At 44.8% G+C, this 144,179-nt stretch overlaps 2 protein-coding genes across 3 annotated transcripts in view; one reads left to right on the top strand and one right to left on the bottom strand.

Moving 5' to 3' along the window:
* Positions 1-4,274: 4,274 nt before the first annotated feature.
* ABCA12 (ATP binding cassette subfamily A member 12) lies at positions 4,275-98,649 on the bottom strand. The gene is made up of 54 exons (XM_074146031.1): positions 98,581-98,649; positions 94,218-94,311; positions 76,513-76,660; positions 73,881-73,969; positions 72,345-72,454; positions 71,402-71,587; positions 69,916-70,094; positions 66,884-66,996; positions 65,688-65,784; positions 61,413-65,561; positions 60,669-60,784; positions 59,872-59,978; positions 58,156-58,409; positions 57,935-58,047; positions 57,340-57,464; positions 56,341-56,514; positions 55,271-55,435; positions 54,080-54,281; positions 53,353-53,492; positions 52,655-52,774; positions 51,385-51,475; positions 49,844-50,023; positions 48,020-48,335; positions 43,847-43,961; positions 42,178-42,507; positions 41,199-41,268; positions 40,963-41,097; positions 40,116-40,271; positions 39,065-39,242; positions 37,334-37,552; positions 36,480-36,676; positions 35,936-36,096; positions 34,200-34,424; positions 31,752-31,890; positions 29,858-30,110; positions 28,552-28,638; positions 27,243-27,336; positions 25,565-25,692; positions 24,633-24,720; positions 23,107-23,212; positions 19,538-19,592; positions 18,868-19,045; positions 16,359-16,474; positions 15,588-15,747; positions 14,134-14,402; positions 13,275-13,485; positions 10,375-10,484; positions 9,622-9,766; positions 9,345-9,479; positions 7,858-7,961; positions 7,210-7,302; positions 6,650-6,755; positions 5,905-6,042; positions 4,275-4,394 (listed from the first exon to the last, which is right to left on the bottom strand). Exons 1-54 carry the CDS (start codon positions 98,647-98,649, stop codon positions 4,275-4,277), a joined length of 11,958 nt encoding a protein of 3,985 aa, XP_074002132.1.
* A 35,020-nt stretch (positions 98,650-133,669) lies between these two features.
* ATIC (5-aminoimidazole-4-carboxamide ribonucleotide formyltransferase/IMP cyclohydrolase) overlaps positions 133,670-144,179 on the top strand; it is a 24,282-nt gene continuing 13,772 nt past the window's right edge. Inside the window, exons 1-9 of one of the 2 annotated variants that reach the window (XM_074144879.1) lie at positions 133,670-133,715; positions 134,422-134,548; positions 136,324-136,400; positions 137,509-137,575; positions 139,883-139,971; positions 141,316-141,467; positions 141,600-141,756; positions 143,502-143,627; positions 143,779-143,886. In XM_074144879.1, coding sequence (XP_074000980.1) covers positions 133,694-133,715; positions 134,422-134,548; positions 136,324-136,400; positions 137,509-137,575; positions 139,883-139,971; positions 141,316-141,467; positions 141,600-141,756; positions 143,502-143,627; positions 143,779-143,886 — 925 coding nt within the window. In that variant the 5' untranslated portion in view covers positions 133,670-133,693. The remainder of the gene's footprint in view (positions 133,716-134,421; positions 134,549-136,323; positions 136,401-137,508; positions 137,576-139,882; positions 139,972-141,315; positions 141,468-141,599; positions 141,757-143,501; positions 143,628-143,778; positions 143,887-144,179) is intronic. The other variant, XM_074144880.1, reaches the window with a different exon arrangement.

The raw sequence follows: 144,179 nt of genomic DNA on the forward strand, positions 1-144,179 counted from the left end.
ATTTTTTTTTTTTTTAATTTAAATACTGTCATGGAATAATAATTCTGGTGAATTCTTTTTTTTTTTTTTGTCATTCCCCACTGCTGCTTTTCTCTGTTGTGCTCTCTTTTAATACACTGTTGATGTTTTGTTATAGCTATGCAAGATCACAGCTGTTGTCTGCAAAAAAATAATAAAAAAAAAAAGAGAGTAAAATCATGCTATGTGCTGTTGCCATCCAACAACTATTTTTCTTCCTCCACCAGCTCACAAAAAAAGCTTCCCCTATTAAGGGCAGGAGCATACATTTTTCTTGGCTTGTAAAAAAGCCAAAAAACCTCACAGCAGCTTCAGTGAAGCTGCAGCAATGTAAGGATGCCGAAAAGCCCCTACGACAGGCTGGGGCCCCGTCCTGAGCCTCTTATGAGGTCGGATCCTGCAAATCCTGGGTCTCAGGAGTGAGCCCACACAGGCAGCAGGTCTGTGGGCATCACCCGCTCCTGCGCTTCACTGGTCACCGAGTTTTGTTTTCCTGGATGTGTTCATTTGACCTATAAACATTTTTTTCTGATTCAATCCGGTAACATAACCACTCCTGCAGTTCTTACAAAAGGACAAAAAAATCCTATTAGACCCCGGATTTATATTTAGGGCAGCGATCAGGGCTGAGAGGACCATTGCTTAACGTTGGCCTTTCTGGAGAGCTTTCCTTGGCTGCTGCCGGACCTTTTCTGACCCTGCGAGTTTGGCCCTCGGTGGTCATTTGCATCGAGCCTGAAGCTAAGCAAGGATCAGGCTGGAGAAGCCCCGGGCTCTCATCAGCAGCGCAAAGTGATAAATGAAGGAGAGCCAGGATGGAGATATGAATTGTTGTCTCCAAGTCCACAGCTCCATTTACAAAACTGATTTGAATCAGTCTCACAATCCACATAACCAATTATGAAATTCCTCCTTGACTCCCTGGCCCCGGACTTGTTTAGCAATTGCACTGTGTACACCCCGTGTCTGTAATATTTGAGAGCATTTTTAAATTGAGCTCAGTTGAGGCCCACACAGTTCCAATTAACACATAGGGGCTGCGTGATCACTCCGGCAGGGCCTGCCCGGTACCGTTGCTCCCTGTTGCCTCGAACAAGGGTTATTAGGGCGGCTGAAGTGAGATTGCATTGAAGTGAGATGAAAAGCTTGTTCCCCCCCCCCCGCCCCTGGACTGCAGCATTCGTCTCTCGCTCCTGGAGAGGTGATGTGCGGTGGTACACAGAGCGCTCCTCTGTCCCTTCCAGGGACACCAGGGGTCAACATTGTCAATGATCTGACCTCCCTGCTCAGACCAAAGAAAGAACCGAGCTTGTTGGCCGCCTGGATTTTTTTTGAAAGCAGAGTCACGTAAAGCAAAAATTTCTGAGGGGATTCAGAGGGGGGTGACAACGGAGGGCACCTGCTATTACAGCCGCGCATCAGCAGGGCGAAGATTAGCGCAAGCACCAAAGAGGGAAGTGTCCCCATCCTTCCCCTGACACGTACAGCCTGCTCGTAATCTTTAAGACAGATTTTATCAGTTTCCTTAGGCAGGGCTCTGTATTTCTGGTCACCCCCGGAACCAGAATCAGCGCTCCTCGGGGAGACGAAAGGGCAGTGAGAAACTTGGAGCTGGTGTTCGGGGGCAGGATAGCATCAGCCTCCACGTTCGTCGTCCCGGAATTGAGCCTGGGGTGCGTCCTACCTCCGGAAGGGGCACGTTCAGTCTGTGGGGCTCTGCAGGGAGTAGGGACATTTGTAACGTGGCACAAGAGGTAATCGAGCCCCTGGTGATGTTATATACAATCTTCTTGCCAGATGCTTCAACCCCCTAACAGTTGTAACTGCTTCTCCACGGGTTTCAATTAAATTCCCTTAAGTATGTAAACTTTGGCTTGTTTGGACCAATACCTACAGACTTGATGGCAACAGCAGATGTTTTATTTTTACCTGCAAGTGAAAATGGGGAGCGTATATCACGGCTGTGACACATTTTGCATGAGGCAGATGTTCCTATTAATGCCAGAATTGGGTGGAAATTCAAAGGATGCTTTTCACTTTTTTTTTTTTGAAAAGTCTATTTTACCCAATTAAACTGCAACTTACTGAAGTATTGCGATGAATCACTTCCTATTTTTTTGGATTAGTAGGCTCTAAAGGGACAAAAGAATAGCTTTGTATCAGTCTCCCTCAATTAAATGTAAAGTACATCTGGACAGAGTCTGAAGATCCATCTTTCACTGGCAGTTGCAAAGCCATCGACATAATAAAATAATACTCTGATTGGTATTACAAGGCTGCATTTAAATCATTGGCATTCATGCTCCGAGTCCTTTGCAAGGGAGCGCAAGCCCTCCATTAGAGAAAAGCTTAATTTTATACTGTGATCTGTATAAGATATGCAATGAAAATGAGAAAAAAAAAAAAAAAAAAGAGCTTTTGCAGAGCTGGAGACATAATAATAGAAGCTACAATGAATGTCTGGGCAGCTTTTTCAGTTACTTATAAACTGCAGGTGTCAAATGCATTCTGGAAAGAAGCTGAATTTCCAGTTTTAATTACAGTCAGCAGGTTGAGGCATAATTCAGGGCTTGATAATACCTTCCCATCCATAACGAAGCTCCTCCTGCTATCAAGTAAGAAGTTTACACCAAGATCAAGGGGAAAACATGACCTCCTTGCAGTAGCTAAACTCTGAAGTTCAGTATCCCGCTGTAAAATCCCCAACACCCTTGATATTTAAAGTACTTATTCCCTGTGTGGTTTATACCTCAGCAAGCCTTAGCATCAAACGGGGACTGAACTAGTAAAACTCCCCTGATGGTCAGGGTGAGAAAGACGTGTCGTTGAAGCTCTCATCTAAATTTTCCTTTGGCTCAAATTAGCTTGGGGGCGGGAGGGGGGAGAAGAGGGGAAGAAAAAAATCTCTTTTACCAGCAACCGTAAGTTTATTGAGCTCAAAGAGTTTTTAAGTTCATTGTGTGCTTGAATAGCACCATGTACATCAGTGCCCTGACCCAAAACTGGTGGGTTTTGAGGCCTTATGCTGATACGTATAATGAAGAGTGATATTAAACTATTCTACCTATTAATGATTCGGGGGGTGGGGGGAAGCAGGATGTGCGTGCTGGTGTGCTGAACTCGGCTACCGGGGGCCTGCTGCTCAAAGGTAGGCAGAGGTTTCACTTAAAGCCAGTCGGCAGAGGCTTTGAAGGAGAAGCTAATTATGCCTTATTACGAGGGAAAACACAGCTCTAGAGCTACAGGGGCAGCCACCACTCGGGTGTCGAGAAGGAAGGTCGCTGAAAAGGAAGCAGAGGCAGAGCCCCCCCGGGGGAGGGAGGTTGGCAGGGGCAGATGTAAAGGTTTCTGAGCAAGGGAGAAGCTCGTTGCTTTTACCCCGCTCAGGGAAACACAACCTTATGAAGCAAACTTCGTGTCAAGAGGATTCAACCAATATACCTGCCTCGTGCCATTCTGCTGCTGTAACGGAGAAGCCCTGAAGAAGAAAGGGGCTGGTTGGTGGAATGATCTTCCATTGGGTACCAAGAACCCGGGACTGGAGGACTTACTCAAGGAGTTCCAGAGAGCTGGGATAAACTACAGCAACAAACCAAAACCACCGGAAGTGCTGACTTTTAAAATAATTATATTTGTACTGAAATAACCCACACGTACAGAGAAGCTTTATGTCACTACCAAAGACGGCCCCCACCAACGGCATGTGTGACTCTCGGTACATAACACCTCACAACACCCCCGTGAGGCCGGGAAAGGCCGTGAATCCTATTGCGCAGTGGGGAACCTGTCAAAACTGAACAACTTTCTCTTGGTCCCCCAAAAGTCTCGTCGCTGAGCAAGGAGTGGAGCGTGGGCTTTCAGAGAGGGCAGCTTTTTTGTCAAACACCCTGCACTGCCGACAGCTCCTCTGCTCCATCACGGCCTTTTCTGCTGTAAGCAAATTGCCCCGAGCAGCTAATGATGTCAACTAAGTCCTGACAGGCATTAAAATGATCATAAAACAAGAACTGGGGAAAAAAAAAAAAAGAACCTGTGGCAAGACCAACCTGATTTGTAACCAAATGCCAGTCTTAGATGCTTACCGTGTTCCTAGAAACAAAGTAAGTGCATATCAAAAAAAAAAAAAGTAGTACTCTAAGAAAATGTGACTTTTTATCCCCACCATCCCAGAATCATAGAGAACAGGGCTGGAGGAACCCCAAGGGAGTCATCGGATCTTTTGCCCAGCTTCTACGATCCCCTGTGGTCGGGTCCCTTCAATAGATGGAGCTTATGGTGCTGTCTTGGCTGCTGGTCTCAGAGCTGTCCAGTGTCACATCAGGATCCGCATCCGTGCCATCAGGATCTGCTTGGTCTTTAGCAAAGTTGATGAAAACCTAGAAGTTTAAAGGAAAACATTCAGTACGTGACAGCATAAAGAATTTATAAGATGAATTAATATATAAAAGGAATTGCTGTTCGTTTGACTGTCGGTCGGGGCAGAGCGCTCGGGAATGGAGAGCTGCAAATGTTGGGCTCCTATGGGCTAATGTAAATAAATGGATCCGCACTCCTGCGCTGCTGAATCGACACTGGGGATGCGAAGGCAGCCATTCCTGCACAAAACCTAATTGTCCTGCAGCTCGTGTTTCAAAAGTACTAGCGAGGTAATACCCGGGTGGTAGCTCATTTTGATCACAGTGCAATACAGCTATATTATTACTTTATAAACCCATCTGTCTATATATAATTGACATCCATGCACGCACAACGGTGTATTTTATAGACAGGTATATATAATCGCACCTAACGGTCTTTGTTTGAACGGTATCTAATGAATACATAAAATACTCTTACTAGAACACTACCTGCAATCACATTTGCATATACCCAAATCCAAGCTGTCCTCCCACAAAACACGACTTGGGGCTTCCTGCGGTTTCTCTGCCCGTTTCTCTCACCGCTGCCCCTTATTAAACACCACTGAGGACCTCCTCCCCCAGATCTCCCTTTGACAATTCGTAGGATTACAGGGCTGCAGCTTTTGCTCCTGTCTCTGGGACAGACCTAATATATCAGATGCTGATGCTCAAACAGGATGATTTCTTCTGGGTAGTCCTTGCGGCATCCCTTCAGCTGATGTGTTTCCTACAAGATTTTAACGCCAGCGGGAATGTTATTCCAAGGGAAAATGGAAAGTCGGTCTCTTTTCCCAAGTCACAGGTGACGGGACAAGAGGAAACGGCCTCAAGTTGCGCCAGGGGAGGTTCACATTGGATATTAGGAAGAATTTTTACACGGAAAGGGTTATCAAGCCTTGGAATGGGCTGCCCAGGGAAGTGGTTGAGGCACCATCATCCCTGGAGGTGTTCAAAAGACGGGTTGACATGGTGCTGGGGGACATAGTTTAGTGATGGGGTTTTTTTTTGTCAGAGTTAGGTTGATGGTTGGACTAGATGATCTTGAAGGTCCCTTCCAAGCTAGATGATTCTATGATGCTAAGTTGGGAGTAACGCGAAATGAACTTACAACCCAAACACCGTACAAGAAAGAGCGAAATCAAGCAAATTTCCAGGATTGGTGGGAAAAGTCCACCCCTAGGAAGCCTAGCACTGGACTCAGGGGTGATTCACATAATCCTGGCCCTTCATCTACACGCACGAGGCCGCAGTCACAGAGGGAAGAACAGATCCTTTATGCTACAGGCAGCTTTCTATGTGCGTTTTCCTAGCGCCAGCACAGGTATCTGGAGGCAGTAGTACTGATAAAGTAACCCCAGGAGGAACACAGATGGAAATCCCTTTCAAAATGTAGTCTATTGTGTGCGGCAGTCCATTATGTGTAACCATCAGTCTGCTCCCCTGTTAACAGTTTGAAATGGATGGCCACACATCTTTCACTCCTTACCTCCTCTAACGTTGTCTGACTCACTGAGAAGTGCCTGATATTGAAGGCTGCTTTGCTGGCTTCCAGGAGATCAAATATATTTGCTACCCCTCCTGCAGAGACGGGAACGTGATACTCCACCATGTTGAAATGCCGATCCTGTGGGAACAGGAATGATGGGGTAAAGTTAAGAGGTTGCTGCCTACAAAGAGCCAACCGATCTGATGATTGTTTGGCTGAGAACGAAAGCAGAGAGGAACTGAGCCAAGAACTTTCCTCCCAGCTCGCAAAGATGAGGAATATTACTGTCTGGTATCGATTGGTGTTTCCCCATTGGAAGTTTTTGTTGGTTTTGTGACTGGGAGATGATACTAAGCCCCAGAGCTGGAAGCTTAAGGGTAGAACATAGCTTTTTCCAGCTCCAAGCGGGCTGATTTGATTAATGCAGAGATGGGGTTACGGACAATGGATGGGATTTGTGACTCAGTTACTCTGGTTTTACAGTTACTCAGTTACTAGAAGCACCCAACCATCTCATTACCCTCTGAAGTGCATCTCCATGCAGTCTAGGCTTCCGTTGGGACCATTCACGGAGGCAGAGGGTCACCTAACAGCTGCCTTACAGGATCACTGCAGCTGTTTGGCTGAAGTTATTTAAGCCACCAAGGAACTTGGGTGCTCCAACGCTTCCTTGGACAACAAGATCCTTTTGGTTAATTTGAAGGGATTGGAGAGGGCCTCTCCTGAAAGCATTTGTCCTGCTTACCTTCAGGCATGTGTTTGGAAAATGCGACTTCATGAACTCTGTCAGCATCTCGGTGTTAACTGTGTTGCTATTTAAGTGCATCTTCACAGTGAATCCTCTTCCAAACCTAGGGGAAAAAGAAAAATCACAATTAACACAGTAGGAAAGAGAAGCGGATAAAGAAAATCCTTTGAGAGCGCTGCACAGCCTCTTTGGGGAAATCTAACCCAAGCAGAGTGCAGCTTGAATGGGGTCAGGGATGTTAACCTGGAGTGAATCTTAATAAGCAGCCGAGCTATTGTGATTACTAATAAAATCGAAGCTCAACCCTAACATGCATTTCGCATTTTCAGCGGTGAACAGATTACTTCGGGGAACACATCTCTGGGAAAAAAGGCTGTGAGAGAGCGGCAAGTGCATTAGTTAACGCAGAATTTCAATGGCGTAGTGAGAAATAAACCAGAAAATGACGTTATTTTGATGCCCTGTTAACAAAGGTCTCATGTTCTGAGCCCTCAGAGCTGTCGGTTCGTAACTCCACGTGCCGTTCAGTAACAGTGAATAAGGTACGTTTTACTGACCTGCTCTTGATGTGCTGCAAAGAGCCAATGCACTGAAAACTCCCGTTCACCATAATAGCCAGCCTGGTACAGAGGGCTTCGCATTCTTCCATGCTGAAAAACCAACCAAGAAAGTCTAGTCAGTCATTGAGAATGTATAATGTATAATGTATATATATATTAAAAAAATATGTTATTTTAGTGATCGGAGACTATTACCTTCCCTAGAGTACTAAAGTGTTGTGGGACTCTTTGTCAGGAAGTGTAGTGACAGGACAAGGGGTAATGGTTTTAAATTGGAAGAGGGGGGATTTAGATTAGATATTAGGAGGAAATTCTTTCCTGTGAGGCTGGTGAGGCACTGGAACAGGTTGCCCAGGGAAGTTGTGGATGCCCCATCCCTGGAAGTGTTCAAGGCCAGGCTGGATGGGGCTTTGAGCAACCTGCTCTAGTGGAGGTGTCCCTGCCCATGGCAGGGGGGTTGGAACTCGATGATCTTTAAGTCCCTTCCAACTCTAACCATTCTATGATTCATTCACAACAAACCCCCAAAGCTGTCATAGCTCCGTGCCCTGAAATTCTGCAAGGACCAAAGGGGAGTGTGAAGGAAAGGCCTCTCCATACCTCCTGCAGACCCTGAATCTGGATACAGAGCCAAACCAGCCCTACCTGTGGGACGTGAGTATCACCGAGCATTTGTTCTGCACTTCCTCACTGATGATTTTCCAAAGGTGGCGTTTAGCATTTGGATCCATGCCGGAGCTGGGTTCATCCTATTGGGAAAGACAGGGCTGAATGTAAATTTGCACTCAAAATCTGATCTTCCTAACACTTGGGCTCTTTTTAGGTTCATCGTTAGTGTTATGTTTGCTAATAAGGACCCAACGGGAGAGCTTACACTGGTACAGATGAGGGAGAAGGATTACCTTCAATTGCGTTATGGATTTGACTGAGACACCCTACACTCCCTTCAAGCAGAAGCAAATCAGTTTGACTAAGAGCTCCATCCTCGCTGCCCTTTGGAACTGGACAGACCTTCTGGCACCTACTGGAAACTCTCAACCTTCACTGGACTCTAGAGGAACTGACTGGCTGTGATAGCACTGTCTAAGATCAACCCTACTGTGCGTTTTAATACCATGGTGTTTTAACTACCCATAAACACCGCAGGCATCATCTCAGACAAGAAACTACCAACCGGCGCTTGGTTCCCACATGCACCTGCGTTTTGCCTCCTTCTCATACGCTGACAAAGCGAGTGCTGCCTTTCTCCATTTAGAGAAAGACAGGAAGCCAGAGATGAGAGATGGTATAATCCCATCTTATGCATTGCTAATCAAATTGTTAGCCAATTTCCAATGGACAAATCGTTATGCTTGAGGACAACGCCTTACATAAGGCAGAAATAAACCAGCTTGGGTTCAGGCAGCAGCCAGTACAGAGGAAATTTCCCCACCTTCTATTTTTATTGAGTTTTTTTTTTTTCCTCTCACAAAAGCAGCTGGAGCGCTGGTGTGTGTATGTGGTCAGAAGTAAAGGCAGCAGCGCTGGGCTTAATATTAGCTGGGGCAAGGGAGATTTATGTCCACTAGGTATGAAATTTAATATCAGGAAACCTGCTCACAGAGCACTGCACACATTCCAAAACTGCACAAAAAAGGTGTATTTTAGCAATGGCATCTCTCACGGACGGACCGGAAAGTTCAAAGTGAAAGACAAAAGGGGAAACCAAACCTAGAAAAATAGTTTTATGTTCTAATCCTGAGGGAAGTTGCTCATTTGCTGTCCTACAGATTTGGAGCCTTGAATGCCGCTTTTCTTGCAAGACTGTGCAGGTTTGTCAACACACACAAAAAACCCGAGAAAGAGCAGGGAACGAGGACGGTTCAACTGGCAAATATAGGATCGATTTTTGACCCCTGAAAGATGTTAACGGAGAGACTGGCAGACTCGCCACTCTCTTATGCCCTCAAAGAAAATTTGGGTGCTTGCTGGAATCTAAACTTTCCTCTGATGCGTATGCTGTCAGGCTAAGCACGGGCATTTGGAGAATGTCCCGTAAGCTGTGCCTGAGGCCATTTTGCTAGACTGTCAAAGTACCCCTGCCAGCCCAGAGATCTGCTCATCTTTCCCCCAACAAGGCCCCCGTTCCTCACCAGCAGCAGAATGGATGGGTTCCCAATGAGCGCCAGAGCAGTCGACAATTTTCTGTTGGTGCCGTAACTGCACATAGAGGTGACTCTGTCTTTGTAGGCCATCAGATTCAGCCGGTAGAGAAGCTGTAGTACAACCTATGGGAGCAAGAGTACTGCTTTCACAACAACGTCCAGGCACATATTGCCATGCACGTATTTATCGAAAGACTAATTAAATCAATGTAGAGGCTCTCAGTAACTGGAAAAATGCTTTAAGTCAAGCCCGAGTGTTACTCACTCCTTTGATTTCTCTCTCCGGGATGCCATGGAGCCTGGCATAGTAATACATGTGCTCTTCCACTGTCAGCAAGTCATCCAAGGCATCTTCTTGAGGACAGTAGCCAAAGAGTGACCAGTGTGCCTCACTAATGTCATTCAAGGACCTGCGTAAGGAAGTTGGCAAGTCATTTAAAACAGACTGAATTGCCAATGCACTCTGGAATTACACAGGAGAGAGTAAAACCCTTTCTCCTGCTTCCTACCCCCTTCCCCAACCCTTGAAGGAAAACGCTATGAATTTGCAGAAGTTCAGCTTTTAGGCCCTCAGTTCTGCAAAGGAGGAATTGTATTTGCGGTGCCTGTTAGCCCCGATGTCTAGTACGTAGTTCTCCAATTACTGTCAGCACTTCAGATGGCACAGCTGCCACCGAGCCCACTCCTATTAAAGAGCACTTTGGGATGAGTCCTGCAGGTCTCCAGATGCTAGCTCGGGAGTGGGATCACACTCAGCTGAGGACGAGAGTCTGATCCCATTTGTAATGGAATGGAAGTGGAAGAAACACCACTGAGAACAGCAGAGGTGCAACAGCAAAACACAGACCCCTAGGGAAGCAACCATATGATCTTCAAAGGATAAAATTCCCTGCCTTATTTATTTTTGTTCTGTTTTGTTTCAGACTTTTACATTTTTTTTCCTCTGCCACCCAGCTTTAAAAACTACTCCCAGGCTGATTTGCTCACGCGCCTTCCCCAGAAATCACATCCTCCATACCCAGAATGATCCTGGACCCGCAACCTTCCGCTGGATGCTCCAATATCACCTGTCAACATCTTAAAGATGGTCGTCTTTCCAGCTCCATTCACACCAAGCAAGCCAAAGCACTGCGTTGCGGGGAAGAAAAGTAGAAATGTAACCGTGCTGTATTTATAATGCAGAAGAAATACTGCTCTGAGATGAGCGCTCAGCACATAGAATCACAGAATCACATGAGGTTGGAAGGGACCTCTGGAGATCATCTAGTCCAACCCCCTGCCAAAGCAAGTCCACACAGAGCAGGTTGCACAGGAACGTGTCCAGGCAGGGTTTGAACGTCTACAGAGAAGGAGACTCCACCACCTCTCTGGGCAGCCTCTTCCAGGGCTCTGCCACCCTCACAGGAAAGAAGTTCCTCCTCATGTTTAGGTGGAACTTCTTACATTCAAATTTGTGCCCATTTCCCCTTGTCCTGTCCCTGGGCACCACTGAAAAAAAGACCGGCCCCATCCTCTTGACACCCACCCTTTAAGTATTTATAAGCATTGATCAGATTCCCCCTCAGTCTTCTCTTCTCCAGACTAAAAAGACCCAAGTCCCTCAGCCTTTCCTCATAAGAGAGATGCTCCAGGGCCCTAATCATCTTTGTAGCCCTCTGCTGTACCCTCTCCAGCAGTTCCCTGTCCTTCTTGAACTGGGGAGCCCAGAACTGGACACAGTGCTACAGATGGGGCCTCACCAGGGCAGAGCAGAGGGGGAGGATGACCTCCCTTGACCTGCTGGTCACACTCTTCCTGATGCACCCCAGGATGCCATTGGCCTGCTTGGCCACAAGGGCACATTGCTGGCTCATGGTCACCCTATTGTCCACCAGGACTCCAAGGTCTTTCTCCTCAGAGCTGCTCTCCAGCAGGTCAGCCCCCAGCCTGTACTGGTGCAGGGGGTTATTCCTCCCCAGGTGCAGCACCCTGCACCTGTCCTTGTTGAAGTACCTCAGGTTCCTCTCTGCCCAACTCTCCAGCCTGTCCAGGTCTCGCTGTACGGTGGCACAGCCTTCTGGTGTGTCAACCACTCCTCCCAGTTTTGTATCATCAGCAAACTTGCTGAGGGTACATTCCATCCCTTCATCCAGGTCATTGATGAATATATTGAAGAGGACTGGACACAGAACTGACCCCTGGGGGACTCCACTTGTTACAGACCTCCGACTAGATTCTGTGCCCCTAATAACAACCCTCTGAGCTCTGTCTTTCAGCCACTTTTCAATCCACCTCACTATCCATTCCTCTAATCCACGCTTCCTAAACTTACCTGTGAGGATGCTGTGGGAGACTGTGTCAAAAGCCTTGCTTTTGTCTCTTCTTTTCTTTGGACCCTTGAGCAAGATGAATTGCAAGAGAGGCAGAGGTACTGGGAGTATACGAACGTTATAATGGGGGTTGTTTATAGTGCAATATACCGCAGCTTATATCAGGACTGTTCGTTTAATACGGTGAAGAATCAAGGATGTGTCTCTAATAGAGTCATTCCTTTTACTGCAAGGTGCATTTTTGCAGCAAGCTCATCTGACGGGCCAAATCCTGATCAGCTCTTTTGTGCAAAGCCTCCCATTGACAGGAGAAGAGCTATTCCCAGGAATGAGGTGAGCGAGGTTCGTGCTGTCGTTGGTAAAACCTTAATGCGACACAAGATTTTTGTCAAATAATCTCACTAATGCACTACATTAATAAGATTAAGAACTGGCTCCCTGTAGTGCAGTTCAGTAGCTCAGGCTAAAAATCTATGTTTTATTGCTAGGGTTGGCGATGCGCAGTTGTGTGTTGCATAAGCAATCACCACCGGGCTGATAATGACTATTATTTCGACAGGGTTAGTACAAACCAGCGGATGTGAAAAATCCCCAACGTGTTGGGCCCACTGCAGCTGCACAGCATCGATCCAAGGCTCTTCCCGGCCCATCCCACTGCAGGGACAGTGTCTGCGCACAGTCTGCTCTGCAGGGCCATGGCCTCTGCTAACACCAGCCTCGGGCTGGCTTTTGCCAGAAGTTAGAACCCCTTGGATGGCAGTTGTGGCTTGGAAAAAAAAAAAAAACCTCTGCCAGAAAGATCAGCGCCACAGCCTCAATCCGAGGCTGCTGACCTCCGGCCCAGCACCCTACATCCTTCCATACACCCAGTATCTCAGCGGGACCCAGGCAATGAAAAAAAAGCAGTTACCAAGGATTACTTCCAAGCTTCCCCACAAGTCAGGGGCTCAGCCTGAGGTAGGATGTGGTCTCCAGAGGCCACGTGAACTTTCCTCTGGGTCTCAGAGGTGCTCTGTGTGCTCCTGTCTCTTCTCGTAAGTCAGTGTTTTTAAAGGTAACTGCACCGACAAGACCAAAGAATGATTTTTTTCTTTAGAGTTAGATTAAAGTCCCGATTCGTGAAAACTCGCGTTCAGCTGAAGTGATTTGTCTTTCCCGGATGGGAAAATACAAGCAGATAAGCCGGACTCACTGTCTCCCGTGCAGCTTAGGTGAATAATTGCAACTGGACAAATTCTGCTGCCTTCATTTACCATATGGTAAATGCGAGTGACCCCCCCGAGACTGCACTGTGCTAGGTGCTGTACAAACACAGCATGCAGACATTTTGCTCTGAATACAGGTCCGTCACTTTCCCATCACTCTTTCTAGGGCCTTCAAACTGTCACTTGGTGTCCCAAATCCACCAAGAGCCTTTAGTCACTACCGCAACCTCAAGAATCAATATGGAAGGCAAAGGAAGGAAGAAGGAGGCCAGAGCAGAACAAACCATTACTGTCATGCTGGAACAGCGGCAGGACTGGGAGAGAAGATGACAGTGGGATTGTGGATCTGTTCCAGTTTCCCTCCCCAGGGTGGAAGGTGCCCGCAGACTTTTCCTCTCCCTTACCTCTCCAGCAGGAATCCCAAGACTGATATTTTTCACAGCCACGATGCGTTTGTGAGGAAGGTGGTAGATCTTTGTGAGATTCTGGAGCTGCACCACATCGAAGTCAGCTTTGCCAGACTCCACTCTGTTCCTCTCTGCCTGGACGTCCCCATCCTCTTCAGCCGCAGGTGGCAGAAGCGATGCTTTGCCATGTACTCTGTCAAACAGGAACCTATGGGGAGGGCAGAGAGGAGACCTTACCCTCTGGCAAGCAGACAGAAGTGGGTCTACGTGCTTGGGATACTAAGGAGCATTCCCGTGAGATCCCAGGGTGTGCAAACATACACAGATATACAGATAGTTTCTATTCTCTCCTGATATTTGAACCATTTAGGGAATTAAAAAACCCAATGTTCTCTTTCTGCCTATTTTTTTTTCCTCTTTTTCAGCAAATATTCCCAGCTGAAGGAGGTCCTGCCTTGTGGACACACTTGTAATGCAGGTGACAGGACTGTTCTTGCTCCTCCCTGTGTGCACCCAAGCCGGAGGATACAGGGAGATTCAAACACAGGAGGCTGTCAATGGACTGACTCCTTACCAACCAGCTGAACATCAGCCCACCAAACCCAGAGCCCTGAAATGAGGGCCATAATCTCACCCAGCAAGGACTACCAAGGGACTCGGGTAAACTATTTCACTATTAGTTAATGCTCTAATTACTGGCAGGCACCGGGACTGCTGCCAGAGAAAACTTACTCCATGTTTGCAAAGTGTCTTGGAAATTTACGGGCTTCATAATTGACAACGATGGTGCCAGAGCCCAGAACTAAACCAGTGAGCGCTGGTCCGTTTTCATTTCGAGACTCCAGATGCTACTTACTCCAGTATGTTGTTCCAGACTCTCTGAATCACCCTGTCGTGAACTGTAAGACGAATGGCAAAAAACACAGTGCCCTGGATAAACATGGCAAGCAGCTTGGAGGCGGTCTTGTCCAGCTCAAAGGTTTTGTCAGGGTAGTCCACCCCATAGGCTTTTAAGAAGCCCAGCAGCGCCTGATCCTGCGACAGTTCGATCAAGCCATAGCCAAAGCAAAATTGTGGAAACAGAAGGAACGCGTGCCTCAAGTTTTCAGCGAGATCACGCAAGCCCTGAAAAAAACCCAAAAAGCCGCGCAGTCAGTCACTGTTTTTATTCATAGAATAAATTCATAGGTTTTACTGTGGGATTGAAGTGTAACAATTACATTGGGATTTGCTTGTGTCTCAGAGCAGAGATAAATTGAGAGCAAAGAGCTCTGGAGACGGCTCGTTTCGAAGGCACAAGGTCAGAAAAGTCAACAGGCAGCTCAGAGGTTGTGATCACCCATAGTAAACAGCAGCCGGTTCCCAGTGCAGTCCCTCGCTGCTGCTGCTCCATCCGCCTCACCCTGGGCGTGCAGCAGCCAGAAACCCACCTGCAAGCCCGAGCTGAATCCTGCACGGTCTCACACTTATGAATTCTTGCACATAAAGATGGGGTACATTTCTAGCAGAAGAAAGGATTAGCGCGCACAGCGAAGTGGAGAGGCAGTAAATTAGCATGGAAAGATACTGACTCCCCGCCACTGGGGCACTGAGGGATAGATGATGGTCATAGTTCCACGTCCCTAAAATCCAGAGGGGTTGCTAAACAAGCACTGACAGGAAAATCCAACCCAGCTATTGTTTTACAAAGCAATTGCCCTTTATAAAAAAAAAAAAAAAAAAGAAAAAAGAAAACTAAATGTAAGGTGTACATTTTATCCCAGTGATTCCCAAGTATATCTCAGTTTAAGAGAAGGCTTTACTTTAGGGAATCGTCACTCTCCGAGTCATTTTTCATCCTCACAGGGAGAAGATGATTGCATTACAGATCTAGATGACAGGCAGCAGTGCTGGGCTTAATGCAGCACATGTCAGACTCGGGGCAATGACATCTAGTTGTCACTCCACACTTCGTGCTACAAGAACTTCAGAATGGTTCAAAGTTTCCGTCAACTTTTTGTCAAACATCTACACCCACCTCCTGGCCTTCTCTGCTCGGGCAGTTTTCTACCTCTCTTTTCATATCCTCCCCTCTGTCACCACCTTTTCCTTCTTTGCTTGGGGTGCAGATTTACAGACAAGCAAGATTCGCATTGGACTCATGTCCTGTCTATAGGGAACCCCGTTAAGTCCTGCGACTAGCGTCCACTGCTTGGTCTACCTCAAATACCTTGAAGCCAGCCAGCTGCTAAGGACCTGATCGAACCCACCAAACTCAACAAGAAGCCTCCTGTTGTTTCAGCAAGGATTTAGTGTTAGTAGGGTTCCTACCTGATCCGTGGCCTTTTCCTGGGAGAGCAGAAATACAACCGAGTGAGTAATGATGGTATTGATGCCAAAGAACAAGTTGACGCAGACATAAACGATGAAGGCCATTCCTGTTTCTTTGAAAACCCCAGCCAGCAGGTACATCCATGAAAATGTTGCATATCTATAAATTGTCAACAGTGCAAAGAATACTGTAGTAACTCAAAGAGCAATTGAAAACAAACAACTTAAACTCCAACAACGTAACAATTCTGTATTGGCGTGTCACTAGACTTCCATATTACAGGAGCTTAAAGGAGGAAAAATGGCTTTGTATCTGTTAGAATTTGAAGAAAAAGTTTATGATACATACTGAGAACATGGAGCCCCAACTGAAAACGGATGGACTGGGCCTGGAGGATTCAAAGCCGGGGAGGCAGTTCTGCTAAGTTTTCCTGAATTGTGCTACTGGGGTTTTTTCCCCTCTCTGGTTTTGAAATGCTTCTATATCTTGAATTTCACAACAGTTCAGTAAGTGTCTGCTTACAGCTTGGGCTGTCACTGTGACCTTGGATATTTCATACCCTCACAAAGAGTTTGCTTTGAATAAAGCAGACATGACAACAGTAGTTCAGCTCATTGCTCCTGGAAGGAGCAACCAGTCACCATTTGTAAAGTGCACGTTGAAGAAAGAAGCCTGCATATTCCTCCCTTGGATCTCAAATTGCAGCAGCCTGCAACATCCAGCTCCTCACTCTGTGCAATGACATTTAAATAACTAAGCTTCACACTTACCCAAACAGTAACAGCAGAAGAAATACTGCCAGTAAGTTATTGTTGTTGCAGAAAGCTGGTATCTGGAAGGATGAAATAACTCCTATTGAGAGTCCAATAGGGACCATAAAAAGTACCTGCAAAATGATATTAAAAAGATGTTATTAGGACGATAATTCTTAAACGCTTTTCTAGAACTATGCAGAAGCAACAACGTCAGCTCTGAATCTGGTCCCACAAGCGCAGCCTGGGTTTTCTAAAGGAAACCAAATACAGGTGGGGTCTCCATCCTCCAGAGACTTTTGGGAGTCTTGCAAATGAATTCCCACAAAGCCACTTTGAACAGGCTACGCCTCAACATTCAGGACTGGGGGCAGGAAGTGCCTTGAAAAAAGGTGAGTGAAAAATACGCCTTTGGGTTTTCTGTTCGACTTGCAGTCAGACCACTTCATTGTGCCCTGTAAATCTGGTCTTTATAATGTTGAGTCGAGCCAGGGACCTACCAAATGTCTGCCTCGAGAGGTTCCTCTCTTCCCCAGCTCTGGGATTTAACAGAATTTACTGGCAGGGATTCACTGAGAAATATCAAGTTGCCGAGAGCGCTGGATTAGTTTCAGCCCACTGAATACTGATTGTGGCAAGGACTCCGGGGATTCTTCCACAGGCTGCTTTACAAATATGCAGTGCTGGAGCGAGGGCCCGGATCAGGGAAGCAGACGCATCCTCAACCCTGCGCTGCGACTCAGCCGAGCCAGACAGCAGCCATGCTGCCTTCAGACCCCTTTCAAGCCCCTCGGGTGCAAGGCAGGAGATCCTTGCCCTGTTGCCAAATCACACCAGCCCCTTTAAAGGAGGCTGTTTAGGCTGTTCTGTGGTGAGCACCGTATTGTTAGGACTGCTTTGTAAGTGTGCATCAGTGTTAGCAAAACACCTAGAAGCTTAGGCTGTGCTCTGCAGAATGAGTCGAGGCTCACGTTCCCCAAGGGCTTTCAGCCCTTATCTCCCACTGCATCAAAGGGGGCTGGCCACCCAAATGCCCCTGAAGATTTCATATTTTCGGGAAGTGATGATATCACTGGGATTTCAGGCACTAGCAGAACTGCATCAATAGAAATTTGTCGGCTACGTAGAGCTCATCACCATTACAGCATAGCTGGCAACGCCAAAGCTCACAAGCAGAGAAGGTCTGCACTTGCAGATCTCTAACTGTTATGGGAGGGTTTGACATCCTGCACTGAAGGTAATTCATAAGACACAAAGCACTTTACTCTACAGACACTGTGCATATTTAGCCTCTTAGCCCAGAGATGCTTTCCAGCAGTGCTATTAACCCTCTTTACCATGAGGAAACTTAACTTCAGGGAGAAGAAGGGCATGCCTACGCCACGTAATGCAGCACGGTGCTGGGGAGCTCAACTATCTATAGGAACAAGGTGGTAAATCTATACAGCGCAGTGCAGCACTGTAGAAGGGAACTTGCTCAGGTCCTGGAAGGCATATAGCTGCATTAGTAGCTTTCCTTCGCTTAAAATCCTTTATAATATGTAATCTTAGAGAGAGCATTCAACCCAGCAACGGATTTTTGCCCAACAGGGGCCTGTCAGCTGTGAGATGTCTGCTAATGTCACACCCTGTACTCCCGGGGTTTCCAAAATGCCTGTAGCCTCAAGCCCCAAATCCTTACCCCAGATGGATAAAGCCTGCATGACAACTAACCTAGCCCTGCAAGCTAACAGAAAAGCAGCTTGCTGCTTGCATGTTAAAATTGAAATCAAGCTCTGGCCTGGTCTGTGTTGCTCTCATATAGATGTGCTGAGTGTTTCGCATACACTCGAGAGAGAAGGAATGCCTTCGCTTAGCAAAATCCAGTGTTGCGGTTCACATTTAACAGCCTTCAATGTCTTGGAGAACGATTACTACGTAACACTCTTGGTAGTAATAATACTAAGAGGACTAGGCAACCAACTTTGACTAAAGAACTTTTTTTTTTCCCCCTCTGGAGTATTGTGTCCAGTTTTGGGCACCTCAATACAAGAGAGATATCGAGGCGCTGGAGCGGGTACAGAGGAGGGCAACGAAGCTGGTGAAGGGCCTGGAGAATAAATTGTACGAAGAACGATTGAGGGAGCTGGGACTGTTTAGTTTGAGGAAGAGGAGACTGAGGGGAGACCTCATCACTCTCTAGAACTACTTAAAAGGACATTGTAGAGAGGTTGGTGCTGGTCTCTTCTCACAAGCAAATGGCGATAGAACAAGAGGGAATGGCTTCAAGCTGCACAGGGTAGGTTTAGACTGGACATTAGGAAGAAATTCTTCACAGAAAGAGTGGTCAGACACTGGAACAGGCTGCCCAGGGAGGTGGTTGAGTCACCATCCTTGGATGAGTTTAAGAGCCGTTTAGATGTGGTGTTGGGGGATATGGTGTAGGGAAGAACTTTTTAGAGTAGGGTAGATGGTTGGACTCGATGATCCCAAAGGTCTTTTCCAACCTGAATGATTCTATGATTCTATAAGAATGTGAATTATTTACCAGATCATAAACGAAGTTAGTCACCCAATAGCTTGTCATCCCGATGCCTGAAATATGCTGCAGTTGTTTGGCTTTGGTTTGATGTTCTTTTACCACATAGAGCACAAAGCTTGCCGTTGTGATAGAGTAGCCAACCAAAACAGACATCGAAACTATGATGTCGAGTAAACTGTTGAGCCTGGGGAGAAAGTGGAGAAAGACGTACGTGGTGAGTCAAAGAGGCAGATTTCCCTCATTGCAGAGGCATTGTTTAGGGCTCTGAAGCAAAGAGGTCCTGATTGTGCGCCAGCATCTTTTGCTGATGGTAATTACGCCTAGCAAAAAGTTCTCAGAGCACTGAGTCATAACACTGTACCATAGCACTGATTGGAAAGGCCAAAGAGAAAATTATGTAATTATTATTATTGTGCCAAAGCAAAAAACGTGTGATGCTCTAACTGGGACCTCCAGATCTACATGGGATTCTGCAAAGAAACCCTAACAGGAATCTGCAGCTCTGTGGCAAGCAGGATGCTATTCACGCATAGAGGGAATGAAGACAAGGATGAGAGCAGTTTCATCATTTAGAGAAAGATATTCAGTCATTTAGGCTGCTTTATGGTTTCCAAGAACCCGGTTTGCTCCTTTTGAAGCTAAACAATTCAGGCATCAGCCAAATGAATCTTCTTACATTACTTGTTCTTGACTCTGTCCTCCAGGGTACGGGTGAGCTGATAAGAAAATACCTACAAAAACAAAAAGAAAAGAAATTGAAAGCGTGCCTAACTTAAAGCTTCCTTCACCAGTTCCCGAGATTGACAGTAATACAGAAAACTGTGAGTAAAGAAGAGAAGCAGATCAAAAGCTGGGTTTTGTTCTGTCATCTTGGTGTGATCTTGGGCAGAATTTTGAGCATCCCCATTTTTTCTATGGCTTCACTTCGATGTACAGCAGATCTGAAATACAAACCCTAGGCCTTGTTTCTCCATCTATCTTGCTGATAGTATCATTCACTTCAGCAAGAGCGCACCCACGCCTAAAAATAGGCACACGCTCGTGGGTCCATGTATTTTAAGTTGGATTCCTGAACGTGGACCCGTTCAAAACCGGTGAATAGGTTTCATTTTAAAGTTGCTGCTTGATGATCTCACTGCATTTCGTTTGTTCTTTTATCACCAGAAACAAATCATTCCCTATTGGCTTTCTCTGCAACTATTATCTAGGACCTATGTTATATGTCTTTCTCAACACGGGCATCTGTTGAGATGCTAGCATAAACCCAAGTAAGGTACAAACACTTTTGTTCCCAGTTTGGCAACGGGTTAATTCTGAACTATTCTGTCTTATGCAGCTAGAAGAAAAAAATATCATTCTGTCCAAAGGAACTAGCAAAAATCTAGTTACTGTGTTTGTAAGCCCCGTGTGATGTTTTGCAAAAAGATCCCTTAAAAATGGGTTTGTATCAGGCACAAGCTGCAAGAGAGAAATTTTCTGCCCACATGCGTTCTGTTCAGAAGATTTGGTTTAAGTATTTCTTTTCCAAGGAGAACATCTAGCCCAAAGTATACTACTATTATTCATTACAGTGCATTTGCTGTCTGGAGGCAATTTGTGCCTACAAAACCAGAGTTTTCTAATAAAAGGAGGAACCTGAGGGGCTCTGGTGGGCCAGTTCCAACCTCCAGTGAAGGACACCTCAGTTCCACCAAGACAACAGCTCAGTCTCCTGGGCACCTGAGAAAGGGTTTAGGCTAAGGTGTTAATGTGCCTAAAAATGAGGTTCTCAATCAGTATTTAGGCAATTAAGTAAATGCCTCGGTTCTCAGGGAGTGCTGGAGGACCTCTAGCTGCTACTAAATCCAGAGAGGTTTGCTAGAACACGCCACCTCTGAAATTTAAGCTCCTTACAGCCAAGTGCCTGACTTTCAGCAGTTATGCAAGGAAGAACTATTCTGGGCTATTTTCCCTAAGAATGAGCATTCTGACATGGGAGCCATAAAGGAGGAGACTTGTGGGTTTAGCTGACCAAATGCCATACTGAGCAAATAAATTTGAAAGGGAAGATTTCATAGGAAATTCATTTCAGAGGGGGAAGAAAAACTCATTCTTGTCATCAGGGAGAGGAATGGAATTAAAATCTTGGGCTGCTGATAAAGCCACACAAACAGCCAGGAAATGTTCCCCTTCTCTAAAATAGAGAGAGAGAAAGAGAGATACCGTCTGTCTAATCTGTTAATACTTCACTATAAAGCCATTTCCCTTTACTGAAGCTTAGGCTAGAAGTCAAAATTTCCATTTCAATGCTTTCTCTTTTTTGTTGGTTGGGATTGAGAGAAGAGAAAGCACAATATACATAAGTCAAAAGCTATTATGACTTGCTTAGTGACAGGGTAAAAAGCTTTTTATGTATTTTTTTTTAAAATATACACAGTCTAAGTCAAACCTTTAAAGCAGGACTGGCACCTCTTTCAAACTGCTGAAATGACAACACACTTTTATCTGGCCATTTCAATGGTTCTTAAACTGTCATTTATTTGTCACAACAACAAATAGATTTAGCTGCCAGGAACATACCACGCAGAACGTCTGTTCAATTGTATATCAAACAGGATTTACACTACCCCGGGGGAGCTATCCTCGTCCATTCATTTTATTTCCCCCATTCTATGGCTTGGATTATTAGTGGAAAGCGGAGAATTATCTGTCTGGTCATTTACTACTAAGCATTTCTTTCCAAAAATGCTTAAGCAGCAGGACAGATGGAATAAAAACTGCTGCTATTCTTTCCCACTGAAAATTGTTATTTTCCTGGTATAAAACTTTCCTTGTGAAAACTTTCTGACTGTTCACGTGAACTTCGCTCTCGCTACAGCATGTGTTGGGAATACAGAGACAGAGCAAGAAGCTTCGCTGCTTAATAATTCAGCTGCTCTGGGATGTTCCTGCCGCTGGAAGTGCCTGGCTCAGGTCTCCTCTCTCCGCACCCAGACAGGGGCTGCAGCTTTGTGATATGCTCGTGCAGTGCACACCAAAAATCTCGAACTTTCTGACCTGGAGGGCACGCTGAAAATCTCAAAGGCACAAGCCAGCGGGTATTTTAGGATGGCGGTGGGGACGAGGCACTGATTTCATTTGTTGTGAGCTGAGCTTCTTGTAAGGGGAGTTTCGGTGCATCAGTATGTGGAGGTGGGAAGAAAGACATGCTGTTTTGACTTGTAATCAGCATTCTGCTGTTTCTTTAATTCATGGCATGACACTCAAAGCTTCAGACCAGATGCCTTTTCCATTATAGTTAAATTCAGACACATCAGTGAGGAACAGTCTTATGAGCAAAGAGACGCTGTCACCTATTTCACTGTCACCTGGAACAGCAAGCCTCCGAGGCGAGGGGGGCTAGGCATGACCAGGACACGGCTGGAAGGACACTATTTTTCAAAGAAAAATCAATTGGTAGGGCATTTCTGCACACAATTGCTACTCTTGTCAGATCCCATAAATCTCTGTATAAGATTTCTCAAAGCGGTATCAACATAAATCTTTCTCTTCTCCCTGCGCCCCCTCCACCTCTAGAGACAGGAGTAGTTATACGTAGGCATGTTTGTGCCCGTGCTGCACCCTAAATGTAGCCTGAACCATAAACGGTAAAGATAGGGTGCCCTGATCAGGAATTTGGGTTGCTGCATTATGTTATGAGGAGAAGCTATGAGAACTGGTACCCCCAGATGGGCTACTAACACTCCTTGGAATCTGTGTAAATCGTGTGTCAGAGGAAAAATATAGCTGAAAATTATGTTTCTCACTTAATTCTCTCTCAAACACAAACATATACGTACCTACGCATCCTGAGTTGCTCTCAGCAGAAGGGTGACATATTAAAATTTACTAATCTAAACCAGCCCCCGAGATGATCTAAAGTAGCCTTCCTACGCATAACTAATGGGCACCTATCAAGAGACAGCTATTTCAGTATCACGATGACAGGCAATAAATCAAATAGCAAACACTGGCATTTTTTGGATGAAGGAAGTGTTTTATATAGGAGCCGGGGTCTTCCCTGTCCAGCTCCCGAGTCTTTGACAAAGAAAAATGAAATACGTGATTTATTCATGTTTTTCAATTCTGTTTTAAAAGGAATTGCATCATTGGGAATAAAGAAATGGCCTGATCGAAGTCACGGTAAGTGTTGTCATCGATTTCAACAGAACCAGGATATTCCCCTCAAAAGGGAGAAATTATCTGGTCATGTAAAAGGACACTTACCATATTTGGAAGTCTCATTTTTTGGCAAGTTAGCTCGAAGAATGAAGTTGTTCAAGCTGTTGAGATAGGCTGGAAGGCTGTGATAACCTTCAGGATTATACCACACCTGCAGAGAATTGAGAAATTGAAACAATTTGAGACAGAAATTGTTACTGATAACATTTCGGTTTGTTCTGCTTGCACAAATTAATCATCCCATGGTTGGTATCTAAAGTCATAAGCTCTACAAGTTAATGTCCCACGATTAAAGCCCATCAAGTACTGAAGGAGTATAAAAGCACATTTCACTTTCAGCACAAGCAGTCCCATCAGCTTCTTTTGCCTTCTGGGAGAGAAGAAAGCAGCACTAGCTGGATATGTAACATAAAGCATACAGACGTTTGTTTTCTTCCTTGTAATAAGCTGGTCAGATCTGATGAACACCAGTAGTGGAGTCTTCCCAAAGAAGGCTAAGCAGTCAAATGTCTAACATCCCTTGAAAGACGGGGGGAAAAAGGTTGCTTTCGGGCAGAAAATAGCCAGTCGTCACTTCCTCATTCAGCAACAGCCTTTCCCTCCCCCATGATAACTTTTCTCACCTATACTATGATAAACCCTGAGGACTGAGGGGAAAAAAATCAGATCACAGGAGATGTACTTTGGGGGGATTTACTATCCCCTACTTTAGGCACAACCCACAGCACCCAGGCTGGAGGCGTAAGTTACCTACCAAAGGACAGAGAGGTTAGGCTATTAAGGTTAGAGGCTTAAACACAGCCCACAACATCCACCTTTGCATATCCCCAAGTCCTATGCGTGATTCAAGAGAATTTCATTCTCCTTGCCCTAGCAGAGCAAGGACTAGAGTCTGCCCCGCTTCGAAAACTATCAAGGTTTCCAGGTATTAAATCTGCCATGTGATAAGCAAACAGCAATGTTTTCAGATCTAAAATGAAGCTGTAAGATTGGAGCGGTGAAAAGATCTGCAAATTCATTACATGGGGCTCCGAGTGCTAGTGAAACAATAAACCCTGTGATTCCCTCTTGTTGGAGCCACCTCTGAAAACAACGCTGCTCTTGCAGGAACACTCTCCTGGTAGCTAGGTTTTGCAATGAGCTCACAGGATCTTGTCAACTCTCTCGCGTTTCCCTGCTACCTCGGGTTTCAGCCTGGGTGCTTTTAATGCTGATGCGTTACAACATTTTCACTGAGCAGAAACAGAGAAACGGGTATATCAGAATCCACCAGCCAGCCCTAGTTAAGGTGTTCATACATTCTTTCATGAGATAAAGGTGCCACTAATTGATCTTTTCACCCCCGTATAATAAAATTATGACAGCAGAAAAATTGTCGCCTGCTAGCAAGAGAAGTCAGACCAATAAAGAAGAATGGGGAGAAGAAAGGAAATGAATTGCAAGTCTCTCCCACGTCAAGCTGCAGATTTCAGAGGGTTTTGCTTTATTTTCTGAAATAGCCCTGAACCCAACATCACTTCTCCCGGGTCCCACACTTCCCGTGCTAGGATGAGCAGGTGGAGGTTAGTTACCTTAGTCAGTGTTCTGTTGGGGGGCACTGGTTTGATATCAAACTGGAGATCTCTTGTCAAAGGCAGCCCGAAGCTCCAGCCACCATACCTGAGTGAAAACCAGAGGGAAATGCATTGTTACCCTCATTCAAAAGCTTTATTACCTTTGGTTGGTGCGTGCCACTGTCACCTCAGTTAATTCTAGCTTTACTTAAAAGAACTTAACCTAGTACGTAATGTGTGGCCAAGCCAACTTGACAGCACTATCAAAAGACTGTGCTGAAAGCCTCCACTTGAGAAACATTTTGGAGCCATGTGGACTCCAAACTTGCTGGCCTACCACACTGGAATACAACAATGGCTTCTTACCCAGAAGAAGAGCGGCTCAGTTTAAATCTATGGCAGATGAACGTGTTCCTTGACAACCTTAATGGCAGGCTATTTTTGCCCCAAGACACGCTGCACGGCTGTGTTGCAGAGTCCAGACACTCTAATAGCTCTAAGAACTCCATGGCGCAAGAAAATGTCCAGCCTCTAATTTCACTGGAACAGATGCACTTGTTTAAGTGAAGGACACACTGAGACTCTGTAGAGAACCAAACTTGGAGGCAAGTCTCTCCTCAGGGTTTACTTCATGACAGACTGTGTAAGATTTTCCTCTTTTCAAGCATGTCTGAGTCAGACAAAGACTTATCTGTGGATACAACCATCAGCCTATGAGGTGATTGACGTGTTATCCCTAGGCTAACTCTGCTAAAATCAAGCAGAGCACTTGCATAGACCTTTATCACTAACTCCGTAATTGCAGGACGTTTTATCTCCTTTCACCAGATGCAGAGACACCTTTCTAAACCCCTACTTGCTCTGTCACCTCTTCAAGCCCAACGGATGTGACACGTATAAAAGTCTGCTCCCAGTACAATTCAGAGAAGGACTGGAGATTTATGCCGTACCGTTTCTGCAGGAAGTCTTTGGTAGTTGCCAAAATGTAGGTCTCCACGTTGTGCCCTGTAAGGTTGTAAAGTGTCCGTGTGGAGAAGGTCCTTCTGTGAGGGGGAGTGTAGTTTGTCTGTGGACACGTCTGAGTGGAGACAAACGAACAAAAAAGTTAGTGTCCGTGTTTTAACTAAAAACTAGCATATCCGAACAAGATTGAGAGCAGGAAATGGCAATATTCTGGTCCTGGGACTGATTCCTACAGAAATTGATTATTTGCAAATCAGGGTGCGAAGACACACGGCCTACATCCCTGAATGCTGTCCTGAACATAGTTAGCGAGGTGCTCAAAACCAACCTTTGCTTAAATCTACATTTCAGTTCTACCGACAGCAGTGAGACCTTGAAATGCGCTTCATGCTACGTAGGAAGATTTTTGCTGAATTAAGGCTGATCCTACTTAGCAGAGCGTCAGAGCGACTGCACAGACAACAGCAGAGGGCAAAACAACTCAAGGAGCAGAAAACATCATGGTAACCTCAAACTCTCATCTTGCATTTCACAGCAGCTACACTCTACATCTTTTGCTTTACTGCCAGTCATTGGGAATATCTTCCAGAGCTTCAGATAAACCTTGGATTAGTCCTGAATATATAATTTAACATGCTGAGGGTCAAAGTCACAGCGACTGTTTCATAATGTTGAAGTGTCCTACCAGACAGTTTGCTGGCTACTTCTTTCAGCTCATCCATCACAAAAACCCTGGCCTCCCCCATTGTGTATCTGTTCATACCTTTGCATCAGAATACACAAAATAGCTCCCTACACACTGAGGAACACCTGCCCGTGCCTGCTAGAGGTGAGGATCAGCTTTGAACATTATCCTGACCTACTGGAGAAACGATGCCAACACTTTTAATGATGTGAAATTAAGTGTCTGTCCAGAAACCCGCATAAAACAGCTGCAATTTAAGGAATGAATAGGAAACATTCAATCAAGTACATGCTTTATCTTACAAGTGTCACCACGTTGCACCTTGAATCTGATTTCCCACTGGAAAAAAAGCTGAAGGTAGGTGAAGAGCACTGGAAGGAGGTGAGCTCAACTTCAAACTGGACTGTAAAATTGTAACATCATTGGGGCGGAATTTGCCTTTTCCCCATGTGCATATAAAGACATGAAGCCCAGCAGTGCCCATATCTAGTTCTGTATGTACCACCATAATGCAAATAACTAATGTTATTAATCATTACTATTTATAAGAAGGAGCAGAGTAAAAGCAGATGGATCTAGACTTTGCGTAAAGTTAAATTCTGAAGAGCAAACAGCAATAATAGCTGTGCTTTCATATGATGACAGTGCTTGTATAAAATGCAATTTTCCTCTTGAACACATTTCACCTCTGCTAAATGGACAATCAAAAATACTGTTAAACCTTTTCCCGCTATGGGGAAGAAGGCAGATATATTAGCATGTGAATCTTCTGAGGATGGTGTTTCCTTTCCCGTCCCCAAACTGGTGCAGACAGTGGTTAACCAGTGTACAAAATCAACGAGGCCAAAAAGAGACAGGAGGAATCTGAACACCGAGTCCCCCTTAGTATCATGCCTGCCCACAAAACCACTCCCAACATACAAGCCCCCCCCCCAGATACCCCCGCCAAACTCCCTCTCTTTTGGATTTATTTAAATTACCTGGATGCCATCTGTGCAGTTGCAGGCAGAATACTTAGTTGTCTGGTTTCCACTGATAATCCATGGGCCAAGCATGTCCTCCTTCAAACACTGCCTGAAAATGAACACATTTTCCTCTGAGGTTCTCTGTGCTCAGGTGTGCAAACGATGCTAATTGCTGTCATGTTTAATGACAGCAAGGACGGCAGCGAGCAGCTTCAGCAGAAAAGCAGACCTTCTTGTCAGCTCTGGGTGCTTCAGGGAATACCCACCCTCCCGCTGCCTTTAGTGCCTGTCGGCAGAGCACCCTCACTACTGCTCTCTGTGCCTGGATTTGTTCAGCTGACTAGAAGGAACCCAGACACCACTTCATTCCCATGGTAGACAGTGTAAGGGGGTAGCACACAAAGGCCAAAATCATTTCGCAACGTAGAAATAAGGGCTATTGCCATCGCAATAACTGGGGAGTCCTGCGATGGGCTGCATTGAGTAGGCAGTCACTGTAACTACTCAGCATAAATATTTGCCTGCAGATATGTGGCATGCGTGAGGGTGCAAGTCCACCCAGGGTTTTACTGCCAATTCCTGGAAAATTTATCTGCAGACCCCAAAACAAACCAGCCATCATGGCGCAGCATTTAGATACAGATAACAAAAGCTATGCCAAGGACTTTCTGGGTGGGCTCAGTGTTACAGCTGGGGTGATTGGGGAGACAAGGACTACTTCCTAGAGTCGAGAATCATTTGCTCTTGTCCTGGCATCCTGCCACCACCAAAGCAGCTCCCTTACTCCTCAAAGTAATAAAGGAGTCCACTTGAGGTGGTGAATACTTCCTGAGGGCAAGCAAAGAACACCAGCGTCAAGGTCCCCGGGGCTGTGTGGAAGTCCCAGTCTCAGCCTTTAAAGCTCAGTATAGTTTCCTGTCTTCAGGAATATCTACAGTTCTGTGCTGGCAGATGCAAGCCTTCGCTCCAAGCCGCACGGGAGCCACCTAGGCTGTCGGCAGGGCTGAGCTCTGCTTCACACCAATCACGACTGCACGGCTGCCTGCTCAGAACTGACTTGCATCCCGCCAGTTCAAGCCTGCGAGCAGCACGAGCTTGCACCTGCCTGCAAAGGCCAGTTAGACATCTCTTAATGAGCTGAAAGAGCCTGCAAGTCAATCTGAAGAGAGGCAGGAGAGGTTTTTGTTTTCTCTGCATGTGGCACCAATGTATGAAAATTCTGCAGATGATCAAAGATGGTTATTAAGATCTAATGGCTAATAGTGCTATGTCAATTCTTTTGCAGATTCAGAATTTAAATGGAAGAAAACCAGGAACTACTTACGAATTGCTTTCATTCATGCATGTGTTATCCGTTCCAGGGAAAGCAAGCATCGAAGCAACTAAAGCATCTGTGGTTTCATTAAAATTCCTAAGATTTAACAAAGAAATAAAAAAATAAAAAAAAAAAATGTTCAAGGTACTTCCATTACCACTGAGCAAACAAAAGCTGTGTCTGGATGAAACAGGATTTATTTAAGATGCTAAATAAATGGTTATTCGTGGTGCTAGCCCTGCAAACCACTTAAGTACATGCAGTACATAAGGGCAGTCACACAGGTTTAAAAGGACTGCTCATCGCTTAGAGCTGCACAGCTACTCCAGTGATTTGCTGCCTCTAGATCTAAGCAAGACACTGATGAACTTTCGGACAATCAAGATTCCTTTTTCCAGGGAAAAGGCATCTACTGCAATTTTCAGGCACTACTTCAGTCTTGTCTCAGTCAGCTCTCTCATTTGTGAAGTCCATTTGGTTTTTTTGGTTTTGGTCTTTCAATAAGATGCTTCTTGCTTCTGACCCAGCTCTCTAGCAAAGATCCAGCAGGAGAAGCAGAGGACATTAGGAACAGAGGACTCAGACGCGCAGTTCTGGCTCATTTCCTCATCTAGCAGGACTGAAGTGGAAAAGCATGAAGACCTAAGAGCAGATGTGTGCTTGCTTGCTTTAGACCTAAATTTTATATTTCTTACTTAAAGCTGAGAACCACTGGAGAAAGACAGCAGTTCACATCATGAAATCGGAATGATACTACTTGTTATCATTTTTATAATAAGATTTTTAAGCACAATGAAATACTTCCGTGGTGACATCTTAATCACACTGAAAAAGTGCGTCCCCTTCAAATGACTACATGCCTTGGACTGGTGGGCAGGAGAGGACAATGCAGACAGTTCGCCAGATGGATAGAATTTGATCCCAGAGTTGTAATGTTGGAGACAACTGATGTCCATTTCACTTTGGGGGAAGAGTGTATATATATATTAAGAAAATCCCTTTGGGGCAGTATGGCTCCTCACAGGAGGACTCCAATGGCAAACAGAAAGAGTATTCCTCACATTTCACAGTTAATTCCAACTGAGAGGTTGTTTTTCTAAAGCTTTCTGATTGCTGGTCTGAGCCAAGCCGTCCCCCTGAGAGACCCCTTAGGAACAGGATTTCTGTATGTTATCTGCATAACAGCTACATAGATGAAACAGCTACATATTATATGCATAATACTTTTCCACTGGGTCTGCTTAGAAATAATCCTGACGGTAAACTGGCTCTTTATAAACAAAGAGGTTTAAGGATCACAAAGAACACCACTCACCCGAAGAAGTCTGCCTGGTCGGATGTGCCGTACAGAGAGGGGGAAAGACTCAGTTCGGGATATTCGGTCTCCTTAGTTCTCAGTGTCCCAAGTCCCATCGCAGCCATGACAAAGAGGACCGGGAGGATGACCTGAGCAATGAAGCCTCTGACATCCCGCCGGGTATGGTGGAACCTCTTAATGAACAAAGCTGATGTCTTCTTAAGCAGCAACGGCAAACCCTGCAGGCTTTTTGATCTAATCAGGAGTTGATCTGGTTACAAAAGAAGAACACATTTTGTCATGGATCAGTATTTGTGAAATGCAGGGAACTGATGGTTATAGTACCCTGGGAGTATATTTAGTTTCCTGCACTCCCTTACAAATGACAAATCAAAACTACCAAGTTGGAACAGACACAAGGGTCAAGCTTGGGACAGGACTCAAATTTTGGCTTTTGAGTCATAACCTCATATAACACCACTTTTTGTTTAATTTCAAATGTGTACATCTAGTGAATTCATTTTGAGATCTTGCAAGAAGAATACAGGCTTCTAGATGCAACAAGTTATCTACATCCTACCTACCCAGCTGCAAATTACAGGCAAAAGGTATTATTCTTTTATACTTGTAAACTAAAAATTTTCATAATTTAGAAAGCAGGTCCTCAGGCAAATCAATAAGAGAATTCATTATGAAACAAGAAAAGAAGTCATGCAAACGAATTGATCATTGCAGGGACAGGGTTGTGGTATATTAAAAGCAGAGCCAAACCCTGCGCAACCTATTCCTCTTTTTGAAATATTGACCTATATAACGCAAGATGAAGCAAATCCTTTTTAGTGTTGTCATTAGGGGTGACACAAACCCCTACACTCTACACGTATGAGTTACTGTTTACAGTAACATGTACAATACAGCCCAGCTTTGAGAAATGAGTATGAAAATAGAATCATAGAATTGTCTAGGTTGGAAGGGACCTTTAAGATCATCTAGTCCAACCATCAACCTAACTCTGATAAAGAAAAAAAAAAAAAACCACAAAAAACCACATTATTAAACCATGTCTCTAAGCACTATGTCAACCCATCTTTTGAGTACCGCAGGGATGGTGCCTCAACCGCTTCCCTGGGCAGCCCATTCCAATGCTTAATAACCCTTTCAGTGTAAAAATTTTTCCTAATATCCAGTCTGAACCTCCCCTGGTGCAACTTGAGGCCGTTTCCTCTTGTCCTAAATACCTCTGTGTTGTCCCTTATCTGCTTCCCTAACTATAAATGGTATATTCATAAATAAAACCATGTTTCCACTCTCTGAGAAAGGTTGTTCAGCCAGGTATTTACTCATTTTTGGGCCACACCACCTTTTGCAGCTCTCAGGGATACTGATGTAGCTTCATTGTTTTCTGAACATGAATTTATCTCACTGGCTGGCCCTTTGAGCTGTTTGATTGTACTGCAACAGCTGGGGGACAGCAACAAGCAGAGGAGGACCCACCTCAGAGCTGTGCTGCTTTTGCAGCAGGCTAAGGGGATTCCAGAAAGTTTCTCTCCAATTCTACTAGTTATGTAGAAATAATCCTCTACATCGATTACAGCAATTACTTTCAGAGGTATACATTTGCTCTTTCACTCACATGTTGTATTTGATCAGATTAAAATCTGGATCAATTTAAAGGAAGGCAGATGCAAACAGAACCTCTCTTTAGTTTATTCTGTGATTCAGACTTTTCCAAACCAATGGATCTAAACAACTGTTGAGCGTTGTACTTCTAGTGATTTATCGGCTTTGTGAATTCTGGTTGGGTGAAACGTGGTTTTCAACAAAGAAAGAGGACAGGGAGCTCAAATCAGTCCATCTGTCACCATCAGCATCTGCAACAAATCTGGAAAAAAACCTGGAGGTAATGCAGTACCATCTCTTTCCGTGAAGGTATCCGTGCTCATAGATATCTCATCACCGCCAATTTGACCACTGGCTCCAGGCAGCTGTTGGGGCAGTTCAGCATCTTCTTGCTGGTCCCTTCCTAGCTCTTTTGTGAGATTGAGAAACACCTATAGAGCAAGGAAATATGAAGGAAAATTGGTCCAAATGACTCAATTTACCAAAACAATAATCAGAATCCACTCTCCCACTTTGTAGCTGTAGCTGGTGTACCAATTGTGAATTACAGTCCTCTTTCTGTTCCCTTTGTGCTCGGCAAGACAAATTAACTTTTTTTTTCTTTTTCCCAGTATAAAATTATTGTTGCCCAGCTCCCTGTCATGTCCTGTCTCTCTCCTGCTGCAGCAGTGGATTCTTAAACCTTTGCAACTTCCCCCTGGACCTACCTTGTCCTCGTACCACCTGCTACATAACTGAGTAGGTGTAAACGGAGCTGCATTTCAGGTCAGGCCCTGCATGACTCCACTCCCTCCACACCCAACACAGAGAGCAGCGCACAAACAGCTCTCCCTGCGTGGCGCCTTAAAAGCCAGCAAGAATTTCCGAGCAGAAAGGTAAAAAAATCTCCCTCCCTCCCTTCTGCAAGACGAAGACCATCACTGCTCATCATGTAGTTACTTTTTGTTTCTGACGCAACTAAATGTTTGTGTTTATTTTTGACCAGAGATTCCCCATGGGCAGGAAGGTGCCTGTGTTACTCTGAGACGCACAGGTGACTCATTTTTACAGTACAGCATCCACACTGAAGTTTATCACTTCAACAGTTTGCTAACTCCCTCCCTGCTGACTGCATCTGTTGTCTACCTGGACTTTGGTAAGGCCTTTGACACCGGCCCCCACAGCGTTCTCCTGGAGAAGCTGGCGAATTATGGCATAGACAAGTGTACTCTTCACTGGATAAAAAAACTGGCTGGATGGCTGTGCCCAGAGAGTTGTGATTAATGGGGTGAAATCCAGTTGGTGGCCGGTCACCAGCGGTGTCCCTCAGGGCTCAGTTTTGGGGCCAGTCTTGTTTAATATCTTTACTGATGATCTGGATAAGGGGATTGAGTGCACCCTCAGTAAGTTTGCAGATGACACCAAGCTAGGTGAGAGTGTTGATCTGCTTGAGGGTCGGAAGGCTCTACAGAGGGATCTGGACAGGTTGGATCAATGGGCCAAGGCCAATGGGATGAGGTTTAATAAGGCCAAGTGCAGGGTCCTGCATTTCGGTCACAACAACCCCAGGCAACGCTACAGGCTCGGGGAAGAGTGGCTGGAAAGCTGCCCAGCAGAAAAGGACCTGGGGGTGTTGGTGGACAGACGGCTTAACGTGAGCCAGCAGTGTGCCCAGGCGGCCAACAAGGCCAACGGCATCCTGGTCTGTATCAGGAATAGCGTGGCCAGCAGGAGTAGGGAAGTGATGGTGCCTCTGTACTGGGCACTGGTGAGGCCTCACCTCGAGTGCTGTGTTGAGTTCTGGGCCCCTCACTACAGGAAGGACATTGAGCTGCTGGAGCGTGTCCAGAGGAGAGCCACCAAGCTGGTGAGGGGTCTGGAGAACAAGTCATAGGAGGAGAGGCTGAGGGAACTGGGCATGTTTAGTTTGGAGAAGAGGAGGCTGAGGGGAGACCTCGCTGCCCTCTACAACTCCCTGAAAGGAGGGTGATAGAGAGGTGGGTGTTGGCCTCTTCTCCCAAGGGAATAATGACAGGACCAGAGGAAATGGTCTGAAGTTGGGGCAGGGGAGGTTTAGATTAGATATCAGGAAGAATGACTTTACTGGGAGAGTGGTCAGGCACTGGAACAGCCTGCCCAGGGAGGTGGTGGAGTCGCCATCCCTGGAGGTATTTCAGAAACGTGTAGACATGGCACTTCAGGGCATGCGCTAGTGCCCGAGACTGTTGGTTTGTGTCTGTTTGTGGGTGGGTGTGGGCTGTGGTTGTGGGCATTTGTTTTCGTTTGGTTTTGGTGTTTGGTGTTGTTTGGTTTTTTGTTTGTTTTCTTTGTGTTTTTTTTTTTCTGTTGGTTGGACTCGATGATCTCAAAGGTCCCTTCCAACCAAGAAGATTCTGTGATTCTGTGATCGGTAGACAAACCCAGATTTGTGGAGGGCAGGAGAAGAGTTCAAAGAGAAACACATCGTTGCCCTCTCTCCTTAGTCTAACTCCAGTATCTCTTTTTCTGGGTAAAATGCCAAAAAGCTGTTAGCAAGGTGAGACAGCTTTGTGTATCAGTATATGTATAGATTTATGAATACATCTACACACTCACACGTTCCTAAGTGTAACACAGTGAACAATCAAACCCACTTTTCCCCCTGCCTGCAACTCTCACGTCGAAAACATGCCGCCATCTAGCACAGGAAGCAGAGCTACGCAGGGCTGTGAAGTTAATCTCCACAACATTTCATTAAATTGAGCGGATCCTGAGCTCATACCTCTTCCACAGTTGTGTTTGAAATCCCGTAGCAACCAAGGTTGAGATCACTCAAGCTGGTATCGAGGGCTCTGAGAAGCGCCTGGTAGGCCCCTGAGACCGTGGACTTGAAAGGGGGAAGCACGTACACCAGCTCTCCACCAATATCCTCCTTGAGATAAGCTTCCGGCAGGTGGGACTGGATCAAGGAGGTCACTGCTGTGGTATCACACTCCTCTATCATGTTCTGAAAAAGGAGGAAAACGCTGTGGTCACCAAAGGCTGTGAGGTCAAACTTCCTACCACGGGATTTAGCCCAAATCCTGTCCCATAGAACAATAAGTAGGTGATGTCACTCCAGAGATACAACATTTCAGTTTAAATATCAAAAGTAGATGAAAGTGGGTTTCTGGCCCTTCAAGAGGCGGGGGTGTGCCCATCTTGGTCCATCCAAGACCTCGCTGGGCTCCCCCTGTCTACAGAGATACTGGGGCTGGGCTGAATTGACCACATTGCATTAGATGGAGGGTTTGTAGTGCAACAGCAAAAAAGCCTAACCATAAGAGACCTGACACATGAACTCAGCTGCCAGCACAAATACACTCTTTTCCCATGAAAAATAGGGCTTGCACTGTAATAAATGCTATCAAGAGCAGAATTTCCCTCTCCTTGCAAGGAGAATATTTTTCCTCAGGCCAGATACTATCGATGGACTCTTCCCATCTGCTTTATTTCTCTGACCTCCAGAATCCACACTCTACACATGGCCTTGCCTTTAACCCTCGTTTGTTCTTTCAACAAAGCAGAGCACTGACATTCCTCTTTTCCAAGGGCAACAGAGGCTGGTCTGGTGGCCCTGCTGGAGAGCCTCCCTCTGCTTCAGGGAAGTGGGGGACACACATTCTGTTAGCAGTGTCCTCACATCTGGATCCTCAATAGTTCTTTGGTACCACCCCCGTTCTAGCATCTGCCCCACAGCACCTGCCAATATAGCCATAAGTGCCCGCATCCCTGAACAAGCCTTGATGGCCCCCTCAGAGATGAAGCTGCTGAGAGCTCTAGCTCAGCTTCATGCTGGCTCCCAAACAGGCAAATCTCTGCCTCTGCCCCCAGCAGTGCCTGCTGCAGTGATCGTGCTCATGGAACACAAAAGGAAGCTAAGGTCCAGCAGGGAAGGGAGGATAAAAAGGACTGCATCATGCGCCTAGGATACAGAAGGCACAAGTTCAGACCTCTGCCTTGTCTATTAATGCTGCAAGGCTTTGTGTCAAGCGGCTGAAGCTAAGACTCCTGTGTTTTGGAAAACTCTCCGTGTAGGCTGTCTTTCTGAAGAAAGCTTATTTATAAAAAAACCCATGTGAATACCAACATGGGACAGGCAGAGCGAGCTGGAGAGCAGAGTGCACTGTAACCCAGGTATCTCAATGGTTGGGGCATACGAAAAAATGATCTTACTGGCAGGCCAAGGAAACAGTCTAGCATATTCTTGAACCTGTGTGGCCAAAACCAAGGGATTCAACCCAAAACACATCCCAGTTTCACTCGGGCATAAAGTGGTCACATAAAGAAGTTATTCCATGCAAGTGAAATTATACTGAAACAACCATTCCACTGCAGGTGCCCAAGACTGAGAAGAACGTTCTGCAGCATGCTTAATTCTTGTGGGACGCTATGGCTTGCCTTCTTCCTTCTTGTCATAGGACTGACTCAGTTTCCCACCTAGGATGCTGAAAATTTAGGACCAACTCAGACACAAACCTTCTTTTTTGTGAGTGTCAGGTGGTATCCATCACCAAACGTTTCCTTGAGATAGAATGGTGAACCACAACATTTGAGCCCTCCATGCTCTAGGAAGGCAATTCGGTCGCTCAGAACTTCTGCTTCATCCAAGTGATGTGTTGAGAGAATGATGGTTCTGCCTGGAAAACACAAAGCTGATGTCAGCCACCACAGAATAAACACCTATGATTACATGGAGACACAGGAAAGCTATGCTGAATGAGGAGACAGAGTATCAGGTGAAAATCAACTGAGCTTTTTTGTAATTATTAGTGAAATTGAATGAAAGGCAACATTAGTGAGAAGCTGAAAGTTACTGTATTGTAAATTGTGTAATACAGTAAAGTTACTTTTAAAATGACACTGAATTTACAGAAACCAACCAGGATGCACCCAGATGACCTGCAAAATTCCAGTCTCTCTGTGGTCTCCAAAACCCACAGTTCAAAGCCACTGATACCTTATTTGCCAAAGTGACAGGATCACCTTTGCCACTGGGCAGTATTTCGTCTCATCACGGTACCTTTTTTATTCTTGGAGATAATTTCCCAAATACTTCTCCGAGAGCATGGATCCACCCCTGTGGTTGGTTCATCTAGTATCACCACCCTTGATCCACCCAGGAGAGCAATAGCTATAGATAACTTCCTCTTCATCCCCCCAGACAGGGAGCCAGCTAGCTTGTGACGATGGCTGTATAGTCCAGTCTCCTTCAAAGTCCTTGAAAACAAAGAAAAAACAAGCCCAAAGGTTGTCCTTCAACCACCTTTCAGAAGCAGGGAATCTGAAAATGCCCCAAAAAACATAACTGCAAATGAAAAATTGCTCAAGTATGGACTGCTCTACTGAATGGTCACAGTGCAGGGAGATGATTCACCCTGTAGCTCAGTCACTGGGATTTTAATTTAAAACATTTTTTTTAGGATGTTTTCAAAGTTTCCATCTGACAAGTCAAGGTTAAAGGCTCAACCTCAACAACTGAGAACACCAAGATCCAAACTTCCTGGAATGTTTTGACTGCTTCACTTCTCTGCAGAAACAATAAAGCCAACATCATCTTTCTGACTGGTTGATTAAATCTCTTTCTGTGGAAAATGGTAAAGAAGCAAGGACTAGACCCTTAGGCCTATAAATTCATCTCCAAAGAATTGCCACAGAAGCTCGTAAACCCCCTGGAGAAGAGACGTTGTTTTCTTACAGACACTGATATCAACACTCAATATATCCCTCTAGTCCGACTAAGGCGTTAATTGAACTCTACACTGGGTCTGCAACAGTCCTCAAAACCATTCATTTGAGCTTTGCAGAGGCGGTGGCACCAGAACGCAATGATTTTTACAGCCCCCTCTCCCTTCTCCAATCCTGCTATTTTCATACCTCTTCACTTCTTGGTAGAGCTCCTGTTTAGTCCAGTGAGGAACTTTGATGTACCCATAGAGCAGTAGGTGTTCCTTTGTGGTGAGGTAGTTAAAAAGCACGTTGTGCTGCATACACACACCCATGTTCTTCCTGATAACCTCCTGGTCAGTCCTGATATCTTTGCCATACACAATGATAGTACCTGATGATGTGGGGAACAGCCCGGTCAAAATAGATCTGAAAGGGAAACATAAATAGAAAGGCAAGTTAGAAAAAGGAGAAAGCCGTAAGTAATTTTTTCACATGGGCCTGTACATATCATCACTTTCAAAGTTTCCCTACATCACTACCACACCTCTTCCAGCCAAAGACCACTGCGCACTGCCGCCTCTGCTGTCTGTCCATGCTTTGGCAGAGCAGCGGCCAATTAACATCAAAGGACATCCCCCTACCCCTCTGTGGGGACACGAGGGCAAGTACCAAGCTAACACACTGAACTCTGGCTGCTTTTCTCATGTACTTTTATCCTCTTCAGCCTTCCCCCCCTCCTTAAGTCAGACCATTGCATATCCCATACATCAATACTCATGAATGCCCTTGACTTCCAATTTAATCACTGGGAATTCACATAATACAGTTACTTTTCATCCTTTGAGGTTTATCTGCAGTATCCAGACAGCCTCATATTGCTAACCACAACAGAGACTGAAAACCACATCTTCATCTTACTAACCACATCAGAGCATGGAAACCTGATTTCACTGCCGTTATTAAAAAAGAGATGGGAGAGGACTTCCAGACAAAACATCTCACAGTGGGCAGCAATTTCATCTAGTTCAAGCAAATAACTATCTACCTAGCAATACCCAACAGACCTAAGGTCATTTTTGGTGCTGTGCTGCAGGGACTAAAGGGAGACGATGTGTCTCAGACTGTCCTGCACCTTCCCAGAGCTTCTCTCTCTTCTGGGACTTTTAACTATCATTAAAAAGGAAAGAAGTAACCTGTGACCTTACTCAGGATTTGAAGCCTGCACTAAGTTTCAAGAAGCTATTATATTTTTCTGCATATCACCGTTGCCTACACTTTGCAAACAGGATATGAGATGAATTGATAATAAGCTGAGATGAAGCACACATCTGTCTTAGTGTTTTTTGGCTCTTCTGAGGCTTCTATTTATCAGCTTAATGTTGCTTTCAGTGATGCACATATATATCAGTGGAGAAATCAAGTTCTACAAGTCTGTTTTAGTGCTGTTATCTAACAACTCAAATAATAATTTATAAATGGTGAGGCTGGAAGGGCTGACAGGCCAATGTATTAACCCACTGCCGTCCCAGCCCAGCCAACACATGAGTTTGTACAGCTGCAGTACACCTTTATTAAGCTTTCCTGCTAATATCGCTTCAGCTTTGGTGTGTGCACAAGCTACCCACAGCTTTTGGAACAGCCTAAGCCCAGGCACCAAAGTGTCATGGAACAAAATGCTAGAACAGCTGCTGTGCTGTGTATTTCAGGTATCCTATCAGATTAAAAAGCGTGTTCCTAAGCAGACAAAAAACTTTCATTCTAATAGATGAAGGGACTGCTGAGGTCATCCATGAGCAGGACAAAACTACAAGAGAGATTTAGCCTAATAAATCATCTTATATTCAGTCTCCCGACACTGCACAGCCCCACTTGGTCTCTTGTTCACCCAATCAGGCCCCACAGTATTAAAAAAAACCAACAGCTTTCAAGGGTACGCACATGGTCGTAGTTTTCCCAGCTCCATTGTGTCCCAGCAGGGAAGTGATGTTCCCTTCATAGAAGTTGAGGTTGAGGTTGTCCACTGCGGCTTTGGATCCATAAACCTTCGTTATGCCATGGAGGGAGACTCCCAAGGTGAGATCTGTGGGCTCTGGTTCCAGGTGAGGAGGGGGGGCACCTTTGAAGGGTCAGAGGACAGTTACTGCACTGCAGCAGGTCTGTGCTACTTTTTTCACCTCAGAGATAAGCAGGGCTTTTAGAGAACAAAATACAGCAAAAGTAGGTGCCTTTCAACTAGGAATGTAGAGAACATTTCACAGGATCTGTATCACTTTGAGCTGTCTGGGTTTTCTCCTTTTTATTATTATATATCTCCTTTTATATATATATCCTCTATATATATAGACAGAGGACATATATAGAGAGGATATATATATCTCTCCTATATATATATATCTCCTTTTTTTTATTAGAAGCTTCTGCAGCTTCTAATAACTCCTGACAATAAGCATCAATCACTTTGGAAAAGATATCTTATTTACATGTTTCGGAGCACTTAATTTATACAAAGCAAGTACAGAAAATTAGAGGACACACAGCAAAACTACTGAGTTCTTTTCAGTTAGGTAGAATCATCAAGCTTTTATGTGTGATCTCACAATATTTCACCGGCTAAATATTTAAAGAGATGAACAAAGAAGCACACATCCCTTTTGCCAAGTGGAAACCTGTATTTGCTTGCACAAACAGAAGTGTACTTCTACAGAGAGCATTGTAGACTGAGGTATATGTGTCCAAGGTAACTGCCCAACTACAACATACACAAATATGCATGTGAAAATCAGTACTGGATTTCCACATCAAATAGGAACAACAAGTACAATTTAAAAGCCAAACCTCCACACAAGGAATAGCTTCCATTTTTTCCTGTGCTACAAAATAAGGATTCAATAGAGACATGTGCTTTCTGAGCATGGTGCCCCTTTGCAAATTTGGCTTCGTTTACCTAAAATGTAAGTTAGTATTGCTACCCCATCTAGCATTCACATACATATCTTATTGTTGAGGGTTGCTTCTTTCCTTAACATCAGCTTGGTGAAGAGAAGGCCGCCTCGTTTCTCATTCCAGAAGGGGAGGTAACTGTTGTATTCGATCCAGTAAGATGGAAGCAACGGGAAATACCAGGGAGCAGCCATGCCGTATCTACCTGCAAGGAGAAGAGGAATCTCATTCAGGTATCTGTTTCTGAGGAACTATCACTATTGTGGTGCACTCAAAATAGCAAAACAAACACCAAAATCTTTCCCCTCTTGATGTGCTCATGTACTACTGACACTTGGTAGAGAAATTGCCTGATTGACACAATAGGAAGCATTCGCTAATTTGTTATTCTGAGTAACTTCATAGCTGGAGGGCAGGAGTACTTTACATTTTCCACTGGGTAGATTTCTGTATGCCAGTGGACTGCTTCATTAGGTGGGGAAGAAAAGCAAAAGACAAATATACTGGCTCTTGCCCAAGGCAGGAATTACTTTTTGAAATCAAATGATAAAAGTAACACAACACAAAATCACTCAACTGACAAATGCAGGCTAACACGCTCTGTTCTCATTTTCACCCACCAGACCGCAAACACATCTTCCCATGTCCTTGGCTTCACCTTCCTCAGGAGACCCACCTACCCACTTGGTAAGCAGAGGAACCCTAATTCTCCCTTGCTCTGTTCTGTCCCAGTTTCATTAATACTCTCAGACATCCACAAAGTCATGCTCCCTTTGATCTAGAAACAGAGGTATCCTGTGTGTGCAGACTGTCTTACTGCCTGAACCACGGAATCAGCCAGTGTTGTTTTCCAAAAGAGATGGTACACCACCAGCCTCGATGCTTCGTATCCTTACCTGGGAAAACATTCCTTATATACCATCCCAGGATGAAGTAAATCAAAGAGTCTATCAGAATGAGCCAGCACATCCAGCCAAAGGAAGTGTTGTCTCCAATCATTGGGGACTTATACATGTTGTCCCACTGTAGACCTGCAGAAAGGAATTTAGAAACACAAACAGAATCCATATTAGTTAGTGAAACGTCGCAGCCACGGGAGCTCAAAGCCTAGTTTTGTCTACAATGAACATACCTATGCCCTGTGCCTCATATCGAGCAATGTATTGACTTGCATAACTGAACGCAGTTGGAGACAACAGACTCTGTGGAATAAACAAAATTGAAAACAAAGAACTTATGAATTAGTCTCAAAGAGAAATCAAGTCAGTCAACCAATCAGATATCTCGTTGGCTTGGTTCAATAGCCAGAAAAATGAGTGGGTTTTGGATGGGTTTTTTCCAACAGTCACAAAGAGCACTGGACCAGGCTTACGATGGGCAGTGCTTCTGGTGATGGGCTGTAGTGACTCCTTAGAGGCTGCCTTCCTTCTGCTTCCACACCCAGGTCGCAACTTCCTCCCTCATACAGGGCTTTATTTCAGGCTTTTCAAATATAGCAGTACTTGAGAATTACCTGCCATGTGGTTAATAATTTTACCACTTCCATTAATAGATGTCCTTTCCTGAATTTGGTGACTCAAAGAAAACAAGTCTGGCTTCTGGAACCTAATACCTACTTATTTCTACCCTTGGTAAGAAACAAGGCTTTACATCTATTTCCAGGGCTAGGAATTTGAGATACATGAAACTAAAGGATGAGCAGAGCCAGCAATGAGCAGAGCCAGCCCTCCTTCACAGCCCTGCTACCTAAACTCCTCACTGAGACAGCCTTGTTTTTCATGGTGGTTGAGAGTAACCCATTTTTCTTTGCATTTTGAAAGGGCAAAGTACGCAGCTTGGACTACTCTGATTCAGCTGGCAGGTGGGAACTCACACACTAAAATTCCACAAATATTGCTTTCCGTCATGGGACACAACTAATTCCAAAACAGGCCACAGCCAACTCTCCTGTTGTGCTGTCGTACAACACCCACCGATGGAATCTAGAAAGGCACCCAACTCACATATATTTGTGTCACAAGATATAATAAGAGCTGAAGTTTATTGAGTGTTTAAGCAGTGAGTGTCTGCTCCCACACATGCGGTTCTTGTTATTGAAAAGCAGAACTTACCAGGAGGCTCTTCACAGAGAAGCTCAAATGATTCTCGATGACCAGCAACACGATGAAGGGGAAGAAGGTGAGGATGTACACAAGACTGCCCACCAAGGCTGCTATGTTGGTGTTATTGAAGAAAACACTAATGAAGTAGCTCATGGCTATAATGGACAGGCTGTAGTCCATAAGGTACAGGAACAAGAGTGCTGTGTTTGTTTTGGGAAGGATGTCACCCACTTTTAGAACAACGATGAGGAAGGTGACAGTAATTAGAAGGAAGATGGCACACTCTATGAACCAGGCGATGAAATGGCTGCTGGCATTAACACCCATCATTTTCATGTACTACAGAGAGAAAGGTGAAAAAAAGAATCACAGAGGGTCAAGTGTTTATTAAGAGATCTACCTGCTGAAATTGAACTATTTCTTTTTACAGTTTCTGGACAAGGCATACATCCAAAACACGCTCTTTCATACTTTGGCATACCGCATGTTATAACCAGGGAAAAACCATGCCCTCACATTTCTGGAATGCCCAAGGTTTGCAAAGCAGTCTCTTGCAAAAGAACAGCACAGACAAGATCTGCAAGCACGAAGCATCACAACTCACAAGCTCCAAAGCAACTTCTGGCCTTAGATGTGTAGCTATTCTACAGCATTTTGGTTATTTTTAAAAATAATGCTAATTACCAAGTGGTTTGAGTGTAAAAACTCTTAAATATCTTTGAAACCAAACCACTTCTCATACATTCCCAAGACAACAAATAATAGATAAATTACCATGGTTATAAGGAGGCGATATTAAATTATATTAGCTGATGATCAAGTCCATAAGACTTCTATAAAACTGTAAGCTTTTGTTGCTAAATCCCAAAGAAACTACAGGTGCTAGTGTCTTGTTGTAGATTACTATACACCTAAAAAGATTACTAACACCCTGCTCTTAGGGACATGAAACTTGGTTTCCTAACCTAGAGCAAGGGGTTGTCCGCTGGCCACTGGGGCTCACTCATTTTCAGTCTCATCACAGTTCATAGAGCGCCCTTTCTTGGAAATGTTTTTAATGAATCGGTATTTGTTTCCATGGTACCGGATAAAAAACAAATCTACTCGAGCTTTTCTTGCTTACTAAAGCTTAGTTTTACAGAAGTTCTGTGCTGCTCATCTCTGTTGATTCCGTTCGCACTGAAAATCTGAGTTAATTTCATAAATTCCCTATGTCTCAATGTCATTTCTTTTCCAATAGGCAACCTGAATGAAGAACTTCATTTCAGCGGAGCTGATGTAATATGCAGCACCTTCTGAAATATTAAGCATAACTTCAAGGACAGAAAATAAGTCACTTTTCATGTCTTTGTCCCCAATAGGTATAACTCAAAGTCAATTTTTAGAGAGCTTTAAATCTCCACAAAACTTGTAATTTTGTGAGGTCCCCATGTTTCCAGTGTTCAGAACTTCAAAGCAAGATTCTTGCCACTTGAAGGGCAAATGCCCCGCATTTCTATGGTTTTGAGCTTGGTTACAATGTCAGAACTCAAACACTGCAGGTCAAAGAATAGGCATTTGGAGTATTATTTTCCTAAATGCTTGTTTTGCTCCATTTAATATTGCACATGAGACATACTACCCGCTAATAAGGAAAATCTGTTTATAATTTTGCACGCCCCAAAAAGTTTCACCATACCTCATAAAGCCTCAGATCTTTCTCTTGAACAAGTGTTTTAACAAAATCAGCTATAAACAGGACCCAGGCAGCCATCAGAGCAAATGGAAGAGAGTAGGTCACACTGGTTAAGAACCTGTAAAAGGCAAACGCAGGCTTTAGCTGAATATGAAATGTTCTGGGGATTAAGGCTTTATGTAGAATATATTTTTCAGAATAATACTTTGGCACAGGAAAAGACATGCTAACATTTCAAAACTTAGAGTATAATTAATAATTACAAAAAAGGCTATTTTGCCATTGCATCGGATTTTTTATTCATGAAACTCCTGATCCTTCAAAATCTTTTTTTCTTTTTTTAAATCACAGAGGAATTTCCAGATGCATTCTGGAAGTTTTGCTCAGCAACACCATTGGCAGGAGCAGGAACCGGCACAGGCACTGGCATCTCCTGGCTCTCTGGCGGTCTCCATCCCATTTTGAAACATCACAGCAGCCAGCCATAATTCCCATTTCCGTTAATAGATACAATGGCCAAATTTTGTTATCGGGTAATATTTCCCGGTGCCAGAGTCTGAATATAGGTGCAGAGTGTCTGTCCTGTTACCCCACAGGACAGGTATTGCAGATCCAGGTCTACAATGTGGACTTCACAATTCTTGGCTCCTCACTTTAGTTAAAACCTTCTTCCTGTGCCAAATGTGTGCGGAGAAAAGACAACAATGGCCAACAGCAAAATTCTCCTTCTGTGATGGAAAGCAAGTTTTTAGAGCAGAAGATTCACTTCATTGTATCTACAGGGCTAATGCTTTCCTCCCTCATTTCTAAACCTGGCTTAAAAAGAAACAATAATCAGTGTTATTCCTGGGAAAAGTTTAATGTACAATAACAGTAAGAAATTAATACGATCGCATTTGTTTTTAATTTTTTTTCCTGTAAAGCTGAAAATCTCCCATCCACCAGTGCTTTCAGGAAATGCTTCCATGCAAATGAAGTCACATTTATAAAGAACAATGAAAAGGCATTTCAGTAGCTCTACTAGCTCTTTGTTGTTTGGGGTTTTTTTGGCTACCACCTTGTGTATGATCCATAGGCCATTAAAAATGCAGCATTTCCTAACACCTTCTGTGTGTATATATTCCCTCCCTGGTGTATATATTCCCTCCATTTCCCTACAAGATGGTAACTATGCACTAACAATCAATAAACAGTCGTTTTATGATGACTTCTACTGCATCCAAATCCAAAGCCTTTAGGTTTTTTAATAATTGAGCAAATTCGTGTCCCTCTGAACCTGGGGTGGGGAGGGAAACCTGAAGGCAAGCGGTTTTCTCAGCAGTCCAAGAACAAGAGAAGCAGCTAACACTGTAGTGAATGCCTCCAGCAGTCAGCTAATCATTGTACAAAACTATCTCACAGCAATAATCCATGTATTTGCTGCAAGAAGTTGACACTTGGTTTGAATGCTTACTTACTGCCCGCGTACTTGCAGGCTCTTTGCATGCTGTTACCTTGAGAAGAGATTATAGGTCGCCAGCTCTCTTAAGTGACAGGCTGACACAGGAGATTAATGAGTCTGCTATAGTTCCTGTAGCTATATAGCTCCCAGATAATCTTTTAGCTCATGCAGCAGACATGCGGGCTTTTCAATAGAAAGAGCTCCTAGGTCTAGTCTATCCTTTTGGTCCAAGGGAGACCCTCATGTCAGGGGGCAGTGACCATCCGACCTACCAATACTATTTGCTGAACATCCTTCAGTGCTTTCCGATGGACAATGAAATCCATTCCCTGTGTTTTCCACTCAGTTTGGCCACCAGCTGCGATCAGGGTAATAACTCTGAGGAAGTACCATGTTGCCAGCTTTCCAAACGCAGACCAAAATTGCCTTGCCAGAGGGGCAGGTCCTCAGCTGTGAGAGATTCGCTTCTCTCTACTGCACTTGGCAGAGATGCAGTTTATACTAGCTGCAGATCTGGCTCAAGATGAGCGGAAAGGAAGAGGACCCAAAACTTTTTGATCTGCTTCACCATTCAAAACTTATTCTGGTCCACACACAGCTCTCGCTGCACTGCTCTGTATAACAGGCTGTTAACCCTGGCAACTCAGAGCATCAAAAGCTTGTTTTCCATCATTACTGTAGAGATGAATGGTACCATTTCATCTTCCCTCTTATCCTTCTTAAAGCACCTGAGAGGCACCTGTATTGGGAACTATTCACTATACACTGAACGTTAGCTAGAATCACTGAGGCCAGTCTTGTTTAATATCTTTATTGATGATCTGGATAAGGGGATTGAGTGCACCCTCAGTAAGTTTGCAGATGACACCAAGCTAGGTGAGAGTGTTGATCTGCTTGAGGGTCGGAAGGCTTTACAGAGGGATCTGGACAGGTTGGATCAATGGGCCAAGGCCAATGGGATGAGGTTTAATAAGGCCAAGTGCAGGGTCCTGCATTTTGGTCACAACAACCCCAGGCAACGCTACAGGCTTGGGGAAGAGTGGCTGGAAAGCTGCCCAGCAGAAAAGGACCTGGGGGTGTTGGTGGACAGACGGCTTAACGTGAGCCAGCAGTGTGCCCAGGCGGCCAACAAGGCCAACGGCATCCTGGTCTGTATCAGGAATAGCGTGGCCAGCAGGAGTAGGGAAGTGATGGTGCCTCTGTACTGGGCACTGGTGAGGCCTCACCTCGAGTGCTGTGTTGAGTTCTGGGCCCCTCACTACAGGAAGGACATTGAGCTGCTGGAGCATGTCCAGAGGAGAGCCACCAAGCTGGTGAGGGGTCTGGAGAACAAGTCATACGGGGAGAGGCTGAGGGAACTGGGCATGTTTAGTTTGGAGAAGAGGAGGCTGAGGGGAGACCTCGCTGCCCTCTACAACTCCCTGAAAGGAGGTTGCAGAGAGCTGGGTGTTGGCCTCTTCTCCCAAGGGAATAATGACAGGACCAGAGGAAATGGTCTGAAGTTGGGGCAGGGGAGGTTTAGATTAGATATCAGGAAGAATTACTTTACTGGGAGAGTGGTCAGGCACTGGAACAGCCTGCCCAGAGAGGTGGTGGAGTCGCCATCCCTGGAGGTATTTAAGAAACGTGTAGACATGGCACTTCAGGGCATGCTCTAGTGCCCGAGATTGTTGGTTTGTGTCTGTTTGTGGGTGGGTGTGGGCTGTGGTTGTGGGTGGTGGGTTTTTTTTTTGTTTTTTTTTTTGTGGTTGGACTCGATGATCTCAAAGGTCCCTTCCAACCATGAAGATTCTGTGAATGAATAACAAATAGTGTTATTCACTATTGTAGTGAATTGTAGTGTCCACAGCTGACAGCAATCTCAAGGAACAAAGCTCATAAACGTAGGGATTCTTTTTTTTCCCCAATAAATAAATTGTCTGCTGCATTGTCTGCATGTAAACACCTGCAGAACAAGCCAACACTCATATCTATGAGGACAGACTGAGAGAGCTGGGGTTGTTCAGCCTGGAGAGGAGACAGGGAGACCTCATAGCAGCCTTCCAATATCTGAAGGGAGCCTACAGGAGAGCTGGAGAGGGACTCTCTTTCAGGAAGTGTAGTGACAGGACAAGGGGTAATGGTTTTAAATTGGAAGAGGGGAGATTTAGATTAGATATTAGGAGGAAATTCTTTCCTGTGAGGGTGGTGAAGCACTGGAACAGGTTGCCCAGAGAAGCTGTGGATGCCCCATCCCTAGAGGTGTTCAAGGCGAGGCTGGATGGGGCTTTGAGCAACCTGGTCTGGTGGGAGGTGTCCCTGCCCATGGCAGGGGGGTTGGAACTCGATGATCTTTAAGGTCCCTTCCAACTCTAACCATTCTGTGATTCTCTGATTCTATGATTTAACCCAAGTTCTGCCAACCCCGGTCTCAGTTCCACCACTAGTAGTAAAACAGGGACAGCAAATTTTACCTTCTGTAAAACCTATAGTTACCATGACAATTCAGGTACAGACAGAGCATTGAAAAAAAATAAAAAAATAAAAAGATTAGGCAAACTAAACAGAGACCATTTATACCAGAGTCCAAAATGCCTTCTTTTGATCAGACCCTTAAAAAAAAAACAAACACAAAACGAAATTATTTCTATGCCATGTTCACATGGCATTGAGGAGACCAGAGCAGCTGGTGAACTCCACCCGTCAGACAAGATGAGCTTACACAAAGCATGAAGACAAAAGCCCCACAAACTTACATATCCTTATTGTAGCAGGGGTAAGGCATGGCCTGGACTTGAACAGCTATTTCCTCTGGATTCTTGCCAGTCTGCAGCTCAATAATGGCTCTTTCAATGCTGTCCTGGATATAAATAAACGCCCGGCTGTAAATCTGGCTCTGCGAAGTGGAATTGTGTGGGCCCACCGTCCAGATGCGCTCCCTTATTCTGTTGGTGGTTTGCGTGATCCTGCTGCTCATTCGGATGGTGTAATTGAGCACAGGAGGGAGGACCGAGTCCCCATGAACAGAGCGTCCAGGGCTGCTATGGCTTGAAGGCAGCTTGAAAATGATACCTTGGAAAAGAAAGGGGAAAGGCTTTCCTTCAGAGTCAGTAGCACGCAAGCAGTACACAAAGATATGTAGGAACTCCTCATTTTTTATAAGCCTTTTCTACATTACAATCCATCATTTCATTTCTTTGCTGCAGAAATAATGCTCAGATGGGCAGGCTGCTTATCGAGGGTCTGGAAGTGGAAACTATATATCACTGCAGCCACTTCTAATTTCAAACGTGACCAATGATTCTGGGTGTGAAATACACCCCCAGACCCCTTAAATCTTTTCCACTGAGCATTCAAAAACCAAAGGCTCTTAAAATAACCAGCTGTATTTCGAAAAATCTTGCTGTTAACATGGACTGTCACGTATCTGTTAGGTATGTCACTCAGCACACACACCTCTCATGAACGTGCCCAAAGGTACTCTATCAATGCAGCTCACATAGTGATGCTGTAACATAAAAACCTCAGGGAGGCAGTGTTGAAAATTGTTCATGACCTATACATACATTTTTGTGCCCACACAAATTCCTGCAAAGCTGAGATGTCTAAGAATACAAAAGCTTTGCAAGTTCCTGGTAGGAAATGGCATGCTGTGGACACAGTTTGCCAGACAGGACTTTTCTTTTCCTTTAAAATGTCTGTTTGAGGAGAGGAAATACCCCAGAAGTTTTTCTCTCCAGAATATTTTTCCTGATTATTCCATACATAAGGCATACAATGGAATGGAGGACAAACATAGAAAAAAACTGCTTTATGGGAATAGACAAATATGATCAGGGTCTGAAGTTTCAAGTTTCAAGAAAATAAAAAGTTTCTATCCATCCCTCAATTATGAGGTAAAAACAGGTCACAGGACTTAAGTAAAGCCTAATTGAGGAGATCTTGGTCATTCTTAAAAATTAAGACACATTTGTATCATTGAAATTAATGTAAGTTCCTATTCTCTACTCCCCCCTGCAGTCTGATCCAAAGCTGCATTCTGATCCCACAAATGTGAGAAGTGTGACCAAGACGACCCAATATAATATTGCAGTGTTTGGCTGGAACACCTCAAGAGCTTTATGACCTTCTAATAAATTGAACTGTCTCATATTTGGACTCAATAACCTTAAAGGTCTTTTCCAACCTAAATGATTCAATGATTCTGTGATATCTTTCTCGATTAAAGCATCTTTTTCCCAGGGGAGCCTGAAAGAAGGCAGTTGTCACAAAGATCTAAGGGCAGCGAAATTTTGCTCAAACTGAGAATTAACCAAGAGAAAACACTAGTTGACCAAAGGCTTTCTATACAGGCAGCAGACGTGTAGAGAGAAGAGGAGATATAAAAAGGAGAGTGTAAAACACTGCCATAAGGAGGTCTGTGTATGCAGGTCCCCCACACACCAGGTGAAAATCGATTGCTGTGCGGTAGGAGCTGTGATCACAACAGCTGCTGGTGGAAAGCCAAACTTCTTATGCTGGACTCCCACCCTGTGCCAGGCTAACTTTAATTTACAGGGGGATTCAAGACTGTCACATACTTGCGAAAAGCTCATTCTTCAGAAAGAGCTCTTTAGCCACCATTTCCATTTCCTCTAAGTTTCTGACTGCTTGAACGCGGTTAAATGAGACACAGGAGGACACATTTACAGCAAGGGTAGCTAATGTATTCAGCTGATCAACAATGTCGGCGTTGTTCTGTAATTCCAGCCGAATATCATCTGGAAAAAAGGAAAAAAAAAAAACACGAACAAAATGAGTAACATCACTACACACAGCAAAAAAATCACCAAATCATTCTGCGCTTCACACTAACGATGACACCAGAAAGGAAGAAAAAACCACGTCATACTCAACATTAAGTGTAAAATAGATTTCTGCACTTAGCGGTAGAATGAAGGCATGTTGTTGACCCAATTTTTATGTTAATCATTTGTAATACGCTCGTGAGTTTGCCTTTGGGAGGATGCCAGCAATGGGATGTGACGGCCATCCCAAATCAGAAGTCGCTACTAACCTGCTGAGGTTTTAGACTCGCATATGATGCTGGCCATTCAGTCCACATCTTATGGTTTTTGATGTAATCAACTTATCTGTTGAGCTGCTCTGTTTCGGGGGAGAATGTGCTTTAACCAAGAGCATCAAGAAAAAGTTATGTCTGTTGTGCTGATGTGTGTACAAAACCTGATAATGCAGTTTAATCAAGACACTGCTGTTTCCTGGTTGTTTTAAAAGGTGACTGAATAATGTAGTGTAACTAATATGGAACAGCTGCTGCAGGTACGATGATTTTATGGAGAGTTAAGACAGGAGATGCTACTTATGAAATAACACGGGGGTCATCACGAACAGTATATAAATATCCTTCTGGCTGAAACGCACCACAACCACTCTTGGATTACACTGGGTTTTGCTGGCATAACCCAGATTTATGTTAACATGCATGGCCACTGATTGAAAAAGTGGGTAGGGACAGTAAGACCAGCTACGAAGGGACTGTGATCACCATGCTGTGCACTAACAGGAGATGTATCCACCACTGCTGTTAGCTGATGATTCCCACAGTGCAGATCAGCAACTCTCATCTTGAAGAACCATGCAAGACCACCAGAGAACAGCCACTTCCAGCAGAGCATCTCCTGTAACAATGCCTCTGGCTTCATCAGCCTGGGTACCTTTATCTGATACATTGCTTTTCTGCTCTGGAAAACTTTTAAGTTGAACCCTGATGTGATGCCAGTGAGGTCTCCACAACATTTCCCAGCAGAGGTCCAGGTAGCTCATTTGAAGTGATAATTATGGCTAAACAGTGTCCTCCAGTGGCCACACTCAGCTGCAGAGACTCCCGTCCTATTATCCCTTCAACACTCACAAGCATCATCTCTTCATACAAGCCCTTTGCTTTCTAAGAGTCTTTTCCCCTAGACCACAAGATTTCTGAATCACAGCTGAGATAGCCTTGCACAAAAGCATCTGATACTGGCCAGAAAAGAGCAGTACCAGAGGATGGCTACAGTTTGGTGACTCTGGAGCTCCCAGACCTGAAGACAAATAAGAGGGCAGCACGTGTAGACCAACTTACCCAGTTTTGTTATTTGATTCAGCAGTTCAGCTGCATCCAAATCCACCATCAGCTTGATAAAAACCTGCACAAAGGGATTCTGCAGCGTGTTCTATCAACAAGCAAAAAGAAGAAGCATCAGTTTGACCAGAAGTCCCTTGAGCTTACTCAGTGTATTTCTGAAATACAACAGACCAGCTGCCTTCACTGCGCATTTGTACAACCCCATCCTACTCCTTTCCCGACCTTCAATATTTCACTCTGTATTAGGAGGGGGAAATCTTAGCAATGAAAACGTCATACAGAGCCCTGTGAATCCAAGCCAGCGTTTCTTGGAGTCAACAGAAAATACCTATTGAGTCTCCACCAGGCAATAGAGTCCCATGGAAAAATCATGGTTAATCTTTGTTATTCTAAAAGCGCAGTAAATTTCATTTGTGTCTAAGTCCTGTGAACACAGCCAGAGCACAATGGGTAGGCGACCAAAATTTAACTTGGAGACCAGCAGACAGATTTGGTTTGGCTGAATAGTTCATTATTCCACTAATGAGTGCAGTCAGCAGAGAATACCCCATTTCACTTTTGCGTATTCCACTCCGGATTTTCTCTCAGTGCCATGGAAATGACAACGAATTCCAGCCACTGAAATAAACTTCTAATGCTTTAGGGTTCCAGAGACCTCATTTTCATAGCCTTGTAAGGAAAGGACACAATTTTTACTGCAGAGAACAGCAAGCAAATATAGGAAATGTTACAGCCTACTGCTTTCTGTATCCAAGCAAGGCTAGGCTCCTTAGGAGGGGAAAAAGAAATTTTATTTACAGTCACTGAGGTACAAAGACATCTTCTAGCTCTTATGCATGTACCCAGAGCTACATGCTTATTATAGATACTGTTTCATTTTCTGAAAAAGTCATTTCTTGCCTGGTCTTGGCTGGCTGGATCACTCCACCAAGCAGAAAGTTAATTTACAAACTGAAGAGCGTTCCCTGCTCAGCTCAGGCCTCCAGCAGGCCTCAGCATGACCAGTGTCAGGGAGCATATTACAAACAGATCATTTCAGAGAGAGGATTTGCATGGAAAGGTGTGTCAGAAGCATTTCTGTTACAGAAACAGGCAGGCACAGAAACTGTGAAGTCCAGGACAAAAACCTGAGAAGCTCACAAAAGTTTGTTTTCCCAGCTGACCTAAGATGTCCCTGAGGTTCCTGGAAGCCCAGTTTATTTGAGTGAAGAAATCCACTTCCCCAGTCCTCTCGCATGAGAGACACAGGGGAGGAAAGATCTCATACCTTGATCATTGGAACTGTCTGGTTTAACTTCGTTAGTGAATTCATGATGACAGGAGACTTGTCCAGCCACTCCTGGGACTTCAGGGCTAGATCAGCCATCTGCTTCAGGGTCGCATTAGACTATAAAAAAGGCCCACAACATGTAAGGATTCATTTATTCATTACCTTAAAGCTTTTTAAAAATAAACAAATCAATAAAACAGCTAAGACCAAATTTGGGTTCCTTTGGATCTTTCTTAGCACCCTATCACTGTTTGGCAAAATATCCCTTAAAACACTGAATTTGGATACAAGTACTTAAAAATATGGCCTCATATGTGACATTTGGAGCGTGTCTTGGATATCAGTTTTCCTTCCACCACCGGTCTGCTTGCAAACAAGTACTGGTTATAGCGTTTGTCCTGGGAAACATCTATCTATTACTGGCTGAAAATATGGGGGTGAAACTTCATAAACTGAAGGCCTTAAAAAAATTATATTATAAATATTAGACCAACAGCAATTTTATGGAGGTAAGATTCATTCAAAGACAACAGATGACTCATATGACCAGCAACGCAACTAGGAAAAGATAATTTGACTAGTACTCCAAACAGTCAGAAAACAAACTTTTGCTTCTCAAACAAACAAGACCGTGCTAGATAAATTAAAATCCTTTTGAGTGGGCATATTCTGATGTACTGTAAACAGAGCCATACCTTTTGCATGATTGCACGAGTTCCTATGGTATCTGGTGTATAAAGGATCTTCCCAAGCACCATTGGTTTTAAGAAAGACCAAATTAAAGCTCCAGTTGGGGTCTTGACCAGGTCCAGGTAAAAGGATAAACAAAACGGTGCTGCAAGGGAAGAAAAGCAAACAAATTGCCCAGAGCACAAATAGATCAGACACAAGAAAGCTACCAGTGTATTTTTTTCCCCATGGGTCCAGTTTGTTGCGGTGTCCAGTGAATGACTTCAGGGCCTTCTTCGCTGACTGATATAATATGTCTTGACAAAAGCAATCCACCCCCAAGATCTCCTGTTGCTGAACTCAAGACAACAAGAGTCTCAGTGTTTGAGCCAAGATTCTCTGCTTGAAGGTTAAACGGAGTTTCGTGAACTCAGAGGAGCTAATAATGTCAGTACAGTCAGAAAAACTACACATCAAGAAAAAGCAGTGACCTGTCAAACCCTAAGACCAGATCATCAACAAATGGGAAAAAGTGCAGTGTCAAGCACTGCTCTGCTACGTAGGCTGTTCTCCTTTTAACGTTTATGGAAATAAGCCACCAATAATTAGGGCAGTGCAGATCTTCAGCTAGCATAAATCATGAGCTCTTACAGCCCTCCGGAGACATGTGGGGGAAAAGCTCAGAACTGGATCTCTCTGGAAACAGCAGTTTGGTTCTGAAATGTTTTTGCGTTAAGGAAACGCTAGACTTACTGGAGTCATGAGGAATCCCGTATTTCCTCATCATCTTTTGGACATAGACATCCTCCACGGAAGAACTGTTGCTTACAGGGTCTCCAAAATCTGGAAGCAATGACTCAAAAAACAGAGGTGTGATCTCCTGGTTGCAGAGAACTTTTGACATGGACTTGAATGTGCCACGTGTTATCTTAAAGTTGGTTGGTTTAAATAATGCCTGCAGACAAGACAAAATGCAAATAAGTCCTGCGCACTAAAAGCGTCCCATTCTGAGAGAAAAAAAGAAACAACAAAATTAGAAGGCAAGAATTGAGCATTTTTACACTGCTTTCTTACAAGTTTGTCTCTACAAAAAAAGAAAAAAAAAAAAAAAAGACTTTCCATGGAAATTGTGCTTTTTTGGCTAACCTTTGCTATGACAGAGGTGGTAAATTTCCAGGTATGAGATCCACTGTAGGAATTGCCTATAAATTGCGTACAGGAATTGCCTATAATGTGTGCCTGGTGACACATATACACCCTGGGTTACAAGACAGAGTTTGTCACACAGATGTGCACATCCCCTATCCCCATCCAGTCCATGGCTGCATGTGGTTCTGCAACGTGCAGGCAAAGTGATCATTAGAAATGATCCCTGTGATCTATGCTGTCATTGACTATGGATTGGAGAGGGATTGGATCCAGTGCTGGAGGAAGTCAGCGCAAGCTGATGTTACTGCAGCTGTCAGAGCAGGACTGGGTTTGTACTGAATGTTTTGGGCAGTCTTCAGGCTTTGGGTGTGATCTTACGCACACTAAAGCTAGGGCAGATTTTTGCTGTTGACTTACATGGTTTTGGGTAGCCTTTAGTGGGCAGTTCTCCAGTTGTTTTCACAAGGTGACCCCTTCTAGTATTTTGTTGGAAGTCTACCCTCTTTCAAGACAGTTGCCCATCCCCTGCATTTTTGTTCCTAGTGTCCCTCCCACAGCACATGTTCCTAGCGTCCTCCCTGTCATGGAGCACATGATGGTCCCGCTGCTCCAAATCTAGGCTCTCCCAGGAAGGCAACATGTAAGTTTGATAGAGATTCTTCTTAGAACACTGCTGCTTTAAAAGAGAATCAGCTATCTATGATTTAATTCACCTTTGGCTTCTAAGGCAAGATATTCCTGTGGAAACTCTTCCACTGGTGTTTCACTTCCAAAGTACAGGCAGACTACACGTACCTTAGTCAGTGGCATATTTCTAGACTGCCGGAGCTTTTTCAGTGAATGAATGGCTTGCAGCAATGGATCAACGCCAGACTCAACCTGGTGTCTGAAATATTTCATTTTTGTCAGAAGGCCTAACATCTTGTCCACAGATTTCTGAAGTTCCTTAGGGAAAAACATCTGCAGGAGGCAGGAAGGGAATCAGTTACGATTAGCAGGAATCTGTGCGCACATGCATGTACAAGACCATATTGTGTTAATTCCAAGACAAAGATTGTGGGATTTTCAAAACTGTTAGGAGGCTTAGGGAGCAGATGTCCCATGGGAAATGAATGGGGTTTGTATTCCTAAATCCCCAAGCGCTTTTGCAAACCACTCCCCTGGATATTACATATTCTGAACAGTGTATGTTTCCAAACACCTACAGTTGGGAAATGTGCATCAGATATTGGCTGGGATACGACCCAAATCTCTAAGAGGCAGCATTTCATACAACATGTGTCACAAACACTATGAGTGACTTTTGACCTGAGCCAAATCCGTTGGCATTCTCATTTAATAACTTTTTTCCCCCGGGATTACTTCTGTAGCATTTTAAAATATGTATTCCATACACACTTTTCTGTGAATGGTATTTTTACATGCTGTTTATATAGTTGTGTGTGGGAGATACTTGAATCATTTAACGCAGTGTCAATTTTACAGGACTCTTTCCAGGGCTCCCCTTTTCAAGGAATAAAAAAAAAATAATTTAGCTCAGTGTTTTATTTTTGGGAAGCCTGAACTCAGCTGGGAATGTTCAAGAGGTTGTGACAGCATATAAACAATACTAGCAGATAGGGAGGCATTTAGAGTAGGTCCGGTGCCTTTAAATGAGGTTTGCTGGTTTACACCAGCTGGGATCCTCATTTATATCCACACTGTCACAGCATGGATATGCAATAAAAATTACTGCATGAGCAAAGCCTGATCTTTGACTTGTGTAAATCAGCATAGCTTCTGGCCACTGCAATGATATTTTATGACCTTTCAGCCACTACATGCAGCAAAGACTATAGAAAGCACTCTACAAATCCAGCACTAACCTTGTATAAGAAATTGTAAATGTCTAAGTGTCGTAACAGAGTGACCCCCAGGATGTACGTCTCACGAGTCCTCTCCGAAAGAGAGAGATTGCAGAACTCCTCTGCTACTGTTTGCAGCTGTGGGTCAGCAGGACGGATGCTACAAGACTCCAGCTGGAGGATCTGAGAAATGAGCTGTGTTTGCACAAAGGAAGAAAAGATTTGTTAGGGGGTAGACTGCTCACTCCAGTATGCATGGATTAATCTTGCCTTGCTGTTGTTCTTTCCACAGTGTAGTATTTCAACCCTGAGAAACAGAAAATGCCTAGCCATTACTCCCGCTCCAAGGGACAAATCCTAAGGATTGTATTTTACTGCCCAGCTTGCACAGTAATAAAAGTTTTGTGGCTTCAATTTCCCATTGACTGATGCATATGAAGGTTGGAAAAGAGTGCGTTCTTTGGGGCTCAGTCCAGACAAGACGGCTGGGAAGGGGAAAAGCATCTGGAGCTCTGCTTGCACAGGAGGCTGAGGAAAGCAGGCTCATCTCTCATTATGGGAGGCTATTTTTGGACCCTGAGTGCTCTCACAAATTGTGGTTAGAAGTGTGCTCTTCCATCTGGACTGCAGCAACTCCTCAGCACTGAGGACCCTACTGAGGACCCCACTCAGTCCTCATTAGTCTCTTACAGTGAACTGTGCCTTTGCTATGGACAAGAGCAATCACTCACCAGGCAGTGCGTGGCTGCTTACCAGCTACTGGTGACAGCCAAAGAGACCATATGGCTCCCGGTCTCCAGCGGCTGAACTGATGTCAATGACTGCTCTTGCTGCATTTCTGATGGCTATTTTGATCTATAACATGCTATGCTGTCTATCCCTGTAGAATCACATACCTCTCTGTGTGCTGTCACACATGCAGTATGACCTGCTTAGCTGCATTCACTAACACATTCTAGTTTTAATGGTCTGAGAGCTAGAAAGCAACAAGATCTCCCACCAGGATGACAGCCAACTTACCTGACTGCTGTTTTCTGCGAGAGATGCTTCCAGAAGAGCATCAATACTGGCTGTGGACATTCTTGTTGTGGTTTTGAGATCCTCTTTGAGCTGGTCCACATTTTTAAACACATCTCTTAACTTTTCTGTAGAGAACAATCAAAGAACAATTGATCTAACAGCTTTCTCCAGACACACAGCAATCTCAAGCACACAGATGGGACTTTAGGTAAAGTACGGAAGTGAGGTACACCACTGCTGGTTAAAAAAACCCCAACAACCAAACTTGCAAAATACTGTCATATTTCCTAGGTTTTACAGTCTGATTTGTGGGCTGAAGTTGACAGGTCTAGTGATAGCAAAAATTGCTCAGATACAAAGACTCGAGACTTTCAGCACATAGGACTATTTGGGCTGTACAGAAAACAAAGGGTGGTCTAGAATAGCCTCTAGAATTACCCTAGATAAAGGATCCCAAGGACATGAGACATGGTGTATGGTTATTTCATTAATATCACATCTTCCTGGCAGCTAAGAAAGTCTTGGGATTTCCAGCAGAAAGTATGGTAGCAGTGATGATGTTTACCAACGTTGTAAAGTAAATATAGAAAACTACCTTGCTTGCTAGAATCTGTTAAATTCTCAGTGATGTTCAACATGGAATTCAAAGTAGTCATATACTGAGGAATCTCTTGAAAGAAAGCAATTTCTGGTACATTTTCTTGAAACCTAAATCAGAAAAACAAACCAACCAACAAAATTGGGAATATGAGAAGAAGCTAAGACGCCATTTCATCATTTCATAAATAGAATAGTAAATCAGAGGGAGAGCCTCACCACTTCATTTGTGTCTGGATGTTTGTGGCATCCCCAATCAGGATCTTTTTAAGCTCTTGGGAGATTCTTCTGTGATTCAGTAGATTGGTCACAACTTGATTACTCAGTTCAATAGCACGGAGGAGCTGCTCGTGAGAGTGACTTTGTTCACACATTTCTCCGAAGCTAACATTAGGGAGATGGCAAATATGCTGTATTGACTTAAAGCTCTCATAGTCACAAAGAAGTGTTGTCAGACCTCGGAGATGAGATATCTTCAAAGGAAATTTTGAAAAGGAAGATAAATGCACAAACACAGTTAGATGACAGAATTATAAGAGGTAAATTTTAAAGAGTTCCTTTCCATTTTCCTTTGGGATTTACATTTAAATATATACTTCTAGTTCCTTCAAAAGGTCTCCAATAGAACAGTTCATAACAGTCATTCCTACCTGAGTTTGTAGCAGACCTGGCTACACGACATTGCACATGACCTAATAAACCTTGCAAGCCTTAACGTATCATTTCCCCTGCCCGACATGCATACACAGCAATACTCCACTTGGACTTACCTGTTGAGGAATTAATCTTCCCAGAGACCAAATCAATCTAACTTGTGCAACAGGCTTAGCCTTTCAGATACCACCTGGTCATCTCTACTACAGCATACGAAACCGAGTCGGCTAAAAGTCAGGACTTGTGCATCTGCCAAACAGTGTAAAATTATAGTCCTTTGCCCGCTCTGCTATTATGGGCTTCCCTCTTGCCTGACATCACTATTTACATTATCAGTCTCATGGCAAGAACTGTTTTCTGTTTTGTTCCTACAAGCACACCTGTCACACTGAGGCTCATTGTATTACTGTTATAGATAGAGTAAGCAGCAACAGCATTTCACACTGTTATCTTTTTTTAAAAGAGTTTTTAATTCTATTTCTCATACAGAGAAGTAGAATAAAGTGCACACAAGCTCTTAGTGCAATCACGTATGTATGGTGTAAGAAGCATTTTATCCAAATGAGGCATTGCCAAATCCAAAGCTGGTGAGGGAAATCCATGAATTAATATTGCTTAAGTGCTTGATCTCAGAAACCATTACAGTGTTGTGAGACATTTAGGGCTAAGGGAGCATGTGGGAACTTGGACTCCAGTCACACTGGTGTTGGTATAGTTACCACTATGCCTAAGGAATCAAGTTAGTTGTGCTTATAACTACCAACTGGGTATGCACAATTCCACTGATTTTCAGCAGGGCAGAAGTACCTAACTGCTATTTGTGCCCTACGCTTTTCTCAAATGAAGCTGAAGCATCCCAGAATGATCTCAGCTCTTTAAGGTGCTTTGCCAAGTCTCAACGTACTGAGCTTTAAAACTACTGGTGCACTGATTTATGAGGAATATGCTGCCACTTATGCATTGCTTATCCTTTTGGGATGGCTGGTGGAAAAGACAGGGGATTCTATCCAACAGACTGGGAGGATAGGAACATCTCCACCTTCTAGGAAAAATGGGTGTACACTAGGTAGAGACTCTTATAAGTAACAAGTTCTTCAGCTCAGTTTAATGACAACTTTCAAATATAAGGAACTGGCAGAAAACAGAGTTGCAGTCCTAGTTTTTAATCAGCTGTTCTTTTAAGAAGCTCTTTTTTTCCATATGCTGTTTTTCAAAACCTCTATTGCACATTCATGTATCACTGCGGGATGTCCTTCAAGTCAGCATTTTAAGCAGACTTACTTTTAGCTTCAGGAGCTCTGGTATGGATGAATGTTTCTCAGAGGTATTATTTTGCATAAAAGAGTTCTTTTTCAGATGAGTTTGCTTCAAAAGCAGTGTGATGTTTTCTGTGCGAGGAAGAAAACAAAAGTTACTCAAGACAAAAATGCCAGACTTGCAGAAAGTTCACATATGGGAATATCAGCACTTTTATTTTGAGGCCTACTGAGTATTGCTATTTTCCACCAACATCACCTGGCTCAGGACCTCTGAAATCACAGATCAAGACCTAGGTTGTAATCTGGATTATATTGGATCCAGTTTGAGTAGGTGCTCTGGTCCTAAAGAAATCCACCCCACACCGGTAACAGGTCTTCTGACAGTGCCCTTCAGAGCACGAGCAATATTCTGTGAACAGATAAACCTCTCGGGTTTTACAGTAGGCTCGTATGATGAATGTAAAATACCATGTTAACTCTCAAAAATAACTACTGTTGTCTTACAGGTATATAAAGCTGTGAAGAGAATATAGGTTTCTATTTGTAAGATAGCTTTATCTGAGTGTCAGCAACCTGTCATCACATAGCAAAGAGTAGATGTGCATTTTGGATAGAGTTGGATGGAAAACTTGTATCTGCAATGTGACATAACTCAAACAAAAAGGAGTCTGGCTTCCCAAGGTCTCACAGCTCCAGTTAATTGCTAGCGGATGAAAACATGCAGCACCACTCCTTCCCGCCATTAGAGAAAACACTTTGAAAAGACAGGCACAACATATTCCAGCTGAGGTCCCACAACATTAATGAAATCATGATTACCTGTCAATTTGCTGTCTTCGACTTCAGTGGCATTTATTAAACACATCAGGTAAGGGTTATAGCTGTTATTCACTGTCACCTGTAAGATGGTGTTTTCAAATTCTAAAAACAGAAATCTGAAAAATAAGATAGGATTTTAAATCAGCTTCTTTTTCAGAAACAAAGTATATCAGTGAGCAACCTGTCAGCTGTGTAGATACTATTCCTTGGCAGCATAAATAAGAATTCCAGATGAAGTCATTTGTCTCCTGTGACATCTCCAAAGTGGGTACCCTCCCAATTTTATTTTATCAATTCTTTTGCTGTTATCTCCCAAAGCTGTCACTCACTCTCAAAACATATGTATAAGAAAACACGCTTGAAAGGTTCACTGGGGATGCAAGATATAGATGGAAAGACACAACCTAGAGGAGACCGAGAATCAAAAATTAGTCATACCACAAAGAAGAGGTTTCCAAAGAGTTTACCACTGGTGGCAAGCCTCGTTCAGGATTCTGCTTCCACTGTGAACTGATACATGCCAACACAGAAAACTTTTGAAAGTCTAACTTTTAGCTATATGTTCAGTTAAAGGAGAAACTTCCTCATCTTCAATCTAACCCACATTATACCTAGTGTCCTAAATTATGGTGATTTCAGGCTTAAGTTGCTCCACTGGAAGAAAATTACATACTTCTTATGCTGGAATGAGAATGGTGGTCACTACCCATAAGTGCAATTACAATACCCAAAAAGCAAACTCACCGTGTGATCAAACTGGTTGGTGAGAGAGCTTGGTCACTCTGAGTCCAAGGTAGGGTCTTGCTGTACAGGGTTTCTGCCTTGACAACAAAGTGATGAGCAACAATATCAATGACGCTGTCAAGACTAGTTTTATTGGAGAGAAAAGCCGACATGGAACTTATGTTGAATTCATTTAGCAGATCAGAGTTCAGCCTCTTGAGAATGTAGCGACTGCCTTCTATGAATTCTAGAGCTGACACATCATTGGCAGAGTTGTTTGCCAGTGCTTCCAACAACTTTGCAAAGGCAGCCACATCAGTTAGATTCCTTTTGGTGTTTAGCAAACTGTCTACCACATTCCAGAGGCTTGAGTAATAACTCCATTTGGTGAGGTTGAAGGCGCCTTGGAGTCTCTGCAGCAGTTCATTCACATGGAGCTCATCCTGTACCACACTGAAGAGCACTGACATGTTATTCCAGCCTGCTAAGCTGCCAGATAAATTTAGGGACTTCAGTACTGTTTCATTCACCATGAAAGGAATGAGCACGTTCAAAAGCTGAGACGGGAGCACACCACTCACATCTGGGACTGGGACGGGGCAGGAGGCATTACTCTGCAGCAGCCCCTCCGTGACAGCAGCCAGAGCTCTCGCCTTCTCCTGTACCCAAGAGTTTTCCAGCTCGGAGACAAGGTTCAATTTGGAAAGGAGACTCAGAGAAAACTGCAGAGACCGGATGACGCAAGACAGCTCCTTGGAAAAGCGTTCGCTGCCGTTCTCGTAGACAACAGCAAACTCTGGAGACAGTTTCAGGTTTGTTATGGCAAGCTGGAACGTTTTTGCAAAGGTCTCATTGTGCGTTGTTCCACTCTCCATGCCCATGGAATCAAAGAGGGGTTTGCAGGGGCTCCCGGCTAAGGACTCGCTTAGAGTGGTGTTTTCAAACAGCATCTCAAGTGTTATGTGGAGCACATCCTGAGCGGAGCAGTTCTGGGGAGTCCCATAATCGTTGTCGCTGTTCTCAAGGAAAGGACTCAAGACTGAACGCAAGAACTTCCAAATTTTTGCCTCCAGTGAAGTATTGTGCTGTAAGGAAGTCTCACTGAACTCCTTCTGCAGCAGCAAATGTGAGAAATTATAGACAACATCCATTTTTTCTTCAAATGTTTTGTTTAATTTGGTGTCACCAAGGACTTTCATTCCTGCTCTCCATATTCCAGTCAGTCTCTGGGTATAGTTACTGTAAGAATCAAATAATAGGTTGATAGTTTCAAGCTCACTGATATTGTAACTTTTCTGCAAGCTTTTTAAAATGAAGATACTCCTCTGCATGGCTTGTGAGTATATGGAGATGTTGGTTCCTCTGGAGTCTTCTTCACCATACAGCTCAACTATGGAGGATGCAAAGTGTATCAGCTGTTTGAGTTCCTTACTGAAATAAGGACTGGAGTAATTTTTCATGGTACTGAACTGATTTTGCAGTATGTTTAGAAGTGACTGGGAAGTGGGACTCTCCGTACTATTCCAGTTCACGGACTGGAGTACTTCAGCAATCTGCCAGAAAGCACGAAGTTCATTTCCCTGCCTTCCATGAAGAGAACTTTGGAGTTTCTGCATTAGCTTAGACAAAGAAGAGATCAGCAGATAATGATCACTGGTATTCACCTTTGCCATGGCAGCAAGAAGCTGCTCGAGGGACAAGAGATGTTCTGCAAAATTTTCAGAAGTTACAGGGGTCAACAAGAAGTCAGAAAATAATGATGACACTTTTTCATTTGTGCTGAGATAATTTTCAATGTCTTCAAGTGAGATTGCATGAAGTGCAATCATTTTTATAACCTCCCATGCTTTCTCTGTATTAAAATGCGTCCTGTTTAAAATTATCTGATTCCAAATCACTGCAGCCATAGTTAGAATATCTTGGTTTTCTTTTCCATAGGGGTTAGGGTAGAACAATCCTTCACTGCCAACTTCATACAGTGGAAGTATTCCTTGAAATATTCTTTCCAAAACTAGAGTGCTGTTTGTGGCAGACGTTGAATCGAAAAAGAGTTTTAATGAACTATTCAAATCATTCCAATCTGAGAATTTAATTCCTCCACTAGAATTGTGAAAGATCTGATGTACGAACATTTTTCCGGGAGCTACTCCAAAGTCCACAAGAATTAGAGCTTTCTTCATGATTTCCAGGAGTTTCACATATTCATCCACTTCCGTTAGGTTCCATTTGGTGGTCAACATGTTGCCAGTGGCGTGCCACAGCTGCGAGAAATGTCCCCACTCAGACCGGTTGGGAGCATTTCTGCCCACCTGTAGCAGTTCGTACATACTGCTCGTGGAAACAGTTGGTAACAAACGGGAAAACACAGGTAGCCGATGCCAGCCTGCTAAGCTGTCAGATAAATTTAGGGACTTCAGTACTGTTTCATTCACCATGAAAGGAATGAGCACGTTCAAAAGCTGAGACGGGAGCACACCACTCACATCTGGGACTGGGACGGGGCAGGAGGCATTACTCTGCAGCAGCCCCTCCGTGACAGCAGCCAGAGCTCTCGCCTTCTCCTGTACCCAAGAGTTTTCCAGCTCGGAGACAAGGTTCAATTTGGAAAGGAGACTCAGAGAAAACTGCAGAGACCGGATGACGCAAGACAGCTCCCTGGAAAAGCGTTCGCTGCCGTTCTCGTAGACAACAGCAAACTCTGGAGACAGTTTCAGGTTTGTTATGGCAAGCTGGAACGTTTTTGCAAAGGTCTCATTGTGCATTGTTCCACTCTCCATGCCCATGGAATCAAAGAGGGGTTTGCAGGGGCTCCCAGCTAAGGACTCGCTTAGAGTGGTGTTTTCAAACAGCATCTCAAGTGTTATGTGGAGCACATCCTGAGCGGAGCAGTTCTGGGGAGTCCCATAATCGTTGTCGCTGTTCTCAAGGAAAGGACTCAAGACTGAACGCAAGAACTTCCAAATTTTTGCCTCCAGTGAAGTATTGTGCTGTAAGGAAGTCTCACTGAACTCCTGCAGTAGAAGATGTGTTAAGTTATAGACAGGGTCAATTATTTCTTTACTGGAAGCTTCACTGGCACTTGTATAATGAAGGATTTTCATTCCTGTCCTCAGAAGTTCAGACAGGCTCTCTAAGGTTTTATTGTCAAAATTAAAGAAAAGTTCTATAGATTTTAATTTACTGACATTATAATTCAGCTGTAAGTCTTTTAATACGTACAAGGTCTTTTGTATGGCTTGAGTGACTAGTGAGATATTGGCTACTTCAGAGTTTTTCCCAAACTCTTTAAACACGGCTGTTATAAATTCTGACAGCTGATCCAACTGCTCACTGAAGACACTATTTGAACTATTATTCAGCTTTTGTAAATGGCTGTTTAATACCTCTAAAAACTGCCCATAGGCTATGATGCCTGTATTATTCCACTTCATTGATCTGAGTTTTTCCCCAATGCGCCAATAGGCATTCAAGTCATCCCACCAGGCTTCACCCATGGAGCTTTCTACTTTCCGCATCAGTTCAAACACAGGCATCAGTAGGTACTGATAACCTATGTTTGTGTCTGTCAGTATAAAAAACATCTTCTGGAGAGCGAGAAGCTGGTCTGGAAAGTTTCTGTAGGACACAGGCTTAAGCAGATAATCGGAAAACAAAGATGGTATTTCTTGCATTCCATTTAAGCGGTCTCTGAAGTCTTCCAGCGATGATGGCATGCTAGCGGAGAGCAACATTTTGAGAGCATCCTCAGTTTGCACTGTACTAAAATTAGAATTATTTAGCAGAACTGGATTCCAAATCGTTGTAGCTAATTTTAAAGCACTCTGAATTTCTTTCCACTGGGTCATTATATTGAAAATGGAAGTCCCATTAAAGTCACTCTGTAATTGCAGTGATGTGAAGTTATAGATTTCATCAATTATTTCCTTATTATATGGTTCCTCTAATTTATAATCATGGTATGGATACATTCCCAGTTCAAGAATTGCATACAATTTCTGTAATGTTTCATTCTTCAAATTTCTGAATAGATTTAAGCTTTTTAATTCACTTCTATTCATTTTTTTCTCAAAGCCTTTTAAACGATGTAGAGACTTTTGTATGGCTTCTAAATCATTCGAATTAATGGACCTCTTGGAATCTTTTCCACCAATCCCTGGTGACTTTATTTTTCTGGAGGGGAAAAAAAGCATTTTAGTGAATATGAAATCAATGCAAGTGGAAATGTAAAGTGATTTAGAGCAAAGATCATAGATTTGAATTATACTGTTAGTAATATCCCTTTAGCTAATGTCTTACCTCAGAACTTCTTCCAGTTCAGATACTAAACTCCGATTATCTTTCCAGTTAACAAAGTGATTACAAATATATCTGGTCACCAAACTTTTTTCTTTATCTACAACAAACACATAAAGAGTACATTAGTAAAGACCATATTAGTTTGAAAACTGAGAAGAGCCGCATGGCAAATCTGTTAAGGACAACACGCATATATGAAGTTAGGCTCCTAGAAGACACAAGATCCTGTTTAGAAATTTGACTGCTCTGTTGGGGTGTAACTCTTCCTGGTCTTCCAAAGGAAGTCAGGATGCTACTTGTCATCATAGAAATGATTTTTCATCTCAAGAACAGCTCAATGCCCCTGTGATCTGGGTGCTAATAGAGCTCTCCTCCTGCTTTAGGAGTATTTTGCCATCAGTGATGCAGCACAAGCTAGGCTAATATTTATCATCCTTTCTTTCCCTTCATTTGGGAATGCTTTTTTACTACCCGCACGTAGGCTTTGTCTGCAGCATCATTTATGTCTCCTATAGCCATTTACACTCATCTTGATATCCCCGTGTGTCCAGTCCTCTCAGCAGCCACCTCCCCATGTTTTCCCTACTTGCACTGCATTAATCTGCTTTCTTCTTATCCACCCCAACTTCCACAATCTCCATCAAACAAGAAATAGAGAATGGATGGCATTTACAAATCTGTCCCTTGTATCATTTAGACGCTGTAGCTTTCCCTTGCCGGTTCACATAACCTGAGTTAAGAGGTGGATGTCGAGGACCCTGCCTCTGCTTCAAGCCAACAGGGGTTTAGGGGAATGGCTAATCTTGGTATCTTGATGTATACAGCTTGTTGTGCAGCCCAGGCCCTACCCTGATATGCTGAGGTGAGTTTGACAGTGCCCACAACTACAGGCAGACTTTGACCAAAAAAAAAAAAAAAACACCACAAAAAAATCAAGGTAAAATATTACCACTCCCCATTTTTCCACCGAGACTGCAAACGCATGTTAATTCATTGTCTACTGACAAAACCACACTTTTTACTTTTCAATTTGAAATGAGGTATTTCATTCACATTTGTAAAAAGTTGAAAGAAGAATTCATTATGCTGAGCCCTGAACAGTATGCAATCTGTACGGTCGCTTATCAGCCTGCAATTTGCTTCTCTTCAGCACCACAGGTTTTCAGCAGAGATACAACTATATGGAGGAGTCTTACCTTGCTCCAAGCAGTTCAGGGAATATGGAGGATCTGTAACCCCATTCTGAACAGTTTTGAATCTATCATCGGTCACAAGCGATGCAGAGACATTCTGAGCTGCCAGCACAACACTAAAGGGAGGAGGAAAAAAAAAAAAAAAAGAAAGGAAAATGAATTGTGGTTACAGGTTTATGAGAAGAAATAAAACAAGTGCTCAAATAGGAAACAGCTGGTGTACAGCCCATCATTCTTCAAATGTCTGACAGACAAGAAATTGCCCTTACTTTTAATTATTTGTTTGATCATGCACAAAATACAAATACAAAGGGCTTTGATGGGAAAGCCATGGCAGTATATTAGCACAAACATATGTGTTTCACTCATTAGATGTACTTATTCGAAGGGTTATGCAAAATCTATAGATCACTTAAATCCTCACAATAGGGCTTAGAAAACACTCAGGTGATATGCCAGCCCAGTGATTCATTGCTACGGGTGAATCTCCTCCTAAAAGAAACCAAGAAGTGAGCAGACAAGGCTCCAGGGAGAGCAGGGATCCCTAAGGGACAACATCTGTGGATGGAAGAAGCAATCACAAATAACGGTTACCATTTCCAATTCTCCTTCTTTCCTCTTTTATACAGTAATAACCAGGCTGACAGGGAAGCAAGGAACGTTTTTCAGTCTTCAGAAAGAACAAGCTGATAATCAGGCACATTGTATCACAGAGGAAGTAATTTAAAAGACACTTTGTTCAATGTGCGCAGGTTACTGAAAACTTCACGGTGATTATTAGTCCCTTTTGCTTCTCCTGTATAAAGAGTAGCTCTTCACTGTAGGCATAGGGTCACCGTGAAATGCATAATCTCTCGCCTGAAGTTCTGCAGGTGATACACAAAGAACCTAGCTGAGCTGATTTCAGTGGCATGAATAAATGCATACTGATTTGTGGGAACAGACTGCTAGCGAGAAAAGAGCACCAGGGATCTCTTTTCTCCTCATTTAACGTAATGCCTCCATGCAGGTTTCGTGGCCTTGGTGCTCACCATTTCCATTCTGCAGAGGTGCTTGTTAGCAAGAGTCTTATAGGGGGAAGAATCTGCAGTTATAAGTCACATATTGAGTTGAGCAATGGCAGAGCCAAGGAGGAGGGAGGCATAGGCTTGCTAAAAGTGGATTCATATCATATGGATCAGAAGGTAGCAAACGTGAAAACAAGTGGTGTTGCCCTTTTATTTCAGTCTTGGGCTTTTGCAGACATTGGCTTTAGAGAAAAAGTTCAGCTTACACGCTTATCTGAAAAGCTGTTTTAAAACAATGACAGGAGCATTTGTGAATTCAGTCTGTAAACCAGGTTTGTGTGGGTAATAAAATTTGTTCCTAAAGTTTCTGCAGAATTCATGTCTTTGAAGTTACTGTTGTTTATCACATGGTTAATACAGATGCCACAAAGAGCAAAAGTTCTTTTCTTTTGTATCTTCATATTTATACTACAAAAAAATTCCCAGTACAACATTTCTTTAGGAGGTCAGTACTGCCTGAGTAAGAGACACAGACAGGCTAGCTAAGATGTGCTTCTGTAAACATCATTAAAAATACTATTTTTTTAATCTCTTTGCAATAACTCTTTACTCATGCATTTACACTGCCAGATGCTAGGTATAAAAGCACTGCACCGTTCTAGTGATGAAATTCTCTGCGCCTCTTTGTCGTGGCTATGATAACTTTGCCCAGCTCTGCAGCTGTAGAGCAAAGCAGAGCAGCGCAGTAAATATTAATTCTTCCTGGGCACTCAAACAGTGCTGCTTCCCAGGCTCGATTCTGCAAGCCAGTAAATACAAACGAATGTGACTGACTGAAACAGCAGCATGGACAAAAAGCCTCTGAATAAAATTAAAATTCTTGCCACACTGCTGCTGACTCCTTTAAGGATAAGGACATTATGACTTATAAATAGTTCTCACAATTCAGGATGGCAAATTACCCAGATATTAAATGTACGGTTTTTTAAGTGCCTTGGCAACATGCCAGTGATGAAAAGCGAGTCCCTCTGAGTCTGGGTGTAGTCAAAGTGGCAAAGTTTCTACAACCTCTTTTGGCATCCTTACCCAACTACTGATGTATCCAAGACAAAAAAAAAAAAATTTAAAAAAAAAAATCTGAAGATACACAGTTGCTTGCTGTCCTCCATGTGCAAGCAGCCCATACAGAGGAATTTACAGCAGTGTCAGTCACATATCCAGTAGATGATTTGGAAGAGAGTCCCTTAATCTCTTGAGTAACTCAAGCCTTCTAGAGATCAGTGAGAGTTTAGCCCAACTACAGACCAGGAAGGGGATTTCAAGGCTAAGCCCATTTTAGAAGAGTTTTATTGTCCCAGCTGCATACAGCATCAAATATTTCAGCACAGTTAATTAATACAGTTAAGCCAGCTCTGTTTTTCATATAACCATTGAGCAAGAACATAACCAGTACTTCCTTCTTAAAGTCACACATATTCAAAGCCCCGTATGCTAAGAACCAGACTCCCTCTCTCCTCTACTTTCTTGGGACCAATCTTGAAAGATAAAATAGTGGTAAATTGTGTAACAAATTTTTTTATTTTTTTTTAAATGAATGTATGGCTCCTCTACAAATGCTTGAGGTGTTCCAAAACAACTTGAATTTGCTCTACGCTTTTCTGGACAGAAGCAGCTAGCTGCTGTCTTTGGCAAAACAACTATCCAGCCAGAAGAGCTTTTCTTCAACCAAAGGCAGCGTCTGCTATTCACCATTCTTTCTATCTGCACACAGAATTGACAGTGCTGGAAGAAAACTAAGAGTTCATATCAAGCTCCCATCTAAAAAAGTGACACAAGAGTCACTGAAAATCAAAACACTGCTCACTGGCCATAGAGACCTTTAGAGACGCATCAGTATGAAGCCATATCATACCCCAAATAAATCATGCTCTTAAGCTAACACCCTTTCTTCAAGATGAGAGGTGACAGAGTTCAATACACGAACCCACCAACTTTCAGTGCCACTCCTGGCGTTTTCTGTATTTTTACCTGCTTGGATTCTGAAGGAAATCAATTATGTCTTGCAGTTTCATGCTGCCCTGAAACACATCTGGGGCCAGCAAAAGGAGATGCCACAGGGAGGTGTCATTCTGCACTTGGGAGATGAGCATTAGAAATGAGACCATTTCATTGACGAATGCTGCCTGGTACTGCGGGTTATGTTGCACCTTAACAAATAACAAAGCAAGAAATTATTTCAGAACAAGAACCCTTGTTGCTGGTGGGTCTTCTTATGCTTTTCAGCTTGCACTGCACTTGTACACAAGTCTACAAACAATACATTCAAAGGACTCTAGTGACAGGCAGTAACTGAGAGAGTGACTGTGCTTTACCTTCACACCCCAGATTGCACAATAAATTTTCTGTTTAGACAAGCCCTACGATTCACAATGTCCCAAACAGTCCAAAGACTAGGAATACAAGAAAAATTAGTATCAATCCTCACTCTGGTAAAAAAAAAAAGAAGGTATTACCTTTAAAGGATTTATTTGCTTAAATTATATAGCTTTCCCAAAGACAAGTACTCCTTCAATCATAAATACTTGGATCAGATGCAGTAGTTATTGGATGAAGTTGTAGGGCTGAGGTAATACAGGATTAAATTTATTGCCTCCCTGAGCTTTAAATATTCTTATTTACACCACATTGTCACACTGCTCTATCTACCTGTCACTGCAGCAGGGCAAATAAAGAGGAGAAACAAGACCTAGCCATGGTGAGAATCTTTACTGGCCACTAGCTCATGGCTGGATGTCCTTGCCTTTCCAAGCTGGATCCTCAACTCTAAGGTCTTTGAGCTAATCTTATTATCCCAGTTTCAGCTGGGAAAGAGTTAATTTTTCTTTCTAGTGATGGCTGTGAAAGGAATGTCAATAATACCTATTGGTTTTAGTTGTTGCTAAGTGAAGTTTACACTATTCAAGGACTTTTTTTCAGCTTCCCATAGAAGCATAGACAGAATGGATGGCATGGCCAATGAAATATTCCATACCACACCAGATGTCATGCTCAGTATATAAATGGGAGGGTTAGCCGGGGGGACAGGAATCTGCAAGCACTGCTCAAGATGGTACCAATTCACTGGGCAGTGACAGTGACCCATGTCATTATTATTGTTATTTTTCCTTTTCTGTTATTGTTTCTATTAAACTGTCTTTATCTCAACTCACAAGTTTTTTTCCTTCCTTAATCCCCCCTTGGTTTTTTTCCCCCTCCTTCCCCTACCTTTCTGGAGAGGGGAAAAGGGGGAGGGAGTGAGCAAGCAGCTGCATGGTTTTACATGCTGTTTGGGGTTAAACCACAACATCTGTTCACAAAAATTAGCTCAGCCTCGTCATGCAGTATATGCACTTTGGGAGAGAGATGAGCAACTTCTAGCCAGGTAGGTTTATGTTCTATCTCCAAAACACTGCAAGAACGTGTGAACTAACACAGCTACTGGTTGCAGATATCAAGAAAAGTCCCAGGCACTCACCTGAGAGAGCTGACTTCTGAACTCTTGGGTAAATGCCTCTAAAAGCGATGAGTCGGTAAAGCAGAATGTCCGGTGGATATTGGCTGCCATCTTCTCTTCAGTGAGATCGGGACGTGCTATGTATCGCGACAAGACCTCACACAGAATGACTTTGAGATTTGCTGCGGTTGAATATCGGGTCCGGCTCTAAAAGCAAGATGTAATGGTAAAGGTTTAAAGATGTAATGTTGAAGCTTTAAAGCAATATTCTATTTGGTATGGTTTTAAGCACAGTGATGAGACTTTTTTTAGGGGGTGGTAGTGACATCTGAAAAGCACTGTCATTAAAAGTACTTATACACATACAGAACTCTAACAGGTGAACAGTGTCACTGAAATCCCTCAAACTCCTCATATAGACAAAGAGAAACATGTGCCTAAGTGTTTGGAGGCCTTAATACAAAAACATACACATACTGGTGTCCATTGTACCGTATTTCTGTTACAAAGGAGTTGTTCTTATACATAGTCAATACCTACATAATAAACACCCAGCGTCTCTGATGCAGGAGTATAGTGGGCAAATAACAAACTCAATGGCAAGGCCTGTAACATCATATCTTTAATTTCATGTGAAAGAAAACACACTCTACACACCTTAACTCACACAAATTTTGAGCAAAATATCTCAGGGTATTGTGTGTGACCATATTTCTTAATTCAAGGTATTATGTCCCAAGGTGTCTGGTTTATCTGGTTTCTGCTTAGAGGATAATAAATTTACCACAGAGCTTAAAAATCCACCCACAATAACTGTCTTTCTCTTCCCAAAATAAAGCACATCCACGTAACAGGGGAGATCCAAAAGCAATAGAAACTGTATGTTGGTTCTTTGAGCTTCTAACTCTTTAAATATGACTATACATAAATGCTCACACTCAGCTATTATGCAAATACAACTTACCTTCCCAAAACTGAGGATTTTGTTGAACATGTTGATGCTGGAAGTCAAATTGGATGATGACGAAATATTCCCAAGGGTTTTTTCTCCATGAGATACCAAATCCCTGAATGCTGCAGTAACAGTTTGAAACACTGGATTTAACTTAATATCCTTTAACCTCTTTGCTACATCAAACCATGAGACAGGATAGCTGACTACAGCTTTGGGCATGCCATCATTATTAATCTCTTTCCAAAGGTACAGCCAATGGCATCCTGTAATTACTTAAGTTTTTTTCTGATGTAATTAAATTCTGGATTACATTATTTCCTTCTGTAACTTTTTTTTTTTTTTAATTAAATGCATTTAACTATCTGTTTGCAGCTAAGCTTCTAATTTCCACCAGTCCTTTTCTCCAGTCCTGCAGGTCCCCCATGCAAAGAGAGAGATGGGTAGCCTTACAAGGAAGCCCACGTCAGCTCAAGCCAACAGCCCTGTAAGAACGAACTCTCCAGGTGTCTTTGGCACCAGTGGGTGGTACTCGTTATTCAGAAATGGCGCCAACACAGGCTTGGGGCACTGCTGCCCACAATACATGGTGGCCTACTGCCAGGTGCCCAGCTGACGCACACCAAAGCCAACACTTGCACTGAGCTACACTCTCAAACACCACAGCTCACTGAAACCAAAGGAGCTACGTCAGTTTACACCAGCAGAAGCTATGACCTATGCCTTTTATTTTATTCTTTAAAATAAGATGTGGAACTGAGTTCCTACCTGACCATCCGTGGCCATCAACACGAGTTGATAGATCCCATAACTGTTCATTGGTTTTACTTTTTTTCCCCATGCCCCTGCATTCAGTCCCTTTTGCGTTCTGCCTTTTTCTGCCCGTACACCAAAGAGTGAGTGCATTGGCAGGAATGCTAATTGGAACAGAGAATGGCTGGAGCAGAACAGTCACAGAATGCAAATCTGTAATCATTCATTTGATCGTGAGCTCCCTGGAGAAAGGACTATCCATCATGATGGCTTGTGGATAGTACTGGCCCTCAATAAATAATAATTGTAATGATTTTATGGAAAATTTAAGCCTGAAAGTTCCTTCAGGAAAGGGAATCACATCAGAGGAGAACATCACCAACAATAAATATCCACCATGGCACAGAAGACTTATTTGCTGGATAACTGTGAATAAGAAATACATTTGAAAAAACTAATAAGCTGTTTATGGACAATTTGTGGGCAGTAAAAGGGCAATATTCCATAAAAGGCCACGTCTTTAATTAATGTCCAAACAGTCTGTGATCTCGCGTTGCTCCTGTGAAGCACAACAATTTAATCCTGTTTTCTTGGTCAAATTCCAAAAGCATTGCCTACAGACAGTTACTTGTAATTATTCCCAAGAATTTACACTAATGTCATGGCCATAGTCACGTTCCTGTATAGAATACATAAATAATTTTAGCAGTGCTCTAAGAATTGCATCTCTGTCCAGAGAGCTTCAAAAGATCATCCTTTAAAGACCAGAACTTTGCAGGACAGTGAATAACCTACCCAGTGAAGCGTTCCTGCTTTTAGGAACCTCTGCCCTCCATGGTGATGGATGGTTGTCCTTGGCCACACTGGAAGAGCTCCTCCGTTTACTGGGGGAAGAAAAGGAAAAAAAAAAAGATGACACTTGTAACAATTCACAGATTTTCTTATGATTAAGGGTACACCTAACTACGGTGTGACTCAGAATGGGTCTATAGCTGGATTTCATGGCAGGTGTGTTGAAATCTGGGCTGTGCAAAAGTCTGGCTCCTTCTAGAGGCTTGGCATCTATTTTGGGGAAGCACACTGCAGCGCTCTCAGCCACAAAACAGATGGAAGGGACTGCATTCATGCCTGCTCTACAGGAACACCAATGACAGGCAAGGTTTGATGTATGTATTTGATCTAATCTTAAACAAATTCCCACTTCTAGAAAGAAGGTCTCATTGTTTCAAGTCCTACTCTGTCCTCCAGCAACATCTGCTCAGCAGAAGAAACCGTGCGGAACTTCATGGCAGTGTTAATGCCACTCTGACTGAGCAGAAGCCTTGATGAAAGCTGGAACAGCTCTAAACTGTAACATCAGGTTGCACACCCCTACCAAGAAATCCTTGAAGACATCAGGGCCTTACTTCATCCTTCCCAAACATTTCACTACAGGGGAAAAGAAAGGGTGGAAGATGTTGTACCTAATTCCCTTTTATTAAGTGAATCAAAGATGAGAACCTTGCCCATTTTTGCAGCTGGCCACTGGTAAGACATGGTTTTAGGGCAAGTTTAATAAGAGCTTCAGTGAATTGCACAATGGGAGGGGAAAAAACCAGTCTGGATTACCTGAATATTACAAGCTCTAGAATATTACACAACAATATACCCAGACAGCGAAGGGTCACAGCTTCAATACTATGACTTTGTGACAAACTCACACATAGTGATTCTGCTCCTGAGGCAGAGCTGCATCTCTTCATGTTGGCTTCTGGAGCTTTCTTCTACCCAGTCAACCTTCTGTTGAGGTTTTATACTCTGCTGTATCCAGCTAATTTTGCTGTGGCTATTTAACAGTTGGTGTGTTTTCTGGTAGAATACAATACATTTCTAAAGCTGACATTGACCACACAAGGGTAGGTATACCCACTTAGCTGTATGATACCTCACACAGCCAACTTCTAGCATCAACAGTGGTCAAGATGCTTATTAATGACTCATGTGACTTGAGCTATAGTTTGGCCAAATCCTTGGATTTTCAGTTGGCAGGAAAAAATCAGTTATTTCCTAAACAGCTGTACAGAAATCAAAAACAGAAAACAAGGAGGATTTGTAGCTGTTGAAACTCATGGAAGACCTCCAGCTTTGGCGCTAGAAGTTCCTGTTTCTTCATTTCAATGCCCCAAATTAACCATTGTTTAACATGCCCAGGGAAAAACAATGACACCGAGGAAATGAGTGAAGAGCTGTGAATCCAGACATCCAGTTGCTGTGTGGCTCTGCCCTCTTCTGCTGTGTGACCTTGAATTTGATTAGGATTCACCTTGTGTAACTTGTCATCCACATATTTAGTCAGCCAGACCTCTTCTAACCATTGGAGAGATCCTGACCATTGACTTGGCCCAGGAAATCACAGTCCCTCTGCATTGACTAAGTAGGACCATTGAGGAGTCCCGAGCCCCCAGGATCCCCCATCCTGCCTGATGGGCTCTCTGGTGGAAGACACGGGGCCCACCTTAGCTCTTTAGAACCTCAAGGTCTGACCAAGGGGGATTTTGAGGGTCTGACATAGCCACTGTGGAGCAGCCTCTCAGCTGAAAGTAAAGATGAGAAACCAGGGACCTTGTATGCAAGATGCCCAGGTTTTCAGCTCTCGATCAACCAGTCAGGCCTTAGAGTAGCACGTTCCCCAGGAGTGTGCCAGAACCGGGCAGCCAAGATGTAGAAACAACCCCGGCTGGCATATCTCAAAGCAAATGCTACTTGGCTTCAACTGGAACATCAATGAAATTGAAATGCCTCCACTGAACATTTCAATTTCAACAAACCGACATTCCAACAAAACATGCCCAGCCAGCTCCACGCTGCAAACCTACACGTTTTTGTGAGCAAAAATTGTTTCCTCATTTTCATTTGTTTCCCAATATGTTTGATGGCTTGCGGAGAGAACACCCATTCTGGTTGTCACATGGAGGATTTACATCCTCCTGGAGCAGTCGCTCCAGAACAAGTGTACCTCAAACGACAAAGGGGAACATTTGCCACTTCCACCTGAACCAATCACCACAGTGGCAGACCCGCACGCCGGGCTGCTCTTGGTACAAGTCTTATCCACTGAGACACCCTGCAGGACCTGAGCCACAATCATGCAAAAAAAAAGTGTCTTCGCTTTGATCTGGGTAAGCAGAAGCATTTTTCTCAGGGAATAAAATTTTCTTCTACTATCAAGCCTGGATCAAATGACACATTACTGATAGCTGTCCCTAATATGGACATTTTTAAAGTGTCCCATGTTGCAGCCCATATTCTCATTTCTAAGTGTTAATATCTGAGATATATCTGTTGTGGGCACGCTTGCACATATACACACGCATACCTGCTCCCCTCACCTCAAAGCAAGTTTTGCTTTACAGCTTGTAACACCCAGATAGTATTTAGATTCCCTTACAGTCTGAGAGATGAGATATCATTAAGTCTTGGCAGCAGATCTTCTGGTGTGTACGGTGTGCCTTTACATCTAGCATCTGAATCACACAGCACTGTTTGCAGGAACGGGAAGAAGCCAGCACTAGGAAGGTTTCGGGGTGCAAGATAACCTGAAAGAAGGAAGAGAAAGAAAATGCCATTATTATGATGCGGACAGGCCATGTGTCCTATGTATGTGCTATTTTCTCTTTCTAAACCATGGACTTGATTCTGAATTTTGCTGAGGCTCTTTTACTCCACCCTGGCAGCACTATCTGCCAAAGCCCACTAGAAGCCCCTCCTCAACACTGACAAAGCCATGAAAGGCTATTTATTAGGAAAAAGAGTCAAGCTATTTGTTGGTCTCAAAGCAACTGCAGATTTTCTCCCTCCACCCCAAAATGCAACAAACAGGCAAGAAATTACAAAAGCACCCTAGGTTTATGATATTCTAATTCCGCCTCTAAAAAATAAGATCAAAGCAGGCACACGGCCAGAATGACCTGAAGCACCCTTAAGAGCATGTTCTCCAAGACTTGGTTGGATCAGTTTCTATGCAACACCACAAGCTTCAGTTTCAAGCCAGGTTGTAAAGTCTCAGCTTTTACCACAGGAAGGGGCAACAGGTCCAGGACCAGACAGCCTCCTTTGCTTTTTGTGCAGACCTGCCCAGGGAAGGGAGATGAACAATCTATCACCACCACCCCCTCTCTGTGTCTTCTGCCATCCCAGAGCAGCTCCTGTACCATCTGCTTGGTGACCTGTGATGCTGGCAGCCAGCGCTGAGGGGTGAGATGTATGTCCCTGTCTCCCACTTCTGCAAACACAGAGTGGACCTGAGCAATTAGAGACTTTAGTATTTCATGTGCCACTTGCCCCATACTGCTTACTGCCAGCCCGCAGAGTTCACCGCCTGCTTTTCCTCTCAGTGACAAATGCTCTAATAAATCTCGGAACACTTTTGCTGGATCACAGCAACATATTATTTAAAATAATAATTTGGAAAATTACCTGGCAAAGGACATTGCTATTCTTTCTACTATGGAAAGGTGCCAGATTTACAAAAGGCCTGCAGGCAGGCTTGCGGTAATTGATTACCTTGCTCTTTAGTCTCCAAAGACGACCTGTGACTCTCGCCCAGGCACAGCTTCATTTCTAACCCTTCCAACAAGGACACCGTACTACATTTGTACTACTTTTATTAATTATAGCAGTGGTCAAAACCAGAAGTTCCCAAAGGGGATGGCAGTGCTGGGTGCAGTACATGGCTGGCTGTCTCCTTGAAGGAGACTTGACTTTCCTGAGCTTGCCTCAGCACAGTTGGTCACAGCCCATGAGCGTGCACTGCATTTTGGCATCAAAATGCAAAGAGCTCATCGTTTAGCACGGGAGTTCCCACTGTTTCAAGCCAGATTGCAACTGGCACAGAGGACTGCAGGGTCAAAGGCACCCATTTTGAGTGGTGGTGTGATTCTCTTGTGTAGCTCAGCAGAGAACTGCCCTAGAAAATTAAAGGGGATACCCTGCCAGAGGAGAAGGCTACCTGCTGTGGGAAGCTCCCCCAACACTCCCTGCATCCCCCCAGGCGTTACACAGCAGGCTGAGCCAGCTCCCAGTAATCACAGAGCACCAGGGAGAGTAAAAGATCTCTCTTATCCCTAAAGGCAGCCCTTCTGGTGTTGGGGCCAAAGGACCAAACATATGCCACTCTAAAGGTTTTGAAGAGTAATTAAGTCTGCTGCCCATGAGGGAAACTTTAGAGTAGAGCACTTTAATCTGGAAGCATCCTTATGTGAATATACCTGCCGTGTTTGGAACGTTTGCCCTTTGAGATCACCAATTATAACCCTGCAACATGGCATTTTGCACACACTGGCATTTTTGTCTCATCTTCCTTCTGATCTCCTGCACCCTCATTCCCATGAAGGAAATTGACTCACACCCCAATCCAAAAATGCACATCACAGACCTCACTTTATCAGTGTCTCTACCAAAATGCAGCTTCAAAGACCTGGGAAGCCATGAATTCAGGATGGAGAGCCTAACCACAATGAAGTGAGAGAAGTAGGAGCTAGGAGGGAAACAGCTACAGCCTCCACTGCCATTCACATCTACCAACAACAACCAGGGCCAGGAACTAAGCTCATGTCTCTTAGGAAACCTGGAACAGCTAAAGCTGTGCAACTGCAAGCTGGACAGCCGAGTTGGAAACACAAGGATGCGGCTGGGAGCTCAGGGAGCACTGGTCTCCTCTGGAGAGATGCGAGAGGTTTACAGAGTCAATTATGCAAGAGATCCTGCTGAATCCAGAGCAGGGGAAGAGACTTCCTTGAGATGCACGTAGCAATAACAAATTTTAAAATTGGGCTCAAAGGTGGTACACTTTGAACTAAGTGGACAATTAAACAGTCAGTTGCTGTATCACAAGTGAGGTTTACAGCGTAAGACCATGGTGATGACATCAGCTCTTTCTTTTCTTTTCTTTTGAAGCAGCAGGCTGAAAAATGAAGAGACGGGAATTCATGACCTGAAGTTTGGAAGTCCTGCTCGTCATGGTGGTGGCACAAAGCCTGTGAAAACATCACTGGCCCAACACGATTGAGGTATTCAGTGAGGCTCTGCCAACTCGCATCAGATGTTGAGCAGTTTGCTGGCACCTGCTTACAACCACAGGGCCTGATCCATCACTGAGTCACTGCAGACGTGAACTGGTGCAACCCCATGATGCTCTCGGCACAAAAGCAGTGGCGATGCCAAAGAGGACTCTTCTGGAAGAGGCCTGGACTCTGACAGCAGTTAGAGAATTAAAGAAGTTTTTCAAGAGAGACCGTGACACAGAAAAATCTGAAATGGCTGGGCCAAATTCCCCTGCGGTGTCAGTTAGACCCATGCTGGTTCTTAACTCTGAGTATCTAGCACAACCACGCCCTGTGTCAAGTAGACAAATATATTCCACCTGTCAGGGTAAAATGAATTGTTATGCTGACCCTGCTGCCTGTACTGATGAGATCTCCATCTACTCCAAAGAAAGTTTAAAGACCTGGTTCGGATGCAGGGACCCTTTCCGCAGACACCTACTGCTGGGAGATGAATCCCACCCTCGCTTTCTCGTGTGGCAAGCTGATGGTGCTGAAGGAGCCACACTGTGCACACTGCCTTCTTTATGCATCGGCCCCACCAAGCCAACACCACGGTGGCCAGGCTGGTGTGACAGGTCTGTCTCTCCCAGATAACAAGCAGTCAACCTCACCACCATCAGAACCACCAAGCAACTTGTACCCCTGTTCATACTGCCTTGAAAATCATGTCCTTCGGGGGCCACAGAGGCCAACAACTTAATTTAATAGAAGCTGAGCAGCGCAGCCACAGGAAGCTCAGCTTCTGACTCTGCTGCCTCCTTGGCCAGTGTGCCTGAGATCAGAGCAGAGCCACAGCATAAGGCACTGTGCAGGAAGCATGGCTGATTTGAGAGTCCAAGCATATGAGCCTCAGAGCTATTTCCTGTAACTCCCCCTCACCCTGAAAAGGGAGGAATTTACCGATGAGAAGGTGAGTCAAGAGATTAATGCGCTCCCTGCTCCATCCTCCTGCCCTCCCATCCACTTGCTCGTGGTCAGGAGATGTGACTCCATGGAGCCACAGGGGCTGCTCTGCCCACACACACAAATTCATGACGTGTGTCAGCCCCGTACGCCACTGCAAGGACGGCCAGAGAGGAAGATGGCTCCTGACTCCCTTCAGTGCTTCAGGGGACATTCATAACTTCTTGTCCCTCCTTGGCTGAGATTTAGCCAGCACGTCAACTACATTAGTACTCAACATAAGCACTAGCTACGAAACGTTATTGACGGAAAATTGTAAACGTTCTGCAAATGTTAAAGGACAGTGTTTCAATGGGGACTGTTTCGCAATCTGAAACGTAACACTTACCACCATTAGTGGCTTTTACAGTATTTCTGTTGTTGGGAATCCCTTCAGTCTTCCACACACTGCACAAGGCAGCTTCGTCTTCTGCCTAAGTCTATGGCAATGCCATATCCAAGGAATATGGATTTCCCTAGCCCCGTAGTCCCCAACTTTATGATACCATGTCACACAATACAGCAGATACACAAGACAACATAATTTTTCATTCTCCTCCCTGCCTTTATCTTTTAATCTCTTAATTTCTTAAAACTGCAATTACCTTTGGAGGGCCCCACCATACCGCCAATGAGCCGAGTGGGAGACATCACTGCACCCACTGCTGCCCCACGTCTGAGCTGAGAGGTCACTAGCACATTTCTTGTCAAATGGAAAATGGACTTGTCTGCAACGAAAGTCTGAGCCTGGATCTGTATCGTGTTAGTCAAGACTGATTTCTGAGTTTGCCAGCTGTAGAATCCCAAGCACAGAGGCTTTTGCTGTCCCCTCTCACCAAGGGGACATCTCGACAAGGACATAGGGTGTATCATCAGCAAGTTCGCAGATGACACCAAGTTAAGCGGGAGTGTTGATTCCCAGGAGGACAGGGAAGCTCTACAGAGAGACTTAGATAGATTGGATCATTGGGCCAACATCAATGGTATGAGTTTCAACAAGGGCAAGTGCCAGGTTCTGCACTTGGGCCATGATAAGCCCAAGCAGCGCTACAGGCTTGGGGAAGTGTGGCTGGAAAGCTGCCTGGAAGAAAGAGACCTGAGGGTTCTAATTGACAAGCGGCTGAATATGAGCCGGCAGTGTGCCCAGGTGGCCAAGAAAGCCAATGGCATCCTGGCTTGTATTAGAAGTAGTGTGGCCAGCAGAAGTAGGGAGGTGATTGTCCCCCTGTACTCAGCACTGGTGAGGCCACACCTGGAGTATTGTGTCCAGTTTTGGGCACCTCAATACAAGAGAGATATCGAGGTGCTGGAGCGGGTACAGAGGAGGGCAATGAAGCTGGTGAAGGGCCTGGAAAACAAATCATATGAAGAGCGGCTGAAGGAGCTGAGACTGTTTAGTTTGAGGAAGAGGAGGCTGAGGGGTGACCTCATCACTCCCTACAACTACTTGAAAGGACACTGTAGAGAGGTTGGTGCTGGTCTCTTCGCACAGGTAATTAATGACAGAACGAGAGGGAATGGCTTCAAGCTCCAACAGGGGAGGTTTAGACTGAACATTAGGAAAGAATTTTTCACAGAAGGAGTGGTCGGGCATTGGAATAGGCTGCCCAGGGAGGTGGTTGAGTCACCATCCTTGGATGTGTTTAAGAGCCGTTTAGATGTGGTGTTGGGGGATATGGTATAGGGGAGAACTTTGTAGAGTAGGGTAGATGGTTGGACTCGATGATCCCAAGGGTCTCTTCCAACCTAGACGATTCTATGATTCTATGAGAGCTTTGACTTTCTGTCACCATTGAAAGAAGGGCACTGAATCTGAAGAAAATAAGACAGGCATCCCAAAGGGCAGAAAGAGGCCAAGGGCTCAGCGCTGGGTTCTCCCTGCTCAGTAGCATCTAGCTAGGCCAGCCACATCTCCAAGAGATGAAAAGAAGGCATGCACAGCAGTAATAACAAATACAAGACGCATTTAATTATTACATGCATGCCACTGGAAATTCTGGCATTTCCACATTTGCTTTCATTCAGAATAAAATTAAGAAAATTAATTTCTTTTATGTTCCTGAATGTTGTAAATTCCAACATACTTCCCTTCAACACAAGTAAGACATTTTGTTTTCTTCAGGTAAAGGTGCTCGGTATAATAATGATGAAAAATGTCAGAGCAATAATAAATGTCATACAAGAAAGATGAAAATTACTATTTCACTACAATCTATAAGATTAATTGAAATTGACTGAAACGTTTAAATCTAAATGGACCATGTTTTACGTTGCCACATTGATTTTGCTTCTTTCATTGCACTGAGGTTTCAGGCATTTGCATTGGCTGAGTCCAACCATTCATTTCAAGGAACTGGGTATTTCAGCCGACTGCAGGCACAGTGCCATAAACACAGCCCCCAGTGTTCCCCCTCCCCGCTTCAGCCTGAGGCAGTGAGGCTGCCTGCCCCCAAAGCAGGCGAGTGCTGGGAGGATAACAGCCGTTATTATCCACACCAGAGCAAAGGAAAGTAAATAGGCAGTATTTTCAAGTTATCAATTCAGTTCAGGTTACACTCTGGTTTATATCAGCCAGTGGTCTCTCGTGTAAACCAGCAACCAGTTCCTTTCCCTCAATTCCCCAATCTCAGCTCTGCTACTCTGCAAGATGCTAACTATACCGCAGCCCCCTCACCTGAACATGCAAAACCCCTTAAATAGGATGGAGCTACACAGACCATAATTTTTGCTTTCAAAATATCACCCATGCATTCCTTCTCCCTTTCCTGCCCACGCTATATTTCTGGTTTCAGGGCTTCCTACCTTGCTCTGCCATCCATCCTGTAAAAATAGACAAAATCTATATTCCATTTTATTCGTATTAAAGATGCAGGATTTCCATTACGAATGGCTACTTCTTAAATACATTTAGGTACATTAACTGTGTTTTCTTCCTCCTTTACCATGAATTTAAAAAGGCACACTGACTTTTTCTTTTTTCTATCCATCCATAGTTTAATGTTGTATCATTACCCCTCCTTGGGCACGAAAAAAATCCTCTTGGCTTCAGATTTCACACTCTGATACGGCATATACCTTATGCATTAAGTCCTTCCATATTCCTTCCATAGTTCATAAAAAATCCATACAAATCTTAACTCCCCCACTGGTGAATTAGAGGCATTAATGAGCAAATGACTTCATTAGGAAGTATTGTGTTTAATTGAAAATGCATTCAATCACTGCTAAATCATACAAAGAGACTTAATAACTACGACTCTTAAGCAAAGAAAAAGATGGCCAAAAAGTGGCTTGATAGAGTAATACATAAGATGATGATCAGTGATGAAAAGGGTGAGTAAATGATCATTCCTCACAACACAGGGACAAAGAAACAATGAGATCATGAGGTAGCAGCCAAAAGAGACAGAAAGTACCTTTTTTAACAAATATCAAAATGTTGTGGAACTCACTGCCACAGGGTGGTGTATGCTGAAAAGCAGACATTAATTTAAAAAAGAATTAGACAAATTGACAAAAATAGATTTGTCAGTAGCTATTAAACACGATCACTTGTATTCAACCTCTTCAGCTTCTGGCTGAAGAAACCTTAAACCTCTGAAGATTTTTTTCTAGCTGAGGGAGCACACTGTGCTTCTGTTCCTACCCCTCTCTCAATCAAACCTGAGCAGCAGCAGTGGGTCTAACCCAGAGAGACAATTCCGACTGCTTATCAGCTGTGATTTATATTTATCTAAGAAGTCACAAAACATATCATCAAAACATTTACTGCTGTGGTGATCTCCTCCCAGTTTTCTAAGCAAAATGTTTAACTATATTGTGTACACACAACTTTTTCGCTTCCTTTCTAGTCTCCTCTGTAGTCACACAGCATTGCTTTAAACTTTATTCCATTAAACAGTCAAAAAGACAAACATGCCTGTTTCATGACATGATGCCGACATCGTTTCTCTTCAACTACATGTAACTGCCCATTTCCATCTTTGTTCAAATCTGTTTACGAGTAACAACTTACACTGCCTATTTTTTGTAGAAAGCTTTATAATAACGCCAGGACCTTTGATCTCGCTCCAAAATCTAAACTCAATCACCAAATCTATGGAATAAGACTAATTTTGAAGCAGGACCTTTTTTTTTTTTTTTTTTTTTCTTATTTTACAGACATGGAGAACGGTCCAAATAGCAGGCTAGCCCATCCCTCGATGCCTATAAAAAAAAAGGAATATTTAATTTAATTGCCACGGCACGTATATTGCTGTGACATTGTGACATCTATGCACTCTGAAACTCACATCTTGAAGGTGGAGAAAGGGGTCTGCATGTTCCTTATTACCCAGGTTAGTGGGAGCAGGACCAGGAGAGAAATGCCAGCTGAGCCTTTCCTTTTCCTTTTTCACACCTGCAAGATCAATGCCCACACAAGTCCTACACTTGTTGAAAAAAAAAAAAAAAAGGAGGCGAGGACACATGAGCAGGCAATGTGCACTTGCAGCCCAAAAGGCCCCATCGCATCCTGGGCTGCATCAAAAGAAGTGTTGCCAGCAGATGCAGAGAGGTGATTCTGCCACTTTACACTGCTCTGGTGAGACCTCACCTGGAGTACTGTGTGCAGGTCTGGAGCCCTCAATAGAGAAAGGACATGGACCTGATGGAGAGGGTCCAGAGGGCCACTAAAATGATCAGGGGGTTGGAGCACCTCTGCTACGAGGACAGGCTGAGGGAGCTGGGGTTGTTCAGCCTGGAGAAGAGGAGGCTCCGGGGAGACCTCATAGCGGCCTTCCAGTACCTGAGGGGGGCCTACAGGAAGGCTGGGGAGGGTCTGTTTACAAGGGCCTGCAGTGACAGGACGAGGGGCAATGGTTTTAAGCTGGAGAAGGGGAGATTTAGATTGGATATTAGGAAAAAGTTCTTTACCGTGAGGGTGGTGGAACACTGGAACAGGTTGCCCAGGGAGGTGGTTGAGGCCCCTTCCCTTGAGATATTCAAGGTGAAGCTCAACGAGGCCCTGGGCAACCTGGTCTAGTTGGGGGTGTCCCTGCTGACTGCGGGGAGGTCGGACTAGATGACCTGGGGAGGTTGGACTAGATGACCTTTGGAGGTCCCTTCCAGCCTGGACCAATCTATGAATTTATGACAGTAAGTGTTACAGTTCCTGGCGGTACAGCCCAAATCTTCAGTGTGTCTAAAGTCCATAGCACAGTACTGATTTTAATGGGATTACTCAGACTTCAGGTTTAAACACATACTTAAGAGCCGTCCTGGATCAGAGCTAATAGTTTGGTATTGTGCTGTCCCTACACTGTTGCCTTTCATATCACCAAGCCCATTTTTAAAAGCAGCCCAGAGCTGGTAGGCAATTTCTTTCACCCTATTTTGGCCAGCCAGCAGAACTGCCATTTACCCCCACCATTGCACTTGGTGAGCAGAGAGCACTGGAAGAAGGTTCCCTGAGCTCACCCCAAAGTCGCAAGACACTGAACAGCCTCAGCACCTACCGTACCAGAGTCATTTTTCGTGGCTCTGCAAGCCTCCATCACTGCTGTATGCTAGGACAGGTTCGTGCTGCAGGGGGGGACACAGTAAGCTCCAATACCCACGGCGCCTGCGCATAGCAGCACAGGTCCAGATGGACCAGCACCACATAGCCCACCCTGATGAGTTTCAGAGGGAAAAAACAGCTGAGGTTCAACAAGGGCAAGTGTAGGGTCCTGCACCAATATAGGTTAGGGGTGGATCTTCTGGAAAGCACTACTGAGGAGAAGGATCTGGGAGTCCTGGTGGATAGTAAACTATCCAAGAGCCAGCAATGTGCCCTTGTGGCCAAGAGGGCAAATGGGATCCTGGGCTGCGTAGGGAAGAGTGTGGCCAGTAGGTGGAGGGAGGTCATTCTCCCCCTCTACTCTGCACTGGTGAGGCCACAACTGGAATACTGTGTCCAGTTCTGGGCTCCCCAGTTCAAGAGAGACAGGGAACTACTGGAGAGAGTCCAGCGTAGGGCAACTAAGATGATTAAGGGATTGGAGCACCTCCCTTAAGAGGAAAGGCTGAGAGAGCTGGGACTCTTTAGCCTGGAGAAGAGAAGGCTGAGGGGAGACCTTATCTATGTTTACAAGTACCTAGAGGGTGGGTTGAGGGAGGATGGAGCTGGACTCTTTTCAGGGGTTCCCAGTGACAGGATGAAGGGCAACAGGCACAAGCTGGAACATAGGAAGTTCCATTCAAATATGAGGAAAAACTTCTTTCTGGTGAGGGTGCCAGAGCCCTGGAACAGGCTGCCCAGGGAGGCCGTGGAGTCCCCTTCTCTGGAGATCTTCAAGACCCTCCTGGATGCAGTCCTGAGTGATGTGCTCTGGGCAACCCTGCTTTAGCAGGGGAGTTGGACTAGATGATCTCTAGAGCTCCCTTCCAACTCTGACAATTCTGTGATTCCGTGAACTCCCCAGAAGCCTAGTGTGGCTGGATGAGATACAAGAGCTCGCATTTTTCATCTTTGCAGCAATAGCAACCTTGTTTTCTGGAGTGTCCCAATAACACGACATCCTCAGTTGCCTGCCTGTGACAGCAAGATCCAAGCAGCAGACAACTCACTACAAGCCTCCTCCCTGTGTTGGTGGCCTTTCATTGCCTAATTCTTCCCTCTAACATTTCAGGCTCTGCAAACAAGACGACCAGCCCAGAGCAGACAGCGCCTACTTCCATGCTTATTAAGACTAGGCAAGCTAGTTTTGCTCGCCCACAGACCTTCACCTTCCACCCCCTTATTTAATAAATTAAAAATCAGTACTTGAATATGAATGTATTGGGTTCACAGACTGACCGGGGAGATAGATCATAACGACCAGAGAGTATAAAAATTGCAAAGGAGCAGGAGAAGAAGCAGTTTTAAAGGGAGGAGAAAGAACATCCAAACCAAACACAAAGAACAAAGGAAGGGAGATAGAAACCCTTTAAGAGGTATTACAAATTCAGGTCAAGATGGGGAGATTACAGAGCTGATGTCTGCACCACAGGGCAGAGCTGATAGGGAGGCATCGCACTGGAGGTTGACTGCATTGTGGAGGGATACCCCACCGCCTGAAGCACAAACACACCAAGAGAGAGTGAGAGCTGTACAATAGCCCTTTTCCTACAGGGCTTTTTTAAGCAATATTTAATGCCGACAAGGCTAACTCGGTCTTGTTGTAATACAGCTAACTTGCTCTTGTATGAATGAGCAGCAGGGCACCGCACAAACAGGAGCTAAGAAGAGAGTGGGAACATTTCCCAGCTAGAAGTTGGAACCTAAAAGCCTAATTCCATATCTAGACTCTGGAAAAAAAATGTGTACAAAAGCTGTGTTTACTAAACCAATGCTGTACAATGCTGAGTGCCACCTGAGACCAGGTCTAGATTCTTTAAACAAAAGTGACCTGCCTTCCAGAAACACAGACATCAACAACTGCTAACCTCAGCGCAAGCCAAACTGCTCAGTACTTTCGGAAAAGTACTTCTGCGCTTCTAGGTCCCAGCATCTGGATTCAGACGGTTCAGGAAGTCAATTAGAATTAAATGACTGCCCCAAGGCCCTGTTGTAATTCAGAGAGGATGAAAAAACACTGGTAACACAGGAGTTCCCATCTTCAACTCTAAACATCCTTCAGTCACAGCTCACAAGGCGGAAGAGCCCATAGAAAGAAAATGGAGGTGCGGAGATTTATGAAAAGGGAGGCTTTATAAACATCACGGCACTCTGTTCAGGCTACGGGTCTCTGAGCTAAGTGGAAGCTTGGGCCAGTCGCAGGGAACTGTGTGGCTGGGCACTGCTTATGTACGTAAGGAAATCAATGTATATGTCTATTCCAGCAAGCACGGGGATAATGAATATAATTCATAGCCCCCTTCAGCATTGTTTCAATGAAACAGAGCATTATATAGCAGTCTGCTCCCTGGCACAACAGCAACACAACAAAATGGAACAAAACAAAGTTCATACCAAAGCAAGGAGGGACCTGATGAGGCTTTTTTGCTAATCACACTGCAGACAAAAATCTGGTGTTGGGTTGTCTAGAAAAGAGGAGAAAACTGCCAGAAAAGAGGAAAAGGAGGAAAATGAAGCAATGTAAGGGAAAATGAGGAGTGGTGCTGCTCCACCACAGGCAAACAGTGAAGGAGAGCTGAAGTCTGATGTGTGCTTGTCTGTATACAGAGTAGGTTGAACCCTTGGGGTGAATTACACCTTGCACAAATACCCATGACCTATCCAAAAGAATGAAGTGGCCTCTGTAGCTAAGCCACCATCTCAACTCCCTGTAATTAGCATGGGAACCTATTAATTTTTCCACACTACTGGGAAGAGAGGAGTTCAGGTCCCTCCAACTATGAAGCAAATTCCTTTGAAGTGCAAGCATATTTTCAGAGCTTTCTCATCTCCAGGATGGTATCTCAGAGGAAGGACAGCGCTGTGGCCCACCTTGCTCCATGCCACCTGCCCTCACACATGTTCTAGCAGCCACAGTCATCACTCATATTGAGAATTAGCCCAGATCAAGGTCTTCTCTGTTAACTGTGGGACAAAGTTTAAGGGGTTTTGCACCAGAGCAACATGCTGGGATTGAGCCAGGGAACTGGCAGAGCTAAAAGTGATTTGAGGTCCTTCATTGCGCAGACCCACAGAGGGGGGAAACTCATGTAGCAGCACACTGCCACAACAGCCAGAGGGGCACACACACATGGGTGACAAGGACCGAGGGCAACAGGCACTGCCTGCCATCCGCTTGGCAGAAGAGACACAGTCACAGAATCGTCATGGTTGGACACCTTGCACCCATCACCATCAGATGCTTTATCCCCTTTTCCAGTGGTACGGGAAAGGGGATACTATCTGCATTAATCCTTTTCTTCCAAGCTATATCGAGCATCCTGCCTCTTTTTCTCACACTGCCCTGACCAGGGTAACTCGTGCCTCAGCTGCCTCTAACACGGTAATAGCGCTCAGCACAGCAGTTACAGGAACACTCCATCTGCAGGTACAACAAGCCACAGCCTCTCTCCTAAGGCATCTCAGATATGCGCTCTGTGACTCACACTGATTTTTCCAATTAATTCTGGAGCTGTTCAAGTCCTAGCTACCCATCACAGTAAGACTGAATGGAGTATAAGTCACAGACTCTCCTATGCTGGGACCTCTCCCAGGACCACTGTGGAGCCAAAAATGAGAGCAGACTATGAGTATTTGTTCCTATGCAGTGTTGTACCACACAGCTCTGGCTCTAAACTAGACCTGAACAGCTATGCTGGTACTGGCAAACAGTCTAGAGCTCAACTGTTATGATATTATCATAGAATGGTTAGAGTTGGAAGGGACCTTAAAGATCATCCAGTTCCAACCCCCCTGCCATGGGCAAGGACACCTCCACTAGAGCAGGTTGCTCAAAGCCCCATCCAGCCTGGCCTTGAACACCTCCAGGGATGGGGCATCCACAGCTTCTCTGGGCAACCTGTTCCAGTGCTTCACCACCCTCACAGGAAAGAATTTCTTCCTCATATCTAATCTAGATCTCCCCTCTTCCAATTTAAAACCATTACCCCTTGTCCTGTCACTACACTTCCTGACAAAGAGTCCCTCTCCGGCTCTCCTGTGGGCTCCCTTCAGATATTGGAAGGCTGCTATGAGGTCTCCCCGGAGCCTTCTCTTCTCCAGGCTGAACAACCCCAGCTCTCTCAGCCTGTCTTCATAGGGGAGGTGCTCCAGCCCTCTCATCATCTTCGTGGCCCTCCGCTGGACCCGTTCCAACAGGTCCCTGTCCTTCCTGTGTTGAGGACTCCAAAGCTGGACACAGTACACCAGATGGGGTCTCACGAGCGCAGAGTTTCCTATTCCCCTAGAATATTGGCTGCAAAGAGCAGCCTTGCAGAGCACTCTGCTGCAGAGTCTATCACGGGTATCTCTGAGTGAATGCAATACACCCTGCAGTCACCTCCACAGGGGTGGTGAAATCTGGGTGAAAATTCTGAGGTGAAGGGTAAGATGTGCTTCACTGAGAAGTGTGCAGGCAGCAAATTCCCAGGCAGAAAGAATTCGGTGGATTTTAAGACCAGACCCAAGAGCACAGTTTCCTTCCATGAAGAAGGATAAATATCTGTAAATGAGGCATGGCTTTTGCAGCCCACTGGTTGTCCCTTAGAAAGCCAGGAGGAGCAGAGCCCTAGGTCTAACAGGAGAGCAAGTTTTCTACCACATCTCCTCCACAGCACTAAAGAGCAGGGTTTCTGAATGAGTGGACAACTAACCACACCCAAGAGAGCTTCTACAGAGAATAATGATGAGGTCAAACCGACAGAAGGGGAGAGAAGGAGAATAGAAAAGGAAGAAATTGGGTGGGGAGGGCGTGACAGGGTGTGACAGTGCTAGTTAAAGCAAGGAGTGTAATTGGGCTTCTCTGTAGACTGAGTGGGTTGAGCCCTGAGGGACAGATTGTATCTCACACACAATTCCCATAACTTGCAAAAACCTGCAGTGATGGAAATGGACTTTTGTCCCTACTCAGTTTAGAAAACAGGTGATACAGGCACAAAAAACCTGGAAGATTCCATCAAACCCAGTTCACCGGATTTCACGATGGAGGCTTCCAATCCAGAGCTTCCTATTCCACAGGTATGCCACAAAACATATCCCAGTACCTTCTAGCAAATGCAAAGGCTGTAATAAAAAGGTCAAAAGCCATGACTGTGATGTGCATAGTAATTTGGATGAGGATTTTGCGTGGTTAGATTCTCAGATCATCACAGGAACTGTATATGCAGAGAAAGAGAAACCTTGTTTTCATTTCTCCTGATAATAATCTCTGCTGACCTGGAAATACATCATCAAACAGATGCCTGGAAGAAAGAGAGGTGGTTTTTTGACTCTTAGATACTAGGTGCTTTAGTTGTGAAGAAAACTATATATCAGATGAATTTCAGCTCCTTGTTTTCCTCAGTTCTTAATTTTCCTATAAGCATCCTCTTGACTGGTGACATTTATTTGGCATGTCGTTTCCCTTTGGAGTTCAGTCTGGCACAAGCTCCCATTGCATTAGGTACTACGCAACATAATTCAAAGCAAGCAACTCACTCTTGCAGGAAGCTCTTGCCATTTGTTCATTCTTGACTGATACTTGCTAGGTAACTTCTCTACATAATCCTCAATTTATTGAATGTGTATTAGACATCCTTCAGAAGAACTTACTGTCTCGAATTTGAGCTGTTTTAATTGAGCAAATAATCGATTTCATGATATTTCTCTGGCCCTGAATACATGAGATAAGCGTACAGACTGAGATCTTCCATGGGGTTATCTCTAAGGTTTCAAAACTCAGTGTCTCAGTAGCTTATTCTATCTCTGTGCCATTGATTCTGTGCTTCCTGACTTTTGTCCACCTGCAATAATCTCTTGACAGCAGAAGTAGAAACAGCTTCTTGTTGCTACTTAACAATTGTGTCTTTTAAGGCAGGCACTAGAACCCAGCATAAAGTGAATTTATGATTCCTGTTCAAAACAAACAAAAAATCCCTCCTGCAATAGTTTTCCTAGATGTGTCCACCCGTGCTTTTTTTTTTTCCTATCAGAAAAGAAAGTTCCCAAATGATCTCTCTTTTGCTTTTCTATCAAAATACTGATACATTTTTTCCAGTTGTCAAAAAGAGAGGGTAATTGTCAAGTGGCTATTCTTGTTTAACTAGAAAAGCAGCAGAAAGAATTAACCAGAGCTGTTTGATGCTCTGGTTAACGTTCTTCATCTCCTTGGGTTTCTTAGGTGGTCTCTGAACGTCTGGAGCAAAAGAATGCACCAATTAATAACCATTACTTTCCAGCATAAAAACCTCTCTTGCAATAGCAAGTTCCTATCATCCACTTCTAAGAGAGACAGACACCTACCTGCATACTTAATGAGACTTGTCCCAAAATAGAATTCATCTATGGAAGAAGAGGGAACTAGTCCAAAGATACTGCCCAATCTTCTCCTCTCTTGCAAAGCACAACCGATGGAGCTACTTGCTGTTCCTAAGAACGTTCCTTCCAATCCATTAATTCAGAGATGCAACCATCCAGAGCAAACACGCTCCAAATAAATATACATTCAAACTAATAGCCATGTAAAGTAAAAGAATAAACATTTTACCATCTAGCTGGCTCTCTTGACATTTATCTTACCTGGCTTATCAGGGAGAGGAAATACAACCGATGGAGCAGCGTGGGAGGACTGCCATTTCCACACTTGGCAAAATCTTGGGGTTTTCACAAAGTACAACATGTCCTGTCTTGCCTGCTCCAACTGGTTCAAGGGAATTTGGGCAGAACGTAAAACATGTAACATGCCTAACAGTGGCTTTTGCTGGCAGGAGATGGGCTTGGGGTTAAAAGACCACCCTAAAATACCAAAAATGTCCTTATCCATTAAAAACTTCCTATGATACTTTCCAAAAGTCACTTACTCTGGCTTTCCATCCCTGCTACAAAATGAGGTACACAAACCATTAGTCAGATTAGCCTGCAAGCTCTCTGGGACAATGGCTTTTCTAATTGTATATCTAGTATTTGTCACAATATAGCCCTTCTTCATACAGAAACAGACTTTTTAATCAGCGAATCACTCACTTCACTAACAGGGTTGAGCATTTCCAGCGCACACACACGTCATCAAGTACAGATCCCTCACAGCCACGTTTTACACATCTGATAGATAGCTACAAACACTGGAAACCAGCTGCTTGTCCTGACTGCTGTCAGAGTATGTCTCCTCTCCCCCTGCATCAGTCTCCCTTCCCCAAATACAAAAATCCAACATTGCTCCTGCCAGGGCTTTGTTCTTGGCAAGTTGATGACAGCCTGATGCAGATCATCCAAGGTGGTGTCTCTCCTATGAATCAGGTGTTGCAAGTCTGTTAGCAAAGTAATTTTTGAGGCCCTATTCCTACCCTGTGCTGTGAAACTATGGGTCTCAATAACAGCCCTCAGCACAGCTTTGTGCTGTAGCACATGGACGTAATTCAGCAGAGTAAGTGTGCAACATGAAGCAAGGATCTTGCGAACTCTTTCAGGGTCTCCGCAATAATGCCGAGGAACCCCTCTAAATGAGTAGATAATAAAGACAGTGTAGCTCCACCATTGATTTCTTCCAACTCAAAGGTAGGCTATCACTGAAAAGAGGGGCCCAGCCCTTTCATCTACTCCCCTCCCCTGGGACTGCTCTTGTGAGGCCACAGAGAGCAGAATCAGGGATTTTATCCAACTCAAGATGAACAACTGCGGAAGAGAAAAAGTCTTCCAACTGGATAAACTCCTTGCTCTTTTTTACCACATAACTTAATGAACAACTGTGACCAGTGTTGGGGACGTGCTTCCTCTGATGGTGATAAGGACTCCCTAAGTCAGTGTAAGTTTTTTAATAGCGAGCTCAAGCGCACCCATGCTCCGAGATGCAGGCATGTTCTCCTAACCCAAGAAATAAGGCTTGCAAGTAAAAGCCAGCTTATGCAAACTCTTCACCCATTTAACCACCACCAAATATTCACCCACCCAAAGAGCTGCTCTTTGACTTGCTAGAAAGGGCTCACATACACCATCAGGTCACACGAGCCAAACAAGTTACCACTCTTCAGCTGGGCCTTAGTAGTAACTGCCTGAATAGGTGCTTTTTTCCTGTAGCACACACAAGGCAAAATCTTTCATGTTGACCAATCTCGTGTTTGCTACCTCACCTTCACAGTCCCCCTTGAAGCCTATGCCTTTACTCACTTTACTGAATAAGATCCCCCCCCCAGCTGCTCTCTTCTCCCTCAGTTTATCATGTAGATTTATATTGCTGCCTACAACAGCAGTATCTGAGTGCATCTCGATGAGACAGTTCTTTAAAGTTGTTTGCTAATTATAAAACTAATTTGAAAAAAAAAAAAAACCAACCATAAACAGAAACAACCTCAGAGGAACACAGACATTTTATTTACAGCATGCTGCATCCCAGGAAATCTCCACTGGAAACTACAAAGAACCAAATTTGTAAAAGTAACAAAACGCATCAGATTAACACATCAGTCACTGAAATGAGAACTACACCCCAAAGACGTAAAAAAAAACCCAGTTACTTACAGTTTGGCTGTGGTTCTGGAGGGAATTTGAGACGGATAATGGCCAAGATTATGAAAACAACCACAGGCCAGGAAATTAAAATGAACGACCATACCTATAAAACAGCAATGAAAATATATTGGTTATGTTTGTCATATTGATGTGTCCCAGAGTTTGTCTGGAACGTACAAGTACGACCCAAAATAAGTTATAAGATGCATTGTAAATCACGTCTGTCTTGGTATGCATACTATTAAAACCTAAGTATTATCTACGCAGGAAGAAAAACTACGTAAGATTTTAAGAGCAAATAACAAGCCTGAAAATAACACGAGCCTTCCTGTACTTCAGTTCGGCTGATAATTATGGGGGCCAGTGTTCACACAGCTTTGAGCCACCGCTATGTAATAGTAAAAGCACGCTCAGAAGGACAAGACTTTTGGACATACCGATCGCAAGATAAGAGCTCAAGTGTGAAAAAGTTGGTTTCACTTTCAGTGAACGGCACTGCTGAAACAATGGGTAAAGACGACTTTGATTTAATTATACCCCAAAATTAAAGTGTTTGACAAGTGAATTGCCAAGCCTACAGCATTTTATTTTTCCCCAAAAAAAGTTTCACTGTTCTTCACAAGCAGTAGTTCAGCCTCACGGTAGAGCTGAAAGAAAGGATTTTCATTGTAGTAATTTGCATGGTAGGCAGCTCAAGCATGGTGAAGGAAGGGGTTTATGGAGTTATGAAACCAGTCAGCTGGAGAAGTCACATTTGAACACCAGTCACCAGGATCTGTCATATGGGCTTCTGACCCCAGCAACCTAACCCTCTGGCACCCTTCCATTTCCAGACTTTAGCAGTCCATGTAGATGAGCTGAGATGAAAGAGAGATGATGTAAAATTGGTCTTGCACAGTGGAAAAAACATGAATATAGAGCTCAATATTATAGACCTCGTCTCTGACATGAGGTTTGACCGTTCCAATGGACGAGAATGAAGAAAATATCTGCTAATCATCTAGTGTAGTAAACCAATCAAGGTAGGAGGCCCAAAGTCAGTCTTAAAACTACAAGCCTTGGAGTTTTGTAAGCTAGAAAAATGCAATTATTCTATTAATCAACTGCTTTTGCACTAGCTGGCTAGCTTGCTACTGTGCTTACTAGATTAGAGTTTTCCATCCATCAGTAGTTAAGCTCAAACTACTCTGGGCTGCAAAATTGCTGTGCTATCTTCATGCCAATTTTTGAAACCGCAAAGATGTCTTTCTTCAAAATCGTCCCATTTTTCATCGTTGTGTTGCTATTTTTTTCAGATCAGCACATATTACCCAAACCTGTTTTTCCAAAGTAATTCCAAGCCCGTAACAGTGTTTTCATTTCCTGTAACACTTACTGGAACATAAAAACAAACAAACAGACAGACAGACAAACAAATCCCTGAGAGCAATTCAGCTTAAAGATGGTTGTTTTACAGCAACTCCATCCCCATCATCCCTGATGAGATGACACAGCCGTGAAAGCAGGAGCAAGATTCATGCCCCAAAATGGGCAACTGACAGACATCAAACCACAAGGCACCTCCCCACGCATCCCTTCAGAGAGGGTACTCGTATAATCTCAGCATTCAGCAACATTTTCGTTTTTACAGAGAGTACTCTTCCTGCCTTTTATATATACACGGCCATCTTATAAGAAGATTCATCACTGAAACTAACACCTTTTTGCAATTTTTTTTATATCACATGCTTTCCCTATAATCAGTCCCCAAACACACTATTTAACTCTGATTAATTCCCATGCAAACGGTATTATTAACATATCCTCCTTGTTTAGTACCACGTAGGCTAAAGTAAAATTATGGGGTAACAGCACAGAAATCGATATTAGTCAGAGGCTGCCTAAAGGAAGGGCAAGAGATCTGTCATACTCTTTGGGAAGAAATGAATGCTGATTGTCTCTACTTAGGGAAAATTTTGTAGCCCTCCATTTGGATCTAAAATGGTGCTTCTACTCCACACTTTCCAGACAGCTCTTCCCTTAGTATCTCTGTCCTTTGACTTAATTGGATTTAATAGTAGCTGGGTACATCAGTTGCAACATAACAGCATTCCCGCTCTCCCAGGCATTTCTAGTTAACAAAAACAAGACAACCACCCTGGCCAACCTGATTGCAGGTGGAACATGGTGACTTGAACGGAGCAAAAACCAACCTCAGTTTGGCTCCTTGGGACATGAAGTACTTCGTGATGTAGGTTGCATAATCCCTTCGTTGTTGGATTATTTCACTGCTAAAAGTACATTTAATTGCTCAGACCTTACTTAGTATCTCTGGATGCAGCCACATTTTCTCTCCCTCCTGCCTCTGTTTAAATAACCAAGCTGCCTAGAAGTGACAGATGGAAAGCAACAGAAGTGCAAGAGGCACCGATTTCTCCAGTTCCCCTTGGTACACAGGCCAAGCCTTGCTCCTGAGAAGGCTGCCACCGAAACTCATGACCATTCCTTTCTCATAACCTGTACTGAGGCACACAGTATGCCTCGATGCAGAGCTTCAGCTGATTTCAACAAATTGACAGCCAAGCAAGCTGTAGCTCTCCCCACGCTGCACAGGTAGAGGCAGTCTCTCCAGGGGCTCTGCAGAAAGCTCGCAGAGGAAATAAAGCGTAAAGCAAAAAGGCAGAAGCAAATCTGTTTACCAGCCCTGGAGAGGTTGATAAACAGCAGGAAAGCACTCGAGTTTGCGGGGGGGGGAGGACGGGGGCTGCCTGGTGTCAGGCTGTTTGGTGACATACCAATCAGCCCCAGCAAGGACAGCCAACACCATTGCGGTGGCAGGTACCACCTTCATAGGTTATCCAAAACTGAGAAGCACAACAGAATGCTTCCCTCACAAAACAAGCACACTAAAAAAAAAAAAAAAAAAAAAAAGCTTTCTAAATGCCTGGTCCATAAGCGAAATCAGATTACACAGGTGAAAAACCACAAGCAGGGGGACAGAAAAATCAGGAGGTGTTTGTGAGCAGAGATCTGGGTTTTCCTCCTCACACCCTTCTCCAGACCGAGCAAGCTCCCCAATTTGCAGCAAGAGAGGGAAATGAAGGAGGGTAGCAGGGGATATCTGTGGTGATCAGTAGTGGCCAGATTTTTAATTTAATGGACATTTAAATTCGACAGAATTGATATTTCAACTCCACAGGAAACCAGAATTAAAGCGAGTGAGACTGTGTGGTCAGGAGTACAGGCAGGGGTTACGTCACCATTTGCTCTGGGTACAGAAGAGCTGGAAGAGACCCAAGCTTTCTGCTTTTAACAAGGCTGCTGGAATTTCTCTTGAGAAATCAGAGGTAATTTATTTGGATTCCTCTGCATCTCAGAAAAAGTCTCCTGTATCTTCAGCACCAGTGAAGGATACACTACTTTAAACCACACAGCAAATCCACAGCTCCTACGGAGGATCACAAGGAGTCAGATGAACCCGGCACCTATCTGGATCAGGCTCCAAAACTACGAGGCAGGACAGACCTTGCAGAAGCACGTGGTGATATGAGGCGTTTCACTCCATCCTCATATCACACCCTCCACGACCGTTTCTCTTCTGTCAGCATTTTCTGTACCTGCCAAAGCTTCCAGTCAACACAAAAGTTGAAAAACCATTGCATTTGGATTCCTAGCAAGAGGATAGGTTGCAATACAAGTCCATCAACGGCAGCATGCTTCTGCTCAAATTACAGTGCAGCTGTATTGAAACCAGCCCGGGACAAAACTACTGAGAATGCTTTGCCTGTACATGCAATGCCACCCAAAAGAACATTTGCCTCCCTGACACTGGTGCTGACAATGGTTTATCTTTTGGAAAGAAAGACTATGTGGGGTGTCTAATTTGCAACACACTGGACTGCACTGGAAATCTCTCCTACCTACATCTCTGAGAGCTACCTTTTTCTTTGTCCATCCTTTACAAAAGGCTCTAGACAAGAGCACCCTCCTAGTCCCCCAGGGACCCCTTGGAGGCTGTAACACTGACCATGGGGTCTACTCACATGGGAGCAGATCCAGAACTGCAGCCTTAATTCAGATCTGCCCATGAGGTTGTGCATGGCTTTGTTTGCACGGACCACTGCCCCAGGGAAACAACAGTGGCATCCTTGGTACTCAGTTTGGATTCCTGAGCCCTCTTGCATGAGCTCCAATGCAAGACCCAATCGCTTTGGCTTAAAAAGACCCACCTTCACTTCCATGCCATTCCCTTCCCTCCCTCTGCCTCTATCATCAGCCTTCAAAATATTTCTATTTCAATACTGTGACCTTCCTCTCCTGCAGTGTCCCTCTTGCTCCTCAGCTCCTGCGATTTCCAGGTCCCCCTCCTCTACTGCTTTGTTTTCACACTCACCGGCTGCCTCTTGACACTCAGCCAGTTCTTCCACAGCAGGATCCTCAAGTGCTGAGAGAGCGCAGCCATCCTTGGCTAACCCAACCGAAAACGAACGGGCTGCGTGTCCTTCCTCCCCAGGCTTAGGAGGCAAAAGCGAAGGCTCTAACCCAAATGGGCATCCAGTGTCCGATATCCAAGCCTCTGCCTCTTCCCCACAGCATAGCTCTGAAGCAGCTACTTCATCCACTTGTGGCTGCTGTACTCCCAGTAACTGTAGCTCTTGTCCTCACAGCAATAGCTCCTAGCAAATTCAACAGGTTATTCTTCTCCAGGCAGGCAGGCAGGCAGGCAGACGCAGAAGCCTGCCTCCACTTGTGTTAATTACAATATCCAGCCTCTCCTGGCTGCCCGCTGTTCAAGCCCTAACCGATAAAATGGATAGCATTCCAAAAAGATGCTTCTGCTTAAACAAAAGGTGATGCATGCCTCCTCCTCCTCCTCCTCCTCCCCATGATGAAACTACCTGTCTGCCCACACACCGCTTCTGCTGGAGAGGTGTCATCAACAGCGAAGAGTTAGGCCACTTGCCAGGCCAGTCCAACTTCCCCAAGTTCACAGGGAATGGCTGGGAAGAAGAAAGTATCCACAGCATGCATCTTCCTGGCATTCCTGATTTGGAATTAGGTTGTTTTTTTTTTTTAACACTTCTGAATGTCTCGATTAAACCTACACCCATCCAGAGCTAAAACAAAAAAAAAAAAAAAAACAAAAAACCAAAACTCACAAGTTTAAAAAAAAATACATGAAAATTTCAGGGACTGATCTAATTGCTCAGCTTCCCGCATCTTCCCTTCCCTCCAGGATATCAGTTCTAGGGTTCTCACTGATTCAATGTATCACATCAAATCCACTGGAAATGGGATTGCAGTATCAGACCCCACAAAGATTTCAGAGCGCTAGCGTAGCTTGAATATTGTTATTATTCAACTGATCATTGAATTTTTCAAGCTAGTGTTAGATATCTAAAGAAACCAGCTAGGGATGAAAGGAAAGAGTAAACTGCAGGTACAGAGGGAAGCAATGACAGCAGAGGGGACTGCCCATTGCAGCAAGGACTATAACAAATCTGAGTTTTGAAACCAGATACAGACTTGTTTGATGAGCTCTGGTCACCCAGAAGAGCTCTGGTCCACCTTGGGAGAGCAGCACGTACGCTCAAGTATCCCATCCGCTAACACTGAGATCATCTTCAAAGTACCTAGGCAAGCCATGGAAGATTTCACTGCTCTCAGCATATTTCAAAAAAAGAGATCAAAAAAGATTCTCCTTCATGACATTTCTTTCAGCCATAAGCTTTGTGCCTCAAAAATGAAAAACGTCTTGAATGAGTCCTTGCCAAAGTTCACCCAGGGACAAAAGTGGAGGCCGCACCCCTGCCATCCAGAATGATCTTGGAACAGAGGAGCTTCGATCTAAGGGTTGTGAAAAGCACTGAGTAAGAGAGAGGGGAAGAGAGAGATATGCTACTCCGTGAAGAGAAATGGCTTCTCTGGATTGGTTAAGAAATACCTCAAAGGTGGGAAGAGCAGTGGATGGAGCAGTCCCTGCCCCACATAACTTCAGCCTAAATAGTCTGGACATTCCAATGGTGGGAGAGGAGCTGGAGCTAAAATGAGCCTAAAATGCTTCCCTGGTATAGTTTTGATAGTGCTGGGGAGAAACCCAAACAGCTAACCTCCTAGCTCTACATTCATATTTTTTTCTACCAAATGTCCTCGGGAGAGAGAGGGATCTCGTTTGGGTCTAGGAGTTGAGAACAAGCCCTGGTCCTCAGGACATTGCTCCAGTTCAGCCATATGTAAGAGGCACAGACGGATTTTTTGCATTTGGTCCAAACGGCATTTGCAAACTCCATTCACTTCCTCTCTGCGGCTGAAAAAAGAAATCCAAATATAGATAATTCTGCTCTGAGGGGGTAAGAGAGAAGAAATTTATAATTTCACCATTCACTGCTTTGCCAAGGTCTTTTAAGGCAAGCGTCTGATTGCTTCTTTTTGGTATTCAGTCAAACAACTGTTTCAAAAGAACACTGTGATTTGGATAATAATTTTCCCAAGCAAATGCACATCCTTACTTCCTTTGTGAACTGAGTCAACAAACATTCCCCTTAGGAAGTACCCAAAGGGTAATTTGTTCGAGTTCACCACTGTAAAACCAGAATAACTCTATGTCAGTTGGCTCTCAGAGCACCTGCACTCAAATCCCCAAACACTATACTGTTCCAGTTCGAGAACAAGATGAGAACTTCATAAAGCCATTATACCTTTTTGCTTTTTAATTCCTTTACTTAACAATTCCTGCAGATGGCACAGGAGGCTATGCAACTACATGGCCACTCCTTGACAAAGTGACCAGAATGGACAGATGTCCCAGGGACAGAGGAGAAGGGGAGGGAAAGGCCAAATTCCTCCTTCTCCAGCAAATCCTCGGTTTATTCTTCTGGTTGAAGAACTAGGACTCTTCCGGGCTGAAGGGCAAATTGTTGGTTCAGATCACAGGGAAGAAAAGCAGAATCTGCTGCTGTGACCGTGACGCTGAGGAAACCCTCAGGGGAGCTCTGAACTGTGATTTCATTCAATGCAGGTCTTCAAAGACACGACTCATCACATGTACTGCAGTGGTGGCTGCAGTTCACAAAAACCCCAAGCAGAGGCTGTACCCTCCAGGGCAAAAAAACCTCTCTCCGTGCACCAAGAACTCACAAACTGAGACCTTTCCTTGGGATGCTCTTTCAAGTAGAAGAGACTTTACTTCAGTAAAAAATGAATGCGCTCGTGCTTCCCAGGTGTGCTGAGTTACCTCTATGAGAAATGAAAGCTTAGGGAAGTGATGCAAGACAGAACCGGTAAGAGAACAGGATGAAGTCTATGAGTGCAATGATCTGCCAAGAGTGCTGGAAACACGCTTGCAGGGGGAAATGCCCTTATGGGTCCTGTTGTATCGGGGCCAGCAGCAATGTGCCACAGGCAGCAACACTGTGCAATGCAAGGAAGGGACCCATGAGTAGAGAAAACCATCCTGTGGAACAACTGCTGCACAGAGACACGCCAGGGGTGTGGGGAACTCTGTCCAGATCTACCACACTGGGAGGATGAGAAGAAATGGCCAGCCTTACAGTTAACGTTTCACCAGTTGCTTGGTCAAAACAGCAGGTTCACACACCAGAAAGCTAACAGCACCATAAAACGTAAGCAGCTGTCTGCTCATTAACACTCTTGACTTGGCTTTTAAACACGGGGGTTGCTGGAGCAAATCTGACAGGGCAGAATATTTACCCCCTTGAAGTCAGCGCCAGACAAGAAAGACAAAACTTATTCTGCTGGCTATGAGGGAAAAAAAACCCAAACCAAAACATTAATCTTGCAGTGACTGTGCATGCTAAGACTAACCACAGCAGAGACTTCCAGAGGCGCATAGGTGAACGGTGGTTAGGTGCCCTCAGGGGCCTGGAGGAGGAGAGATCACACTAGCAGTGAGCAAAGAAGCAGAACCAGATTAGCTACTATGCCAGAGAACCACACGCAAAGCGGAACGAACCGAAGGAGATCTGCAAGGGGAGCGATGGGGTAATGCCGTGACTCATGAAGAGGCAGGACTCCGAATTTGGTACTTTCCTCTTACAGAGTTTGCAGTGTCTTTAGTTACCGAACTTAGCTCAGGAGCAAGTCTGGACTGTGCAACAGTTGGGCTTTCCTCACGGCTTGTGTAAGCTAATATTGACTAAATGTTTGACACGCTCTCCTTGTAGATCTCAGAGAAGCTATGTGTAGACTTTAGCTGTATCCATATAATATCCATATATGGATATATATAATTTCCTAATATCCATAATTGGATATTAGGAAAAAGTTCTTTACCATGAGGGTGGTGGAACACTGGAACAGGTTGCCCAGGGAGGCGGTTGAGGCCCCTTCCCTTGAGATATTCGAGGTGAAGCTCAACGAGGCCCTGGGCAACCTGGTCTAGTTGGGGGTGTCCCTGCTGACTGCGGGGAGGTCGGACTAGATGACCTTTGGAGGTCCCTTCCGGCCTGGACCAATCTATGACTCTATGAATCTCTTATCCACAAACCAAGCCTTTCCAAGGACTGCTGAGTGAGCAGACTTCAGCCCCACGCTCATATCTGCGGGCTGTAGGGCACTGGCAGACCAGTGCTGAGCAGACCTATCTGCTTAAAGGTAAGTGCACGCTTGCATGTACTGTCAGACAGCACTTTGCTAAGGTCGCATGCACCAGCAAGGCACTACAAAATACCAGTGTCACCATTTCTACCAGAACCAAGACACAGGCGCAGAACAGAGCAAGAAAAAAAATATTCATGCAATAGGTACAACTGATTTTCAGCTCAAAGCCCTTGGCTACTCCGTTTAACGGAGTAGCTCTCTATCAAAAGGCAGGCATTCAAATCAAGTCTAAGTTTTAGGATGCTCTGAAACTGGAATGAGTAGGAATCAAAGAAATTCACATGTCCTTGCAGCACCACGGAAGGTAAAAGTTAAAACTCTACAGCCAACTTAAAATACTGCCTTCCTTACAGGTAGAGAAGCAGTTGCCTGAGGACTTGACAGCATTAGGCAACACAGTGCTGGATGATGCTGAAATGGCATAAGACACTTGTGCAAACGGTGACACCATTTGCTAAATGATAAAAAAGGCTTTTGTTGAGCAGCCCACAGCATTCCCCAGTGAGAGACTGCACACAGTCTTTGGGTTGCTCCAAATTCCTTCCAAAGGCACAGCAGGAGCCTACAAATGTAAATTCCTCGACATTTCCTGGGCGCGTAATTTCAGGCACCTGAATAAGGCATAGTCTTTAGAGAGATGCTCACTCAGCATTTTTGAAAAAAAAAATCAGAGCCCTCAAAAAACCTAAAATGGGCAGCAATATTTTTAGCCACTATGGAAACTGCAGGTGAAGTGGCATCAGCACAGTACCACTCTGCCACCAGCAAAGACATTTCCACAATTTATTGGCGATTCCTACCCCCCATTAAAATGCATTTGCAAAACAGCTTCTCCTGGAAACAGTTTTCCCTCCAGTGGTCCATAGTCATCAGTGAGCTTGGACATACTAGGATGTCGTTCAAGGAAAACTGTGCTGCTGATTTTTGGCTCAAAGCCACTGGATATTAACTGCTTGTTTGTACAGAGCAGCCTTGTTTCCAGAAACAAGCTCCCAAATAAAGTACGAGTTTTGTGATACTCTGATATCAGAGAAGTTAAGCACCAAAATCAAAATGTCTGAACTTCCTACAGGTGAATTTAAGGTGCCACAAGCTGAAAACATTTGGGATAGGATTTTCAAAAGAGCTCATTGTTGGATTTTTTTCCTCTTATGTCAACAACATTCTGCAGGAGCAGATTTAGAGAATGGCAGGGAAATGCAACTTTTGTCTTCAAAGCCTTGGTGCCTCTGTTCAGAAGCGCAGTCTTAACCAGCCAGCCCTTTACCCTAGTCATTTGCTTCTAAGGTCACCTTCATTTAGATCTGGTTTTAGCAAACCTACAGGTCCATGAATCATTTCCCACCACGCCCAGCAGCTGAGGGTTTTATTTGTGAGGCTCCCACATGCACACCTACCTTGCCACAGGCTGCTTGCAGGCTTCACGCTGCCCCTTTTCCACCAGTTACAAAATCCTGTGATACCATTCACACACGACGCTAAATCAGGATGAAAAGTTAAGTCAGAAAAGAGTTGTGGGCACGAGTGGTGGACAGTGAAAGGCAGCTACTCCTGATAGATCCTGGCAGCCATCAATAACCCCATTTTAGCCTCTCCCTGGTAAAGTAAAAGTTCACCAGCAGAGCCACACACCCCTTATATTCCACCCTCTTGCTCATCGAATAAGCCCAGCAATGTATAGCTCTTCAGAGTGCGTATTCAAGCCCACTAATTTGGGGTCCGTTGTGCTCAGTTACGTGCAGTGCCCCCCTGAATTAACACCCTTTCTCAAAATCCTTATTCTTGGGGCCAGGGCCTAACTTTCAATCCAAACAAAGCCACTGAATCCCAAGGCTTGTGAGTGGGCATCGCCTGGCGTGACAACTGGCACGCCTCTTTCAATGCAAACTTTGCTCAAGAGCAAGCAGATGGTATCATTGCAAGTTTCATTAGTATGTCCTTTAACCCCTCCTCCAGATTTTTTACAACGTTGATTCCAGATCTAATGCCAAGGCTTGCAACAAGACGTCAGACAGCTTCCAGCATCCAAATCCTCTGACATTCATCGTTCTTTGTGCCTTCAGCTAGTTTCCAATCCGCGTGGCAACGCTCATGTCCTGTCACGTGAACCTGGACAGCTGACAGATGGACTAATTGGAGATCACACTATTTATGGTAAGACTGATAACAAGGGTCAAAGCAAGGCCACTGTGAAAGATGGATTTGACTTTACAAAGAACAATGGGTATTTCCAAGGCTGGGGACAACCATGCTTTCCAAATGAAACTGTCAGCAGAGCTGCCAAAAAAACTCCCAACAAACCAGCTTCCAAATTAAGAGACTGCAGAATTAAGAATGAATTTAAGAATTAAACCCAGACTGCAAGGATAAGGAAACAGCAGAGGCAAGATCCACTTGTGACAACAGCTGTATCACGAGGGTGCTGTTCTGTATGCAATGGAAACACATTTTCTGAAAGATTAAAATTATATTAAGGTCAAAATTAACTATAGTCATCTGCACACGATGGGAAGATAAACCCTCAAACGTGTGGATTTAGAAATGAGGTTTTTTTCTTTGTTACGTAATAAATGCAAGATTAGCTCCACAGCTGGTTGCCTTGAAAAAGTAGAATGAAGTAACACCAAGAGCTCATATCCTTATAGATACCACAACACAGAACATGAAGCCAGCGTCAACAGAGCAGTGATCACCAGTACTGAAAAAGAAACTTTATCTTGCTTCCCCCATATAAAAATGGGACCAGCTAGCTTATGTCGGGACAGACATCTTTCCACAGAGCCTGAAATAGTGGGCTTGAAAGACCCGAATACGTGTCTAGGTCAAGTATAGATGAGTGCAGATAACCAAACAGCTGTCTAACTTGCAGAACATGGGGCAAGCCATCCTTAGGAAGGTACTTGATGGGCTTGACTGCATAAGGTTAAAGCAGAGCTTATTATTTCAGGTCTAAGGATACCACTGAAAAATAAGTCAAATGAGACCCCACCAAAACAGAGGTAAAGGAAAAGTTCAACTTGTACAAAAGGTATTTTAAGGGTTTTTCAAAAGGCAGCCAACTAGACCAAAAACCCACTCAGTGTTATAAAGAAAGCCAAAGCAAAACTTTGTTTAGCTCCAAACAATATAGAGTCTTTGGATATACAAAGCTGACTGTATCTGATATCAAATACTAAAAAATCCTTGGCCAACATACTTTGATGGCAGACCACTTCAAAGCCCCAGGAAGCTTCAGCAAAAGCCCATGAGACTTGGCTGACACATGCTGAAGACCACAGAAGCCTAGCAAAATGGAAGACATCACTAAGCTGCTGAGATAAGAGAACTTAAAAATACCAACAGAAGAATTCATAAACTAAGGTTATTATAGGATAATAAAACCTATTTACAGTCTGGTTTGCTCAGATTCAGTAACTGAGTTGTAAGCAAAGTTTCCCCCCCCCCTATAGCTGGGGCATTCATACATGCTCCTTCCCACATGGATTTTCTGTTACCTAAATAAGAACAGGATTCTTAATCCAGGCATTTGACCTATTCTTTCTCTTCTATCTGGTTGTGCATTTCTATGAAATACCTACAGGTGTTATAATTTCTGTAGGATTTATCCACCAGTGTAACCTGGTTGAAATAAGCCAACAGTTGTGGAAGCTATGGGGAAGGATGGACAAAAAAACATCCCAGATACAATTTCTAGAAGCAAATAACAATCTGAGAGAATACTCTAAGGACATAGTCTCTACACTCCTCTTTAATAGGTTTCTAGGGTGTCTATCCATCACCAAGTCACCTGGATGTTATTACAAAATCAGCTAATTAAAGCCACACCCTGAGATCTAAATGAGCATAGGGAGTGCTGATGAGTAATGACAAGTTACACAAGGCCTGTCAGCCTCCTATAGCTGGGAACTTGCTTGCTGTAGAAGAAAAATATGTGTTGTAACAATCCCATACAAGCACTGTAGTGATGGAGAAGCACAGACAGAAGCTTGCTCACCTACAGACTGTTTTTGAAAGCTCCTTATGTTATAGCAAAGGACAGCTTAAAGAACCCCTCTCCCTCTTCAGGTCATTGATAACAGACAGCTCTCCCAAAAATGGGTTTGATTCTCTGACTCATACAATAGAGATCGGCAATCTTCATTGAATGGGTGAGGGAGGGTGGCTCAACCTGAGGTTCGGTAATCAGCCTGGGAGAGAGTGCTCACCCCTCCTTTCCCTAATGACTAGCATCCCGGCACCCTTCCTGGGAGAAAACAATCTGGTCCTTCAGGAAGGCTTCTGATCTGATTCACTGAGCTGGAGGCAGTGCAGTGCACATGAGAGGGGCTTATTATAATGCATGCTCTGAGTTTATGGCCCGTATTTCAAAATCTTTATGTGCTTGAGCGCAAGGCACACAGCGTGTACCTTGGAGAGCTGGGGAGCAGGTGTGGTACACGTGCTGGGGAAGACGGCAGCTCCCTGGGAGTTGCTTTAAGATGTGCCGCTGTGTACCTGGGCCTCAACAACTGCAGACCTGCAGTTACCAAGCTCCAGCCACCAGCAGTGATTGCGTGATGTGCCCTTGTCGTGGGAGTTGCCCTTGATACACACAGAGGTCTTTAGCTGTGATATGCCCATCCCTGGATGACCAAATGGGCAAGACCCCGCTCTAGATTTACACCTCAAAGAGTTTTCACTGCTTGAATTATCTAACACCATGCTGCAGTTTCATTTTTCAAAGAGAAATGACAGCAAGACAAAGTCTGGAGTTGATATTGTGACTTTGCTTCCATCACATGGACGTTTTCTTGGGTATGGAATCATAGAATCATCTAGGTTGGAAAAGACCCTTGGGATCATCGAGTCCAACCATCTACCCTACTCTACAAAGTTCTCCCCTATACCATATCCCCCAACACCACATCTAAGCGACTCTTAAACTCATCCAAGGATGGTGACTCAACCACCTCCCTGGGCAGCCTGTTCCAGTGTCTGATCACTCTCACTGTGAAGAATTTCTTCCTAATGTCCAGTCTAAGCCTACCCTGTTGCAGGTTGAAGCCATTTCCCTCTTGTTCTATCGCTATTTGCTTGTGAGAAGAGACCAGCACCAACCTCTCTACAATGTCCTTTCAAGTAGTTCTAGAGAGTGATGAGGTCTCCCCTCAGCCTCCTCTTCCTCAAACTAAACAGTCCCAGCTCCCTCAATCGTTCTTCGTATGATTTATTCTCCAGGCCCTTCACCAGCTTCGTTGCCCTCCTCTGTACCCGCTCCAGCACCTCGATATCTCTCTTGTATTGAGGTGCCCAAAACTGGACACAATACTCCAGGTGTGGCCTCACCAGTGCCGAGTACAGGGGGACAATCACCTCCCTACTTCTGCTGGCCACACTATTTCTAATACAAGCCAGGATGCCATTGGCTTTCTTGGCCACCTGGGCACACTGCTGGCTCATATTCAGCTGCTTGTCAATTAGAACCCTCAGGTCTCTTTCTTCCAGGCAGCTTTCCAGCCACACTTCCCCAAGCCTGTAGCGCTGCTTGGGCTTATTGTGGCCCAAGTTCAGAACCTGGCACTTGCCCTTGTTGAAACTCGTACCATTGATGTTGGCCCAATGATCCAATCTATCTAAGTCTCTCTGTAGAGCCTCCCTGTCCTCATGCAGATCAACACTCCCACTTAACTTGGTGTCATCTGCGAACTTACAGATGATACACTCTATGTCATTATCAAGATCGTCAATGAAGATGTTAAACAGAAATGGTCCCAACACTGAGCCCTGGGGAACAGAAAGAAATCAAACTCAAGCAGTGTTGCACTAAGAGCACAGCAAGTCCAGCATCTTCTGGATAGCCACAGGTACTCAATCACATCCAAAACAGACCATGCTTGGTGGGCATACAGTGATCCACCATGCAGAACCTGCTCAGCAGGTCAGACAGGTCCTGGTTGTACTGGTCCTACTATATGTGCACTGCAAAGCTGAGAAGCAAGTTGTCTAGAGGCATTAGTCCAGGACTTCTGGATGCCTGGCAGATCCCTCTGACTGTTAGCAAGGTTCTTTGGTGACTAGAGTCTGGGCTCCTTAGTCCAAAGTCCAAGACATCCCAAACGACTTGCTGGGTTTCGCAGAACTGGGGCAGGATTGTAGTCATCTCTGGAGTCTAGATGTCTGGAAATCTCAAACAAATGACCTTGTTTGTTGCTTCTTAGGTTTTTTTCCTTGCCTGAACAAAATTTCTGTCTAGAAAAAAACCCAGGTGTGTGTCCTTTCGGATGCCATTACAACTACCAGAATAAGAAATGTGTTCTGTATGAAATTTATAGCCATGAAATGCAGCTGAACCACTGGTAAGAGAGGAGCACAGGACAGACAGTGTGCCTGTGCATGAAGATGAATACCTTTTGGCAGGAAGTGACAGTCCGTCTACAAAGGGCCCTGAAGAGCTTTATTATTTATGGATTGTATTATTATTTAGAGTCAAAAGGTCTACCCTTTTTCTTCAGCTTGTTTCAACAGACATCAAAGGAGGATTCATCAGTGTCTTCCCCTCCATTGCCAGAAGGTAGTAGTAGTAATAATAATAATAATAATAATAATAATAATAACAATAATAATTGGGGCTCTTCACAGTAAAAAATGCTTATAAAAACCATTCTCTAATTACTTAATAATGAGACATTTCATGATGCACTGGAAGCAACATTCATGGCCTCCAAGAAAACAGAAGTAGCACCAGATGTCTGCTTGAGGAAAAAGTACCGTGAAAGAGTGCATTCAGTATAGAGACTAACCTACGTAACCCCTTGAAAGGAACTAGCTGATACCACCTTTTCCAAAACTAGTTTCAAGACAAACTATAATACACATACATATATACATGTATCTCACTAGAAATGGATGAACAAGCCCCAGTTTGTGCCATTCTCTAAGGCAGCAGTAAGGACTTCTGAGGGGAAATTGGATAGTAGTATTTATCTGGGATATAACTTCTTCCTAGAAGTTAAATCAGAGGATAAATGTGGAGATAATATCCAGTGTCAGTCAGATGACATAGCAAGGCATTAACCTCCTCACCGGTGCAGGCTGTTTAACGTGTATGAAGAAACCTAGAGTGCGCAAATAACATAACATGTAATAGCAGAAATCATCGACCAACAGATCAACCGTCTCCCATAGGAAAAACTTCTCCCCTCAGCTCAAGAAGAGCAGTATTGAGGAGTCTGTGATAGCTACACTCTGGCTTGCATGACTACTCCAGCTATTGCAGAACGAATGTTTTGTCTCCTGCATTTACACAAAGCGAGTTAGACACAGATTAATTTGGAAAAAGGCTGGGCTAGCAATGGAATAAAATATTGCAAGCAATTCTGAGCTGCATGACTATTTTCACATTGCTTTGGGCGCAAAGGTTGCCCAAGAATTCATCATTTTGAGACAGGCAAGAGCCTTGGGGCTCCATTAATGTAAAACACTGTGTTCCTACACCACTGGTATTTACAGAGACTCGCTCGGTCCCATGTGTTCATGACACTTTGATGCAATTTCTTACAAGTGGTCCAGATGAATGTTTTTTGACAGTGAAGTATCTGAAATTTCATGGAAAAACTGATTAAAATCTTAATTGAAAAAAAAAAAATCCTTGTTAAACAATGTTTTTTAATGTTAACAAAGTTTTAGATTTTGATATCTAATCTAAATCTCCCCTTTTTCAGTTTAAAACCGTTACCCCTCATCCTGTCACTACACTCCCTGACAAAGAGTCCCTCCCCATCTCTCCTGTGGGCCCTCTTCAGGCACTGGAAGGCTGCTATAAGGTCTCCCTGAAGCCTTTTCTTCTCCAGGCTGAACAACCCCAACTCTCTCAGCCTTTCCTCATAGGAGAGGTGCTCCAGCCCCCTCAGCATCTTTGTGGCCCTGCTCTGGACTCCTTCCAACAGGTCCATGTCCTTCCTGAGATGAGGACTCCGAAGCTGGACAATCATTTATACACATGCTTAACTCCACAGACAACTTTAATGTGGAACAGCTACCCATATAGGGTAAGAAAAGCCGGTGATGGCATCCTTGCAGGACTGGGGCTCCAGATTGTGGAGCCAGAGGCCTCTCCTTGATGGCAGGAAGGCACTTTGCATGCTGTGGATGCAATGCAAAGTACCACAGAAGTCAAACCTTAATATAAACATTAGTTAGAGCTATTTCATTATTCAAATCTTGGGCAAGCTGTGGAGTCAGGCATCTTCTCCTTTTTACATGAGAAAATGTGAAAACCCCGCACCGCCTTCTTCCTTTGTCCTGGACTGGAAACTGGGGACTTCCAGACAAGGCTCTGTTGCATGCATTGGCTTTGAGCCTTCTTTTTCTCATTTTCTGGGATGCGCAACAAGCGTTGCTTGCAGTTTTTTTTTTTTTCCACAGACAACAATCAACAGCTATAAAACCAATTCCAAACGCAGCCTGGATCAAGTTTCAAAAAGCATTCGTGTTCTCTGTGTGTGTGTGTGTGCATGCACAATGAAATTTACTGTGGCTACAGAACTGCTTTTGTAGGACTGTATTTAATCTCCAAGGCAGTTATCTATGACAGTGAGTGTGTCACAGGACAACATCATTTGCAGCGATTGCACAAATCAGCCTTCAGCCTCTTGCCTTAACAAGTTATGCGACCCAGTGATCTTAAGCCTGACGCTCCTTGCGTTTTATTGCTGGCTGGAAAGATTTGTTTTGAGTCTCTTTCAGTGCCAGAGGTCTTTATTGCTAAATAGCCCTGGCTGTTGAGTAATACGTGAATTTAATGTACTCCTACTGGAATGCCCGCTTGGAAGGTAGTGGAAATTCAACTTAAAACAGCAATCAGCTCTTTTTTCTGCTCTTTTTCATTCTGTCTCTGAGTTTTCTCTTCACCTTTTGTAAACTTCTTCCTGAGCTGTTTTCCATGATGTTACAGCTCTTCATGAAGCAGAGTATCCCCTCAGTCCTGCTCAGGCACAAAGAGATGATCTAGAGGAGGAAGGGGCAGTGGCACGTCTCATAAAAGCAGCAGCCTACTTGTGCTGCTTTGACGAGATGTGAAATAGTCCCATTCTTCTGGACCATGTCATTAATAAACAAAATCCATCCACAGAACAAAGCGTTGCTGGTAACGTTTCAGCTCTCTGTTTGGCAAAGTGCATGGGGGGAGGACATGGAAGAATCCTATGAAGAAGAGCGCCAAAGCCCGTGTGGGACTGTTTCATACCTGGAAGAGGTCAAGGAAGGTTTCTGGGGGCCAGGCTTTGGAGAAGGAATAGAAATCATGCTTTTGAACATTCTGCATCAAAGCTTTCTTCAACATACCACTGTTGCCTCTGATACTTTTTCCTAGGAAACAAAAAGCTTCTGTGACAGCTACCAGCAGTTACAAGAGTGGAGCTATATTACTACTGGGGAAAAAGTTCTAAGTCTGTAAATGTGTATCTGAAATTTTAAAGAAGTCTGTTTGGCACTTTTCATAGAGCTTTTCAGCAAGCACTCTACACTTTCAGCAGGTGCACTGACAGTTTACTGGGAGAAAATCCCGTGTTTAATTCTGAAAGAACATTTGTGGTTTGGTGCTCTCAGGTATTTCATTTTTCCCTGATGTTCCTGGTTCTAGGATCTGGGGTATAAGTGAGTGTCTTTCCTTAAAGCAAAAGAACCATTTTCAGCCCTCACAACTGCAACAAATGCTGGAAAACATTAATCCTAAAAAGGCACAGATATCAGAAAGACCACATAATGCAAAGATGTCACAATTTTTTAATGCTCTGGAGAAGCGAAACCGAACTTGTGGTTTTTCCTCTGCCCATTGCACATGAGAAATTTGATTCTAAGGGTTATGCTCCCATGATCAGTGAAGCGAAGCATAATACGTAGCTGTCTATCCAGTTAATGCTCCAAATTTGACCACCTGATATTGCAATAAGCTTCTTCCAAACAAGTTACAGATTCAGTGTTATTTGCAGAAATACTAACAACCAGCAATTGGGCATCCTCTGAGAAAACGGTTATTTTCTAATGGACTGTTCATGGTGACCCCAAATAGACAAAATTAACCCAATAAGGTATTAATTATGTATCATTTACCGGCTTGTGCAAGGGTCAGTCCAGAACTCAAGACCACACCTGACCTTTTAATAGGCACATTTTTCTAACAGCCTCTTTCTATCAGACTGTGTTGTAAACCACCTTAACTTTTATCCTGGTGGCTGATCAAAACATCCCTCCTCCCCTCTAACATTGAGCATCCTGCTCTATTAATGCTCCACAACTCTTAGCACACCTCTTAAGTCCTGTTCCCGGGGTGAAGAGCAGAAGGAGAACTGTGTCTTCTGGGGCCTCTCAGAATACCTCTATTGCAGGTGCAAGCTACAAAAAAAGAAAAAAAAAGAAAAGGACATCAAGCACAGAAGCAGTGGCCTACTGTTGCAAGGTGATGGTTATCTCTGGCAGGTCAGTGTGTATTGGGATGTCCCATCCGTTATCAAGGTGAGTCTGCTCTACGTCAAAGCCCATGGATCAATGTGAAAAAGAGACATTGCACAGGTCAGTGCCCTGACTCTCGTACACTGACAAAAACAACGGTAGCTCTTAAAATGTCACTGCCTGTCCTGTCCCTGCATTCCAAGGTACCATCCCTAGCAGGGAACAGCAGAAGCAACTGTGCCTCTGTGCCAGCGCCACAGCATACCCATGGCACCCACCTCTACTGGCAGCCCATATACACTAGCCACCCTGCAGATTAGGAGCTGGGGACACGGGGATGTGTTCCCTGCTGGGAGGGTAGTCACCCTTGGTGGGTGGCCTTGTCAGCAGCTGAGATGCCTGCAGTCTGATCTGCCAGGGCTTCTGTGGTGCAATTAGTTCAGGTTTTAGCCGTGTGCCTCAAGACCATTAAAGCTAATCTCAACAGGCAAAAGGGGTTTACAAGCGGACAGTGGCAAATCAGTTGTCTAAGAAAGAAGTGTCATCACACTGCATCAGACGCTGACTCCTGAGTCAGTGCAGCAAAGCATGAAGCTATAACCTAAGTTTGCAACTACTCAGCAGCCCTGAAGATATTAGGGCCCATTCTCAGGTATCATGAGTGCTTTGAGAAGTTCCTTTTTTATGGCTTTGATGTGAGGGGTCAAAGCATCTTCCCCACTGTGGGAGAAGAGATAACAGTCTCAAACCTAGGGGAAAGCTAGTGCTATTCATCTGAAGTGATGCTATGAGGCGCTCCCACTCCCTGTTTTGAATTCCATGGGCTCCTGCATCCCCTTTCTGGGGTCATCCTTGATCCCTACATGCCTGCCTTTACCTCAGCTGCTCTGCGAGGCGAGGAGGATCCAGACAACTAACCCCTAAGTCCCACTAACCAACACAGGTGCATACTGCAAAGAGCAGAGATGAGTCACCTTCAGATTTGCCCCAGGACAAATGTGTCCAGGTGCCTGCTCGCATTAGCTGCAGTAGGGATGCAGATACAGTATTTGTTTTTATGTGCATGAGAAACCAGGAACTGTGTAAGATGCAAAGACAGAGAAGATGCAGAGATTTTTCTCCTCCCATTTTCTGAAGTCGCTGAAAAAAACCTATAGACTGATGCCGCTGTGCTGTGGCTGAGGGAAACCCTTTCTCAGTTGCTGGAGAATTAAAAGAAGAAAAGTATGAACGTGAAGACTGGTTTTGTTTTACAATAAACATCAGGCACAGACAGCTTAGCTGTGCCAAGTATAGACAAGCATGGCTCTAAGCTGCCTTTCGCTCTGCAGGTACAAGAGAGTGACTCTCAAACTCTCCATAGGAATGCTGGCTGATGAAGTCAGTGTTTCAGACAAACCCCAGACTCTTCCCTGGTTGTCGATGCAGAACCCAAGGGTGTTCTACAACAAACAGGTTTCGTAGGGAAATGCAGGCAAAAGGTTTCCAATGAACGGTAACTAGCTCTATCTATGGCACGTTAAAGACCAGTTCACATAGGCTGGGGGATTTGTCAGTATGGAAGGTCCTTTCCTTTGGGAAGTTCCCTCTCACTTCAATCAATGATCATTTGTTACATTAATTCAGAGACAGAAATCAGCTACACTGCATTCATGCTTTTTAATTCTCCAGCCACAGAAATCAATGCTTTTATTGAATTAGCAAGTCGCCACAGCAAGTTTTGATTTCTATGGCTCCCATGAATCAACAGGAGCCTGTCATTACCTCTAAGCGGAGCAAAGCCATACCCCAAATCATGCTGGTGGATGAAAACACAAACCTTCCTGCAGAATTCTCTGTGTTAGGTGGATATGGGATTACTTGGCAATTTGCCCCAAAACTACCTTCAATAACTTCATCCCCTGCCTCATCAGCTTCCCTCAGCTCATAACTCCACTCCTGCCTTATTAATTATCGTCTCTCACACTTAGTATCTTCTCTTTTCCTACTTCCTTATCAGCTTTTTCTGTGCCGTAGGCAAGATCTGCTGCTGCTGTCTCCACGCTGTCTTACATGCAGGTGTCTACGCCAGAAACATCTTCCCCTACAAGGCTTGCATCTGATAAACCTAAACATCTCTCCAGGACTCCCTTCCCTGTGCTGTCGGCAATAAGTCATCTTTAATCAAAGCGCTGGTCCAAATATTTGGGGTTTTTTTTCATAAAGGTAATTTTGTTGTTGTTCTTTTCCGGCCTTCCCATAAAACCGGCCATTTTTTATCAGCACAGCTGGCTGGGAAGCATGACTCATACATAAATTACCACTTTTACTGCATTCCTTCCCTGTGTCAGCCCTTCTGCTGTCACCTACATGGGACAGGACCATTATTCTTCAGTGTTTAGCAAGCACTCCACACATAATGGGCAATACTGTAAATAAATGAAAATAAGACCTGAAATCAAATAAAAGCTGACTGACAGGACTTTTGTGAAACCACCTGAGCTTTGCAGGTTTTTAATCAGCCATGCTGCGCTGTTACATGGCACTCACAATGGCTCTGCCATTCTTCCGTAGTGTTAGATAGGATCGCGAAGGGATGGCAATGGAAATGAGGTCTTTAGCTCTTTTACCAGTGGCTCACTTCAGTTGATTAAGAACAATCTGTGCCTTATAGGCTGAGAAGCACCAGGTAACTTCTGACTGGCATAAAATGATGGATAGCCCAGCATTTATTGCTTAATCAGAATGTCTTCCTGGAAAATCGGGGGAAGTGACAGAAATTAATGCTAAGGAATGGCAGGCTACAGAAGACATCAAAGTGGAGAACTGACGGGGGAAATGTCAAAAGACAAGTTGGCCCATCATTAGTGAGTGCAGAAGCTCATAAATACCCCGTGCAAACAAATTTTGATGATGTCATAGAGAAGAGAACAAGAAGGAAAGGCAAGGATGACTATGTGAGCACAACTGAAAATCCGGGGAGAACGGTAAAGCAAGCTCAGAGGGCTGTAATATCTCAGCTCCCAGGTGGAAGTTAAAGAAATGAGTAGCAAGACGAAAACAAAACTGCTGCATTGCATGACACAGCTCAAACCAGGACATTAAACTAGTAAAAATAATATTACATTGTACTAGCTGTAGAAACGTTTTCACGGTGCCAACAATGAGAGGTTTGTGACTGCACATGTATTTGAAATGGATATTGTTTGTGTAGTACTGCCAACCCCAAACACTCAAAACTTTCAAGTCAGGCTTAGAAACTGTGAAACTGGCTTGAAAATTTACAGATTTATAAAAACACTCCATATATTCTGAATGTCTGCCTTCTAGTTTACAATCTTCATGCAACTTTCAGTTGCAACTTTCAGGTTCTGCAGTAACTGAACTAGAGCTTGGTTTTCTGGAAAAAAAAGTAAATTCCAAAAAACATACCAGAAGAGTCATCATCCTCAGAAAAAAATCCAAACCACTAATTATTGCAAGATCTGCAGTGAAATCATGCAATCAGCCAAAGCCAGCTGCAAACCAAGTAACAACGCGTCTTTGGACAGAGGAGGCCATAAATACTGATGGCAGTGAAAAAGTGAAATCAGAAGATGGGAAAGGACTGGAAGGAATTCATCTAGTGGTGGCTGGTGCAGATGTGCATAGATCAGCAGCTTTGAGACATCTTGTTAAGCAGGATCCTCTTCTGCCCAACTCAGAACGGCAGACTGGCCTGCGGGGAAGAAAACCAACTGAGTGTATTTTGTTGGAGATCAGACTTCAAATGCTGGACTTACTGCAACCTTGTCATTTATCCCTGCTTCTTTAGGAATAGAAGGAACTCCATGAAATTCAGCATTCAGGGCCTTCCCTATGCTCAAAAGGCTTAGAAGAGGATCTCTTTAGCCTAAAGATCTGTGAAGAAAAGAGCTGCCCTCTTTCCAGATGGGATGACGCTGATGATCCAGTAAAACTAGGAACAGTGGATCAGTAAAGGCAGACTTTGGCAGAGAAATGTCAAAACTGAACAAAAAGACAGGATGCGAAAAATTAACCATCCTTTCCCCAAACTATAACATTAGACCTCAGTCTCTAACATTAAGCCAGGAGTAAAACACATTTCACATGACTCAGTCACATATATTTTTAACTCCTACTCTCAGTGTGCTCCTTGCTACGGTTTATGGCATCAGTGGGATTTGATGCTGCCCAACACTGGGATTTCAGCCCCTTGCAGGAGCTAATCTATAAAAGAACTCCCCGTGTTATAGTTAAGATTTTTATCTGACCCATCGTGATTAAACTGCCTCTTGCCTGGAGAAATTGTTGTTCTCCGATGTGTTTGTTACAATGCTGATGTGTGCTTGTGAGATGAGTTAAATGGACTTGATCAGACCCCAGCAAGTCTTTTTCCATGTTCTGATAAGGTGTGTACGTGAAAAACAGTGTAAGTTAAAAAAACCATAATCCTACTCTCCAGCTCTCCTGGGATAGCTAAATGTTGCTAATCGTCAGCAAAATTTTATGTTTTGGGAATTCTGTCCCCAGCATGTTTGCTTCTTTTCAACTACATTAAATTAGTCACTGAAACACAGCAAAATAAACTGAAGTGTTACCCTGTTCTTATTAGTCACCCAAGTCTTATAAGACAATAGGATGAGTCCATAGTTATGTGATTAACGATATTATCATTAATTAAAATACAGGGCTGGAGAAAACATTACTTAGGTAAATTGAAGAACACGGCTGAAAGTCTGTAGTTGTGTTTTGTAGGAAGTCTCATTAAGTTCCCTCTGGCACTGCTGCCTTGGCCTGAGTCCCAGGCTCCGTTTTTACCACTGAACTCATATGGGGCCAGAACCGTCACCCCCATGCATGTGTTAATCTAACCCAGGAAAACAGCTCTGCCTGTTGGGTGTCGTTTGACTGCTTGCTCCTGCAGCGCAGTGGTGGGTGCTCAGGGGACTCCCTCTCCCAACCAGCAGATGCATAAAGCCAGCGGTACCTCCTGCCTGCCCAGAGACAGAGTGCATGGGGAGCCATATGGTGACTGACCTGAACCCTGTCAAAGGACTACTGCTGCTCTCCAAGCGTGACTGAGGACTGACATGTACGCTTCCCATGATCTGATTCATGCCAAAATAAAACTTGATGATAATGGCTGTTTTCCAAGAGTCCCGTTTTCCACTCTGTCCCCCTCTTGTTCCTCCTTGTCACTGGAGTTTCGAGTGCCTATGCTCACAAAATTTGATCTACAACAGCCTGCGGATACATGAAGTCCTGACAGAAATCAGGTGCTAGAAAGGCAAAGACTAGTTCACTTGGAAAAACATAACAAATATTCTTTAAATGAACATTAGAATGCTTCCCCCTCGCCAACTCTCCACACAATTTAAGTATGCCTGATAGCTCCGGTGATTCCAGAACAAGAGTCACAGTTTCAATACCCAAAAAGTATGGAGACAACTGAAAGCTAGCGTGGAGGACAGGTGCAGTACTGCAAAGCCAACTCTAATCCTGCTCCCACCCCAGAGGGGTCAGACCCAGCCCCCTTCTTTGCTGCTGATCCGTAGGAACCAAAAAGCAAGTCAGGACACAGCTTACACGCTGGCAGGAACCACGAGCATCACTACTCCGCAAGCTCCTGGGTAATTAGTACCTGCCTCAGCTCTGCCTAATGAAGGGTGGTATTTGTCATCCTCATCCTGAAGGCTCCCTGCCTCTTACAGGTGGATTTGCCACATCCACACAGGCAGAGTCTGTGCCTGCGATTAATGTAACTCAGTCCTGCCCGGGGCTTTTCATCAATAGCTCTCAACTGCACTGCGCACACAGTGTTGCCCCGTGTTTGCACGCAGGGAAACACCAACACCCCACGCTTAATTTGCACATCATTATCATGCAGGAAGCAGAACTTGCATTTCCCAAGTCCGGAGCTGGGCAAAAACCCGCTCAAAAGTTTTCCTGGGGACCCTGGCTAATGGAATACATGACTAAATCCTATCTGCCTGAAAAATATTATCTGGAAAATGACATTGTTTATTGTAGAACTTGGAAATGGTCATTTTAAGGCCTCCTGATCAATTTCAAATACTTGTTTTTTAAAGAAAAGCTGAAAAACTTGGCTTTGATTGAGGTGAAAAATAAAACGGTTTGATTTAATGATGTTTTCTGAGGAATTCCCTTCCATTTCTAGTCATCCCTAGCCTCAAAACTTCGGTGAGATGATTTTGAAAAGCCAGAATTTGTCCTGTTGCAACTGGAGACTCTGAGCAAAGAAGGTCAGAACAGAAAGAAGGAGCCACAACTGATTATGAATGCAGGGCATACAGGACAACAGCCTTTCAGAAAACACAAGAAACTCCTGGGGATTTCAAAGCCATCGAGTTTTGAACACAGAAAGGAAACAACTTATTTTCTTTCCCCCCCCCCCCCCCCTTCACAATTCTTCATTAAAATGTTATCCATGTTTCTAAGGCCAAAATAAAGTGACCCAGTCCAGTTTCTTGGGAGGAATAAAAAAAAAAGTGATTTATGAAAAAAACATTTCACACTCTTTCCTACTGTTTTTTTTTCTGTTGTTGTTAAAATTAGACCATGTGTAAAATCAGCAAAATCTGAAAATGGATGATTTGCTGCAGCTAAGAACATCTTCTATTAGAATAAAAATGTCTGCCAGTTAGAGGCTGCTCCAAGCCTTCATTGGCTGTGGCACGGACTGCTCTAGGATGCTGGACATGTCTCTTCATACAACTCTTTTCCATCTTTTTCCATGCTCCTATTTGGCCAAGATTTCTATTAAGATCACAGGTCTTGTGGCAAGATCCATTTTTATCCTATATCCTGGCTCTCTGAGGTCTGGATAATAGTGAGCTCTAATGCAACACGCATAAATAACCACCTCTGGCTGTCTTTCCAGGAGAGCCTCCTTGTGCTATCTTGGCAAGATGCCTTTTCTTCAGGCACGCTGCAAAACGACAGCTCTGCCTGCATTTGCCATCAGGTCTCCTCTGAGGCTGGTCCCCCAGGGAGCTGGAAATGAATACACAGCTCACAGCATTTACCCTTCCCTATGAGCCAGCTCCGGGATGTTAGATAGAAAAACGAGCAGAAAGTCTGATGGAACTGAGTGATGGGGTTTGTGCCTGAACCCTTCGGAGCCAACATGGGCTAGTCTTCCACTCAGGGAATTACTTTTTGCTCCCTGTCTCCAGAGCCTCTCTCTTGCCCAGAGAAGTGTCTCAGGGGCTTTGTGAACTAAAGATGGCTGAGGTTGGGTTGCTATAGAAAATGCCTGCACTCCTTAATCTGTTGCAGGCTCTCTCACCAGGCTTCACTGACTTCCAGATGCTTCTCGACTCTACAATCAGCCTTGACTCTATTTGCATTGTGTACGAAGAAGAACTCGATGATCTGCTTTCCTTTTTGCTGCAGATGCCCCATGCTCTACAGCAGATGATGCCTGATGAACAGCAAAACTATGTCACCTATCCCTCCAGGCCCTCGCTGGGAGACAGAACACCCATCCAGGCAGCATTTCAGCATCTCTCAGATCCTGTCAGAGCAAATTCCAAATATCTGGGGAACCACAATGAATTAACATGCAAATTGAATCCTAAGCCAAGATTCATGTCACTGTCATCTTTATGTATTAGGCTGTAGATCATGAAAGGAGTTACACTCCAGCTGGCTAATTAAGTAAAGGAGGATAGTAGACAAGGGCTAGGGTCTGGGAGCCTGGATTCAAGTGCTGGCTGAGGCAGAAATTTCTTGTGTGACAATGGGTAATTTTGTTAGGGGTTGTTTTGAAATGCACAAAGGATAGTAGAAAGCCATTAACAGGACCTGGAGATGGACTCCTGTCCATGTCGAAGTACAACACAGGGCTCTACAGATCTCATACAGAATCATAGAATGGTTAGAGTTGGAAGGGACCTTAAAGATCATCGAGTTCCAACCCCCCTGCCATGGGCAGGGACACCTCCCACTAGACCAGGTTGCTCAAAGCCCCATCCAGCCTGGCCTTGAACACTTCCAGGGATGGGGCAGCCACAACTTCCCTGGGCAACCTGTTCCAGTGCCTCACCACCCTCACAGGAAAGAATTTCTTCATGATATCTAATCTAAATCTCCCCTCTTCCAATTTAAAACAGTTACCCCTTGTCCTGTCACTACACTTCCTGACAAAGAGTCCCTCTCCGGCTCTCCTGTAGGCTCCCTTCAGATGTTGGAAGGCTGCTATGAGGTCTCCCTGGAGCCTTCTCTTCTCCAGGCTGAACAACCCCAGCTCTCTCAGCCTGTCTTCATAGGGGAGGTGCTCCAGCCCTCTCATCATATTCATGGCCCTCTGCTGGAAATGAATGCCCTGTCATACAGAGCAATAAGCTAAAACAAAGGAGATGCGAGATGGGACAAGTTAAATAAAAGGCTTCAGAACAAAGCTTCTCCCTGCCCTCTGTACCCAGGCTGGAGCCTTCCACAAGGTCTCTCACAGCACATGGCTCAGTCGAAGCCTCAGCGCACTCAGGCAGCTACAGCTGGCTTTGCAGCGCTGTTCAGCCTCATGCGAGGAAACCGTAGCCAGAAGATGGGGAAGCTAGCCAGATCCCCTGTTTTAAAAACAAAGGTGCCATGTCTTACATAGGCATTTTGATGGTTCCACTCTGATGCCAGAAGAAAAACATCCCCATTTTAACTGTCCTAGCGCGCTCTAGTGGGAGCCTGTCCCCTGCACAGCTCACGGCAGCATCCCTGCAGGGCTGCTCTCCCAGCACCAGCCTCCCCACCCAAAGGACACGGATTTATCCAGTCGGGGGGCAAAGGGAGACGACTATATAACCAGCTCCGCTGGGAAAGGGTCAGCGATTTCAATGGTCAAATTAGAGAAAAGGTAAAAGAGCCTGGTGTTAGTTTCGATATTGTCGTTACTTCACAACTACACCAAAAAAAAAAAATACCCAAAGCCCCAAACATTTCCCTCCCTTTTTAATGGGAATTCTTCCTTTCAACATGAATAGCTCAAGGAGGCACATGAAGAAACTCAAAGTGGGTGAGATTTTTTTTTTTTTAACTGCAAAACCCATATTTGCAGTTACAAAGAGACCAGTTCAGTCACACCCTTCAAGCATCATCTTCCTCCCATACCCGCACCCTGTTCATGAGTAACGTACCACCACCACTGCCTCCACCTTGCTCAGCTGAGGCTACTCTGAGAGCACACAACCTTTCTGTAGAACACCCCTTTGCTTACAGGTCACAGGCTGCTTCCTCACCCACGGATACAGGGCTTCATGCTCTGCATGGGGGGTTCAGACAATAGAGTAGGCACCAATTCGCCAACAGGAGAACCTATTTCTTACCTTTTTATTATTATTATTTCTATGCTTGGATAGGAACAAGCCTCTGTAAAGAAAGGAATGGGAACAGTCAGAAAATAAATTGTTGTTCGCTTTATGCACCTTTGGGTCTCATTCATAATCCAGAGCTTTACGAGAATAACTCAGGTTGAAATCTGCAATATTTATTCTATTACATGGAAATTGTTACTTTCACAGGAAAAGCATTAGACTGATATCAAAGGTTTGGGGAAACCGACCACTTATGCTCGTGTTTGAACAGGGGACGTAACCTTCAAACCCCAGGTCAAATGGTACATGCAAAGCTCTTTGGTGTCTCTGAACCTTAGCTAACAGGCTAGTCGTCATCTCTGCCACTATGTGGGACCCTGATCACGGATTTACAAGGACAGCCAACAGACAGTATGCCAGCCCCACGTATGTGATTTAAATGGGACCTCCAAGGAACACAGCAAAACAAAAGCTGCTCCAAGCTGATAAGGGTTGAAAAAGAAACTCAAAATGCATCGGAGCTTTTGAGTCTCAGTTATTGTGGAGTACTCCCGGCTAGCCTGTTCGTCAGCTCAGCTGCTGGAGTTACCCCAGAGATTTGGTAACTGGTGGCAAGCAGCATGGGCAGTGTGACACAGCTTTCGAACGAGGTTCAACAGAGCAATACTTAGCAGCTCTTTTTCTCCTGGAATACACCAAGACGACTTCACCCTGCAGTTCTCAGGAACGCTTAAGGCAAAAAAAGCAGATAAACCAAAAGACTGGATACAGCATTATCAATTAAGAAATAGCCTGTATTAAATTTCGCTCCCATCTCTACTGTTGTGTAACATTTGAGACAGGGCATTTGAAGCCTGCTTGAGCATGCACCTTCATAAGTACTCAACTTTGCAGTAAGTTATCCCAAAATACTGAGCGTAGGGATATATACAAGTGCTTGCAAGACTGTGGTCTCTGCAAGACTGGAGAAATTGAGGCCCAGTGTCCAGTAAATAGCATCCTAAAGGAAGATAGCCAATACCAGAACAACGCAGATGATAGCTGTGCCCCATGTCAATGTAACATGTTTCTCACTTATGCTTCCTTGCCTCCCATTTAAATAACTGTCACTAAAGAAAACAGGAGTTTGGGTAGGACAGAGATGTATGTATTTGTCTTACATAATGCTAAATACTAGCATGCTGAGACAGCACAACACCTGCCTGAAGGCAGCTCAGAAAGAGCATAAAAGAGGCAAGGGGTTGTTTGTATATGAATAGGGTGTGTGGAGGTATATGGGGGCCTGGTTAAGGAAAATAAAAATCAATATGAAGAAGAATTTCAAAGTTGAATATTGTTTTCATACAGGCAGAGATGCCCACAAAATCATGCTTTTCCAAAGCAGCCTCATGGCAATGAGACACATTTACTGATGTAGGGCAGATCTAGATCAGCCCACTGCTGTAACAGTCACTGCCGATGACACTTCATTTCTTAAGCCAAGGCTGCCCCAAACCAGACCAAACAGGGACTTGTGCTTTGGTTTCCTACATTCCAGCTGCAAGGCTGAAATTGGTCAACTTGGTCAACTGCCAGTCCCAGCTCACCCCTCTGCTAGACCCCAACAAGCTGCAGTATGAGCTGGAAACACCTAGCTTGTTGGCTTCCTACCCTAACAAATTAACACACGGCCAAATTAACCTGCTTTCTCTACACTCTCCTTGGTGTGCTACATGGAAAAAAAGAACAATAGAGAACAGACTTACAATAGGGACTCAGAGCCAAGCTAGAAAGCATTGCTATTACTCCCTATGGTGGCAAGAGAAGGGAATCTAGGGTATTGTCTTGACAACAGCAAAACCAGGAATGCCATCCCTTTTGTATGTCTCTATTCAGCTTCACCCTCTTTTTACTTCTCTTTATTAATGCAGCAGGGTACAGTACTAATTAAGCCTGAGTTTTCTTTCTTGGATGTAGGCCCCGGTATGATTTAAAAATAACCTTGATCTGGTATTTGTAATTCTAGTATTTACCTCTTCCCATGATTATCAATATGATGTTACTGCATTCTTGACTCAAGATGAGCTTCTGCAATGGTTTAAAACTCCAGTGAGACCTCAATCCTATTGGATAAATGATGGGACAAGAGCAGAGCACAGGATATTCGAATATCCTCTAAACATCACCAAAACCAGTTAATTAGTTAAGCTCTGTAAAGCAAAACTAAACATTTGGGGAGGCAGACTGTTTGTTTTTCCTGTTTGGCCATCCCCAAACCGGGACATTATCTGTCACATCCAAATCCATACACCCCTCTAGCACACAGCCGGAACGCCCCTTCTTGAACTCCAATCCAAGAGAGGACACGGCGTAAACCCTGATCACCCTCCGGCCACGCAAGCCCCTGTGCAAACAGAAACCTCATCTCATGCGCCAAGGGACAACAAACTGCGGAGAAGCTGAAAAAGCAAATGCCGCTATTTACATAGATAATGTCCCTCCGACTGTTTGAAAGCAGCAGTGGCCCTGTCCTCTTGGGCATAGGCCGACATGGCCACCCATGCTCAACACAGCTTCCGCAGCATCACAAAATGCCCTGCTTCACAAAGAGCATGCAGGCTGTTCCTTAGCTTCTCAGGCGTCGCACCAGAATACACGATTGCTCTCCAACATTGGATAAATACGCAGAGGTCTGTTGAATTTTTCATTTTCACATACATTAATCATCCCCAAAGCCCACCTCAGCTGTACAGATCTGTACTCTTTGTACAACTTTTATTCTCTCAAAGGTGTGTATTTTCATAATGATAGTGCTCATGTACCACTTAACAGTATATTTTCATTTGGCCCCAGCCACACTTCTGAACAGTAATTTATTACTGCTTGTCACTAGCTGCTACTAAGAGTAATACATACACCGGGTTTATTTAGTGTTTAGTATTCCTTGCTTGACTCTTTCTTACACAGACAATACTGCCCAAGCCCAGAGATCCACAAATCAAAACAGCCAAGTTTCTGGGCCTTCCAGGTGTGCTCGTTTTGTGCTTCCCAGCTTTTTGCCTGCAAGATCACGGAATCGCGGAATTGTCAGAGTTGGAAGGGAGCTCTAGAGATCATCTAGTCCAACTCCCCTGCCAAAGCAGGATTGCCCAGAGCACATCACTCAGGACGGCATCCAGGAGGCTCTTGAAGATCTCCAGAGAAGGGGACTCCACGGCCTCCCTGGGCAGCCTGTTCCAAGGCTCTGGCACCCTCACCGGAAAAAAGTTCTTCCTCATATTTGAATGGAACTTCCCATGTTCCAGCTTGTGCCTGTTGCCCCTCGTCCTGTCACTGGGAACTCCTGAAAAGAGTCCAGCTCCATCCTCCCTCAACCCACCCTTTAGGTACTTATAAACATAGATATGGTCTCCCCTCAGCCTTCTCTTCTCCAGGCTAAAGAGCCCCAGCTCTTTAAGCCTTTCCTCGAAAGGGAGATGCTCCAATCCCTTAATCATCTTTCTTGCCCTATGCTGGACTCTTTCCAGTAGTTCCCTATCCCTCTTGAACTGGGGAGCCCAGAACTGGACACAGTATTCCAGGTGTGGCCTCACCAGTGCAGAGCAGAGGGGGAGAATGACCTCCCTGGACCTACTGGCCACACTCTTCCCTACGCAGCCCAGGATCCCATTGGCCCTCTTAGCCACAAGGGCACATTGCTGGCTCTTGGATAGTTTACTATCCACCAGGACACTCAGATCCTTCTCCTCAGAAGTGCTTTCCAGCAGGTCCACCCCTAACCTATATTGGTGTCTGGCATTCTTCCTCCCCAGGTGCAGGACCCTACACTTGCCCTTGCTGAACCTCATTAGGTTCTTCTCTGCCCAGCCCTCTGGCCTGTCCAGGTCACACTGGATGGTGGCACAGCCCTCTGGAGTGTCAGCCAGCCCTCCCAGTTTGGTATCATCAGCAAACTTGCTGAGGATACACTCTGTCCCCTCATGCAGTGACATAGGTGACACTAACTGGCCTGTGGTTCCGTGGGTCCTCCTTCTTGCCCTTTTTGTAGGCTGGAATGATGTTTGCCTTTCTCTAGTCCTCAGGCACCTCTCCTGTTCTCCATGACCTTTTCAAAGATGATGGAGGGTGGTCCAGCAATAACATCCGACAGCTCTCTCAGTACTCACAGGTGCATCCCATCAGGGTGCATGGACTTATGGATGTCTAGTTTGGCCAAGTGGTCTCTAACCCTGTCCTCCTCTACCAAGGGAAAACCTTCCTCTCTCCAGACCTTCCCCCTTGTCTCCAGGGTCTGGGATTCATGAGGGACAGTTTTAGCAGTGAAGACCCAAGCAAAGAAGGCATTCAGTAACTCCACCTTCTCTGTGTCTTCCATCACTAAGGTGCCCACCTCATTCATCAGTGGGCCTTCATTTTCCCTAGTCTTCCTTTTTCTATTGATATACTGATAGAACCTCTTCTTGTTATCTTTAACCGTAGTGGTCAAGTTAAATTCTGCTTGAGCTTTGACCCTTCTAATTTTCCCCCTGCATAGCTTCACTATGTCTTGGTATCGCTCATAAGCTACGAACCCCCTTTTCCAGAGATCATAAACTTTCCTTTTATTCCTGAGGTCCAGCCAACGCTCTCTATTTTCAGGCTGGTCTTCTTCCCCGTCGGCTCATTTTTCGGGACCTGGGGATGGCCTTCTCCTGTGCTTTTGAGGGTTCCTCCTTGAAGTATGACCAGTCTTCCTGGGCACCTTTGCCCTTCAGGACTGTCTCCCAAGGGACACTCTCAACCATGCTCCTGAATAGGCCAAAGTTTGCCCTTCAGAAGTCCAAGGTGGCAGTTCCGCTGGCTCCCCACCTTGCTTCTCCAAGAATTGAAAACTCCATGATTTCATGATCACTCTGCCCAAAACAACCTCCAACCTTTACATCCCCCACAAGACCTTCTCTGTTAACAAGCAGCAGGTCCAGTAGGGCACTTTCCCTGGTTGGCTCTCTCACCAGCTGTGTTAGGAAGTTGTCTTCCACACACTCCAGGAACCTCTGCAACTGTTCCCTCTCTGCTGTGTTATACTTCCAGCAGACATCTGGGAAGTTGAAGTCCCCCACAAGAACAAGGGTGAGCGACCACGAGACCTCTGCCAGCTGCTTATAGAATATTTCATCAACCTCTACATCCTTGTTGGGGGGTCTGTAACAAACTCCCACCATGATGCCTGCCTTATTGGCCTTCCCCTTGATTCTTACCCATAAACACTCAACTCTGTCATTCACATTGTTAAGTTCTAGGCATTCAAATCTGTCCCTAACATAGACGGCCACCCCACCGCCTCTCCTTCCTTGCCTAGACCTTCTGAAAAGTTGGTAGCCATCGATCGCAGCACTCCAGTTGTGTGAGTCATCCCACCACATTTCTGTGATGGCCACTGTATCATAGTTTTCCTGCTGTACGATGGCCTCAAGCTCCTCCTGTTTGTTGCCCATGCTGCATGCATTCATGTAGATGCACTTCAGCTGGGCTAATTGTCTTGCCACTTTTTGGGGGGGGGACAAGCCCTAATTCCCACCTGACCGTGCTCAGACCCTTCTGTAGTTGCCATCCTTGGCCCTTTAACCCTAGGCTCATTACTAGTGGGCCTGGTTTTATCCCCTTCCCCCTTCGATTCTAGTTTAAAGCCCTGTCCATGAGCCTTACTAACTCCTGGCCTAGTACCCTTTTCCCCTTTTGGGATAGCGTTTTCCCATCCTTTGTGAGCAGGCCTGGTGTCCTGTAAATCAAACTGTGATCAGAGAACCCAAAGCCCTGCTGGTAGCACCAGTTTTGGAGCCAGTCATTGATCTGTCTGGTCTTCTTGTTTATCCATTCATCAGTCCCCAAAACTGGAGGGACAGAGGAGAACACAATTTGTGGTCCCAAACCCTTGATAAGTCATCCCAAGGCCCTAAAATCTTTCCTCATCACCCTCAGACTTCTTCTCTTTAACTTATCACTGTCTACCTGTAAGATCAAAAGAGGGTAATAATTTGAGGGCCGTATCAGGCCAGGAAGCTTCCTGGTTATATCCCTAACACAGGCCCCAGGGAGGCAGCAGACGTCCATGTGGGAAGGGTCCAGCCTGCACATGGGACCCTCAGCTCCCCTCAGAACGGAACCACCTATAACTATCACCCTCCTCTTGCTCCTCACAGAAGCAGTCTTAATACATGGAGCTGGCTGCTTCAGCAGCTCCCTGGATGGGGCTTTATCAGCATCCTCAATTCCCTTATCGTCTATCTCCAGAGGCCCGTATCTGTTCTGTACGGGCACCTGGGAAGGTGGGGGAGGTCTGGAGGGGACTCTCCTGCTGCCCCAAGTAAGCACCTGCTTCCATTGCCCCACACCCTCTCCTAGTTCCCCTCCTTCTGCCTGGGGACAAGAGGGCAGAGGACCCTCTGCCTCTCCTGGAGCCTCCACCCACTGTTTTTTCCCCTAAGGATGGCAGGGTGTGGCTTCACCAACCTATTTCCCTTTCACATTCCCAAATGGTCCTCAACCTTTCCGCTCCCTCCTTAAGCTCAGCCACCAGGCTGAGCAGATCATGTACCTGCTCACAGCACACACAGGTGCTGCCTTTGCTGTCCTCCTGCCAGAGCGACAGGCTCAGACATTCCACACAGCCCGTCACCTGGACGGGTGCACGTCTCTGCCGTAGGTCAGTTTGGGTTGCTTTATTCCTTTTGACTGTGGCTACAGACCGAGTGGAGACCATCTCTGGGCGTTTTCTTTCTGGCCGGCCCGCCGGCCGCCCGCCCGCCCCCCTCCTTCCTTCCTCCACTCACACTCACCCGTCACGCGCCACCCTCTGCCTCAGCCACGCGCCACCGACCGACAGAGTGTCTGCTCTTCCTGCCTTTAAACCTCCGCGCGGCTCCTGGCCACGCCCCCTCCGCCACCTGATTGGCTGCCGCGGACTTCCCGCTTCCCGCTGGGGCTGTGAGGGGGGGGGTTCCCTGAGCTCGGACACCCCTCTGTGCAGCGCCATCCCGCCCTCGCCTCGGGCTCAGTTCAGGCCTTGCCGCCGCCGCCTCGCCAACCGACTGAGATCTACATCTAGAATCTTTCATTTATGTGTTCTTTTTTCATGAAAGTGGAGAGCCTACTGCAGTCTGCCTGCTCCAGGAGCTGCAAGTGTACAGTGAACACCTACGGGGACAATGAAAACATGAGAGAAATATAGCCTCAATCATAGAATTGCCTAGGTTGGAAATGACCTTTCAGATCATCGAGTCCAACCATCAACCTACCACTGACAAAAACCATCACTAAACCATGTCTCTAAGCTCTCTGTAAACCCATCTTTTAAATACCTCCAGGGATGGTGCCTCAACTTGGCACTTCCCTGGGCAGCCTCTTCCAAGGCTTAATAAACCTTTTAGTAAAGACGTTTTTCCTAATATCCAGTCTAAACCTCCCCTGGCACAACTTGAGGCCATTTCCTCTTGTCCTATCACCCGTTACCTGGGAGAAGAGACCGACCCCCATCTCACTACACCCTCCTTTCAGGGAGTTGTAGAGAGCGAGAAGGTCTCCCCTCAGCCTCCTTTTCTCCAGGCTGAACACCCCCAGTTCCTTCAGCCTCTCCTCCTAAGACTTGTTCTCCAGACCCCTCACCAGCTTCGTTGCCCTTCTCTGGACCCGCTCCAGCACCTCAACGTCTTTCTTGTGGGAAGGGGCCCAAAACTGGACACAGCCCTCGAGGTGGGGCCTCACCAGTGCCCAGTACAGGGGGAAGGTCACTTCCGAATCCTACTCACTGTTCGTGATCCAGGCCAGGATGCTGTTGGCCTTCTTGGCCACCCAGGGCACACTGCTGGCTCACGTTCAGCCCACAGTCAACCAACACCCCCAGGTCCTTTTCTGCCGGGCAGCTCCAGCCACTCTGCCCCAAGCCTGTAATGCTGCCTGGGGTTGTTGTGACCCAAGTGCAGGACCCAGCAATTGGCCTTTTTGAACCTCATCCCACTGGCCTCAGCCCATTGATCCAGCCTGTGCAGATCTCTCTGGAAAGCCTTTCTACCCTCCAGCAGGTAGATGGACACCAACTTGGTGTCATCTGCAAATTTACTGAGGGTGCACTCAATCCCCTCATCCAGATCATTGATAAAGATATTAAAGAGAACTGGCCCCAGTACTGAGCCCTGGGGAACACCACTCATGACTCGTGAATGGAAAAGGGGAAACATAAGCCCCATTTTCAAAAAGGGAAAAAAGGAAGACCTGGGGAACTGCTATCCAGTCAGTCTCACCTCTGTGCCCAGCAAGATCATGGAACAGATCCTCCTGGAATCTCTGCTAAGGCACATGGAAAATAAGGAGGTGATTGGTGACAGCGAACATGGCTTCACCAAGGGCAAGTCGTGCCTGACAAAATTGGTGGCCTTCTATGATGTTGCTACAACATTGATAGATAAGGGGAGAGCAACAGACATCATCTACCTGGACTTCTTCCAAACGTTTGACATTGTCCCGCATGACATCCTGGTCTCTAAATTGAAAGGCATGGATTTGATGGATGGACCACTCGGTGGATCAGGAACTGGCTAGATGGCTGCACTCAAAAGGGTTGCGATCAACAGCTCGATGTCCAAGTGGAAGCCAGTGACAGGTGGTGTTCCTCAGGGTTCGGTACTGGGACCCGTGCAGTTTACCATCTTTGTCAGAGACATGGACAGTGGGATAGAGTGCACCCTCAGCAAGTTTGCCGACAACACTAAGCTGTGTGGCGCAGTCAACACGCTGGAGAGAAGGGATGCCATCCAGAGGGACCTGGACAGGCTTGAGAGGTGGGCCTGTGCAAACCTCATGAAGTTCAGCCAGGCCAAGTGCAAGGTCCTGCACCTGGGTCACGGCAATCCCAAGCACAAATACAGGTTGGGTGGAGATTGGATTGAGAGAAACCCTGAGGAGAAGGACTTGGGGGTGCTGTCCTTCTTGGTTGAGAATCTCAACATGAGTCGGCAATGTGCGCTGGCAGCCCAAAAAGCCAACCGCATCCTGGGCTGCACCAAAAGAAGCATGGCCAGCAGGTTGCGGGAGGTGATTCTACCCCTCTACTCTGCTCTGGTGAGACCCACCTGGAGTACTGCGTCCAGCTCTGGAGTCCTCAGCACAGGAAGGACATGGACCCATTGGAGTGGGTCCAGAGGAGGGCCACAAAGATGCTGAGGGGGCTGGAGCACCTCTCCTATGAGGAAAGGCTGAGAGAGTTGGGATTGTTCAGCCTGGAGAAGAGATGGCTCCGGGGAGACCTTATAGCAGCCTTCCAATACCTGAAGGGGAGCTACAGGAGAGATGGGGAGGGACTCTATCAGGGAGTGAAGCAATAGGACAAGGGGTAACAGTTTTAAACTGAAAGAGGGGAGATTTAGACTAGGTATTAGGAGGAAGTTCTTTTCTGTGAGGGTGGTGAGGCACCAGCCCAGGCCGCCCCGAGAAGTTGTGGCTGCCCCATCCCTGGAGGTGTTCAAGGCCAGGCTGGATGGGGCTTTGAGCAACCTGCTCTAGTGGAGGTGTCCCTGCCCATGGGTTGGAACTCGATGATCTTTAAGGTCCCTTCCAACCCAAACCATTCTATGATTCTATAATTCTATTTACTATGCAGAGGTGTCTCGGGGCCTGCCCATGCTGGCTTTATTGCTTAAGGACCTGGTTCAAAATCCATATACCAGGCCCCCACCACCCCAGAGGTAACACATCAGGGATGTGCACGTTATACGAAAGCAACCAGGTCCCGGCTTGCTGGGCCCAGTATCTGCAAAAAGTATGCCGTTTTGCTGGGCAATGCTCCCCGTTGGGAACGGCAGCCATGGAGAGGCCTCCTGCAAACACTGGCAGGGTTCGTGTCCGGGGGTTGTGCTGCAAATCAACCGCAGAGCTCTCCACCTTGCCAAGAAGCAGCTTGGGTTGCTGCACTTTCACCCTGCTGGGGCGTGAAGGGGCACTGCCGAAATTTTAACCCGTGATGTCAAAACCAGCATGTTCTGTCAGCGCTACCTGTCAAACCACAAGGAAGAACGGACACAGTAACAACTCTTTGCAAGGAGTTACAGGAAATCTGGAGGCCTGTAGGGGACAAAGCTCCCACCCCCCCCCCTTTAATTCCTCTTACAGAGAAAAATAAAAATAAATAAAGGGAAGAAAAGCATCATTTTAGTATTTGCAAGCTTAATTTTTTTACCTGAGACTTGGTAAAGAAATATTTTGCCTTTGCCCTTGCTTGTCGGTAGACTGTAAGCTCTGCGAGAGGGTTTTCCACGGATGGAATTCCAGTGAGTATTCCTGTGAAAAATTAATTGTCCTTACTGCACCGCCTTTCACTGCAATGAGGTGCTGCCTCGTCTACACTTCGTTTTTCACTCGGGTAGTTAAGCTGCATCTCCTGTCACTGGAGAGGCCCCAGAAAAACCTGTACCCCTGGCCTGAAGGTGCTCGCCCTGCGTGTACCACAGGTACAGCCACCCACCCTGTCCCCGCTGGGACCTGGTGAGCAGGGCCACCGCCAGCTGCAGCCCAGACGGGGCAAAGGGAGGGCTGTCCTCCTGTATCTCCCCGCAATGGGGATGACATCCCCCTCTTCACCTGCCTCTTTGCGTGCCTTGGCCCCACACCAGCACCCTGTGCACATCCACACCTGGGCTGGACATACACACTTCAAAAGAAGCCTGGCCAGCAGGTCGGGGGTGTGGGGGTGTGTGTGTGTGTGTGTGATTCTGCCCTTCTACCCCACTCTGCTGAGACCCCACTTGGAGTATACTGTGTCCCGCTCTGGGGCCCCCAACATCAGGACATGGACCTGTTGGAACGGCTCCGGAGGAGGGCCACGAAGATGCTCAGAGGGCTGGAGCACCTCTGCTGCGAGGACAGGCTGAGAGAAGCTGAGGTTGTTCAGCCTGGAGAACAGGAGGCTGCGGGGAGACCTTATAGGGGCCTTCCATTACCTAAAGGGAGCCTACTGCCCGGCTGGCACAACACACAACACTCACGTTGCACACCCCGCCGCCTCCCCGCCATTCCCCGCCCCGTCCGGGCCGCCCCCTCCGGCCCCCCCCAGCGGGCGCCCAAATCCCGCCGGGCCGCCGCCGCTCGCCCTTTTCCTCCCCGCCCTCCTGCCGCCTGCAGCGCGCACCCACCAACGGCGCCATGGCCGCCCGGCAGCAGCTCGGTAACGCAGGGGTGGCGGAGGCCCCGGTAGCCCGGCGTGGGCTGCCGCCGCTTGGTCGCGGCCGTTGAAGCCGCTGGGGGGGCTACGGAGGCGGGGGGGGGGAGGCCGAAATGGCCGTCGGGCGGGTGGGCCGGGGCCGCCGGGCCGAGGAGTGTTTCCCGGGTTCAGCTAAACAGGGCGGCCCCGGAAGGCGAGGGGCGGCGGGGTGCCGCTCGCCTCGGAGCGGGGTGGCCGCTTCCAACCCGGTAGTTCCCGTGCCCTGAGGGGATGTGGGAGGGCCGCTTCTTTTCCTCCGGGCCGGTTATACCTCGGCTTCCAGGGGTCTGAAGTCCCGGGGTTGGGGGGGAAGGAGGGGAAGAGAAGCGGGAAGGACGGTGAGGGGATGTCCCGGGCTCGGCGCCCTGAGGCAGGAGCTGCCGGTGGCGGTGGGAGGGCAGGAGGCAAAGCCTGTCTGGCCTGGGGGTGAGGAGCAGGGGGCTTCTCCGGTTTGGAGGTGGGGAAGTGTGAGGTACTGGTAGTCAGCAGTCCCTTCTCCCGCCCGGTCACTTCCTTGGCAGGCAGTGCCTTGCCTTACCTCAGAAAAGATTCGTAAGTTATAGAACTTGTAAAGCACGTTTCAGTTTCTTAAGACCTGTTGTTTTCTTTCTCTGTTCCACTTTTGAAACCTAAATATTTGTGCTCTTCTTCCCCCCCACCCCCCCGTTAGCTTTACTTAGCGTCTCTGATAAGACCAGCCTGGTGGAATTTGCAAAGAGTCTGAATGCTCTCGGCCTGGGTTTAATTGCCTCTGGAGGAACAGCCAAATCCCTGAGAGATGCTGGCTTACCTGTCAGGTACAGATGTTTTCCTATACATCTCCACCAAAAATGCTTATTTGGGTCCTGAGGTTGCTTGAATTGCTTTCTCCATCTGTGAGCAAAAAAAAAGATTGAAAACTGGTCTGCAAGCAAGTCTTCCTTTCCAAAAAAACCTGCCCCAAAGCAAACTTCAGAACCTTCGTGGCCTGAAGTTGGTTGGCTGAGGCCAAAGAGCGTTACTGTGCAGGTCAGCACACAGAGATGTCAGGAACGTTGTGTTGGAGATGATGTCTCGTCTGCCTTGAGCCAACTTTTTCCCGTGAGACCATCAGTTGTCTTGAAATTCATAATCTGACTCTAGTGCAGCTCTTCACAGCCAGGTGAAATCTGATTTTTGCCCGGTCCTGGGACAGGAAAGGTGACGTGTAAAGAATATGCTGAAGCTCACTGGAGATCATTTGTCACAAATAATTTTCCCAGCGTGATGGTCAGCTTTTTCAGACAGAGCCTTTAAGTGTTGTGCATCCACTGTTTAAAGAAGGGGCATGAACAGTCACTGGCTGGTTTGGCCCATGATTCTGGGGACATTTGTTTCAGTTTCTTCCATGCTGTGATTTAAAAAAAACAGCTCTAGCCAAATAAAAACTGTTTCCAGTACAGTGATGAAAAATCTAACAATTATTTGGCAGGACAGGTGACTGTGACTTTTTTTGCTTCCAGTGAATGCAGCAATAGGCCCCTAGGACACACTGGCACGAACGTACACCGCTTCCAGAGCTCCCTGTCCTCACTGTTATCCAGCACTTGGTCATGTCCCTCCAACTTCTTTGCTTGGCTGTGCTATCAGTGAAGCCTGAAGCAAAGGATGGTCACAATTGCCTTTCCTTTTCCAATTTATTATTCCTTTGTCATCATAAACAGTCACAGGGAGCAGTGAAACCTTAATGTTTTGGCTAAGCTGGGAAGAAGAGTACTGAGGTATTGTGTCTTCTGAGCATGGTCTTCCATTCTCTCTTATAAGCCATATTGACTTGAGATTTGCTTATCTTGGTTATTTCAGTGTATTCAAGAAATTACTACTTAGTTGAGTGTGACCCATGAACTTTATTTCCATTCCTGGGAAAAGCAAATGTTGTCCTACTGGCATAGGGGAGTTTTGCATACAATCGGGTTTTTATACAATTTTTTGTTTTTGGTCACTTACTAGAAAGCAGTGTCCTTTCTGTCTCCTGTCAGATGTAGCATTTGTATTAAGATACAAGTCAACATCTTGTGAAGAGCGAGAGGGCATTAAAGCAACATTTTGGCTGTTTCTGCTAATCCTTCTATACCCAGCAGCATTTTGCGAAGTAGTTGACAGATGCCAACCATAATAAAAACAGTCAGATCTGTCTTAATGTAGAATGCCTCATCCCAGCCTTCCGTAAGAAGGATGCATCCTGGTCCATCCCTCGGCATAGGTTTTTGCTAGCAGTTTAGTAGTACACCTTCCATATGTTGTGTTCTTACTGAGATACAAGATACTGTAGCTTAGAGGAATCATGCATGTGTTTTCTCTCTGAACGCCTCCTGTCATTGATGGAAAGGTGTGGTGATTATTTATTTTTTTTTAACAGATGACCAGAAGAAAGCTAAGTTTATTTCCCCCTCCTTGCTGCTTTCGAAACTCCTAGGTTTTAAATCTCCTTCCAGTAAAACCAACATTGCCAGTAGATCTAAATTACTGCCCTGATGGGGATAATAAACATTCAACCTATAGATTAAGGCGGTATGGCACATCTATTACCATGCTGTGTTTTCTCCTTGAGCAGAGATGTTTCGGACCTGACAGGGTTCCCGGAGATGTTAGGTGGACGTGTGAAAACCCTTCATCCTGCAGTTCATGCTGGTATGTTTCTGCTAATATATTTTCAGTCTAAAAAAGAAATCCATGTGCAGTGAGGGTGGGAAGAAAGGGTTGGCAGATGTCTTTTTTTAAGGGTTGTGTGGAAGAACTGGGTGATGAAAACAGATTTGTTCTAGCAGCAGAAGGAGGGGTGAAGAGCACGGGGTGGAGAAGTGCACGGTGGCTGAATTACTTCCTCCCTTGCTATGCTGGCATCTCTACAGTTAGCAGAGCTTTTCCTCCCCAGGGCTACAAGTAACAGGCCTTCTCTGTAAATGCCTTTGCGCATTTTTTGCAGTGTCCATTTCAGACCTGTTCAGACAGAGAGCTCCACTGAATTTAACCTCTGAATGAAACCAGTGTGCAGCATAAGGAATGTGACAGCATAGTCTGTAGTGGGTGATTTCTGCATGTCTAATCTTCCCTGGCTCCTCTTCAGCAAGGAAGATGTCTGATAATTGGTCAATCTGAACATTAAACCATCTGCTTTATCAAATCCTGTTACTGTGCTTAAGATCCCTCAAATGAAGCCTGTTGCCCATCATACCCAAGGGCTGGAGGCAATCTCCTCTGACAACCCAGGACTGTAGTGTTGCTTTCTCTGTCCCAGCCAGTCACCTGCGTGTTTCTCCAAGTTCCGAGACCCAAGCCAGCAGCCTATGCTGCTCAGCTAGAGGCACAGCCTCTCTTCCTTCCGCTGTTCCATAGGCTTTGGGTGGTTTTGGCTAATTTAGCGGCAGGTGCCCTTTTCCTCTCCATCAACTCCTCAATGACAGTTCTAGTATTTCAAGGATAGCAACTGAATGCTTAAAATAAAGTATAATTTTGAGGTTGCTGTTCAGCACTTGGAATGCTCTGGGGTTTAGCGTTGGGGGAAAAAAACCTGATAGTATGGAATATGAACAGTCAAAGAGTCAGTAAAATGGAATAAATGTAGAGGAGTAGGGGCTGAGGACTGTTGCCTGAACTAGAATCAGAAAGTTTATGATCGGAAGTCTCTGAGGAAAAGCACGGTCTGAAGGAAGATGTTGAATTAAAAAAATATTGGTGATTTAATTCTTTTTTTATAAAGATGTACTGGGTGTAGGTTTTTTTTTTTTTTTGTAATTAGGCATCTTGGCTCGCAATATTCCAGAAGATAATGCTGATATGAACAAACAGGATTTCAGCCTTGTAAGGTAAACGTTGGGGAACATGATGCAATTCATCAGTAATCAAAAATGAACATTGGAGACCAGTCAACACCAGTAAATGGGAGCAGTAGGGATTGTAACGTCTGCCCACCAGAAGGTCTGCAATCTCCTTCCTTTTCCCTGTCAGGAGATAGTATGTTTTTAAAAATACAGTTTTCTGCAGATGCATCTTCATCACTTGTAGTAAGAGAAAACTAAACCAAGAAAGTTACATTGTAGTTTCTGCAGGGAACAGAGGTTTTAATTTCTTCTGCTTACCTGGGAATTTTGACACTTTACATTTAGTCAGTGTTGGGCCACGTTACTCCTCTTGCAAGGTTGAATTCGGTGCTTTAGAAGCTGGCGCATCTCCCCACAGCTTGGCTCTGGGTATCTGATCAGATGATAATCCCTGATTTGGAAATACTTGCTTAGTAAATATACCCTTTGGTATTTGCATAATGTTTACTGAGTTTCAACACATAAATAAAGAGTAGACGTGAAAAGCGCATCAGGAACACGCGGCATTTGTACAGACAGAAAACACACAGATAACAGACAGAAATCTTACTTTGAGAGCCATCATGAGAGCAAGTGAGCTGCAGCCAGAAATTGAAGTAACACAGTTTGTGCGCTAACGTAACAAAAACTTTTTCTGTTGTTAGAATGTATTTACTCAGTACCACTCACACAGGGCAGTTTGGGACTGTATTTAACTAATTGGTTTTAACATCTAGCTAGCGATTCTGACTGACTAGTTCTGTGTCAGTGGGTAGCTCCTTGTTTAGAAATGAATGGCTAAATTGAACATAGGAAATTGTAGGTATACCCAGGATGGGAGGTATAGTTTGACTCTGGTGATTGGGCCAGAATGCATCTTAGCTTTTAAAATTACTTTTAAAACCTGATGTGCCCAGGATGGATGGATTTCCAGGCAGAATTTGAAAACCTGAAATTTAAAACCACAGGAATCCTCATAGATGGCTCAACAGTGGTGGCTCTTCAGAGTTCGCTGCATATTAAAGCAGGCTCTGCTGAATTGCAGGGGAAGTAACATGCCTTTACAGTGCAATTGCATCTGGAGTAATAATTTGGATTTGGGTTGTCTTGCATAAAGCAGAAGGAGCTGATCCTCGGCAGCAGTGCCTTGGCATAGTTGCGTAAAATTTACATACCCAAGTGAAGGTCGGAAACCTTGATATTGATTATCTTGATTTCCATTGATAAAAGCATTAGAAGTGATAAAGTCCACAGATTCCTGATGGTTTGCAACAGGTCAGGAGCATGATTGGATTATGGGGAAAGGGGATATTAGAAGTAGAACAGGCAATAAAGGACATAGGAGGTTCTGGAAGCTGATCATCCCTTGTGCTCAAGTTCATCACAAAGTGCAGAAACAAAGGAATATTATAAGTTGGACACAAACATGTGCATCACAGTGATTCACTGCCAATACTGAGTATGCGTTGGAGTTTGAGACCTTATTCACATCAAGAGAGTAAATTAATTCTCTTGGATTAAAAATATTGTGAAGGTCAAAACAGATACCTCCATTCACTAGAATTCTTGTGGCAGTAGTAGGATGGGACAGGGCAGGTTCAGGGCTTGAACTTCATGCTTTCTGGAATACAGACTGTGGCTTCTTCCAGATCAGATCAAAAAAACTAATTCCACTAAGCTCCAATCCTACCTTGAGAGGAGAAAGTCAATTCTTCCCTCTGCTTTCATGTGCTACAGAGGCTTTATGGGGTCCAGGCTGTGCACTCAGGTTTCATATGCTGTTGGTATTTTAAAAGTCCAGAAGGTGATACATAGGTCATTTTCTGCTCTTGGAAAAGTTGTAGAAATTTGATTGTACTTTGTTTGCAATGGACCTTGCCCTGGGTACTTTCTCTCTTATGAAAGTTGGTGGATGCCTATTTTCAGTACTGCTAAGAGCCCGCTTTGAAGTCCTTTGAAATGGCTCAAGTCACTCACCAAAATCACTAAGGATTTAAATACAGGCCCGTGTTTTTAAAGAAACTCTTCCTTTAAATTAACGGCTCCAAATTTTGGTTCTATCTGCTGTAACAGTGTTTAATGCACAGAGTTCAGTTAAATTTCATAATGCGTTATACTATCACTTGGCCTGTGGCTGAACACCACTGTCTCTTAAGTCTGTTGGAGAAAGAAGCCTTGGCTACAGGATTTTGTGTTGGTCCCTGATCTGAGAGACAAGACCATAAAACCACGGGTGGTATCTTGTGCTTGCCAAGCCCAGTTTGACATTTTTATTTCTTACTGAATAACCCTGCTTTTCTCCTCAATTCTCAGAGTTGTAGTGTGTAACCTCTACCCCTTTGTGAAGACCGTATCTTCTCCGAATGTAACTGTACAAGAGGCGGTGGAAAAGATTGATATTGGTAAGTTAAAGGGAGAGCAAATCTGTTCTCCAGACAGACTTGATGGTTCTGGTCTCTAAGTGGTCTCAGTTCTTTTCTTTTTGTTGGATGGCCTTGCATACCCATAAAGGAAGTCTGCTGAAGAGCTCAGGAGTTGGAAGGAGAAGACCGAAACCATAGTTGGGTAAAACTCACTGCTTTTAAGCAGACGTACAATTAAAATGGTGACTCTTACCAGGCTGGCAAGCCATGCTGCCTAGGTGGGCAAGTCATGCACTGCCCAAAAGAAGGAGCCTGATGTACTGTAGAAGGCTGTGCTGGGCAAGGCCAGGTGGAGCATGCTTCCTACTGAAACATGGAGAGCAGATGAAACCTCTTTTGCAGCCTCTGGCAGCGTAATAAAAGTGAACGTGAGCTTTGGAGAGAAAAAGCTGAACCGCTGAAAGTGATCTGGGGCTTGCTGAAAACTTCGCTGCAGGAAGCCATTACAAGGATGGTCTGCGTACGTAGGAGAGTAGTTAGGAGCTGCGTTTGGAAGCATGGATACCTGTTTCGGCAGCAGTTTTTCTCTTCCTGCTAGTTATTAACCCCAGAAGGCTTGCTGTTCCTTCACTGCAGCATCTCTGCTTGGTAGCTTGTGAACAGCACAGGCACAGTTTTGTGCCATGAGGTTGGATTGAGATTGAATTTTCTTGCAGTAGTTTAGTCCAAATGATGCCCAGCAGAGCTCTCTATTAAATGTTTTATGGAGTAATACTCACTCTGCATGTAGCAGCGCCAGCCTCTACTTTTCCTTTGCAACAGCCTAGTATCTTGTATGATTTAAAGTGTTGTAATAGCTGTGCAGAGTCAAGATTTAAGGGGGAAGCATGGCATTTTATCTTACACAGAGGGCCTGGGCCGGATTCATTAATGTTTGCAGAGAGATTTGGGAACCTCTGTTGCTTGGCAGCGTAGAAGTAAATCTTCCTGTAGGCCCCTCCCTAGCCCAGTGTCGCAGAGGATGGCGCTTAAGCGATACGTGGAGACAGCCATCCTCTTCGTGATGTGGCTGTGGTACTTGAAAGCATTCTTGCCCCAGTTGCTCATCGCAGCCCATGACCTGTTTCCTTGCTGCTGAGGCTCTGCCTGTGTCTGCAAAGGCCAGTGAATGTGCACCTTCACCAGCGGATTGGGTCAAACTCACTGACCTTGTGTGTTTTGAAGAGCACTCGTACAGCCCCTTCTCTTTGCTGGAGAGAGGGGAGCATGTTCATTTGGCATGACTGATCGATCGGTGCATGTCCCTTCTTGGCCTCCGATGTGGCTCTCTGCTATGCTGCGTCCAGAAAGGAAGTGCTTCATGCCTCCATCCTTCCCTTGCAGGAGGAGTTGCCTTGCTGCGAGCGGCTGCCAAGAACCATGCTCGTGTGACGGTTGTGTGTGACCCTGCAGACTACTCTACAGTAGCTAAAGAGATGGCGACATCAAAGGACAAAGACACCTCCATGGAAACCAGGCGTCACCTTGCACTGAAGGTTGGTCCTGTTTGCTTGCAGCAAAGGGCTAGGCCAGACTCTTTTGCCTTTCATTCATTCGCTTCTTTAAACACCAAATCCTTTGTAAGTTGATGTTTGTAAGCTGACAGGCGTCCCCCATTCTGTCCCCAGGCTTTCACGCACACTGCTCAGTACGATGCAGCCATCTCTGACTACTTCAGGAAAGAGTACAGCAAGGGAGTGTCTCAGCTGCCCCTGAGGTACGGCATGAATCCTCACCAGAGTCCTGCGCAGCTCTACACGATGAGATCCAAACTCCCCCTGACAGGTGAGGCCTAGGCCATGCTGGCCAAAAGGGAGCTCTGGGATAGCTAGGAAAGGAGGTGGTTGGACACGTTTGGTGGTTGTCTTTGAAACTGAAATACCACCTTGTACCTTAGGCCACAGGATGTCCAGTAGTGCCTTAACAACTGCTTTATTACTGGGTGGCACTAGCTTTGCAATGAAAAGGTTGAGCTGTGTGAGACAGAAAAGCTTGCCTGCTGACCCCCCCAAGACTTATTGTAGCTCCATGTTTCTCTGTTAGCGTAAGATTGTGTGTCCACGCTGAAGAAATTTTGGGCAGTTCTACATGGTGCACCCTCTCTTTGACATCAGATCCAGATCTTGCAAAGGAAAACTTTGTTATCCTTTTAAGATGCTTTGTTCCTTTCCAGTTTCCTTATTTAGATCTTCCCAATCTTTTTGTGTTACCATTTACTCTGTGTAGAAACCAAGCTGGTCTTCTCTATGTTTGAATGGGCTTTGTTCTTTTTTTTTTTTTCTCTTTGATGTTTTTGAGCAGAGGTTTATTACCTTAGTTTTCTGGAATGCTGCTTCTGCTGATGGTGGCAGAGGGAAGGGATACTAGTCTCGCTTGCAAGAGTTTGGGACAGGCCTGGTGTCTCTCTCTGCCATTTTACAGGGTATGCCACTCATCACAGCACTGTGGCAACGAGGAAAACCCCTTGTTTTGGAGAGGAAACAAAGTCTGGCTACTCTTGCTCTTGAGATTGCTTTTTAATGCTGGTGAAAACCAGCTCTGCCTTGGTGCAGGCATTGTCCTGTTGAACAGACAAAGAAGCTTTGTGTTGCAGAATTTCCTTATTTCAGTTCTGGGATCTCATAGGAAGCTTTTCCACACCCATACTGGAAGTTGATTTGCTTGTGAGTTGGCCTCCCAGTACAGCAGCAGAACAACACTGTGTTCACTTGTGTTGGGCATGGACTATTGCTAAAATGATCTTTTCTTCCTGTCTCCTGAAATACTCACAGTCCTGCCACGTCAGTATGAGCAGTTCTTCTTGCAGGGCCAGGGCAAGAGGTTTTGAGAGCAGACTTTTGAATGACCTTTACTCTTGGCATGGATTTCTCATGAAAGGACCAGATGAAGCATTCTGCTAAAAGCTTGCCCTAAATTTCATGGCTGTGAGTGGCTCTGTTGACATCAATTAGAGACAGCATGTGCTTAAAGTCTGGCTAGTGCTGGAGTACTTTTTTGAATTGGAGCCATAGTTGCTATATGAAATTTATTTACTAGAATTGTAAAGAAATCTAACTGCTCGGAAGCAGGTGCTTTTTGTGTTCTTCCCTGACAGCACTGCTCCATGCACCTTGGTCAAAATCAAGCTATGGTAGGCTCACTCAGAAAGAGCTAGCTCTTCTTCCAAATGGCTGCCAGTTGAAGAACTCAGAGAACATAAGAGGGAATGTTCTCTTTTTTTTGTTCCCCTTTCACAAGAGGGGAGGTGCATGTGGTCAATGTGTGCCGTGCTCCAAGGTCACATCAGCAGCTTCAGGTAGGGAAGAGAATTGTATTGGCATCTCCTGAATCTCAAGCCTGTGCGTTCTTCACCAAGTCACTGAAGCTCTTCAGAGCACTTAACTGGTTGCTGAGGAGCCAGGGTCATTTGACAAGAACTGTTTGTAGCGATTTCAGTTCTTGGTGGGAGAAATCTCTTCTGCTTGCTGCCCAGACTCTGGGAAGCAGGCTCTACCTGCGTTCATGTCTCTATTTGTGTGCTGTGTTTGCAGTGGTGAATGGCTCTCCAGGGTTTATCAACCTGTGTGATGCTCTCAATGCCTGGCAGCTGGTGAAGGAACTCAAGCAGGCATTAGGCATTCCTGCTGCAGCCTCCTTCAAACACGTCAGTCCTGCAGGTGGGTGGCTCCTTGTTGCCATGCTTTTCTCTTTGAACAGACTATGACTTTTGGCAGGCTCTGCTAGGGGTGTAGCTGTATTCCTTACCTTGGCAGTCTGGGGAGGTCGAGAGGTTCTAGTTTGAGTGCCCTGGCTTGTGTTTCCCACTAGGTGCTGCTGTTGGAATACCTCTCAGTGAAGAGGAGGCCCAAGTCTGCATGGTGCATGACTTCCACAAGACCTTAACGCCCCTAGCGGCTGCCTATGCAAGAAGCAGAGGTGAGAGAAACCCAGGAATAAACTAGCGTGTCCAAAGAGCCGAGCTTAATTCTCAGCACCTGAGCAGCACGCTTAGCGCTTCGCAGCCTCTTCCCTTTGCGCTCTACTCCTCCTCTGTAGGGTTTTTCTCCATGAGGATCTGACTGACTGACTAAATGAACAGACTGCCTATCAAAAATGGTTCTCCAAGTGAGCAGGCCTTGTATATTGTTTCAAAGAGGCTAAAGCTACTTTGGATTCTGTCCCTTGATCTATATAGAAGGCTTGTAGAGATTTTTAATTTGTTTAATTTA

This window comes from Numenius arquata, chromosome 3 (genome assembly GCF_964106895.1).
Source record: "Numenius arquata chromosome 3, bNumArq3.hap1.1, whole genome shotgun sequence".
NCBI lineage: Eukaryota > Metazoa > Chordata > Aves > Charadriiformes > Scolopacidae > Numenius > Numenius arquata.

Coding starts and splice junctions, on each gene's coding strand:
- ABCA12 (XM_074146031.1), bottom strand. CDS start 98,649: ATGGCTGCGCTCTCTCAGCACTTGAGGATCCTGCTGTGGAAGAACTGG. Junction 41,269..42,177: donor TCTCTGTGAAGAGCCTCCTG/GTAAGTTCTGCT, acceptor TTTATTCCACAG/AGTCTGTTGTCTCCAACTGC. Junction 19,046..19,537: donor CAGAGTCAAGAACAAGTAAT/GTAAGAAGATTC, acceptor CTTTCTCCCCAG/GCTCAACAGTTTACTCGACA.